The 144,179-nt window shown below is 35.7% G+C and overlaps 1 protein-coding gene across 1 annotated transcript; it reads right to left on the minus strand.

Moving 5' to 3' along the window:
- Positions 1–11,157: 11,157 nt before the first annotated feature.
- LOC149540639 (Tetrapyrrole (Corrin/Porphyrin) Methylase) lies at positions 11,158–96,008 on the minus strand. The gene is made up of 6 exons (XM_089801735.1): positions 95,645–96,008; positions 95,445–95,569; positions 41,167–41,396; positions 41,004–41,043; positions 40,704–40,795; positions 11,158–11,689 (listed from the first exon to the last, which is right to left on the minus strand). The coding sequence occupies exons 1-6, from the start codon at positions 95,810–95,812 to the stop codon at positions 11,472–11,474; spliced, it is 873 nt and encodes a 290-aa protein (XP_089657861.1). The 5' UTR covers positions 95,813–96,008; the 3' UTR covers positions 11,158–11,471.
- Between the last annotated feature and the right edge of the window lie 48,171 nt (positions 96,009–144,179).

The raw sequence follows: 144,179 nt of genomic DNA on the forward strand, positions 1-144,179 counted from the left end.
TTAGATTATTATTTTATTTGTATGTTAATATCTAATTTAATTTATATTTTTAATATCAAATTTGTATTTTAAGAATTGTAGTTGTTAATTATTTTAGGCACAACTTGAAGATAGTATATATTTTTTAACTCTATTAAGGTTAATGTTAAGCAATTAAGTGATGTCTTAACTTAGAGTTTTTATGAATTTTAATTTTCTTAAGTTTAATGTTAGAGTTATGGTGAGGGGTAACATTTAATGATACAATTAGCATGTAATGATTAGTATGTAACATTTATATTTAGCTTTAAATGAGACTTGGTCTTATGCTTAAGCCTAATATTTTGTTGTTTGTTAGAATAAGAGTATGGATGTGTGTACTAATCGAAAGTAGGTTTCAAAGTTAGCATTAAAATAATAGGTAATGTGAGATTTAAGTATAGTGTTGGAGTATTCGGTCAAGGGAAGGGTTTGGTATAGTTTTATTGCATTGATTGTGGTTAAGGATACAACTAGGGTTAGGATCAATGCGAGATTTAAGGTTTGAAAAAGAATGTGATGAGAGATGACATGCAACATTCAGAGTTAGGACCAGTATCCTACTTCTTAGGATTAGAGTTACTAAGGTGATATAGGTATTAGAGTTAGCATTATAATCATGCTTAGTAAGATACTTAGGGTTACAATTATAGTTAGCATTAATACAATATGTATTATTAGATTTATGCATAGTGTTGGAGTATTTGAAAAGGTTAAGGATTTGGTATTTTTTATAACATCTATTAAGGTTAGGGATAAAAGTAGGGTTTCAAAATGAATGTGATGACAAATGGCATATAGATATTAGAATTAGGATTACTATCATATTCATTAGTATTAGAGGTATGATAAGAGTTGGTAATGTAATATAGGTATTCGAGTGAAGATTATGACAATGCTTACTAAGACGGTTAGGGTTATAATTAGAGTTGTTACTAAATGGTTAAGTATAGTTTTATAATATTAATTAGGGTTAGGCTTAGAAGTAGAGTTAGAATCATTGCAAGAATTAGGGTTTGAAAAGGGAAGTGTTAAGAGATAATGTCATGCCCAAAATACAAGGGCATAAACACACCAATTTTTTTTTTTAATGATAATAGGATTAAATGTAATACATAAGTATTTGAATAGAATCACTTAACTTCCTCATACACATGTATAATTATGAAATTTAAGCACAACTCAAAAGCGAATTTTTCTTAACATATTTAAACTTGAAATTTGCATAATTGAACATCGCCATTCTATCTACTTTTCAATACACATGTGCATATAACTAAAAATACGAGAATCTCATAAGCAAGGATATTACTCAATCATTATTTTTTATTGACCACTTGATTCAAAAGCTCCGCCGGGAAAGAACCAGGAAGAAAACCCAACATCGTTGCCACTTCAACTATCAATTTAAATACATATTACACAGGATTTCAATCCCAAGGAGAAATCTCCTCAACCAAACTGAATTCCAATAACAAGATAAATTTCCTTCTTGGCCCTTAACAAGGGATCCATTTCGAATTCTACAATATATTACGATGATCATGGAGAGGACGAAAATTGACCAAGAGACAACCAATCACAACAAGAAGACAAAATCAAACATTCACTCCCATACCGGGTTTTCACAACAGATTCAACATTGAACCAAACTAGGGAGAAGGTGGATTTTCCCAACAGGAGATGTCAGACACAACACCAAAATAGATGCCCTATCGGGGCTATAACTCAAGAACTTCCGTTCTTTCATTCTTACATGTCAAAACTCATACGTGGTTTGTGCTGACAGGTAGGGGCTCATAACACCCTACCCTCTCTCCCTCTTCTCGTCCTGAGAAGAGACTCTACACTGTTGGAGTCCAACTGAAAACCTTCCCCCAAAAATGGCCACTTCTGCCCTATCCAAGGGTGAGTAATGCCAAAACAACCATAAAAAGAAAACTTTGAAATTCAAAATAAAACACAAAGGAAAGACATTAAAGAAAACATGTTTCCCATCCCTCCCAAATATTCTCAACACACACACCTACATACATATGAAATAAAATTGAAACATGAAACACAACATGAACAGAAAGAGGTGAAGTATTCCTACCTTCAAAAATCAGGTTATGGCAAATGAACAAGTTTGAGAAGAGCTGGCTTTCCTTTCCTTCTCCTTCAATTCTGAAATCCCCTCTAAAACTAGAGGTTGGGTGGACACTCAAACCCTCTAAAAAATGCCTCTAAATAAGATCCTAAACTCAACCACTTCTAAAATGTAATAACTACCCCACTTTCTCAAAAGTTCTAGAGGCTTCTAACTCAACTAGACCGATAACATGCATGGTTTAGAGTTAGGATCTCTATTGTACTTATAGTATTAGAGTTACGATTAGAGTTGGTAAATGTGATGTGTGTATTAGAGCTACAATTATGATCGTGCTTAGTAAGAGATCTAGGTTTACAATTAGTTATCATTTAATGGTTTGGTATATTTGTTTAGTGTTGATTAGGGTTAGGATTATAGCTAGAGTCAGGATCATTGTGATAATTAGGTTTTGAAAAAGGATGTGATGAGATATGGCATGCATGGTTTAGAGTTACAATTTAGAATATGCTTTAAAGTTAGTAATGTGATGTATGTATTAGAGTTATGATTACATGATTATGCTTAGTAAGATAGTTAGGGTCACAATTATAGTTGGCATTAATACAATAGTGAGATTTAGGCACAGTGTTCGAGCATTTGTAAAGGTTAAGGGTTTGGTATTTTTTTAATAATATTGATTAGGGCTAGGGTTAAAAGTGGGATTATGATCATTGCAAGAATTAGGTTTTGAAAAAGGGATGTGATTAAAGATGACATACAAGATTAGACATAGGATGACTATCATACTAATTAGTGTTAGAGTTGCGATTAGACTGGGTAATATGATATAGGTATTAGAGCTATGATTATCATGCTTATTATGAAAACATAAGGTATTAGATTTTTTAATTAATTGGGTATTAGGCATTAGAGTTGGAATATTTGGCCAGGGCAAGGATCAACATTAGCATCAATGCAAACATTATGGTTTAGATTTAGGATCTCTATGATTTAGAGATAACATTAGTAAAATATGTATTGTGAGATATATGTGTCGTGTTAAAGTATTTTAAAAGGTTAAGGATTCGATACTTTTATAACATTGATTAAGGTTAGGGATAGAAGTAAGGTTAGGATCAATGCGAGAATTAGGGTGTGATGACAAATGACATTCAAACATTAGAATTAGGATTACTATCATACTTATTAGTATTATAGTTATGATAAGGGTTAGTAATCTGATATAGGTATTCGACTCAAGATTATGACCAAACCTACTAAGACAATTAGAGTTACAATTAATGTTGTCACTAAATGGCTTGGTATAGTTTTATAATATTGATTAGGGTTAGGCATAGAAGTAGAGTTAGGATCATTGCGAGAATTAGGGTTTAAAAAGGAATGTGATAAAAGATGGCATGCATGGTTTAGAGTTAGGATCTCTATTGTACTTACTAGCATTAAAGTTAGGGTTAGAGTTGGTAATGTGATGTGTGTATTAGAGTTACAAGTATCATCATGCTAAGTAAGAGATTTAGGGAAACACATATATTTATCTTTTAAAGGTTTAGTATATTCTTATAACATTGATTAGGGTTAGGTTTATAACTAGAGTTAGGATCATTGTAATGTTTAGAGTTTAAAGATGGATGTGATGAGAGATGGCATGCATGGTTTAGAGTTACAATTTAGAATGTGCTTTAGAGTTGGTGATGTGATGTATGTATTAGAGTTACAATTGCATGGCCATGCTTAGTAATATAGTTAGGGTTACAATTATAGTGAGCATTAATATACTAAGTAGTGTGAGATTTAGGCACAATGTTGGAGCATTTAGAAAGGTTAAGGATTTAGTTATTTTTATACTAGCATTGATTAGGGCTAGAGTTAGAAGTAGGATTATGATCATTGTGAGCATTAGGTTTTGAAAAGGGATGTGATGAGAGATGACATACAGATATCAGACATAGTATGACTATCCTACTTATTAGTATTAGAGTTACAATAAGAGTTGGTAATGTGGTATAGGTATTGGAGTTATGATTATCATACTTATTAAGAAAATATTAGGTATTAGCTATTAGAATTGGAGTACTTGGTGCAGGCAAGGGCTTGGTGCAAATTTATAACATTGATTATGGTTAGTGTTACAAGTAGGGTTAGGTTAATATAAAAAGTAAGGTTTGGAAAAAGATGTCATGAGAGATGAGATGTAATGTTCAGATTTAGGATCAGTATTTAACTTTTTTGGATTAGAGTTGCCAAGGCAATGTAGGTATTAGAGTTAGCATTATGATCATGCTTAGTAAGACAATTAGGGTTACGATTATCTTTAGCATTAATACAATAGGTAATGTGAGATTTAGGTGTAGTGTTGGAGTATTTGAGAATGTTAAAGTTTTGGTACTTTTTTATTACATTGATAATGATTGGGGTTAGAGGTAGGATTAGGATCATTGCGAGAATTAGGGTTTGAGAAGGGATGTGATGACACATAACATATAGAGATTAGAGTTAGGATGACTATCGTACTTATTAGTATTAGAGTTAAAACTATCATGCTTATTAAGACAAACAGGGTTACAATTATAGTTAGAATTAATAAACTTGATAGTCTGAGATTTAGAGTTAGAAATAGAATTAGGATCTATACAAGAACTAGGATTTTAAAAGAGATGTGATGATAGATGATAAGCAAGGTTTATAGTTCGGATATGTTATGTAAGTATTATAGTTAGGATTACGATCATGCTTAGTAAGACAAATAGGATTTCAATTAGAGTTTTAGTTAACACTAATTATGCTTATTGTGAAACATAGCATGGAGGGTTCCTTAATGTTAGTAATATTGTATAATTAATTCAAGTTGATGAGGTAATCCTCATGTTTAGAAAACAAACTTAGATGAAAGGTGAACTATATCTCCTAGTACAAGTATTTAGATGAAGTAAAAAGTAGAGAACCTAACATATAATGCACTATATAAAGAATATTTCACCACAATGATATAAGTAAATCGCACATTCTTCCATGATTAAAATAATATTATGACCTGTATTTTAACAATGATCATAGTAGACTTATTTCATCATGGACAAAAATGCATTTATATTTTCAAACGTGTCACACACAAATCTCACAACATCTTCCATCTACATTATTTCTAGTTCTTCTACATAATCAATTGACAAAGTTGTGTTCTTCGTAGCTTAGATTATATTTGCATAGGACTCTCTAATTCTTCATGTGCACTTATCAAATCTCATCTCAAAGAAATAACTTGAGGCCACTAAAGCAATCATGCCCATATCAGTGATGTTTGACTCTCTATCAGAGGGTGTCATAGCTGAAATTGTATACTGCAAACTCTTAAACAAATATCAATATTTATTTTTTTTAAAGGAAGAATAAAAGTATACTTAATTATAGGAAAATAAATTTGAAATCAATAATTGTTAGAATAACATAACTTAGCTAGCTTAGAGAGCCACCACTTGTAGGTGAGTTGGTACGTGCCTTGAGGTTTACTTCCTTGAGGTCACAAGTTCAACTCCCCTTCGTAGTGGAGAAAGGTTGTAGGTCAGTTTCCCTTGCAAGACTTTCATGCCAAATACCTACTCCGCTGGCTTGGGGTATAGGACTGGACTTTTCCCCCAAAGTTTTACAATTCCTTACTATCATCCCACAATGCCTCCAGCTTTTGTTTCTCTTGCTCAAGCGTATGTCTTCAACATTGATGCCCTAGTAGGGTTTGAAAAATCGTCATCTCCTGCCCATACTCAGGCGATCAATGGGATTGGGTTTCGTCCGGCCATGGAGCTTGGTGGCCCCTCTATTGCATTTAGGGTTGTTGCACCCATGGCTCCTGCTGGGGCGGCTCTTTCCCCTATTGCTATGCCTTGTGGTGCTGTGGGCAAATCAACCACCTCTTATGCTAATGTGGATACCTATGAGGCTGGTATTGGTGGTCACGTTGTGTGTTTGGGGCTCTGTGTTATTGTGCCTATTGTTGTAAGTAACCTAATTATGATAGATTTAGAGTTTGATATTGTTGATGAGATTTCCACATATGTGGAGGACTTCTCTTCTACAATAGCTATTTTTCGTTTTTGAGGATTTTGGCCCTCTCTGTCGAATCTGTATGCTTGGATATCTAGATATTGAGAACCCATCATTTTGGATTTAGTGCAGATTTACCCTGTGGCAAGGGGTTTTTTTATTGTAAAATTTGCTACTATTGAAGATAGAAATGCCATCCTACATCGTGGTTTCTCTTGGGACGAGAGGTTCCTCTTGATGGCTAAACCCTGGTATGAGGATTTTGACTCATCGAAGGAATCCTTTAATAAGATTCCTCTGTGGGTAAGGTTGTCAAATCTTCCCCTTCACTTATGGCTAGATTCAGTCCTGGAGGTTGTGAGGGAGGCTCGTAGGGACTTCTTGCTGATTGATTATGCGTCTTCCAATGTGTTTCGAAGGACGTATGCTTGCATTCTTGTGGAGATCAACATCTCCAAGAAGCTCCCTAAAAAGATTAAGTTGGCCACTCCTAATGGCTCTTGGATTCAGCTTCTTGATTATGAGGGTATCCCCTTTAGATGCAGGAAATGCCATAAGACCGGCCACCTTGTTGCGTGATGCTCCTCTGAAAAGATTAGATCAAAGAAATCACCTTCTTGGTGGATGGGGGTTTCGGATGATCACTAAACAATTCAAAAAGCTTCCTCTATTGGGGTTGGTGGCTCTTCTCAGGATTCTTTGGAGGCAGATTCTATTATTGTCTGTGATGCTTCAAATGTTGCCCCAACGGTGGTGACCAATACAATTGCCCCTCCTTCGAATGTTGTAACTGTGACCCCACTTGCGGCTCTATCTCAGGATGGTGTTGTTGTCCCTTCTTCTATTGGGATCCAAAAATCATGTGGTGGTGGAGTTTCTTCTCCTGTCGTGGGGGTTTTGGGGGTTGATTGTGGTGTTACTGACTTTGCATGGCAGAAGGTTGTTGGGATGGTGGAGGATGGATGGACAATAGTAAAAAGAAAAAAGGTCAAGCCCTCCATTCCATCTTTTGATGTCTTTACATTCTCAAAAGACAAGACCGAAATGTAAATCTTGAGGCCTCACCTATTTGAGGCTATCCCCCCTTTTTTTGTTGGATCTCCTGGCACTTTGGTCTATTGTTCTTTGTAGTTTGATATGGTTCAGGACTAATTGTCTATTTCTTTTCTAACCATGGGGTTTTAGGTTCCCGTTCAAAACCTGTTTTGGTGGTTGGAATATGTTGTGTTATCTGTGAGGCCACCCTAGTCACCTTGTTTTGGTTGGTGCCTTGTTTCACCTTTGGGCTATAGTATTTTTGTTTGGGCTTCATTGAAAATATTTTGATATGTAAAGGGTTTCAAGCACCCTTCAAAACTTGTTTTCCTTAATCAAAAACTTAGCTAACTTAGAGTATGATGAAATGGGAACAAAATCATTGTAGCAATCATAAGAAATAAAATAGATAACAAAGTAACCATGTTATCGATGCGGACAAAAAACTTGGCACCCACCAGATATTGTTGAAGCTTGGTCAGGGTATGCACGATGGGAATCATTTCTTTACTATAAATGGAACATAACCACTCACCCTGTGTGAGTTTCTAACTCCCAAAATTTATCAAGTTGTCAATCTTGCATCAATACTACAAGGGGGCATCACACTCTAAGATGAAAGGTTGAGTAAAATCTAGTAATGCAAGAATCTGACAAGTACTCATTGCTTTCTTCAATTTATTATAGGTGTGTTGTGCCTACTCACTCCACTGAAAATATCCCCTCTTAGTCAAATATGTCAATGGTGCACTAAGATGAGATTCATTCTACAAATCTCATGTAGTAACTGCACAATTTGAAGAATCCTTGCAATTCTGAAAGAGTTTTTTGCAACGAATGGTCAAGAACTCCCTAAATCTTTTCTTGGTGAACCTAAACTCCATACCTACTAATGACATGTCCCAAGTATAATATCTTTGGCATCCCAAACTCACACTTCGACCATTTGGTGAACAAGGACTATGCCACCATAATTTTGAGGAAGGACTTCATCCAAATGCCTCAAATGCTCTTCCCACGTTTTACAGTAAACAAGGATGTCATCAAAATATAATATCAAGAACTTATGCAACTATTTGTTGGATATGTGGTTCATGCAGGACTAGAATGTAGCTAGTGCATTTGTTAACCCAAATGGCATGTATGTCGTGACTTTGGAAAGTCATTTTTTCCACATCATTTTCTCTCATGTGAATTAGATGATATTCAGAATGGAGGTCTATTTTGGATCATCGATCCTAGGAATGGGATATCTAATTTGTATCTTCATGTTCAACGCATAATAGTCAACACATGTAATGTCCCATCCTTCTTTTTAACTCGAACCACTATTGATGCAAAGGTGCTATAATTGGGTCAAATCCATCCCTTGTCGAGAAGCTCCTGAATTGTCTTTTCAATATTATTGTTAGACATCTTGGGATGGTGGTACAGTGAGGCGATGACAAGCTTGGCACCAACCTCCAATTCAATAGTGTGCTCAAAACCTCGATGCGCCAAATGAAATGTTAATAAAAAGTGTATGTCCAAAATGACTCAAACCTCATCATCTTGGTAGTGTGCCTATTGCCCTTTTATAGGTTCTATCGAAACGAAGCAATGTGTTGCCCAAGCAATGTCATCATGTTGGAAGATGACCTTCATCTATTGTGTTGAAGCCTCCTTCAATCCATCATTCATCGTCCCTCTCAGGGAAATCTTCTTTCCGTCAACTATGAAGGAAAAATCCATTCGTTTGAAGCATCGTGTGAACTTGTCTAAAGCCTCCATCCACTAGATGCCTAAAATGGTCTCCATGCAGTTTCTCATGGTAACGCTCAGTCGTGGGACTAGGTCAAGGGAAGGTATATCGATGTGGAGGGAAGGTCGACATGGAGGGTCAAGAACATGTAGGATGAGGATTTTCTTTTCTTGTAACTAAGTCGTCATTGTGTCCATTGCATTCTCTAGATATTTTCCCTTTAGCCAATTTTCATAGTATTTCCTCCATGAGTCACTGAGTGTTGTTAATTTGCACCTGATTCTTTGTGAGCTCTCTCAGCAACAACATGACTTTGGCAATGGGATCTTACGAATCTCCCATTCTACTAGTGGTACCTCCTTCATTTCTGGCTATAAAACCTACATTCGTTGTCTACAAGCTGGCAGGATCACTAGCTTTGATACAAATGAAATATTCCCACCTAAATACAATCTTGCCAATAGATGACTTATAGCCTTGTAGCATTTTTTGCACATTATTTTTGTACCAATCTATACAACGACTAAGTTATCCCTACGGTGCTATGAATGGAGGTTGTACGATATAGGGTCGTAGGGTGAGCTAGATGTTTGACCTTGTGTATGGATTGGGTCTTTATGTGTGCAATATTCAAAACATGTATGGTGAGTGGATGTTGGATGTTGAAGAATGTAGGTGCAAGCAGGGTGTTGTAGGTGCAAGCAAGGTGTGTACAGTGGGAGGTGAAATGGAGGTTGGTGCATGGTGGGGAAAGGAGGTAGGTCATGCAATGGTTGCCAAATATCACTGTCTTAAGGACATATAGTGTGTTGTTGAGGGCAACGTATCGTGAAGGCAGGGGGAGATTATGTTGTACAAAGTGGTTAGCAAGAGGTGTCAAGGACATATGATTCACTACAAGATCCTTTAGACTTCGAGGAATGTAGTCTATGGTGGCAAGATTAATAATAAGATCACATACAACTTTAGAAATCCAAATTTTCATTTATGCCAAAGGCAAAAATAGATTTCTCATATGGACACCAAAATAGACTTCCAAATTCGCCAGATCCAAAACCAACAAGGAGGGTAGGATGAGGAATTAATCTCACTAAAACTACAATAGCCAAATAGGGAAGATCTTTCACTCCGAAAAGGCAAAACAGTGCAGAATTCGAATTGAAATGGGGCAGTGTGGTTTGTTGGACTATATGGCACAGAGTCATATGGTCAGCTAGATGTTTGAACTTGTCTATGGATAGGGTCTTTGCATGCATGCAATCTTCAACAGTGAGTGGGTGCAAGGTGATGTAGGTGCAAGCAAGGTGTGTACAGTAGGAGGAGAAATGGAGGATGACATACGAAGGGAAAAGGAGGTAGGTTGTATAGTAGTTGTCGAACATCACCATCTTAAGGGCATATAGTGTGTTGTTGAGGGCAGCATATGGTGAAGGGGGAGGGATTGTGGTGTAGGAAATGGTTGGCAAGAGGTATCAAGGTTGTATAGTTCACTACAAGATCCTTTAGACTTCGATGAATGTATTGTATTGTGATAGGATTAATAATAAGATTGCCTAGAACCCACAAATCCACAATTGTATTTTTGTGAAAGACAAAAATAGATTTCTCAAATGGGTACCAAAGTAGCGTTTTAATTTTGCCAGATCCAAAACCAAGAAGGAGAGTAGGGGGGGCTATTAATGTCATTGAAACTATGATAACCAAATAGGGAAGATCTTTCACTTCCAAAATGGTGAAACAGAGTAGAATCCCAACGGGAATTTGTAGTACAATTAAAATAAATCAAATCACGTACCTACAACAAATCCAACATGACAGACATATATACCCCATTGGAGGAAAACTCTTGACGAAGAAACAATGTGCCGACACATGACATGACAAACACCTACAAATTAATTAAAATATAAATGGGCCCCGGGACAAACTAAATCAATCGATTCCATGTACAAAGTTTTAATATTTCATTTATTTTATGAAGAGGATATGACAAAGATAGAGAGCATTCTGATCTGCAGATATAAATTTTTCAAACTTTAAAAACTATGATGTTGCCCTTGTGGGACTTTATGCCAATTCGTATCATATTATTTTCATTTGTGCCTAATCATTTGGCTTACTACTCTTTTGGTGAATTGTTTATTTACTACTCAGAGGAATAGTTATCAAATGCTTCTCACAAGCTAATAATTGTAACGAAATATCATGTACTGGAACAAAAAGAAGTTGACTCTTGAAACCAATAATTTAAATTTGTACAATTAATTCCACTTGTATAGCTCAATGTTACAATTTACTCTTGTTGATGTTCAAACTAAGAATCATTGAATCGTGATAGCTTAAAGAAATACTATATTATTTAGAAAACAATTTAACAGCTACACCTGGGACTGAAAGCCTCTCCGTACAATCACAATTAATCAAAGACGTCAAAAATAGTAAGTAATCATAAATTAAAAAAGAAATATTGCATTGAATACTCTTTTACCACTCACTAATTTGAAGATAAGTGTGGGATCCATAGGACAGAAATTTCACGCTCCCACTTTAACCAGTGCAATTTTGAGCATTTAAACAAGCCTTTGGCACGGCAAAAAACTCTAGCATTTCATCTTCTATTGGATGAGTACTCCCAGCAATGATGAGGCAATGCAATGGTGGGCCAAAGTCAACTGTAAGTAACTCTCTCATAGAACCAACAACTATCTTTTGTGCTTCACTACCCAGGCGAACCAAGCCTACACATGTTGTGTCTGAGTTGTATACTGCAAATATGACAAACAAATATTATTAAAAATGTACATATTTCGCATACCTATAGTTACATGTGGGAACTTATAGAGAGCTAACCGTAAATCAAGATTTTTGTGAAAACATCTATATTTGTTGATTCACATGTAACAAAACCTCTGCTCTTGCTTATATATAATAGAACCAAAAGAATGTTTATGCCTAACATCTAAAATATTATGAGCACATGCAATTATTTGATATTCTGAACCATGAAAATGACATCCATTTCTATCAGGATATCTCAATTTTGGTACTCGTGGATATTTGAATATATGTAATGGTTGAACAGTTTTTTTCTCAACACGTGAATGTGGGTATAGGGGTCCACTCATTTTGAAAAATTAAGCAATCTAACAAAAAAAAAATTGCCAAAAATTCAAAATTGAAAATGGGCACAAAAGGAGTAAAGATTAAGTATCTAACACGTCTACAAACTAATAATAGCCAGTACTTGATACAAATTATTCACTCCCTTTGGTGCTCTATCTATGGCTGTCATCCAAAAAATAATCAATACCCTCTCGCTGGAGCATTCCTTATCAGCAAGGAAATAGTTCTTATAGAATCATCCACCTTGTTGGGCCATGTCTCTGAGAGGAAACTCCCACTTGTTATGCAGACTACAATAAATACCAAATGAGTCTGCCATGAACGTCTCTCTAGCAACACTTAGGACCTCTGCTATGTTTGCTGACCACACAAGCTACTATGTGGTGAAGATGGCATGAAAATCATTATCAACAACCCACACCCACTGAAGGAGCATGAAAATCATTATCAACAACGAGATTTGCAATGTTAGAAGTTATTTCTTCCATAAACAACAGTGCACCACAACCTCTATCAAACTAGCATCCTGCTTCACATCCATTGCACTGGAGAGGAATATTGTAGCAACCTGACATCTCAATGTTTTGTCAATGTTGAGGAAACTCAAGAAGCAATGCTCTGCCACTGACTTTCTTGATGCTACCTTCAACTATGAGCAAGCCAATAAGAAAGACATCCTGCAGGAATCTCTCAAGCTCAAATTGGGTTGAGTTGTAGTGTTTTAAGAATGAAACATACCAGCTTATAAAAACTATACTTACAATCCCCGTGTGCAAAATAAACAGTATTAATGATAAATTTCCACAATCCATAATCTTATGCTTCTAGATGAGACAGTATTTTTTATCTTCACTGTTTCGGATCATACTCAATGATCCATCATCAGGATGAGAGAGCTTTAGAATGCCAAAAGGTGATGGATCATTGAGTATGATCCGAAACGTTGATGATAAAAAACACACACGATCTCATCTGGACGCATAATATAAAGTTATAAATAGTATTATTTAGGAAACACGTCTGAAGAACTCAACTTCAGTTCTTCAGGTCATACATTATGGTTCTACAATGCTTGGCTCTTATTTTTTGAGAATCTTGATAAACAGTATTTCTGTAACTATTTAACCGAGCATTTCACATAAACATGAAAACAGACCAATTACTGAGAAATATAGATCTGAAAAATACAAACCTGAATAATCATACAATTTTAAAGATATGCGGATATATTCTGGTGTTCACTGTGTGGCATTTCATACTATCAACCCCAGTAAACTGAAACCTGCATTGTCCGCAATCTATCTATCAGTGATCACTGCCAGCGATTAGCTCTAGGATCACAGACACAATATTGGTGCTTAAAAGGGGCGCCGAACCTCTTCTCAGCTCCTACCCTGATGATACGGTGTGGATGTTTACTCCTGATCCAACAGGCAACAATCCTGCACCTACTCTCCTCTCTATGGCTGCAAATGTTTGCTGGTGATAATGTAGTCACACAGCAAGGATGCTGATCCTGTGAAAGGAGAGATTTCCCCAGTCTAGTGCTTAAACTCGTGAAGATTCCATGCAAATTCAATAGAAAGTTGGCGATAAAACTTAAGTATGAAACTGAATAGAAAGAGTGGAAGCATGTTTGTCCTACCCATGAAGAGTCTCAGTTAGGTGTCTCAGATCCTTCCTGCATTCTTTTAATGCAAATAATGATAGGCTTCTTTTGATGCCCTAAACTCCTCTCCTGAACTCTTGTAAATACATAGCTTGCACAGGTCAACTAAGGAAGGAAACCGCCTCTCAAGCAATTAAAAAGGCCAGCACCAAGCTAAAACATTTAATTTAAAATAGATTGCCCCCAAGCTTAAACAATTTAGTTAATAATTTCATTATTCCTCTGATCCCAAATTGGCTGTCCTCAAGGAACACACTTGTATACCAAATCAGCTGCCTTCTGCACCTAAATGCCCCAAAATAAAATACCAAGATCCCATATCATTCTCAAATTCATTGTTTGTTCCACCACTCCATTGTGCTGATCTGAGAAAAGATCATCTCTTAATTCTGTCAACGATCTTATCATTTTGGATCAAGGGATCTCAGATGTTTCTTGGCCCACCTCAATGTGTACGACCCCAATGGTTTCTAAATTACTTGCATCTCTCTTTATTACGCTCAATCACAAACAACCTAATCTCTACAACATCAAAATTAATTGTACTACATACCCCAATCATTCTCATATTCTTGGAAGCACCTTTAAAAAGTGCAATTAGGTCCATACCTAAAGTTTTGGGTTGATGTTGCCTAAGCATTACCATGTTCTATCGTTGAGTAGTCCTCTTCTTTGACATCTCGAAACTTTGATCTTTCCTTCTACTCTAAGCTCATCCCTTCTTTCTTGTCATCCTCTTGTGTTTGTTTATTTTTCGTTATCTCAGGTTTCCACCTTTGCTACTTCTGATTGTTCCTCCCCATGAGTAGTGGATCAAAGCATGGCACCTTGCAATGGAGCAAAGAAGTCTTTTGTTGTCCCCATAAAATTCTAAAAAAGAGGAGAAAATATTTTCTCATGCATATCTTTGTAATGACCCTGCTCAAATCTAACCTCAAAAATGTTGATTGGAGGCTTAAAGAATTTCATCAAACAACTCACATGCAAGGGTCATATGACTGATAGAGCATTTGAGTTTGCTTTAATGACTCTTTTCTTCAATTAGCATCAATGAGAATTTTTGCAAGAAGACTCAAAATTGACTAAACAATGACCTAACATGAATGTGCAACTTATTTTGACAATATTCAATGCATATATGTGACTAAAACTACTTGCAATATGCAGCTACAGCAAATAGTAATTATGACAAACACTTGGTATGCAAACTTATAACATTATTTATGCCAAAAAGCGAACCTACAGCCAATTGACATTTTGTCAAACAATTGGCATGCAAACTAATAGGCTGATTATGAATGATAAATACATATTCAATTACAACTATATCAGACCAGCAACTTATGTCTCATTTATTGCACTTATAATGTCAACTACAATGCTAGTATGAAATGGCCAAGACTCTTGGCTTACATCTGCAAGAATAATGCTTAAATCTGATACAAACTTTCACCTACAGCCTTACCTTCTAATATGCATCTAAATGATAAAAAAAATGCATGAAATATCCAAAGGAACCTAATTGTAGATGGCTGTAATAATTTTTACCAATGCTGCTTTTTCGCTTTGCTTTTTCGGATCTGCTTTTTCCCTCTTGCAACCAAAAACTCAAACCCTCAGGTAAGTCTGAGTATACAAATTGAGCTCAACTTGAAATGCCTGAGTGCCACTTCAAAAGGGCAACCCTTCAGAGGATCTTTCACCCCTTCAGTTATGCAATCACTTGGAAGGTATTGTTCCCAATGATTAAGCTGAATACTTGCAAACCTTCAAGCTCCACAAATGCTCAAGTAGACACAACAGAGAAAATAAACTTGGATGATAGACAATGAGGCCTCCATGCTTATATATTCTTTTTCTCCACTTTCTCCAGAAACTTCTAAAACATTATTTTATTTTATCTATTAAGTGACTTTATAAAATGTCACTTTATTAAATTAATTAAATATAAAGTTATCTTTTAATATTTATTTATTTGATAACTTTATAAATAATTAACTTAATACCATTTATTTAATTAATTAGTCATCCTCATAAAATATTCATTATTTTGGACAACTTAATTAATTAAATTAATTAAATCAAATTACCTCCAAAATGGGGACATGACAATTTTCAATCTATTCAATAAGATCATTGTATATCTCATAACAAGAAATTACATGATCTATTATGACAAGGTCGTCACTCTTGATTTGTCATTTCCTTTGTGAACTCTTTCCTATTACTTATTCATATTTCAAAAAGGATAGACCTAGACTCAAGCTTTCCAACAGATGCATGCATTTTTCATACAAATCAGCAGTTTTTGCAACCATAGTTACCTCTTCTCCTCCCTCGCCATAAAGGTGTTTGACCATCCATTAGGGACACGGGGGATAGGGGGCAGGATTTCAAGGATAGGTGGACAAAGGGCCTTAGTTTCAGGTGATGGTAGGCGAACAACAGAGGGGGGGAGGGTGTGACGTGGTGGGCGGTGTTGATATACATTTAGTACTAGAAAAACTATTTATGAAAAAATGTATAAGAATTACATTCAAATGAAACTTTGGCAAATTTGTAAAATAAAATAAAAATTGAATATTAAAATAATTAGGTACCGGTTCGAAGTTTGAATTTGAAGAACTAGTTCTCTAGTACGCAATAATTAGGATTTCAAGGATGGGTGGACAAAGGGCCTTAGTTTTAGGTGATGGTAGGCGAACAACAGAGGGGGGGAGGGTGTGACGTGGTGGGCGGTGTTGATATACATTTAGTACTAGAAAAACTATTTATGAAAAAACGTATAAGAATTACATTCAAATGAAACTTTGGCAAATTTGTAAAATAAAATAAAAATTGAATATTAAAATAATTAGGTACCGGTTCGAAGTTTGAATTTGAAGAACTAGTTCTCTAGTACGCAACAATTTTGGAAAGGGTTTTGGGTTCGTTTGTACAAAAACATATAAAAATTTATATGTGTGTGTGTGTGTGTGTGTGTGTGTGTGGGTGTATTTATGATGCCTAGAAGCATAAATCAAAATTAGAATGTCATATAGTATCATTAAATCATATGATTTAATCATTGAAACAACAAAAACATCAGCATAAACTTTAAACTTGTAATCATAGCATTATGAATCATAATCATACCATCATATATTTCAAGTTCAACATCAAAGATTCAAAACATTAAAATCAAATCATGATTCATGAATCATAACAGCAAGTTCAAGTATCATTGTTTCAACTAATGCATCAAAAATGTAGTAATATTCATCTTCTTCTTCATCATCATCATCATCTTCTCCTCCTCCTAGTTCTTCAACATTAGTTGACTCAGCAACAGAGCTGAGGCCAATGGGATCAGCAGCAGCAATAATAGTATAGGCATCAAAATTTTCAATTGTAAGCTGGCAAGTAGAAGCATCCAAGTCCGTCAAGCCTCTCCTTTATATTCTTTAGTCTTGGGCAAGAGGAGACGCAAGTTGTAATGCAGAAATACCAAATGCCCCGCTCCTTTTGATTGCATCCTATTGCACTTCACTGAGCAGATGAAAGAATTTGAGCTCCAATTTCTTTCTAAAGTAGATAAACTAGCAACCTATGACAACATGACCAAGTAAACAACTAAATAAAATTTAAATTATGTATCTTGAATCTTAGAATTTCTAGCAATTTATGAAGACAAAGTAAACTAAAGATTATTTTTTTAAATTAAATTTACTTGTGATATCACTTTGATTGCAAGGGGCTACAATGTTTGGAATCTTTTGCCATGGAGATACCACCAACTATGAGCATCCTTCCTAAACAGATGATGAAGAGCATCATTACTTAGAGTTTTTGCATCCACAAACTGTATGAACTCGTATGTAATCAAATCTCGCATATCATCATCAAGAAAGAGTCTTTCAAATGCTGCCCTATATCCATCAAACACTTCTAAATCTCTATAGGGTGGTAGCCTTCTTGGTAGATCAGTATATTGGGTGCTATAGTATTTGGGCGTCAATGCATGACCAAGCAAATGTAGACGAAAGGTCTCGTGGGGCTCTGGCTCTTTTTCATTTACAATTTGCTTGATCTTCTCAAGCATTGAGTCTATGCCATCATAGATATCTACAAGGCAAAGCCTATCCATGTCTGCGTACCTAAGCATGATCATAATGGTCTCGGTCAGCTTAATGAGATATTCCACACGTTCCCACCATAAGTCATCCAATATCCTAAGCTTTATTTTGGATGCCCTCTCGCTGTTGCTTTGCCTCCATATAGCTCAATTGTTGCTGATTACCATATTGGAAAGTGCCTCTTTCACTTCCATAAGTCATCTCAAGACGATTACATTTGATGCAAAATGTGTCTTAGCGACTTGTAACATAAAATAGAGCAAAAAAATACAACTATTAGATACATACTTCAAAAAAGAATACATATTACACGATCAAAAAATCAGAAAATGGTAAGATACTATTTTTTTTTAAATTAAATAACTAACTTGAGTTCAAGTTCCCTTACCTTCAGCAACTCCAAACATGATAACATTCTAAATACGCCTTGAGTCAAGGTGGTTTGTGATGAACATCTCCATATCCTCAGCTTTTGCATACACCTCCTTGATCCACTCAATACTCTTCCCAATCGTTTGTAGCATAAGATTGCGTGAATGAATTGCACAAGGTGTCCAAAAAATATGTTGGTATCTCTCTTCAACCAACAAACCAACAACTCTACAATTCTTTGCATTGTCCATTACAACTTGGACAATGTTTCTAGCACCCACTTCTTCAATGGCAGAGATGAGACTACTAGTAATAAATTGCCTATCTTTTACTGGCCCCTCACAATCCACTGCTTTCAAAAACATTGCCCCTTGTAAAAACCCTCAGCTGGCTATAACTTCAATAAACACCAATTATTTTTTAATTGAACAGTTGTTTAACATTTTGTCAAAAAGTTTGCAAACAAAATCTGATATCACTGTTAAAGCCCAACTGACTCACATCAACAACCCAGCTTGAAGTATTGTGAATGCTTGTAATTTGCAGCTTCTTATGTTTCCCTTTTATGCTAAACTTAGTAATATTGAACTGTGGAAAGCATACATCTTATAACATGATAAGTTGCTACTGATATATGTTCACCTTAGCAATGCATTTACAATAATGGAGCCTACACAAAACTGATTAGTTCAATGTCATGAATCTTATTGCATTAAATGATTGCAAACTGTTACTCTAATGCAATTGAGAATTACAATATTTAAGGAAAGGAGACCCAGTAATTATGCAGCAGATTTGCTTGAAGGAGAAGGCTCCCAATTTGCAGAAGTAAATGCTCAAAATAATGTGCAGACACAAGCCCTTCAATTCTCAATGCAAACCCCTTAAACTTGATCAGAGGTTCACTAAATCTGTTCACAGCCCTTGTAACTCAACAACCGCAGCCTTGGGTGTGATAGCGGGCCCAACATCTGCAATTTCTTGGCTTCCAGATCGCCCAAATTGAACAGTAATGACCGAGTCTAAGAGCAGATTATATAATGCATGAATTACTGATGAAAATGTCACCAATTTGCTGGAAAGAATCCCATGCTACAGCAGACACTTAACACCAATGAGGAAAACAGGAAACACTGCAATACAGTATAGTCTGTATCTCCAACAAAACCTAATGTCTTCCTACTTACATGAGTCACAGAATTGGAAGACTCAACAATTCCCAGAAAATGCAAATATCCAATTCCAGAATTCCCTTTCACAACTCTCAGCCAAAGAACTCTTCTCAACTACAGCCAAAATAGTATGAGAAGATATCCCACAAACAACCTTCTTTCAATCACAGATTTTCAAGACAATCTTCAGCCAACGAATTACTTCCAATTCGTTGAACAATCAATGAAAACAAATTCCTCCCTAGACATAGTGCGAACACTAGGAGAAGATAGCAAATAGTTTTACCTCAACAATTATTTGCAACACGATCTAGAATAAAATCTCAGATTTGAATCTACAATACTTCAGCTGTAGAGCCAATGGGACAACTCAGAATTCAAACCCTTATACTTCAGCGAGGGCACAAAAATTAGAACTTAGAAAAGCCACAAAGGCAACAAAAGCAAATAAATATCCAAGCATACTTTTTCCCATGAAATGAGCTCTCATTTATAATCTTTCATTGGCCCAAAGTTTCCTAAAAAACTCCACTTCAGAAATTGTGGAAGTTTTTCAAAAGAACTCAACACTAGAAACTTTCCGACACACTTTTTAGAAATATCACTTAGCATCATTATTATAATAATATAAACATTATTATAATAATGCAACTTAATAATTAATGAATAAATAAGAGCTCATGCAATTATTAACTTAATTTGACCAACTGTCGAAGCCACCCACTGCTCTGCCAAAAATAGCAACTGCCAAAAATAGACCTACTAAAAATAGTAAATCTACAACTGGGACCCCCAAAACACCCTATCAGCTCACGAGGGTCGCTATGATGAGCTAACTCCATCAACTACATAGAACTGCTAAAAATGGGGACACAATGAAAATATTAATCAATGGATGATTTCTAGCATCTTTCCACCCATCTGAAACAATTGTTACCCCTATCTCAATCCATCAATCCTTGACGAGTTTCAATTGCTCATCAATCAACTCGACCTCTTGATCCAACAAAGTGGTTTGTACTCTCTCAAAACTAGGCCCTGAATACCCTGTAGGTGCTTCAATAGCACTTCTCAACATCCTCTTGAAATATACAAGATTAAAAGACAGCCCTTTTGCATACAAGAATCTTGTTGTATCTATGTCTGCAATTTCCCTACTTTGGTTTTCAAATGTAGTTTCTAGTGGTCCCTTTCTTTTGTGTCTAAGGGGTGCTTGATTTTGAGAATCACGAGCAGCTAAGGTAGTATAGAAGGGGTGATCTTCTATCACAACATCTGGGGTGGATAACATTCCCTTTGCTCTTTTCTTAGTTTAATTGCCATCGATGGTATTTTGCCTAACTTCATCTCTCTCTTCTGCTTCCTCATGCTCTTGAATATATTTTAATACTAATGAATTTGGCACAAGTGCATTTTTTTTGACAAGGCATTTCTTGACTCTTCTACCAAGGTATCCACACAAATGGCCCACCACACAATAATATGAACTATTTCATTCTACATCACAACCCCAACATTTCCAACGGAAAACCGCCACCTCATAGAAGAGGATGTAAAATATCCACATACTTCCACAAAAGAGAGTCAAATTGGGGTTCTATTCTTTGTGTGGTATTGGCATTGCCTAATAAGGAAGAGGTAGATCTCACTGAAATTCCTTTTCCTATGGCAAGAAATTGTACAAGTATTGAGAATAAAATTTTAGGGAAAACAATGTCTAGATCTTATTGGCAATGAAAGATAATTGAAAAAATAATTAAAAGCTTAAACAAAACAAAAGAAAAATGGAACAAGAACTTTTTTTTTGTCATTGTAATCTTGCAAAGGTGTAGGAATGAGGCACAAGCACTTCAAGATAGCTCACAGAGCAATCTTTCAACTCCTTGAACAAATAAACTCTTGCTCAACCACTTCTTTTCTCTTGCTCAAGAGAAAATAACCTATTTGCACACCACAAATGAGTGTTAAAAGCCAACATAAACCATTTATATTCACTTCTTAGGGTTTAAGAACTCAAAAAAATATAAAATATGCCCAAAAAAATGACTTAAACGTCGTCTGTGGGGCCCAATTCAACAAGATTCACTGGAAATTCGCCCTATTTGGCACAAATTCGTCCGAGTTCTTTTTTGTTTGGGACTAGTTCAAACCATGTTGCAAAAAATCGAACCCTGGTCATATTTTGGACGAATAGGACCTGAATTTGGTACCGGTTTGAACCCAGACCTACTCCGGAGGCAAAACCGAACTAGGGTAACTAAGATTAAATACTAAGATTTGAATTTTATGTGTCAAATATGACTGATATTATGGACGGTGATACTTCATTCACCACTGATTACATGAAACCCTTACACATTGAAATTAACCATATATGAAAATAGATCTGGATAATGAATTGTTTGATAAATATGACAGTGGCACCACATGAATTGCAAACATGGAAACACCAACATAGAAACCCCAGTTCTAAATTTTATTTAGTGTAGCTAGCATAATCAGCAATAATGTATGTAATAGAAGCTACAAAACCTCATAAATTGCCCACATATTAGGCTAGCAAATGAACTAAAAATGTGCTTCAATCAGCCTTAAAATGTATATATCTGATATTGCTTGCAAATATTAAAAAAAAGAGAAAGAAATTTTAAACAAAAATACACTTTTGAGACATCTAGGCACAAGAGATGTTCAGGGACTTTCAAATATGCTCAGTGAACTCTCCTAGGAATTCTTGAGACGTCACGAACACTCCTAGAAGTCTCTAGTTGTCTCGATGGTAGCGGCAAGAGAAAAAAGGGACACTCTGTCTGTGTCCCCAAGTCTCCATCTTGGAAACGGGAAGCTCAAAAGGAGGTGGGACAAGGGGGAATGGGTCGTTGTGTTTCACCAAAAATTTCATTCTAAAATATCATTAAGGGATGTCATGATCATTGTCCTCTTCAATATAATGATTCATAGGTTGGGCAATATTCCACCTTTAACACCATTAAAATATACCAGCCTAAATGGTTGATTGTAACCCATCCTCCGCTTCAAGTGCTTATGATGTGTAAAAGTGATGGTGATTAAATAATTGATGAGACAACCTAGAGAAGTATTGTTGAGAATTTCATGTTTCTAACCCACACAAGGTATGATATTGGAAATATAGTTTCACTTGTTTCAAAGCACATGACAGATCCATCAAAAATACACACAGAAGCAGATGAGAAAATTTTGAGTTATGTGAAAGGCATTCTAAATTTTTGTATTCATTACTATCCTAAAAGTTTCAATCATGTTCGCTTTAGTGATTCAGATTGGGGAGGTAGCTTGGATGACCATAAATCTACATCTGAAAATTGTCTCTCTTTTGGTTATGGTTTGATAAATGGAGCTCAAACAAACAAAGCATTGCTACCCTCTCATACACAAAAGCACATATTGAAGTCACTTCAGGATTATTGAAGTTCTTTTGCTTCAAAAAGTTTTAGAAGAAATTGGAGAGAAGTAAATCAAATCTATAGTGATTTTTTGTGACAATGTGAGGGCTATTAAATCAACAAAGAATCCGGCCCATCATATTAGGGCAAAGCATTTGATCTAAAGTATCATCCCATCTAGGATCTTGGTGCAAAAGAAAGAAGTGGAATAGAAAGACATCAACAATCAAAACAGCTAGCAAATATGAAATATATTTGCCAGAGAAGAAGCAGAAGTTCAGTTTTGGCATTTCGAGATCACATAGTCAACCCTCTCAGCATCAAGGGCAAGTATGAAGATAATTAATGCTACAGTTTGAGAAAATCATGCAGCTCAGCATGGTTTTCAACTACCTCATGCATCTCACATTCACCACCATTTGTAATCTTAGGTTTGTAATCTCAGCATCAAGAGCGAGTATGAAGACAACTGATGCTACAGTTTGAAAAGATCATGCAGCTCAGCGTAGTTTTCAACTACCTCATGCATCTCACATTCATGCACCTAATTCATTCTCAAAACTGTAATGCTAAAACATAAATTAAATACATCACATCCATAATAGTTCAATACATAACACACTGATTTGGTTACCCAAAAGCACTTCAAGATGAACGTAAAACTGGGGTGAGGATGAAACTCACAAATCTTCACTATTGCAACAATAAAGTTAACCTATTAAGGTTACGATCTTTGATCATAAGATATGATCTACCCAGTGAAAGGTTTGTCATGTTAAAGACTGAAAAGAATATTAGATCTCACCTTGTTAGAGGATTTGACACTTACAATTAAGTAAAGACTCTATTAGGAGATTTACATAGGTCTACTAGGACCACTCGATTAAGAGATTTGCCCTAACTCAATTACAAAATAACTGATTTAGTACCTAACCCTCGGTATGCTGTGCACACTGATATTGGGTCTCCTCATTCCTATATCTCTAATCTGATTCTCCTAATCCAATAATTCTGCTCAGTCCTTCACTGCTCGGATTGCCCTCTCTAAGCTGATTCTGTCTCTATAACTTTGCCTTTACTTTTGTTGTTTCCATCCCTTTTTCTAATTGGTTGAATTGTACACCTAGGGATCATTACCTTCTACTAATGACGAGTAATCAGAATCTGATCTGGCTCTACATATATTAAATTTCATAGGAATGTCAGCCAAAACAATTTACATATGAGTTTGTGCCATTACAAACTCACATATCAAAACTGAATTACTTGGCACTTGAGTGCTGTGACGCTTAATCATGTAAGTTGTTACTCAGCTTCTCTAAGTCTGTTTGCTCGGCTCTTCATAACTTCTCAATATGCTCGGTCTCTATTATATTGACCGGCTCATACTATATTCCTTGGCTCGCATACCTGCTCTGTCTATACTCAATGCTCGACAATCTTTGTTCTGATCGGTATAAGTATTATCTGCTCAGCCTTGCAAATGACTAAGTGTTTGGTCACTAATCGGCAACATAGGCTTAGAGATTAACAGTAAGTTCAACTATTTTTTTTTGTGGGGTTTGAGGTTATGTTTTGGCTTAAAGGAGGAATAAATATCTAGAAAGAATGCGAAGTCATATGAAAACCTATGTTTATGTATCTAGTGCTATTGTCCTCAAGCATTTTAATAGAAACTCATGTGTCACAAACTTTAATAGTTAATATGTGCACAAATTCTAAAAATTAAATGTCTAGATAAATATTGAACTATGATAATAAAAGAACAAACACAAAAAAAAATTACTAGATTGGTCAGCAGAATGTTTGAAGTTAACAAAAACAACATTATGCATACACCTCTATTTATACTATCAAACCCCAGATGTACAGCAATACATCCCTATATTGCCTCTACACACCATAACTGCATGCAAAGACTTGTCATGTTGTCTATACAAGCATCAAAAGGCCTTTTGACAAGATATTTTTTCACAACAATTAAATCAAATTTCAGACATTTTGTTAATTTAATGATTCAATTAAAAATCAACGAGTATAAACTTAATTCAAAAAAGGTATTTTCAACAACCCTTTTGGTTCTTGTAAAGACAAATCAAGCCTGTTGACATGACCATTTTGAATTTAATAATCAAATTCAATTTGAAGTAAATGATACCATAAATTTTAATAAATGATTAAATTCAAAAAAAGGTCTTGCCATTTGATGCAACATAACCAACTCCAAACTCAACAAGTTGTACAAACCACCATACAATTTATGAAAGCAATAAAGTAGGTTTGGTGACAAGGCATAACAGAGAAAGGCATATTGTCTGAAACCTCTCCATTAACATATTAGATTTCTTTTATCACTTCACCTACTAGCATGAAAGTAGGGCAATGTCTATCTACCCGATATAATGGCTTGATTAGACATTTTACTATTAAATTAGAAACACAGTACCATTATTTGTAATATTTAATTGAATTAATAAACAAAAAATAAATAGCCATTATGTTCATTGAATAGCTAGTTCGTTAAATTATATTCAAATCTATACCCTGAAAACTTCACCAAAATCGTAAGCATGTGGTAAATCCAAATTTGGTATCTTGGCATCTCTTTTGAAAAGTACAAATCCTTAAAAAAATGATCTAAGAGTTGTGTATAAAAAATAATTTTATATTATTAATTCGAAAACCAAAAGACTAGTCAAATTTAATAAAACTATTTTGAGAAATTAATTTTATACTTCACATACTCTACAAATTTATGATGTTATTGAAATTGTAGTTAACAATTATTACATACAATATAGGGGATTGACCCCGCAGTGCAATGACAAATTCATTGCCACTAAAAACCGTGCGGACACGATTTGAACCTGAGATGCTCCGCAAGAGATAGATGTGTGTGGTGTTGAACGATAACTTGGTGTTTTGGTTGAGGTGATGTGTGACACATAGTATGCAAAGGATGAAGGTGTAAGTGAGGGTGTCGAGGATGGATTTTGGAGTATGCAAAGTTGATAGAGAAGATGAGGTAGCTGCGATTCTTAGATGACCACAACAACAAGACAGTAGAGGAAAACAGGGTGTTGCAGGGTGTAAAGACAAGGAGTATATGGTTGATGGAAGGAGAACATGATTGAGAGAAGACCGAAGCAAAAGTTACATGGAGAAGGACGAACGAAGGTTGGATGGATGGTCAACTGACGATGAAGGGGATTTGGGTGGGACGAATGTGGCGTAGGGGTGGAGTAAAAGGATGCGACAGAGGCATGGAGGATGGTGAGAAAGTGTTGACCAGGGAGGTAGAAAACTTGTGGAGAAGACAAATAAGGTGGATGAAGTGGAAGCGGATATGGTGGAGTAAGGAGTGATGTGGTGCAACAGAGGGTATAGGTGATGCAAGAGTCAGAAAGAATCACTGATGATAAGGAGTTTTGGTGGCGGATGAATAAAAAGTGGCGATCCCCTTTAGGATACTAGCTTTGATGGATAATCAAATACCACATTGGTGTTCAGCCCAAGTTGGTGATCTAATTGATGTAATACCACCATGGGAATGGGGTCCCCCACTATAACCCCGTTGGTTCATAGCTCTAGTCAAAAGCAATATCAATTATTGAGAAAATAAATGACATAATATATAATTACTCTTAAAGGAAAAATATTTAATCTCAGTATCAATTAGACGTGGATCAAGTAGCATCAATCTATTTTTATTTAGCTAAAATATTTATGGAGATATTTTTTAAGTTATTTAAAAATCTATTTTGAAACTTCACTATGTGACAAAAATTCACATAAAATTATGTGTAAAATATGCAAAGCAATAGAAATAATCCAAAATTTAATGCATTTCCACTATTTCAAAATTTGTCATTTTCTTGCATATAAATTATGAACATGTATCTAATTTCTTGCCATAAGGAAAGGAATGTCATCTACCTCTTCATCAATAGGCAACACCGAACAAAGAATGGAACCCAACTCTAATTCTCCTCCATGGAAGTATGTAGACATTTTAAAACCCCTTCCAGGAGGTGGTGCATTCTGTTGGAGATGTCGAGGATGTGGTGTAGAAAGAAATAGTTCTTATTATCATGTGGTAGGTCATTTATGTGGTTACACAAGAAGAGGAGTCAAGAAATGCCCTGGCAAAAAAAGTGCCCCTATACTAAATCAAACAGTGTTAAAATATATTGAAGAGCATGAGGCAACAGAAAAGAGAGAACATAGGGCAACAGAGTATAGTAGCAATGCCAATAAAAGTAAAAGAGAAAAGGAAATGCAGCCCCCCCCCCAGATGTTATAGTACAAGACCACCCCTTCTTTAGTACCGCAACGGACACTGACACTAAATCTATCCCCGTTGTACACAAAAGAAAGGGGCCACTAGAAAATGCTTTTCAAAATAAGGGTCAAAAAATTGTTGACATTAAGGTGGGAAGGTGCTTGTATGCAAATCAGTTGTCCTTTAATGTTGTTCGCTCTCCATTTTGGAAGGACATGTTGAGGGGTGCCAATGAAGTTCCAAAAGGGTATTGTGGCCCCAGGTATGAAAAAGTACGCACCACCTTGTTAGATGACGAGGTCCAATGGATTGAAAATCAATTGAAGCCCATAAGAGACTCATGGGTTGAGACAGGGGTGACAATTGTTTCAGATGGCTGGAAGGATTCTAGGAACCGTCCCTTGATCAATGTCCTTGCAGTGTCCCCTAAAGGGGGAATGTTTCTAAAAGCGGTGCATTGTGAGGGCAAAGTAAAAGATGAGCCATTTATTGCTGATATCCTAATTGGGGCCATTGAGCAAGTGGGTGCAAGAAAAATTGTCCAAGTCATAACGGACAATGCAAAGAATTGTAGGGCAGTAGGTTTGTTGGTTGAATCACGATATCAACATATCTTTTGGATACCTTGTGCAGTCCATTCACTCAATCTTATGCTACAAAAGATTGGGAACCGAATTGAGTGGATCAAAACAATGTATGAAGAGGCTGAGGACATACAAATGTTTGTCACAAACCACCACATGACTCAATCTCTTTTCAAGAACTACTCAAAATTGGAGTTATTGAAGGTAAATGAACTTGAACTCAAGTTAGTAATTTAATTTTTAATATTTGACAATTTCTGATTTTTTATATTTTACTTGTGCAATGTGTATACTTTTCTAAAATATGTATCTAATAGTTTTGTTTTTTGCTCTAATTTATGTCACAGGTTGCTGAGACCCGTTTTGCATCACATATAATCATCTTAAGACGACTTGTGCAAGTGAAAGATGCACTTCAAGGTATGGTAATCAGCCACAATTGGGGTGTATGGAAGCAAAAGAACACTGAAAGGGAAAACAAAATAAAGGATAGGCTATTGGCTAAGTCATGGTGGGAATGTGTGGAATATCTCCTTAAGATCACCGAGCCCATTATGAGCATGCTTAGGTATACTGACATGGATAGGCCTTGCCTTGGAGAGATCTATAATGACATAGACTCAATGATTGAGAAGATCAAGCAAGTTATAAATGAAAATGAGCAAGATCCGCAAGAGACCTTTTTCAAACAAATGCAACAAATTATTAATGAAAGATGGAACAAAATGACCACTCCATTACATTTGCTTGTCTATGCCTTGACCCCCAAATACTATAGCTCACAATATTGTGATCTACCAGGAAGGTTGCAACCATATAGAGATATGGAAGTGTCTGACAAGTACCAGGCAGCATTTAGAAGAATATTTCCTGATGATGATATGAGAGATGTAATCATGGATGAGTTCATAGAGTTTGTCAATGCTAGAGGTACCATTGTTGATTCTGTTGCTGATCCCATTGGCCTTAGTGCAAGTAATGCCGGAGAAGAAGAAGATGAATATGAAAAAAAAGATGAAGATTGAAGAACTTAGAACTAAGAATATTAATAGATTTTCATCCCATTAGTTAAACAATGAACGTGAAACAATGATACTTGAACTTGATATTTTAAATGTTTTGAATCTTTGATGTTGAAGTTGATTGAACTATGTTAATATATGATGGTATGATCACTATGATTACAAGTTTAGTTGTTTATGGTGTTTTAAAGTTTTTGTTGTTTAAATGTGTTTATGCTACTATGCTACATTCTAATTTTAACTCATGCTTCATATATATATATATATATATACACACACACATACACATATACATATACATATATACACATATATATATACATATATGTATATATATAATTTTTTTTTTTTTTTTTTTTTTTAAATTACATTTTTTTGTACTAACGAACCCAAACCAAAATTTTGTCGAACTTGCGAACTGGTTCTCAAACTTCGAACTTGGAACAGAACCCAAACCAGCAACTTAGCATTTCCATTGTTTATTGCTAAATCTTTACATTAAAACTCAAGAATTCTTTTCAAAAACAAAAGAACGTGTATGATGCCTCTCTTTTCTAAACCAATATTTTGATGTTGCTTTGCTACTCCACCCACATTTTGTCAATCGATGCTTGCATATAGTTGCAAGGTTCTATTGTGTGGTTATCACACCATCACCCCATTACAAATGGGGACCTCCTCTATTTGCTTTCGCAAGTAGGAGTCGTTGTCTTATGTGGTTTTAGTTGGCAACACTTTTTTTCATGTCTCTAGGTTTGAGGGCGAGTTTGAGCAATTTTGTCTTGCTGAGAAGCAATTTTGTCTAGGGTTTATGTGAGCTTTAGTATCCTTTTAGGATGTTTTCTTAGCCTAAGTCTAAGTTGGTAGGTAGAACTTTAGTCCAAGCAAGAAAGGTTTGCATGTTTGAGAAATAGAAGGATTTTGAACAAACCATACTCAGGGGAAATTTCTTAAGGATTTTCCACCAAGGGAAATTCTTGATGCTAAGGATTTTCCACCACGGGAAATTCCTAACGCCTAGGATTTTCCCCTCCTCATCAACCAAAAAGGATGTGCAAGAGCAAGTCAAAGACTAGTTAAAGAATGGGCATAAAGAGTAAAATGGCAAGTTCTAGTTGTCTAAGTGGCAAAAGTGGATTCGGGGGAAATTCTCGACGCTGAGGATTTTCCACTGGGGGGAAATTACTAATACTTAAGAATTTCCACCACATTAATTCTCTAAATTTTCACCATCCTCTAAGGCATATAAAGATCGATTTATGGCATGAGGGCAACATCATGAGCAAGAATAGAACAAGGAATCACCAAGGAATGTTGAAATGAGATAAAATTAGAGAAATTCCTATTTGGAGGAAATTCCTGACACTCAAGATTTTCCACTAGGTGTAATTCCTAACACTAGGGAATTTCGACCCCATTTCCCCTTTTCATTTTTTTTTACTAAAATGCATTTTAAGCAAGTGTAATCCTAGAAGAGGTAGAATTGGGATAAAATTGGGTGACAATGATGAAATTTGAAAGTTCTAAGACAAAGAGAACCCTACACCATGTCTGAGGGAAACTCCAACACTCGGGATTTTCCACCAAGGGAAATTCCTGAGGCTAAGGCTTTTCCTTCAACCAATTCTCATCATCTATAATCGTTATAACTGCCTACCATGAATTATTCTTGCAGCCCTTGGATGGAAAGAAAAAATTGATGCTAGCGCTTTAAATTTGGCAATTAATTTTATTTTTATTAAAACGTAAGCATTGTCACCACTGAAATGCCCATCTTTCAATGATTTAAAAATGGAAATATGAATACTTCAAGACAAGTTGAATGGGTAAATTGGTGAGTTGAGAGAGAAATGAATGTTAATGCTAAATTTGGGATGAAGTTTTTTTTATTAATGATGTTATTTTATTTACAGATTTTTTCATAAACTTAATGCTTTTCTCCTTTGTTTTGGAAGGTAAATTCAAGGAGGTCTGAATTGAAGTTCATTCTTGGAAAATCTTAGAAAATCGCAGCATTGTTGGTGCACATACCCTCCATTGTCACGCCAACAGAAATTGGCACTATAAGGAGGCGCTAGAGGGCAAGGTGATGATCAAGGCCTCAAAACTTCAAGTGGATACTACGAGAAGATGGCTCAAGCCCGAGGACTCAAGTGAGAAGGAAGGATCTAAGTTCAAACTATCAACCCACAAATTCAAATTAAGAGGAAATTCAGGAAAGCACAAAGGATCCAGCTACACAAGGACATATTCAAAGAGAATCAATATAGATCAAGTTCACGAAGATGCAAGTGGTTCCAATCAATTCCATGAGAAAATTTCAAAGGATGGAGAAAATCTCAAACTTTGGGAGATGCTTTCTAACAACCGAGGAAGAGATACTTTTGCAATTTTCACAAACATCTTCTACAGGCCAAGACATCAAGCACAGGATAAGGATGATGAGATGGCAATTGTTGGCCTCCTCGAATTAGAAAAATTCAGTTTCAAGCACACTCAATCAAATCGTGCCAAGTGTCCCATTCTCTCATTGGTTGAGAAAATCATTATAATTTTCTTATTGGCCCATGAATTGGTGCCTTCATGTAATTGGTTGAAAATCCGGCAACCCTAATTAGGGTTTATAGGAAGAAATCTCAGCCCCTAATCTTGAATCGATCTTGGCCCTTCATTGTAATGGAACTATTATAAAAGGCCCTTCTCATTTGTAAGGAATTAGTTTAGAAGGAGCTTAGGAGATTAGTTTAGGAGGTGAGATTGGAGAGCTAGAGTAGAGTAGGATAGCTAAGAGAGAGACTTGATCAAATTGTTGCTATGATGTTTTCAATGTAATGGATAGTTCATTGTTCGTTCTTCATGGTGAATTACTTGTTACTGCTTTGTAGTATTGCATGGTTTCCTCAATCTTTCACTTGGAGTAGATTTATTTTCATGTTAAAGTAGTTTAGTTGAATGGGAGTTGTGGATATTTATTTGTTTGATTTGAACAAATCCGGGCCACTAGCCTCTTGTTGATGGTAAGGGTGCCTTGTGTGGTAAGTTGATGATTGAATGCACTTAACTTCAATTGATATTCAATCTTTAGTTTGCATCCATTTGATGGGGTTGGAGAGGAGATATTGATTTGAAAACCATTCAAGTGTTCCTTAGAAGCTTACACTACATGGGTGGAACCGCTGGTCAGATTACATCTAGTAGAGTCCAAGTTCATCCATGATTCCTTGCACTCATAGTAGAAGTAGAAGTAGAAATAGAGGTGAGGATTTTAAGTTGGAGTTGAAGTGGAGCAGTTGAACTATATTTTCATTGCACATTGTGAAGCCAAATCTTTAGAAGTGCAAGACTTGATGTACATTGAATGAGTAGCATAAGTCCCTTTGTGATAACCAAAAAATCACATAATTTCACTGCACGAGTATCCACGATAGAAGGAACCTTGAAGTCATTTCATGATGTTATCTGCGTGAGTATCCACGATAGAAGGAACCTTGAAGTCATTTCATGATCTTACTTTGCAAGCTTAGCATGAGAGATGACCGTATATCAAGAAAGGGTTGACAATTTGGCGTTTCTCCTCAAAACGTTACATATTTGATTCTGCATGTTGTAGTGGAACAAAACTCACATCAACAGATTCAAAGTGTGTTTTCGCATGAACATGATTTATTTTGCAAATGAAAAAGTTTTAAGCATAGTAAATACATGAACTCTTGTGCAGATTTTTTTATTAAAGCTTGCAGTAGAAAGAATATAACAAGAGATAAACATGAATAGAAAATTCAAGGACAGTTCTGATTTGAAGATAGTCTCCTTTAATTATTATATGATGCTCAGGAAATACTGAAACAAAATTTGCTGCAACAGATTGTATTTAATGTCTACCTTTGGCTTTAAACTCTTCCAATGACAGTTCCAAGAACTCCAAAATGTATATAATAATGAAGGAATAAAAACACAACGATCCTTCAATGCCAGCTGCAATTATTATGCAAATCAGTAATATATAATTCTGAATAGCTCATGCCAGGATTAAGAATCCATACCACTAACTTTCTTGTCCATACCACTGTAATGGCTGACCCCGGTATCAAACTGATACCATTGTAAAGTTTCTCCTGATTATTATGGCGCTGTTTAGACATGTACAACACCCCCAAATGAACCTGAGACTGGTACTGAACTTTCCCAATGTTATTCCAGACCTGTACAGCCTCCCTAGACTTTAATGTCTTAATGACAGACTCTGATAAGATAATGGATTAGTACGGCTCTGTACAGACCACTTTCAGACTTGTACAACCCTCATAAATTCTTCCAAACTGATTTATAAGCTTTACCAGAAAGGCCAATTCGATCCACAACAGCTTGGCCACAACTTCTATGTTCACTCTGTCAAATAAACCCTTCCAGACCACTGAAATCGTATCAAATGAAAAGTAACAGCTATATAGTATAATCAAATGAATACTCAAAGATCCTCCTATCTGCATCTTCAAACAGCAAATAGAATGTCATTCATGAGGGATTTCATCCTCACAAACCCTTGAAGAAGAATTCTCCAATATTTCATAAATTTCTTATTTCATCCACTCTTCTAAAAGCGAGCTCTTCAAAATCTTTTATTACACTCTTATAAGAGCTTATTCACACATCATACCAATGTGAGATAAACAAAATCACTTTTGCTCATCACTTTTGCCTTTACTTTTTCAAAATTTTGCTTTTTTCTCCTATTTTCTCAAGATTGCTTTTTTCTCCTATTTTCTCACAATTGCTTTTTTCCTCCTATTTTTGCAAGATCGTTTTTTTCCGTGAATGCTTTTCCTTTAATATTTCTCCATGTCACTTAAAATAGCTTTCCCTTTAAGTCCTCATTTACATTTTATGCCTCCAATGTGTTATTAAATAAAGAGACCTTTAATATGTAAATATTTCCCACTTCACAATAGTCCCACATTAATGAACTTAAATATTTATATTTAACTTATATACTAACTTTATTAATGCATAAATAAATTATATAAACAATATTTAAATCTTTTGTCGACATTAATAATTTATCACCAACATGACAGGCTTTAGTGCATTTCTGACACAAATGGAGCTGCAAATGCTAGAGGAGATGCATGAGCATCTATCTTCCTTCCCAAATTCCCTAGGAACACTGGATACAATGTACTCTGCTTGGTTTCTTGGACTAAACCCTGATAGGGGTCATTTGCGCAAGTTGAAACTCGAAAAGAATGTAAACTATTGGAGTGTTATGTACTGGAGGCCGGCTAGAAAGCAAGAGCTTTTAAGACAAAATGACAAGGTGGGAAAGGGTTTGCAAGGATAGCAAAAATTATAACTCTCGCTATAACAATAAGCTGTAACTTTGAGTGTATTCGTTGCAAAGAAAAGAATTAAAGCTTATACTATTCAAGCAAACCCCTTTCCACCTTTCCAATATCAATGTCATGCCTTTGTCCTAAAAGCTCTTGCTTTCTGGACAAACTTCAATATCCAGCACTCCAATATTTGCATCTTCTATGAGTCTTGAATTGCGCTGAAGACCCCTAATGGGGCAGAGTTAGAGAAAACTTGGAGGGTACACCATATCTAAGTTTTCCTAGGAAATATGAGGAAGATAAACGCTTAGGCATCTCCTCCAACATTTCCAACTTCGTCTATGTTAGAAATGCACTGAAGTCGTTCATTATGGTTTTGTAATGGTAGATGAAAGGATTTTGGTCTATGTTTTCTCCCTTCACTGAAAATAATATAGACCTATCACCTAACCACACTGCATGACTCGAATACTAAGCAGGCATTGTCAATTTATCCACTTGGATAATATATACAAATGAAATCTTCTCAGTTTCTCTACCCGTAACGAAACTACCCATCAACACCAATAACTGGATTAAAAAAGACTTGCATGACTGCAATATATCGCAGCTACCTTAAAAAACCTAGAGTACCAACTAGGCCAGTTATTACAAGGTGGATGTGAAGCTTCTAAAACATGTTTCTAACTATACCGTAGAGGAAACTATAACTCACAAGTTTCAAAGATCCCTCTCATAATTGAAATATCTAGAATTATTAAATTGTCACAAATTCTCACCATCACACACATGGAAGATGGAGGTAGGGTGCTAATTTTCTCATTGACATGATGTTTGACATTTAAAGATAACAACGTTTTTCTATTCTATATAATAGTGTAGACAAAGAATAGAATTCTCATCGACACATCATACAAAAGATAACAAACCTTTGAAATTTAATCCTATACGTGAGTAATATCCTAGTAGAATATTATCTCCAATTTTTCTCATAGACAACTTTCAGAATATAATAAATAAATTACACAATATAACCTAGCAACATAAATCAATAAATGAAACAGTATGATCAAATAAAGACTTGTTGATGTGAGTTTTGTTTCACTACTACATGCAAAATCAAATACTTAATGTTTCGAGGAGAAACACCAAACACTCAATCCTCTCTTGATATAAGGTCATCTCTCATGCTAAGTTTGCAAAGTAAGATCATGAAATGACTTCAAGGTTCCATCTTAATCGTGGACTTCACTCAGTTTTATGATGTGGTATGCTGGTTATAACAAAGGGACTCAAGCTATTCATTCAATGGATATCAACTCTTGCGCCGCTAAAGATTTGGCTTTACAACATGCAATGAAAATATGATTTTGATCTTCCAATCTTAAACTTCTAACCTCTATTTCTACTTCTACTTATACTATGAATGCAAGGAATCATGGATGAACTTGGACTCTACTAGATGCAATCTCGCCAGTGACTTCATCCACCTAGTGCAAACTTCTAAGGAATACACAAATGATTTTCACATCAATATCCTCTCTCCAATCCCATCATCTGGATGCAAACCAAAGATTGAACATCAATTGAAGTTAAGTGTTTTCATCAACTCGCCACGCAAGGCAGCCTTACCATCGGCAAGAGGCTAGTGGCCCAGATTTGTCGAGTCATTCAAGTGAACATCCACAGTGACTTCCATCCAACTAAACTACTTCTAAACAACATGAAATAAAATCCTAATTTAAGTGAGGAAGTATGGATCACCATGCAATAATACAAACTTGATCACAACAATTCACCATGCAAGGCACAGCAATGAAAAGTGGAGCAAATTTGGTATTATTATAATAGCAATAATTCTCCAAAAAGTCCTACTTTACAAATGAGAGGGGGAAGGGCTTATATAGGAGCCCCAATAACAATGATTGGCCAAGATTGATTTGAAATCAAGGGCCCAAATTAATCCACATAAGCCCTAATTAGGGTTTCGTAACCACCTGCTACAAATCTTAAATGCACATCCAATTACAATTAAGCACCACTATGTGGGCCAGTTAGAAAATTACAATGTCCCCATGGGCCAATGAAAACAATTCAAACCCATAACAACTTGATACAAATGAATGACACGTGGACCAATGAGAAGAGAGCCCATTGTAGACAATGCCACCTCATCACCTTGGGAAATGTGCTCCCTTTCCTTATCTTCCTTCACATTCAATGAACCTAGACACTGTCTCAGCAAATCATCTCCATATGACACTTGGCGTGTTTTTCTTGATTGAGGATAGGGCTGCCACCTCAGAAAACTTATACTTTTGAACATGATAAATACCATTTCTTGCTGAAGAGAGATCATTTATTACTCCTCTATTTGTGATGGATCCCACTCTCGATTGCTTCATCTTCTCGAGATTTCTTTGTTCTTTTTGCCTTGGAGCTTCTTCTTGTCCAAGTCTCTTAAGTTGTTCCAAATGAGTTTCAGCCCAGCCTTCCTTCAACACAAAATCTTTGTTGGTGTAGATGGCGGGTTTACGGACCACCAATGTCCTAATTTTCTAAATTGCCATCCTTGGATGTTTTGATCTCCTCTTTCATGTCTTGATCACCTTGGAGTTCTTCTCCATCTTTGATAACAAACCAAATCTCATCCTTGGCTTGCTTCTTGGACTCATCGTGCGAACATCCTCTTTGTAGTATTTCCAATGTCTAGTGTTATGGGACTCGGACTCACCTCTGACTCGGAAAGTCAAAATCTGACTCGGACTCAAACTCGACGACCGGACTCGGCAAGGACTCGGAAAATCAAAAAACCCATGAAATTCAAAGATTTTTAAAGATTTAAAGATGTTTCCATACATCATTTAGTCAGTTAACATCAAATACATAATAATTGAGATAAATAGAAGCTACTTAACACTCATACACAATTTTGCATAGATCACATAAGTATAACAACGAATTTCTGAAGGAAAAAAACTGAATAACATAATATAAAGTTAAGCACAGTGTCACTGTCAAATGTCTACAATATATGAAATCCATTGAATCAAAAGTTGAAAACATATATCAAAATATCAGCTAGAGTGTAGAAGACTAAGGTTCATAGTAGCCTATGCCCTCCTACGAATACGCCTAAGATAAGTCATGGAAGACTTAGATATTGAGAAATATGTTTGTTAAAGCTTATGTGTGCATTATAGACAACAAGGCTCTCAAGTATGTCTATCAATTTGCTTGGTGAAACACAACTTTTAATGGCAAAAGTCTTTTAATAACAATTATAGTTGGCTTACAAATTTTTGCCAAGAAAACGATCAAAGACATAGCCAGCAACACATATACATGTAAGTCTGAAAGTTTATAACTTTATGTACAACACTAGAGAGTTCTAACATTCATGAACACATAAGTCTAAAAAAAAAAAAACTAATATACATCATTATAGAATCCTAACACAAATATATGTAAATCTAAAAATATTTGTACAACATTACTTAACTCTACAATGCTGAAAGCAACTTCTTCATAATGAAATTCAGATAGTAACCAACATTGGCAGTGAGCCCACAACATCATTTTCTAAATTAATATACACTGAAAAAAAAACACATTCCAAAAATCTCTATCTTTTAAAAAAAAAAAATTCGAGAGTCCTAGGCTCAGGACTCGGCAAATCCACGTGGACTCTACTAGGACTTGGCCGAGTTCGAGTCTAGAGGCCATTTGCCTCGGAAAGGCCGCCTCGGCCTCGAACTCACAAAGTCCCGGAACACTGGTATGGAGTAAATCAAAGTATCTACTACTCACCTTATGAACAGGACACAATGTGGAAAGAGCTTACAATTTTTGTGAAATGAGAAAGTGATTATCACAAAATCCTATCAAACTCACCAATGGAAGGCAAAGAGAGTCTACATATGCAACCAACAACAAAAGAAATTGTTTCATTAGGAAACATGAAGCAAAATCAGCAAATGATTAGAAGAAATAGTGGTTTAAAGGACCCCAATCACTGCAAAGAGAGATGAATCATGAGACCAACCACTCATATTCAAACATTTTAGCTTATAAGACTTTGTGTTGCCAATGGTAGACTACAGTACAACCACTATTGGATGTATCATTCCAAGACAATCCAGGGAGCATTTCTAATGACAGTGAGTTTGTCACACAAGTCTATAGCACCTGCAAGTAAAGGCACACACTTTGCATGCGCAATAAATGGTAAAAGAAGTTGGGAAAGTAAGAAGGCAAAATGAGCAAAAGCTCAAAAGAAACAGTGGCTTATATTGTTATGGTAAATCATTGTTGGTGTAGCTGTATTAAACAAAGGACATGAAAACTCATTATACAGATTTACAAAGACGAAGTTTCTAAAAGAAAAAATAGTGAAATTAAGAGAGAAAATCGTGAAATTAAGATAGAAATAGAAACTACCAAACAAACTAAAGACTAAGTAAGATGACCATTAAAGAAACATCATAATATTCTAATACCCTCCCTTAATGGTCATTGTCTAATTGTTGTCTTTTGGTCACAAATTCTACAAAACATTTTGCTGCTGCTGAAACCCTCCCTAGATCTATAAAATGTCAATGACCAAGACTAGCCAAAATCCGTCCAGAAAAGTATAAAGAAGGGTGTCCCCTTCTTCAAAATGCTTTGCAACAAGAGACAAGAGCCTGCCATTGACTCTGCTACTGAGATGAGTTTTCCACTAACCATCCCAAAATCAGCAAAACATCTAACCAGAAATCATCACAAAACATCCAACCTAGTGTTGGATAATGAGGCCACTCCTCCCTAGAGACAGAGACAAACACTGAGAAAAACTAGCACAATTTTGAGGAAAAATCGGCAAACCCTCCAAACTTTGTAGATGAACTTGATGCCCAAAAATAGATTGTAGAAAGCCATGATTTTTAAGAAAAAAACCAGAAATGATTTTTGAGGCAAAAAATTGATCGAAATCAGACAATAGAATTTGAGACACGGATCAAAGAATACAAAGCTTCATTTTTGAGGAAAAATGGTATAAACCCGACATAGATGTCTTGAGGAAAAAATTATTAACCCACAATGGAATCTCACACAACTTTGCAAATTAAACAATTAGAAATTTTTTGAAGGAAAAAATTATGAAAACCTATCCCATAATTTTATAAGAAAAATTTATGAAACCTATCAGCATTTTTTTAAGGGAAGAAATTATGAAAACCCATCAAGGAAACCCTCATGCAGCAAAATATGACACTTCAAATGGCGAAACAGCATATGCAAGTACCTGCAAGTAACAAAAGGCGAGTGCAAGCAGCATGTAAGGACATGCAAATATATGCAACCTAAGAAAATCAAAGACATTTTCCCAAACCAAGAAATCATGCTATCAAAGCCCTCGTCTAGGCTCGCAATTTTCAGCAAAAATCTTCAAAGACCAATCACAAAATTTTCATAAAATAACTCCAATGATTCAAAAAATCATAAAACAAATTTCTGAAAAAAAAAATCGAGATCAGTAGTGGCGAGAATTTTTCTTAAAAAATTCACCAAATTTTATTAAATCCCATCAACCGCTCAGATATCATGCTATGGCAAATCAATGCTATTGTAGTTGTATTAAAGAAGAGATGAAAACTCCTTACCTAGAATATTTCTTAAAGAAACAATCGTGAACTAAAGACTAAGTAAGATGACCATTAAATAAACATTATAATATTCTAATATATATGACTCACGAGAGTGCAAAGAATGATCATACTAGTCCCTACTATTTCATTTTTTTAGCTTTGTAGACTTCTGCTAATAGTGGTAGACTACGGTACAGTCACTAAGTCAAGTGCTATTTGTTTCTTGTGAGCAGACTTTGTCCGTCTTGTTGATTATCTTGTTCCCTAGTCAACATTCATTAGTGCCATTCCTTTGAATCTGCATTAAGAACAAAATAGTGTTCATTTGTACTTAAATTATTTGTCCTTAATTTCTGAAAATGTCACAACAAGGCTTTGACTGTTGACATTTTGCCACATGCATCTAGGGCCAAAAAATACAATTAACAATTTGTATTTAAATTTAATACCAAAACCATAGAAATCTTGGACAGTGTGAATACAAATAAATTTGATTTGTAGTACTAGTTTACGGTTAATTTTAGGTTTAATTAGATCTCAGAGAGCTCACCAATTACTTTGTTTTGACAATTTTACCATGCATGTTATTCTGGTTTAATTTGTTTTGAAAAACACAAATTTTAACACTAATACTTGCAAGGGAAAGAAGTTTTGACAGTATTCCTATGGATGTGATGCTGCATATGGGGCAGGTAATCTTTCTTGCAGTTTTGATTTGTATAAAGGGAGGCAGTGGATTTGACATTTAACTTGTGGACTAAAATTTGAAAAATACGGTGCCCATGAGGTGGTCATGGACTCTCCTAGAGATGCAGATCCTCGCTGCTATTAACCCCAAAATAAATCCTATTAAACCATCTTTTGCAGAATATAACTGAGCTTCCTGTGTTTCATAGGCATACCACTACATGCTTCAAAATATTGGTGAATTGTCATGTGTGTAGAAAAAAGGTTCCTTGCCAACTATCCAATTGAGAAAAATGTAATGTTAAAAATAAAACTATACAAGTGAATTGTCTAGCTTTCTTGAACCAACAAAATGATTAAAACAATACCAGATTCAGCACGATTCTTCTCAATCTGGAGTAGCTGCTCAATAGCTGTATTGATGGTCATGAACTTTGGAGGCTCGTAAACTTTCTTTCCTCTGGAACAAGCATCACCATTTACAATGTCAAAAGTTGTAACTTGGACCACACTAAGATATTACTGAGTCCATGCAAAACCATTGCAACAGAATTGTTAAAAGGACTCTATAATTTCTACAAACCCATTATATGTTTCATTTAACACAACTAGTATGCACTCTCATTTAGTACCTCATAATTATATTATAGGTTTGAATTATAACTTACCTACACAATGATTCTATTGATGGCTCCTTTACACGTATGTCTGCAGTAGTAGTATTTCAAGCCAATCAGTTGATATTCATAGCACACATTTGAAGTAACATCAGTTTTCTGAACATCCTCTAGAATTTTCTAAGGACGTTTCTTTAAAATTTCAAACTCATACCTAGCAAGCACAATGTGTGTAATCCAAGTAGCCTATTGGCCTTTATTTTGTCATAGAAACTATCTGGTGTCCAGGTTTCTGTAAAGAAGGGTATAGAGACTGACTCCCCAAAACGGTAAAGTTGCAAACCACAAATTCCCACTGCATTCATCACTGATGCATTGTGGATCACTTTAACTTCAATTCTCATCTTCCTAGCTCGCACCACCAGATCAGAATGCGTAGTAGCACTGCAATGCAAGCATAAAGATTTTAATGATGTAAACATTAAATCTATGAATAAACTAGAGAATCTGGCATGCTAAATTGACAGCATAACAGAACTATACAGTGAATCAAACTCGGAGGTATGAGTGGAAGTTTATAGAAATAATGGTATCAGTACAAAAGACCTGTGGAAATTAGTGGGCATGGAAGAATCATCTTGAATGAATCGTTGAGGATTACGGAAATATATAGATCAGGGTAGATCTGATTCTTTGGGATTTAAGAAGCTTAACAGCATTACTTGACCAGGTATTCAATAAATTTCCAATTTATTGCTCATGTATCATATCATTAGGATGATGCTCATTTAAACAGGTAAGAATCATAGCATTGAGACTCAGTCTTGGTTAAAAAAGACAGCATGACTCAGCAAATTAAAGAGCCGCAAGTGTTCACATTGATTTCATTGTAACCTTGATTCTTATACATTACAAGGTAAAATAATATTAATAATAAGCAATTAGCCAAATATATGATTGTTGAATTGACATACATAGTAGCATATGACTACTACACAGTGCCTATAGCCATCATAATGCAAATATATAATAGGACTGAAAATAAAACAAGGAGGCTTCGGTTATAACTATTTTTCAACCACTCTCGGCTAAGAATCCTGCAACCAAATCAGATCATAAATATAAATCTATACGAACTTATCCACTCAGCAGCCACTTTAACAAAAAAGCATTATCAATGGCAGAGCTTCACAGTGCAAGAAGAAAACCAGAGGCAACTATATTTCTGCATGCATAGTGTTATTCATATAAAATAAAAATATGAATTAAAAACATGCTTACAAAACAACCATGGTCAGTCAAATACTTTTAAGTTTTAACAATCAAAATTATCGTGGCTGAAAATAGTAATTGGTTTATATCTGGTAGCTATTGGGTCTGTCACTAGTCTAATAGCTGTTTCTCAATAGTTACTTTAGAAAAGGAACAAAACCACAACTTAAGGAAAAATTGGAGACTACAACTTTTTTTAAAAGTATAAAAGCATATAAATTATAATCCCTGTTACATGACAGATCTTTGGTAAATATATGGCACCCAAAGCACAAACATCAAAATGACAAAATGTGGTAAATGCAAGTGATATAAATATGCCCAGAAAAATATGCAGTGAATATTAAGTTTGTTTTATCATAAAGATACGAGCATATTTTATAATGTGCACCAAACAATTGTATGAGATGAATATTAAGTAGACTTCATCACATGGAAAAGAGCATATACTATACTAAAATATAAATAAAATAATTATCAAAGATTCTGGAACATGTAAAATTGTCAACACGATGCCCCCAAATAAGTTTTTGAACTTTTTGCAGGTCTTTGATGAAATGCAATTATCCCTACATTTTCTAATCAACTAGGTCTAGGTGAGGGCAAGGTGAAAGCATATGACAATTGAGATTTTACAAAACCTCACACTCCTCGATCACCCAATCTGATGGGGGCAAGGTGACAGCATATAGTATTTGGGTCTGATGCAGTTCATGAAAAGACCAATACTTTTATAAATGGAAGAGATCTAGATACCTAGAATATCAGAGGCATTGATTTAAATAATACCATAAATGATGCTGTTCCTACAGGTATACAGATATGTCTAGGTTGTATGCTTCAGCTGTGATATGATTATATCCAAGGCAAAAGTGAAAGATTTATTATCAATGTACAAATGACTGTCCCTTTTTATGAAGAACTTTTGAACAATTAGATAGGTCTGGAAGAAGATATTAAGTATAATAAATCTTTTTCCCTGGAGTATGTTACTGTTGTTAGGAATTGAGGACTTTGTTGGCACTTGGAAGAGTTGCAGAGATGTTGTATTGATGACAAGTTTTCTCATTGATGACAACATATGTTCTTATGTACATGACAGACACAGATTTTGTACATCGCAGGTTATTTATCAGTTTAACAAAGTTAGTAGTTGACAGGATTTTGTATGCGAAGTTAGTGGTTGACAAGATTTTTTATCATTGAAGAATGTAATATCTTTGTTGTAACATGTGGGAACCTTAATGTAATGATTGTAATAATGCTTATGAAAGCGTGTATGCCTTAGCAAGATCCTATGTAATTAATTGTGTATTGGGGAAGCTTTCACAAACCGACCTAACTGATTATTTGCAAAAAGTATAAGGGAAAGTTGTTTTCCTTGGTTGGGTAATGATGAAGATGATCATGCATGGGATATGTCATATGGTTTGATACATATGATGCAACCTTTCATGTTGGATGATTAGAGAAGAGCTTAGATGATGTTGGTTGATTAAAGTGGACTTCAAAGGAACCGTTTTGGCACGTAAGTTGCAGATCAGTCAGTTCATATTATTGGATATGTTATCTTGAAAGTATTGTATTTCACAATTGTTGGAGCATTTAGGCAATGGGCCTATTTGTTCTTATTAGCCTTTAACAAGGTTAGAATCTTAATCCTAACAAGGTCACATCCTTTCACAAGGAATTTATAAATTAGTACGTTATCTTTTGAGTGCCATCCCCACCAAGGGTTTTCCCTGAGACCAAGGGTTTCCCTAGTCAACAAACCATTGTGTTATGGTGTATGGTTTCTTGTTGTTGTGCAACATTGTTTTAATTGTTGGAGATCAGATTTATAAGTTTGGATTTAATTCGATTTGTTCACAGCTGATTCACCCCTCCCTTCCCTCTCAGTTGTGTGTGGACTTTACTTCTTAACAATTAATATCAAAGCATCAAGTCCTCTTTGAGAAGGAAGCTTAACAGCGTGAGGTGATCTACTATGGCTTTCAATAAGGAGAGTTCTAAATTTGACGGTGATAACCATGACAGCTAGAAGAACAAGATGCAAACACATCTTTATGTATGGGAACTGATTTCTAGTTGATTACAAGAGATGAAAGCGATATGTCTTCATGCACTGATGAGGAGAAGAAGATATTATAGTTCAACATGATTAAGGAAAGCATTGATAAGTGCCTAATCAGAATTCATTTAGGTAAAGGAACTTGACCTAGCACATGATATTTGGGATAAATTAGAGAAGTTATATGAAGGCGATGAATATGCAAAGAAAGAGAAGTTGCAGAATTGGAAAACTAAATTAGAGAATGCTAGAATGCAAGAAGATGAGATTGTTAGAGCATACGTACAAAGGATTACTGAATTGCAAAAGTGATAAAAAGCACAAGAGGAACTATAACAGAAAATGAAGTTGTTCGGAAAATCCTTAGATCTTTAAAACCAGCCTATGAGAACAAGGTTAATGCAATTGAAGAAGTCATTCATCTTATTAAAGGTTTCAACAAGGAAATGTTAATTGGTAAATTACAAGCTTTTGAAACTAGAAGATTGAAAGCTGTTTTAGTGCACATAGGATAAAAGAGTACTAACCAAGAGTGCAAGCACTAGTAGCAAAAGTCTTGGAGAATATGCAAGTGAATGGGCAGAAATTCATGAAGAAAGAAGAATGGGCGAACTTGAAGCATCGATTGCAAAAAGAGAGAAAAGAGGGACAAGAGTATTCAAAGGTAAGTTACCTATACATTGCTATAATTGTAATAAAATTGGTAATTTTGCATCAAGATGTCCTAAAAGTAATGCAGGAGCATCCAGAGGTATAAGGGCAATCTTGTGTCACCCAAAAAAGAATGTACTTAGACTTAGTTTCTGTTTCATGTGTTTTCATTTCTGGATACCCATTTGGGTCAAATAAAGGTTCTAACTCTCACAATTCCACTATCAGTGTTCTAGGTTAGAGTATTTGAGCACCTTGGGATACGTGTAAATGCCGAAAAAATAGGACTATGTAATTGAACCATAATTATGATGGATCAGAAGGTGTAAATTGGAGGGAGGATTAAAATTATAATTTAGAATATTCCAAAAAAAGAATCAGGTCAAAAGGCTGCACGGTTTGAAAGTTATCGCAGTTTTTCGGTTTTTGGAGACCTCCTAAGAATGCTTCAAAGTCAAGTTCAGGGCATTCAATGACCTCGTACAGGGCCGAAAAATTGGTTACAAGCAAAGCTTGTCCATAGGGCTATAGAGCACTTCGAGAGCTTTCTGGAAATATAAACGGTTCATCAATCGGAGCTACGGTTCAAAAGTTATGCCTCCCGGAAGTTCGGTTACCGTTTTTGGATTCTTCTAATTTTGCGCCGACTTCTAACGCGACTTCTAGAGCCTTCTATTTGGTCTGTGGATGCCAACTAGCACTTTCTAGAATGTATTCCTAATTCTTAACCCTTTGGGGTCTATTTAAAGACATTCCTGGCATTGTAAAAGGCAGTTCGGAGTGTAATTTGAGAGAAGGTACTGGAAGAAGAAATTATCTCTAGATTTATGCTATTGTAAGCCCATAGGGCATGTTTTGGAGTCTGTATCTCTGCACTAAGTGTACTAGCATATTTTCATAGTTAAAAAAAATTTCCCTTTCCTGTTGTGTCCATTATGTGCTTGGGTTCTGTCACCATCAAAAAGAGAGCCTAAGGTTAAACCTAGACTTTACAAGTCAAAATTTCCTAAAGAATGTATGTATGTTAGTGATGATGAGATTGAGATTAAGATTAAGGATATTAATTATGAGGACACTGATAATGAAGATGAAATTGGATTTGTTGCTAACAAAGAATAATGTCCTATTAAAGAGAAAAAAGCACTTGCTTCACATGTTGGGAAAGGGGGAACAAATTGGATTATAGATAGTGGTTGCTCACATCACATGATAGGTGACAAAGACAAGTTTGTGGAATTACAGAGCTATGATGGTGGAATTGTCAAAGTTGGTAACAATGCACCATGCTTGATAAAAGAAAAAGGTTATATATCAGTTGATGGTAAGACTAACATTGATGGTGTATTATTTGTTGATGGACTGAAACATAATTTGCTAAGTGTTGGACAGCTTGCAAACAAGGGTTATCATTTGTAATTCACTGATAAGAAATGTTCAATTAAGGATAAAGAAGGAAATGAGATTGTCACGGGTTCAAGGACTAGAGGTAATGTATTTCAGTTGAATCCCTCTGAGATAAGTTGTTTCATTGCAAAAGTTGATGACAATTGGTTATGGCATAGAAGATTTTGTCATATAAACTTTGATAACATGGTAAGAGGCAGAAAGTCCAATGAGATCAGGGATCTACCTAAGATTGTAAAACCTTCTAACATGATGCGTAAGAAATGTGTGATGGCAAACTAGAAAATGAGTACATTTCAAAGCGAAAAATTCACTGCTTCAAAGAAGTTGGAGATTGTACACAGATTTATGTGGACCTACCAAGACAAGAACATTCTATGGGGAGAAATATTTTATTCTTTTCATTGATTATTTCACTAGGATGATATGGGTTGCTTTCTTGAGAGAAAAACTGAAGCATTTGATAAGTTAAGATCTTTAAGGAAAAAGTTGAGAATGAATAAGGATTAAGGATTAAATGTCTAAGGTCTGGCAAAGGTGGAGAATTTAAATCTAATCAATTCAATGCATATTGTGAGGATAATGGAATTCGCAAACAAACTTCAGCACCTAAAACACCACAGCAGAATGAGAAGAAACAGAACAGTTTGTGGGGCAGCAAGAGCGATGTTACTTAAGCTAAAGTATCACATGCGCATTGGAGAGAAGCAGAAAATACAGAAGTATACACCATGAATAGAGTCCGGATTAGACAAGGAACAGGTAAAAGTTTAAAACCATAGATCAAAATCTCGCAGAGAAGTGGCAAAGAACTCTGCTTCGCTGAGAAGTTTTGGAAAACAAGAAAACTTATAGTTTTCTCATAGGAAGTTGATGCCAAATAGTTCTCAAATTCTTGGTCAAAAATTGCATACTTCTCCCGAGAAGTTGAAAAAATCTCACAGGCGGCACTAGTACAATTGGGATGCCTAGTGAGTTACCATTTAATGGCCCATTTTACAATTTGCAGCCTTTAGAGGAGAGAAGGGTTTTGGTGGAGAGAAATAGTCATTGGCATCCTTGTAGATCAATTGCAAGTGGATTCAAAGAGATTTTTCAAGCAAATCCAAATTCGAAGGAGGGTGGTTTAGCTTTTTACAAAGACAAATTGCTATTTTTAGTTTGTTTCAGAGTTTAAAGTCTCTGACTATGGTTGCCAACCATCGATATTCCACATGAGGATGCGAATTTGTTACACATTGCATTTATATATATCTAGATCAGCTTGTATGGTTTGTTTACTCATTTACTCACTCATTAGATGCATCTCCTTATTGAATTTTGCAAAACAAATGCATTTCTAATTAGATTTAGGTCATTTTTAAAATTCTTGAAAATTTACCTAGAAATTACCAATTTATCTCCAATGATGAGATCTTTTTTTTTGCCTCACTGATAAGTGGCAAAGTACAAGATTTTGAGTTATGGGTAGAACACCTTATGAGCTTTGGTTTAATCATACACCTACTGTAAAGTATTGCAGAATTTTTAGAAGTAAATGCTACATCAAAAGAGATGATGAAATAGGAAAGTTTGATCCTAGAAGTCGTGAAGGTATATTTCTTGGATATTCCAATGAGTAAGGCTTACAAAAGTTATAATTTGAGGCTAAAAAAAATTGTTGAAAGTGCAAATGTAAGAATTGGAAAGATTCCAGGTTCAAGAAAGAACTTTTGAGTATGATTCAAATGATGATACAAATCAAGCAAGCACAATTCAGACATCGGTAAAAAATTAAAATACAGAACACGAACTATTCTTTGAGTTGGATTATGGAATTCATGTTCAGCTTGATGAGCTTAGAGAAGAACAGAGAATACCAAGGTATGTTTATATAAATCATCCTAATAATCAGATTATTGGTAATGTGAATAGTAGAATAATGACAAGAGGAAGAATGAGATAAGAAATTTGTTTGCTTTCACAAATTGAACTTAAGAATACTAATGAAGCATGCAAAGATGGATCTTGGATTAATGGTAAGAAGGAAGAACTTGAACAGATTGAAAAGAACAATACATGGGAATTAGTCCCTATGCATAAAGACAAGAATGTTATATGAACAAAGTGGGTATTCAGAAACAAAATGAATGAGCAAGGAGAAGTGGTAAGAAACAAGGCAAGACTGGTATATAAAGGTTATTCACAACAAGAAGGTATTGATATTTAAGAAAAATTTGCCCCAGAAGCTAGATTAGAAGCAACAAGATTATTTTTAGCATATGCAGCTAACAAGAATTTCAAAGTGTATCAAATGGATGTCAAGTTAACTTTGTTGAATGGAGTTTTAGAAGAAGTTTACATTGAGTAGCCTGATGGATTTCCATTGATAGAACAAGAAGATATGGTATGTAAGTTGAAGAAAACACTTTATGGATTGAAGCAAGCACCTAGAGCTTGGTATACAAGGTTAGATAAACACTTGCTAAACTTGGGATTTAAGAAGGGAAGTGCATATAGTAATTTGTATTGAAGAGTTAATTCAAATGGACTACTGATTATTGAGGTATTTGTGGATGACATCATTTTTGGAGGAATTGATGAGGTAAGCAAAAAAAATCTTATGAAATGAAAGGAGAATTTGAGATATCTATGATAGGTGAAATGAAGTACATTTTGGGATTGCAATTAACACAAACAAAAGATGGTACCTTTATATCTCAAACTAAGTACCTTAAGGAACTATTAGTAAGATTTGGTATGGAAAATTGCAAACCAGTTGGAACACTCTAGTGCAGTTGGCATTATGCCAAGGTATCAGACAAATCCTAAAGAATCACATCTAGCAGCACTAAAAAGAATATTCAAATACTTGAAGGGAACCTTGGAATTTAGCATATGGTAAGATAGATCAAATGACTTTAAAATTATATGCTTTAAATTGGGCAAGAATCATTGATGATGGAAAAGTATAAGTGGAGGAGCATTTTTTCTTGAAGAAAGATTAGTAACATGGTCGAGCAACTAACAAGACTATATTTCACAATCTAAAGCAGAAACAAAATATGTAGCAGCAACAAACAATTGTAATCAATAATGTGGATGAAAGAGATGCTAAAAGACATTGGTATAACATTCTCTAAACCTATTATCATGCATTGTGATAATACAAGTACAATTAGTACATATCAAAATCAAAGTTTAAGCATATTGCAATTAAGTGTCATTTTCTCTGAGAGAGAGAGAGACTAAGAAGGAAATTAGATTGGAATATGTGAGCACAAAAGGGCAAGTAGTAGATATATTCACTAAACCATTCGCTAAAGACACTTTTGAGTACCTTAAAGATATGCTTGGGGTAATGGCCCCACCTTGTGCAAAATAATTAATGCATATATAAATTAGTTACATGTATTCAGAGCACATAATTCATCTAGGCATGATGTTTGGCACTCCTCCTTAGGGGGAAAGGTCGCATTGTGTAGAGATAATCCTAGACCTCTTATGTAATGAGTTTTGGCATAACATTGTTTGTTGGCACTTGACATTTTTGCTTGTAAATTGGCTTGAACCAAGGCAAGTACATTGATGAAGATCCGCATCAAAGGGGGAGAGAAGATATCTTGATATTTCATGTATTGGGACCTTTGTCATTAATAGCAAAGGGGGGCAAGATCAACGAAAAAACTTTCATCAGGGAAGGTATATGCAGGGAAGTATCACAGATATTCAGAGAAGGTATATGCACAGATGAAGACTATATATGTTAAAGATATTCAGAAAATTGTATTCTATTGTTTACTTTTGGATTGATGGTTTTTCACCGTATGTTGCCATCAATGCCAAAGGGGGAGATTGTTAGGAATTGAGGTCTTTGTTGGCACTTGGATGAGTTGCAGAGATGTTATATTGATCATGAGTGTTGTCTTTGGTGACAACATATGTTATATTGTTCATGGCAGACATTGATACTGTACATCGCAGGTTATTTATCAGTTCAGCGATCGTTGATAGGATTTTATATGTGAGCTTACATGTGTGCAGTAGAATGAGCATAGATATCATATCCCTATTTTCCATGCTTTATTTTATGATTTGGATAAAATTGTTTGGTGAAGACAAGTAGCAAACCAATGATCTTCTTAGCGAATAGGAATTAACCTTAGCGAGCATAGAAGATGATTGAAGACTTGTTTGTGTACGTACTTTTGGAAGTAAGAAGCATTTGGATTATTCTAGAAAGGTCTCTAGTGTTTAGCATCTAGTATATTTTACTGATAGCCGACTATGTTGAGCAAGTGCGTGATTTATCATTGAAGAATGTAATATCTTTGTTGTAATGTGTGGGAACCTGTTGATGTTTGGTAGCTTCAGTTGGATAAACTATGAGACTAAAGTGCAGATATATATATTATATATATATGTGTGTGTGTGTGAGATATAATATATATACATATATATTAATTAACTAATCAATTATTATGTGAGATATTATATAGTTAAACAATAATTGTTATTATATTAATTAGATTATAATGAACAAACATGTACCATGAAGGGACATGTCTCTTCTTGGCTCATATTTTTAATATAAATGCAATAGGTCACCACCTTTGGAAAACACATACCAAATAGGCAGTGCTTAGTACATTTGCAGCAATCCTAATAAAACAACATGGTATCAAAGCCAAGTTGCAAATGGAAGAAAACAAGAGATGCTGTAGAAATGCTTTGATAAAATGGGGAATGTCTAAGATCATCTAAAGAAGTAGATTCCCTAAGATTATCCATTAAGATGGATTGAGGAGAGGTTGATCTCTATCCTTGTGACTAATAGGCACCAGAGGAGAAGGATTAAGGTGGTTTATGCTAATATCATCTTTATGCTAATATCATCTTTAGGTTCATCAACAAAAAACCTTATATAATAAATATATTCCATGCATTTTGTTAAAATTTGAATAAGAAAACCACATGAAATATTGATAAAAGTCTTGAAACATGCTTTACAAGAATAGAAGATATTTGAAAGCCTCATAATGTCATTTGCAAAAACATCGTCAAAGAAAACAAGCACTATGATATGCAAGAAGGTAGTATCATATGATTGATAAAGATAAGTAATAAGAGTAATAACATGAGATATCACACACCACCCAATTTAGTAAACTCTATGAAAGCTACCCAAAGTAGATCTAAGGATGCAATGTATGAGATTCAAATGCCGAATCAAAAGTGAAAATGTCATGTGTCTTGGTTCACCAAAATGTACAATAAGGTGAACCTACAAGCACACAAAAGAGATCTAACACCAAAATCAGAATGGAAATGTTATGATTCGGGTTCACCAAAATGTACAATAACGAAAGAGAAGCAATGTAATGCAAGGGGAACTGTCCTCCTTTGTCATGAGCCCAAATAATAGATATTAGATAATAACTATATTGCCATAGACACCTATTAATGTATATACAAACATATTAAATCTAATAATATATATACCCGTTTGATCAATCAAGAAACACTATTTTAATAAATTATAATTAACAGTAAAAATTGGTAAACATTTTATTGGTAATAATATATATATATATAATCATATCATATCAATATAAATCAAATTATACTAAGGTAAATAATAGAGATCATCAATTAACATATATTCAAAAGATATTAATCATAAATGTTTATATATTATAATGATAAAAAATGTATATTAGTTATATACATTTAATGAAATATATCAATGTCAATTGAAACTAATATAATCACTTGGTAAGGGACGCACCCGATGCCACACACAAATATTGAAGGAACTCAAACTTCAAAGCCACTGAAAAATATATAAGACAAGTCATATTTAAAAAGAGGGTCACCTTACTTTCCAGAACAGAATATAAGGCGAATAGTATAGAAATAATAGGAAAGAATTAAAATGACAAAACTACTTCCCTTAGAAACTGAGGAGGATCAAAATAATAAGGGAAGAAATTTGATTTGATAAGTAAGAGGGGTATGTACAACAGGAACAATATGCAAGATAAAATGGAAACACACCAATAAGATGCATAGCACGTAGAAAGTTCAATTAAAAGAAAGGTAACAACATAAGGAATGGAAGGTGAAGTGTTTAAGGAAGGAGGACCCAACAATAAAAATATAAAAAACAAGGTAAAGTGTATTCGAATTTGGCATTGAAACAAGTGCCAAGACATATACTATCATTTAAAAAGAGAGCAATAAAAGAATAACGTTAGGATATTATAAAGTCAACACTTAAATATGTATGTTATTGGGTATGTACTTTATAGTTATGGTACCATGGGTATTTGTAGGACAAGTAATAGAACACATAGAATGTATTAATGCATGCAATATATATAGCATTAGAATATTTGTATGAAGGAAACAAATATATATTGAATAACTAAACTTCATGAATAGAGGATATATATATTATTATATAAGGTTCTTAAATGTATAATTTGATACATTAATAAAAATAAACTAATAGTCATAATAAGATTAAGAATATATTTTTGCATTTTCTAATTATAAATCATGGGAGTTCATATCTTCTTTTTACTAAGGTATCTAAAGGTAGGGTGTTTGTGGAAAGGGAGAGATGAAGTAATTTCAGGCACATGCCGAATTATCCCAATACTAAGATTAGGCCTTGACGGGCATCGCTTGTAGTCTATTTCATGCGACCTTCGCATAGTAATTCTACCATCTTAAGAATCGCCCTAGTAATGGGGAAAGAAATGGAATTTCATGAAATCTATATAATAAAGATCTCTTGAAGAGCTACAAACAACAAATCCCTAGGTACAATTCAAACTGTAAAAGGGGAATTCTAGAACAAATCAAGTATGGTCCTATAAGGGATCATTACATCCTTTCCCTAATGCACAATCGGAAGGAAGATGGCCCAATAGGCTCAAGTAGGACGTGAGCACTAAATGAGTCTATGATCCTTCGCAATAATGTATTGGGGCAAGTTAAATTTGAGAGGAAATGATAGGGTGATGAAAGATAAGATGCCAAATAAGCAAATATGAAAAATTCTAGCAAATACAAAAAAATGAGAAATTACAACAAATATGGTGCAGAAAATAGAAAAAAAACAAAAGACGGTACCAACTTGGAGTTGCAACCTGAAGCTGATTTTCAAGATATAGAACACCTAGGGCATTGTATACCCAGTGATTATGTTTGAAACTTTCACACACTATCTGTTAGATTCTACACTCACTAGATAATGTCCCAATAGATTCATTACATATTCTTGCACATAGAAAATCGGGGAAGAAGGTTGTATAAAGGGGTTTGCATCAGTCAAACCCCTGTTTGGAATCAACCTATAAATGAAATAAAGTAAATGAGAGTGTGTTGTCATAGAGAAAAGGCTAGATCTAAAAAATGAAGTATATCATACCTTGGCAATATAAATGCATCGTTGAAATCATGAAATACAAAACCTAGTACAATGGATGTAGTAGTTTGCAACAATACTTGACTGAGAAGAAGAAAGAAGACTTTGAAGAGTTGATGACTTGGATGAATGTAAATGTATGTAGATCTCCTTTTTTTATGGTAAACTCTTTTGTTTGTTCTTCAATGAGGGAAAGAAGCTTGATCCATATAGAAGATTTGCCCTGAAAACACCTTAGAGTGCTTGAGAATGCTAGGATGTCAAATTGTACAAGAGTTTTTAGAAATCTTGATCTTTATTCTTGATTTCTTGCTTGTGGATGCTAATAGGTTCTAGATATCAAAATGAGGAGAGGCAGGGTACATTTTTACCTCGCCCAACATTTTGGGGGTTAAAACTAGGTTGAGGACCACAAATTTAAATACCCTACTAACCAAGACTAACCTTGATTGAAATCTCAACCCAAAACCTAAGGTATACAATCTCTAGAGCAATCTACATCTAGTGTAAAACACCTAGGGCATTGGCATTGTATACCCACCAAACATGGCTCAAATTTAAACCCTAGACCCCAAATTATTAGGGGATACTGGATTACAAAGCACAACTCATTTCAAGTTCAAGACAGAATATGAAGGTCCCAAATGATGACATAGTTGAAGAAATAATAGAACACATTTAGAAATAAGGGCTTACCTCTATTTAAACAAAATTGAAATAACATAGGGCCCATAATTGAATTTACGTATCTATTGAGAGTCCTATGAATTCCTATTATGCATGTTAAAATAGAAATACACTAAGGTGGGTGCTAAACAATCATGAAATTGTACACATCAATAAGGCGCTTACAATTTACCTAATTTGCCGAATTCGCTCAAAAACCAAGAAATGCAACATTCGATTCGCTCAGATTCGAAGTCAGTTTGAATTCGATGCGAATTCATCTGATGCCATTGAAATTCCCTGTAAATTCGCTTTTTCAGACCCTGGGCGAATGCGTAGGAATTTCGAGCGAATGTCTCTAACATCAACGGAACCCGAGACGAATGCGTAGCGAATGTGGATGAATTTATGAGCCACATCATCTTTTTGACCTTTGACATTATGAAAGATAAAATCTAAAATGACGTATAAGACAACGTTTTGCTTTTCACGCATTTTATGGTTTTGCTTTTCACGCATAGCATTTGGTAGCAACGGCAGTAGTTTGTGGTTCATATATTGCTATTCCCATATTCCGGGTTCCCTACTATTCCACAACTCCTCTGTCCGCGTTGGAAGGAACTGCTACTCCTCTGTCTCAGACTGAGTCGTATTTGCTTGGGTATTTATTTGCTACTCCTCTACAGTCAGCCTCTACACTGCTACAGCCTACAGCTATGTACTATGCATATATGATATGTTTTGTTAATTTTTTACTGTTAAACTTATGAACATCATAACAATGAAGACCAATTAGTAGTGTTTACAAGCCAAACTGAAATTACTGTAATATAATTTCACTGTAATATAATTTTACTGAAATATAATTTTACTGATGTTCTTAGTTAGTAAACACTACTAATTTTACTATTATGATGTTCATTGTTATCTAATATCTATTAGTCTATTAGACTATTTGAAGTCCTTGTCATTATCTATAGCGTATAGGTAACCATATTAGATAGGTCACTATTATTGTTGTTTGTACTAGTCTTTAGACGATTTGTGTTCATTGCTATAAATTATAATGTTATCTATTTGAAGTGATTTCATTATCTTCTCATTATTGCAACTTGTTTTATTTATTTGTAGATTCTATCATGGCTGCAAGTGCATCTATAGCCAATAACCCTGAGTTCAAAGTCGACAGATGTTCCCCAATTTGGAAACATGTTGAAATGATTCAACCATTGGTGGGTGGAGGAGGTTATGTGTGGATTTGTAGCCACTGCAAGGAGGAATTTAGCAGCTCTTACAGTAGAGTAAAAGCACATTTCTGCTTTATTCCTCAAAAAGGCATCAAATTTTGCACCGAGAAGCCAAGAGTAAATGGAGTGCTACCTAAAACCTTTCTTCCAAATCACATCGTAAACAAATATATTCAACAGCAAAATCAAGCAGAGGAAGCTGCTGGGAGGGCAAATGCTTCACATCCATTGGAAACTGGTAGGCCTCTAAAGAAAGGAAAAACATCATCTATGTCTTCAACTACCACTCCTAATGAGCCACCTATAGAAGGCCATCCATTCTTGCGTCCTCCTCAACAATAGATTGTAAGTAATAGAGTGGAGGGACCCTTGGAATCATCATTCCAAAATGAAGCTAGAGACATTGTTGATCAAGCCATAGCCAGATGTGTTTATGCAAATAAATTGTCATTTAATGTTGTTCGCTCACCATATTGGCAATACATGGTGAGGGCAATTAATGTGGCTCCAAACGGGTTCAAGGGCCTTGGGTATGAGACGGTACGCACCACTTTATTGGATGATGAGGTGGCTTGTGTAGAGAATGCCATGGTGCCCATCAAGGATGCATGGGTCAAAACAGGATTGATAATAGTATCAGATGGATGGAAAGATGCAAGGAACCATCCTTTGGTGAATGTTCTTGCAGTGTCTACAAGAGGTGCAATGTTTCTAAAAGCAGTGGATTGTGAAGGAGAGGTAAAGGATGGTCCTTTCATTGCAAACATTCTCATCCAAGCTATCGAGCAAGTTGGCCCTCAAAATGTTGTTCAAGTAATAACCGACAATGCGAAGAATTGTAGGGTTGTCAGCTTATTGGTTGAGGAGCGGTATGAACACATTTTTTGGACACCTTGTGCGGTGCACTCACTCAACCTAATGCTAAAAAAATTGGCACTAAGGTTGAGTGGATAAAAAAAATGTATGAAGAGGTACAAGATATCCAAATGTTTGCCACGAACCACCATATGACACAAGCCATATTCAAACAATTCTCGAAATTGGAGCTCTTGCAGGTAAGTTGAATTGTTTAAAATTTAAACATGTTTTAGAAATCTAGCCACTTTAGTAAGTTTTCTATGTTTTCAAATTTTTAATCTATTACTGTTTTGATTTTAAAATTGGTTGCTGAGACCCGCTTTGCCTCCAACACCATTGTTTTGAGGCACCTTATCAAGGTTAAAGACGCACTGACTAGAATGGTAACTAGTGCTAATTGGACTGTATGGAGGCAATCTAATAGCGATAAAGCAACTGCCATAAGGGGATTGATACTAAATGAATCTCGGTGGGATTGTGCTGAGTACCTTCTGAAGATCACCGAGCCTATATTGAGCATGATCTAATACACTGGCATGGATAGGCCTTGCTTGGGTGAGGTATATGATGGTATTAACTCCATGATTGAGGACATTAGAAATCTCATAAATGAGAAAGAGCAAGATCCTAATGAAAAGTTCTTCAAGGAGCTACAGTTAATCATGATAGAGAGATGGAACAAAATGACTACCCCTTTGCATCTACTTGCCTTTGCATTGAGCCCCAAGTTCTATAGCCAATCGGTCCTCAAGGGGAGTATCATTAGAGTTCCCCCATACAGAGATCTTGAAGTTGCTCAAGGGTACAAGGCAGCCCTTCGAAGACTCTTTCCTGAGCACCTACGACCTGCAGTGAGGTCTAAATTTATGAGTTTTGCGAGCACCGATGATTGTGGTATTGAGGCTCTTGAAGACAAGAACAATGTTGATGCTCATAAATGGTGGTACTTCCATGGTCAAAAATACCAACACTTGCAGCCCATTGTCATCAAAATTTTATCACAGGTTAGTTTTTTAATCTTAACATTCTAATTACTAGTTTCTTGTTGGTAAATATTCAAAACTCTAATTTCTAGTTTATGGTTGGTAAATTTGCAAATCTTGATAGGTTGCTAGTTCACCATCATCTTAGAGGAATTGGAGCACATACTCCTTCATCCACTTGATAAAATGCAACCGACTAAACTCCAAGAAAGTAGATAACTTGGTGTTTGTGCATTCAAACTTGAGGCTCACAACTCACAAAGAGAATACGTACAAAAAGGGGAAGGCAAAACAATGGGATGTCGAACCAGAGGCCACGGAGTCGGAAGTCCACTTCGATGCACTTGTGATTGAAGATGGTGCTCCTGAGATACATAGTAGTCATGGAGCCGATCTTGAGGCTACGGCTAAGACTACGGTTGAGACTATTGATGCTAGTGGCATTAATTGTGCTTCTAATCAGCAACTGCCCAATGATGATGAATTCTTTGATGATTTTTAATGATACATTGATATTTGTCATTTGATCACAAATGAGTCTATGACTGATTACTGATTACTGATTTAGTGATTAGTAATGTTGACATTGTTGTTTTAAAGACTAAAGTTTTGAACTGAAACATTCATATGGTATTATGGTGGTATATTTTGACATTTTGTCATGCCAATCGAACAAATCACTAATATATGTGGTGGTTAAATTTGCTAAAATGCTTTAGATTAGCATAGTGGTGTATGAACTGGTCTGCTGCAGCATATTTTTACATATATATATTTTATTTTATTTTTTTAAAAAAATTGTACGGACAAACCCAAAATGAACCTGAACCCAGCCCAAAAAAAAACTTCTCGAATTTTGAACCCGAATGTCGAACCCGCATCCAAACCAGAATCCAAACCAGCAACTTAGCAATTTACCAATGTTTATTGTGTAAATAATGTTCCTCATTTTAATTTTAATACAAAAATTTAGATGTTGAAGCATTTAAAAGTATGCATGAGATCAACATGTAGTGTATGCTTAAAACACGGTATACATAAATGAAATATGCAAAGCATGGAGTATTCACCTGAATACGCATAAGGCATGAATCATGATGTATGTATCCAAATACACATAAGGTGTAAAGCATATGAATACACATAAAGGCATGAATACACATAGCACACAAACCATAAATTCACTTAAGCCATGAAGCATACACATGAATACACGTAGCACACAAAGCATGAAATATGCACAGGAATTCACCTAAGTCTTGAAGCATAAACATGAATCAAGCATAGAACACATGTAAGGCATGAATCATACACATAAGTACAAGCAGAAATCATACACAAGAATACACTTAAGGCATGAGTCACATACAAGTACATATAAATTCATGCTAGGCATGAATCATACACAAGGACACAATTAAGGTGTGAGTCACACATATGAGTACATATGAATACACGTAATGCTTGAATCATACATAAGACATGAAGCCAACAAAATGCACATAAGGCATAAAGTATACATGTCAAACACATAAAGCATGAAGCAACACATTTAACTACATGCTAGACATCTAAGGTATGAAGTAGTACATAAATACTCGTCAAACATGTAAGGCATGAAGCAATACATAAGTACACTTCTGACATGAAGCAACAAATACACATCAAACATGTAAGGCATAAAAGCATACACGAGGAATGATCTTATGGAGTAAATATGCATAAAGTCCATCAATTTTAAAGCAAATACAAGGTTTGCATGTTTACATTAGACAGTAGTTCAAGGCATATACATACAGAAATGCAATGTTGGCATGCTCAATGATATTTTTGTCCTACTTAAGAAAGGGTTGAATAGTTAACCCTAATTAGATGACAATTAAGGCAGATCTGAAGTGTAGACTAGCAAGATTATGCTCTACCATTTGTGATGTCCCCTTTATAATTTGTTGTAGAATTTGCAATAAAATCTTAATTACATATATACTCAATAAGGGTTGGTCAAGTTGCATTATATTCAGAGTATAGACACGTTAAAGGAAGAGAAATGATGGGTCTATCTGAAGCCATTTCTACACCAAGGCTAAGAGTGGGTGTCTACCATAGCCCTCTTGCTTGGTAGCTTGTACATGTTGATGTGAGTTTTGTGACCACTCCAATATCTAGGACAAACATATTAGTATCCTAGGATAGAACACCAAATATCCAATCCTCTCTTGAACAAAGACAACAAGCTAAAGATTGCAGAAAGATCATAAAGGCGACTCGAAGGTTCCTATTCATGTTTAACACAACTTAGTCTTATAATGTGGTTTGTTGGTAACCACGTGAGCACTTACATTATTCGTTCAATGGATATCAACTTTGCAAATCTAGCTAATTTGGAAATGATGGCCCTTCAACTACTTCTAACAACAATTTCCAAATAAAGAGACAACAGAGGAGGGTTTAGAAATCTAAGCTAACCCAAACAAATATAGGACAATATTGATGTCGAGTTGGAACTAAACTCCTTGCTTCACCAAATCAACTACACAAAGGAGGTGTTGTCTTCTAAGAGTTCGTGGATGATTTTCATATTACTAACATCTATTCAAATACCTGAGGATGACGTAACCTAGATGAACAATTTCCCATTGAAGTTAAGTGCTTGTAATTAGTCCAAGCCAATCTTACACTTCTAATTGCAAGCAACAAGTACCAAAAGGTATGAAGATGAGTTTAACCATTACTCACCAACAACAATATCTTCCATTCATTTACTTCTACTTCTACTCAACATACAAGTGAGGAAATGCAAAAACCATGCAACACTCCAAATAATACAAGTAATCCACCATAATAAAAACATTGAATTTTGCAATTACTTTAATAGTATTGTAGCAACAATCTCTCTAAGTCTCTCCCTTTTCAAATGTGAAGGCCTTGCCTTTTATAATTGCTCCAAGTACAATGGATGGATTTGCTTGATTTAGAATCAATGGCCCAGTTTACGCCAACAAAACCCTAATGTAACTCCCAACTACAAGCATTAAGTGCTAATCCAATTACAATTAGGCAACAATCTATGGGCTAATGAGAAAATTACATTGTCATAATGGACAAATGAGAAAATTGGTTAGGTAAAACATTAAGTGGAGTCTGTGTGCACACTCGAAACAATTTGATTGGATGAACTTGGACAAGTGGAGCTAGAATTCTCTGATTGGTTGAAGATGAGTGGGAACCGCCTTAGCATGCTTATCTTGTAAACTTCATCAATTCCACTTGACTCTCATTATAAAGAAAATTTGTATCTCTAGCAATATCTCTTGATACTCAACATTTGCAAGTGTTTTATTGATTGTGATAGCCTATATTCCTAAATCACTTAATCTTCGTGAACTTTCTCCATTCTCTTGGAAATCTTCTCATTGCAATTGCTTGTACTTGAAATCTTGAAGTTTTTACCATGACCTTTAATAGTGATGGTTGGATCATTCTAGTCGATCTTGGATTTCCAACAGAAATTCAACATTTTGGTAATCTCCTCATTTTGTAGATTTGTTCATTGTTCTTGTATCACTTGTACTTTGAATTCAATCTTGATGACTTGAACTTGAACTTAAGCTTCCATCTTCATTCCTTCATTAGGTTGCCTTGCCTTATCAATGATTTCCTTTAACTCATGAGATCCTTCTTACTATACTTGCACTTCCTCTTTTGGCTACATCTTGCTTGAAATCTTGAAGTGGAAGTCTCTTGTTGCTTGTCCTCTCTTCCATAGTCATCTCTATTTTACCTTGCAAACAAGAAAATAACTGTGTCAAACCTATGAAATGGATGTTTGACACCCCACATAATCCTTGCAATTTCTTAATTCAAATTATCTCTAAACATCTATTGAATTCTACCCCCAAAGGATCAGATCTTTAAGATTGACATGAAAATTCTCATCTCTAGAACCTGATTGTAACCAGTTTCATCATGCACTTGTTAGAAACTACATTTTGATTTTTTACATTAGAAGCCTGATTTCTAACTTGTTCCTCTTTCTGAATTTAAAACATTCATAGCCTTTTTAAAAATTACCCAAAGATGTGCTTGAATCTATGGACTAATCAACCTAGAATTGATCATATACACAATTGAAACACCCTAATTTGATCCTCTTTCTGAGTTTAAAACATTCATAGCCTTTTTTTAAATTAGCCAAAGATGGGCTTGAATCTATGGACTAATCAACCTAGAATTGATCATATACAGTTACACAATTGAAATACCCAGTGCTTTGATCCTAAGGTCTGAACAATTCCTTAGTTCCAGTCTGATTTTCTTTAATAGAAAACTTGTTTTTAATGACTGACCTGACTTTTCCAAGAAATTGCAAGAATTGTTTTTTTCATAAATTATCATCTAGTTGGGAAACATGAAATTCAGAATTTGCTCACTTGTTGGGCTCAATGTCTTGAAGTGGAATTTACATATCATGGGCATAATACATGGTAGGAATATGTCATTGAGTTGGGCCCAATACATTTGAAATCGGAAATTATAATGTCATTGAGAGACCACTTGGAGCTGGGAAGAAATTGTCCATGTGTTGGGCTCCTCACCTTACATTTAAGGAAAATGCCTTCTCCTTGGGCAAAATCTCATGTTTGGTAAGAGATTGCATAGCTGTTGGGCTCAACTTGGAGTTGGGCAGAAAATGACTTTGTCTTGGGCTCCATGTGCAAGGTGGAAATTGCATCCTTGTCAAGCAAACCATCAAACCTTGCACGGAATATGACCCCTTCTTGGGCGAGTTGTTGAATCCACCTCCAAATTGTTCTAAATGCTGGCCTCATATTTTCACTACATGATGAGAATGCAACTTGTAGAATCAGACTTTCAGGTTATGCAATTCAGATTTCATCCTGTTCTGAGGCTTGCATTTAGTTTTATCAGCACTCAGAGTGAAGATTCATTACATGTTCACCCAGATTGCCTCCAATCATTCACACCTAAATTTCCCTTCCTTGATCAGATTTTGGCTAAGCGCTGGAATATCAACATGCTAGATCATAATCAAACCTTTGCTTTCTTTAGTTTCCAACAACACTTAACCCAATTCAAAAGTTTTCCCAAGCCTTATCTATAATTTGAAATCAAACCTAAGTTTGGAGAGCAACTTGTACCTAACAACTCCATGTCCACTACAAGACCTTGACTGACATCTGAAATCAACTTGCCCAACTTTTCAGGACAAGGAAAACATTGTGACACCAAGATTAAGACTAACAACAACTAATACCCAAGGCAAGAAAAGTGGGAGTCTGCATTTGTAATGGGGTGTATGTGTTTTACAACACAACAGTGTCCACTTTCCTCGATCATGTCTCGTCTCCCTATGCACAATTGCCATATTGTGGAGTCGGATGGAGGTTGTAAGTGGTTACTTGACTCTGTAAGTAACCTCCTTGTCTTAGGCCGCAACAGTCCTACAAGGATGTCCCTCTTATAAGCCCACTCACCACCCTTCTCTTACACCTTAGGCCATTCCCTTCAAGATGGGTTTCAAAAGTTTTCATTATCAGACATATATATTTAACATTTCATTAAATGAATACACAGACATAATAGATAATTACATGCATAGACTCAATATATATCACAAGATAGTTATGAAATAATTGAATGCTAAGGAGAACTGATCTGAAAAGAGTATTGGATTGCTGCATTCAAGCCTGGTTTGGATGTTAATCACTGTGACCAAAACTTGATGTATTTGCTGATAAATGTATAGAGGTTTGATCTTAGGATCCTTTGCTTCCATTATTGGAATCCTTCTTTTGTTCGATCTTCCAATCCCCGGCCATTAACATGCATACAACATATATGAATTAGTATACAGGAACCCCCCACGCCATATACCACGGTAATTACTATTTCTGCTATGTAGATTATATGATATATCTTAGGCTTGATGAAGATATAGGCTGGAGATGCTTGTCCCAGTCTATCTTCGCAGATTAACTCCTTTGATCCTCTTCCATTTATACTGCCTTGTATCAGATTTTTTAATTTTCAATTATCCTTGCGGAATATGTGTTTTCCTTCTGTTGTTCATCGATTTGATTGGTTGATTTCCTTATTTTGGTTTGATCTGCTGATTATATTAAGATATATGTGCATGAGAAATCCTCCCTTATTCCTTGATCAATTATGGATGTTTGATCAAAATCTTTTGTTTCCTTACACTTCAAATGTTTTCTTATCTGATGTTGATCCCTCCTTCTTACACCTCGTAGTCTTCATTATGTAGCTTCTATGATCTTGAGAGTGTGTCCTCTTAAGATGGCCCAATCATTTGTGAATGCTTGTTAATTCTCAAGTTGATTGCTAATAATAATTAGTAGTTGTAATCCCACCCCTAGGCTATTTCTTAATTCATTTTAATTATTGCAAAACATATCCTTAATTAGATCGCTATTCCTTAATGAATAAGGATTACTGGAAAATGATTGCTACTGGACAACAGTCATTGTCCCTTCCTTGATGATCACTAATGTTAATTTCCGTTATATGAATTGTTGTTGCTGTTTGCGATCAGCCCTTCCATCTATGGTGGGTGTCTCTTTCATGGTGAGGATATGACAAACAGCATTACAGTATTATGCATACAGTTGAGTCCCTAAAGGGTTCAGTTCGCATCTTGCCATGATTAAACTGTAATTGCGGGGGCATGATATTTAGATATTTCTCTAGAAATCCCTATGTGGATTTATCAATTGGACTAGGTCATACTGTGAGGCTTTCACGTCATCGCCCCATTGCAAATGGGGGCCCCCTCTTCTTGCTTGGTTAGATTTAGGTGGCAGAGCAAGTTTGGCAGCAATCAGGAATTTTAAAGGCCTTCCCAAAATAGAGTAGTTTTGTGAAAATGGAAAAATTTGGCAGTGTCAGAATTTGGGAAAAAATAATAAAAATTGGCTAAGGGTAAAAAATGAAAAGAAAATAATGAGATTTGGCAAGTTTGGGAAGTGAGATTAAAATAAAAAGTGAGCCAAAAATGTAAAAATGCCTAAAATAAAAAAGGGGAATAAAAGAAATTGATGATAAAATTAAAATAATATTTCCCCTTTTGTGTTGGCACAGAGAAGAATGGATTCCACCTTCTCAAGTGGCAAGGTTGTCGCATAGAGGAGAGAATTCCAACTCTTCAAGTAGCAAGTTTGCCACATGGAGTGGATTCCACCTTCTCATCTAGTGATTTTACACATGAAAAGTGGACTTGACCTTTGCATTTGGCAATTTGACATATAAGGGAGTGGATTCCACCTTCTTAAGTGTGGCAAGTTTTCCACATCGAGGAGTGGACTTCACCTTCCAATGTGGCAAAGATAAGATAAGATAAGATAAAAACATTAATGTCCAACAAAAGACCACAAAAGGTCTATGGGACTGAGAGTTTACAACCAGACAGTTGACAACAACAGGAGCACCAAACGATGTCTGAGAAAAGAGAACAATAAAGAAGAGAGAGGCCAAGGCAAAGACTGGGAGTCCTCCCTTGGCAAAAAGAAATTAGTCACAAAAGGATAAGACTGCAAGTGGACAAGAGCCCTGAACTGTCTCTGTGAACTCGTAGAGGAGTGTCGCTGACGTAAGAAACTGCTACGGGGTCTGACAGATTTGGAATGACCAGTAGAACTAGTAGAACTAGACAGCCTTTTCACACCCTGTAAAGGAGATAAGGGTGTGAAGAAGGCAACAATAAGTTGATCAAAGGTATGTTGGTGAGGAAGTAGTAACTGTAAAGTACTATCACAGAGCAGAGTGACCTCCTGAAGATAGAGTGCGAGACGCCGCTGATCGCAATAATTGAAAAAAGTTGAAAGAGAAAAACAGTCTCGGAACAAACAATAAAATCTCCCTCTGATCTCATTAAAGATAGGGCAAAGGAAAATAAAGTGAGCATCCGTCTCGACCTCTACTAAAGTACACAGCTTACAGATCTGTTCTCCTCTATCAATATGATGGTCGGTCTGAGCCCGAAGACAGTGAGAACCAACTTTGAAAGACCCTAAAGAGATACGCAGGGTATGACACCACCGTCGAGATAGGTAACTAAGACGAACAATAATCCCATCACTGATCTCCAAAAAGTGCTCCGCATAGAAGGCCATTCTCGAACATAAACCACCAAGGGAGTTAGTCCAGGTAGTGATAATATACTATTTGTAAATATCAAGTTTGGCATGCTCATTTAACTCATGTCAAGAAGGGAGGAGATGAGCAGGGTCATTCAACGAGAACTGATAAGGAGGGAGATGGTCAATATCGATCCCAATCAAGCTCAGCAAAGAAGATGCCTGTGCATACCAGCAATGAGCTCAAGAGCTAGTATCAAAATTCGCAGAAGCAATAGAAGAACAATACGCCAGGTAGGAGTATCTATCACGTTCTCCAACCAAATCCGCAAAACCATGTAGGCGATGAAGGAACCAAATCATATCAAATATGGCCACAAGACTGAAGGGATGAGCACCAAACTCAGCAAGAATGATACTATGAGAAGTGAACCTGTGACATCTAATGATGCACCGTAAAAGCAATGTCTGAACCCGTTCGATCGAGGCCCAGTCAGAACCAAGGAGAGAAGGCCCCCAAACCACAAAGCCATTAACAACAGTCAGCCAAACAAGGGAGTCCAAGAGGGATAACTTGGATGAGGTATCCTAGAAATGGTGTCTGAAACATTGTTTCTCAAGCATAGCAAGAGAACCCATACCCTTACTAACTCTAGTCTGTATCGCCAATCTCATAATGAAGTGGGTCCTAGAAAATTTCACTCCCAGATACATATAAGAAGAAGTGATCTCAATCTTCTATCCCTGAAAAAAGAGGTGAAGATGAGAAGTCTTTAAGCAATTAAAGATCATAACCCGAGTCTTACCCAGGTTAACTGCACGCTGTCTCTGATCATAGAAGGAAGCCAAACCATCCAGAAGCCTCTGTAAACTCTTTGGAGAAGAAGCAAGAAGAAGCACATCATCCACAAAAACAAGAATGGAGATCAAAACCTGGTATAAGTAGCAATCGTCACCTAGGAGCGAAGACTTCAAAAGGAAATCCTCAAGCTCATCAATATACAAACCGAACAAAGTGAGGGAGAGAGGAAAGCCTTGTTTAACCCCAATGGTGCAATGGATTGGAACTGAGAATCCATCAAGAGTTGAATCTACCCACCACAGTTTCGTATAATATCATGATAGCAATTAGCAACATCTCTGAAACCCCAATCTCCTGAAGCCTCTGAAATAAAGTTATCCTAGAAACAAAACCAAAAGCCTTGCGAAAATCAATAAAGCAGCAGCAAACTTTCTCTGATCTATGTCTAGCCTCCTCAATAATAGCCCGTAAAGTGAAAATGTGATCCATGGTCTGCTAGTCAACCCAGAAACCCACCTGTCCTCTAGCTCTACAACTTTTCCTGTCAAGCTCTCTAGATAACATAGCATTGAGGGTTGTAGCATACAATTTGGCAAAAGTGTGCCTGATCATAATGGTTCTATAATTCCCAGGATCAAAGACAGGACCGGTCTTACAGATTGGATAAATCAAATGCCTGGACCAAGAAACTAGAAACCCAATACAAACCACTCTATTAAAGAGTATGGAGAGATAGGGGCCCAGAACGGATGCACCAAACTTGAAAAGTTCAACTTGGAACCTCTCCTCATCCGCTGCTCTGTTGCATCTCATGGATTTGATGGCCTCGTAAATGTAAGAGGCGGTCAACAAGTGACAGAAAGGAGGCGGAATGGGATGAATAGAAGGCTGCCCAGGAATGTCATAAAGAGTCGTGGTGTGAGAGGTTAGGGAGCGAAATTCAAGGATGGAAGACAAAGGGACACAGGGGAGGAAAAGGGTGCGCCAAAAAAGCTAGGAATTACGGATCAACGTGCAGCAAAGGGATTTACAGTAGGAAGCAGTAAAGGATCATTTCTTGCAGCGAAGAAAACGAAGGTAAGACAACCTAAGGTGAGCAAGATCGGGGGAGTGAGCCTCGAAAGCAGAATGCACTAAGCGATGAAAAGCATTGCAATCAGCATTGAACCATTGGTTCATAGGGTATGTATTACGGTGTTTTCTACGGAGGGAGAGTGAAAGACGTTGAGGTATGGAAAGGATGGCAGACTTCCAAATGGTCGTCACAAGCAAATCAAACATGGAGGAGGCCTCACAAGAATCAATAAAACACGCAAGATTAAGGAGTCTTGAAAGATGAGAGGAAAAGAGCTCACTATCATCGTTGAGGAAGCGGAAGCGAGCGGGGCAATGGGCAGTGGAAGGGAAGAGATGAGGCGACAGAAGAAGAAGCGATGAATGAGGAGAAAAACGAATATGAATTTTGTTTCTAGGATGACTTTATTTCAGAGGCTTCAGATGCAATAGATCAATTATATAAACGCAATTTTAAACTAGTCTAGGATGCACTTTAACTCCTGCGGAGACAAACTAGACAAATACGGAAACAATTAAATATTTCACAATATCTATGTTTATCAAATTTAAAATGCAATAATGACCCAGTCCACTTATCTGAATATTATAATATTTATAGAAAATAAATAAAATATTTATAAAGGACACAACGTAATAATAATTTAAAACTCTAATGCAAATAAATTAAAATAAATATTTCTTACTAATCTGGAAATAAAATTATACTGGAGACACTCCTTACAGATGATCCATCCAATACAGTTTGACTCTAGAATCGCACAAGAATTCATTCGATAATCCACCATCCACAGGCTTAGTTCAAAAAATCATTTCTTTGCAAATGAAAAATATAATATATCATAGAGCATAAGATAGATAAAATGTTAAAATATGAATACATATCTTTGTGTGATATTACATCTTGTATTTATAGAGTAATAAGAGGCATCGTCTCCAAACCTTGCACCTCTTCAAAGCAAAAAACTTACAAATTGTTAAAAACTTTAATTTTTGAATGGCAATTTAATGAATGAATGCATTTATGTTTAGTGGTAATATAATTTGGTTTGAATAGGCCGAGTTAAATACGTGAATCTTCCATCGCAAATGTTCTTCATTCTCTAAGTACATTCCATCCAATACGTGAATTTATGTTTAGTGGTTATATTGTCCACATATTTATTTGCTAGATATAATAGGTGTCGGGATCAAATAGAGACCTTGATTCTTCAGTCTTTTATAGGGCATCGCACGTGAATTCTCATTGCATAGGCAAGACTCCCTCTAACACATTACAGATGTTCCGATGATGATCATTGTCAATTCCTCGATATTGAGTAAATCTTCACACCTGTGCAAGATAAAAAACATTATTAGATACAAAAATAAAACATGAAATTTTAGTTCCCGTCTCCTTCTTCACAAAATATATCCACGCCTTTGTGCCTACGAATCATTGTTTCTGATGGTGATAAAATCCACAGGTGTGCTAGCTTTAAATCTCTAGGTTATCGCTGCACAGTATAGATGGCAGAGACACGATCGTGGGCATGATTTGACCTCATGTAGCTTTGTATGGGAATCCTTAATATTCTTCCAACCACTATACATCATCTTAATATATCCTTCAACTGTAGATCCCTGCTGCTCCATTTGCATATTTGATCTGGTTTGGGTTTTCCAAAAGTCATCGGACCCTGATGATACACAACACCGATACATCACAGTAACATATACTTTGGTCTCAACATATATAGTCATGTATTGTTTCATGACAAGTCAACAAACTTCATCAGAATTTTTCGAGATTGCACCAAGTGACTTTTTGAAGGAATATTGCATGGGCCATAACATGTAGTGTTTGAACATAGACCATTATATTGAAATGTTTTCAAAAAATATCCTCAATAGTAAGTTTGCTGAAGGAAAGCTTTGAAATACGAGGTGATATGTTCTTCTGAAACACGTCTCTGTTATGAAGCCCATTAGTAACGTGTAAGCAATCAACACTTTACTGCATCTTTAGAGAATCTGCAAGAGTATGTAGGGTTGTCTTTTTCATAAGACTTTTACAATTCTGTATATAATTCCATAGCACACCAACACCACTGCCTTATTTTGCAATCACTTCGTTGAATATACCATAGTGAACCTTGTCTTTGAGACTCTGCAAATATCTCTTTAATTTGATGGTCTGTGAGGTATTTCTTCAATACGAATATTGATTACTTTAAATGTAGATCACTGACTTGGTAAGTGATGATTTGCAACTTTGTAAAATTTTGACATCAATGACTATCTTTTTTCAAGTTTCCAACATCAGAAACGAAAGCAGAAAATCTCGGCTCCATCAATGGCTCTTGCCGGGGACATATGCTCCCTGTGAGCATAGCGAGATTCCAGTTAGCTCTAGAAAAGCAGACCAAGCATCCATGCTGAGCACAATGCATGGTGAAATTTGGGTGGCCTCTGGCCCCCCAAAATGAACACTACTTCTTTCCCCTATCAAACACCCGATTCTGATTGTGTAACACTTTGAACCCGCTGAATATGATCTTATATTGTGTTCCTTAATAAAATCTGATTTGTCAGTAAATAACAAACAAGCATCATATGACACATACTTTTCTTTCATCACTTGTTTATAATTAGAATTTGCCTTATCAACAAGATTTATAGAAAAGAAATAAATTTCATTATCAATTAATCCAAATATCTGACCTCTTGCACCACTGATTTGATTAGTATAAAAAGAAATTAAATCCTTAAAAGAAATATGATGAAAACTTAAAAACGGTTCACTAAGCATCATCATAGAATTCTCATGGATACTTACCTCAGTATGCTTCTCATACTTCATACCTATATCAAAAGCATCATCCATATGAGTAAAATTTTCTGTCTCTACTCCATGAATGCAATCCTTTGCATCTAACTCTTGTTTAGCCTTTGAGAAGTCATTAAATGTATTGTGATCTTTGCTGATTGGAGGATCCCCATGCAGTTGATTTGTTATACCAATATCTAGATTAACTTTTTCTTCTCTGACATCTTCTAGCACACAATTTGCTCGATCTTTATACTCCAAATGCTGATTTTCTTCACAAAAATATTTTGAAAATAGTGCACTTTCAGGAAATACAAGTTTTCTCTGATCAAGACTTTGAGTGGATACGTCACTTGAAAAAATTTCGCACGATTGTATTTCTTGCTCATAAGATGGATTGGAAGATGTCTCATCGTCTAAATGCATATCATGAATTTTACCCACTTCAAAACTGTCATCAAGCCTGCTATCTTCATTATAATGCTGATATTCTTGATTGCGTGAAAGATCTTCTTCAAAAAATGGACTGAACATAGAATGCTTGGGCATATCTCCGTGAGATCCTCCATATGAAATTTCATCCTGCTCATATGGCACATGTTGTTCTACCTCATCTCCATAAAATACTCTGTCAGGATTCTTTATTGCTTCACTGCATAAAAAATCTGAAATGACGTTGAAGTCCTTGGATGCTTTTTCTTCTTCTTCATGTATGTTCACACTGTCCTCAAAATATAGAAATGTATAAGGGCTGTATTCTTCATTCTCTTCTGCCAGTCCATCATATATAGGATCTGAATATTCTTTGGAATTGTATCCAAATAAATCTCTTTCTATGCTTAGACCAGAATGCATATCTTCAACAAATATGTCATCCTTCTGAGAACTATATGCTTCTTCTAGTTCATTGAATTCCTTTTCGTTAAAGTAATATGGATTTGACAAGATGAATGAATTTTCTTGTTCATTGAATGTTTCATACAACACATCTATTGTCTCATTATTCTGATTTTCTTTGTGTACGGGAAGAAAAAATTGACCAACCTTGTCAACATACTTTTGATATTCCATATCTAACAAAGTTGAAATCTCATCCACACTAAGAGAATCTTCATTATTTCCATTTTCTTCACAATCTAATTCCTTATCAGTCTCATCATGATCAGATTCTTCTTCAATTTCTTCTACATTTGTATCTGAAACATCATTTTGTTCTTGTATTACTTTGACATCTTTAATAGCTTGATCCCATATCTGAAGAAGAAGCTTCACATCAGGGTCTCCATTTGTGCACCATATTTAATCTTTTCACCCTATGATATATATTGTTGTTCTATTTTGATACTTTAAAGCAAAATTTAGTGACCTATACAAATTGCCAATCATAATTAATCTTCTCCATATTCATACAAAATATTGTCCTTGCCACTTAGTATTGCAGATAAAAACAACCCACTTAGGGACATCCCTGCATGTCATCCTTTTGATACTGTAACAAAAATTGTTGTCAGCAGTCTATCTTACCAAAAAACCATGTCAGATTTCATATCTCTAATTGCTATCCCATTTTCAATCGGAGTGTCATCTTGCCTGTGATTTATGATCACTGTGACCATACCTGCAACTAAGTGCACAATCAAAGTAGAAAAGCATACTGCGCATAGAGGCCAGAATAATCACAATCTGAGATTATCATATGTTTAGATCGAGTTGGTAGAACAGACTGAGATAAAGCTGTGTTGTCTGGAAAGTCTGTACACATGATTTGATTCTAAAACAGAACTCAGCACTAAAGAAAAGAGTTTGCTCAAACATATCATAATAGTGGGTGTGCTTCTTGGTTGATATACAAATATAATGATTTGTACAAAGTTGAGGGCAATCCATTGGACAAATGAAAGTCTGCATCAGCAGGGACCATTATGTTTCAGAAAGGAAAAGCTTAACCCACTTGCTGTATGCTGTTCGATGAAAGAGCTCCCTTTCCAGTATAGTTCAAATTTCGATAATGGAGAGTATGATCAAATTGCTTTATTAAGTAAGAATGATTGGGATCCTCAAAACAATATTGTGATATCTTCATTGCCATAACTGGAGGCATATTCACTATATTTAATTATATATATGATTAAAAACGCATGTGTGGAGTTAAACTGCCCAATTTTACACACTGTATTCTTCAGATCGTCCCTTCAGCAATAAAATTCTCATGGTCATGAGGATGGTGCGTGTGAAAGAAATGAAAGACGGGGAATTCATGTGATGATCCTAGTCGGATGCTACATAAGGAGACACGTTAGGATTGAACGTTTCTCCTCCATGGTGATCTACGAACTCATATGAAGATGTGCCAGATTTAAAAGGCATAGCATTTGCAGAGGGCCCAGGAGCCATAGATTTGGAAAGAGCTACAGCCTCTATTAATTTTAAACGGCACCAATCTGAACTCCTACACCAAGTATCGGCAGTAAATGAATTATTTACCATAGTCATGCTCAGAACGCATATGTGAAAGGGTCGATGATCCCGAATTTCTTCTACCCACATCCAACGCACTTGAGCCATCGCTGAGAGTTCAGGCTTGACGGGATTGGTAATGAAATTTCATCGAAGAGGAGCATTGTTTATGCAGTATGATTCCCGACGGAGCCAAATGAAACACCTGGAGAGTTTTGTGTCACAACATATCAAATGCGATACCAAAAGGGATACTGTGCGCAAGCAAATACTTTGTTGGCATGAGAGATGGGATTAAATTAAAATTAGGGGGCTGATGAACTTCAAATAAAGTTAATAATATTATAGCCTGATAATGTAAAATTAGTTGGTGCGATTAAGAAGTATAAAGTAATGGTTCACAGTTTAGAAGAGATGTAATTTATTTGTGAAGAGACATGACTCTTGAATATTTAAAGTATAAATATGGGGCAGCCGTGAGTGAACAAAAATATATCAACATTCAAACAAGAACATTCATACATTTTGAAGAAGTATTTTATATTTATTTATTGTATGGAGGAATAAGGGGCTCATTATGACTTTGTAATATAAATTCTATTAGTTTATTTATTAAAATGTTCTTTGTTTATTATTAAAAAGCGTGGAGATTTAAACTGCAGGTGAATCGTCCTTTGTAATTATTTTCTGAAATTTTGTATATAGTTGAAATGTCAAATAAGTAGGCATGGTCATTTAGCATTTTAAATTTGATCATCGCAGATATTGTGAAATATTAAATCATTTCCGTATCTATGTCCAATTTGTCTCCCTACCAGAGGAGTTAAAGTTCAATCTGGACTGATTTAAGATTGCATATATATTTGATCTATCGCATCTTGATTATTTAATTGTTGGCAGTAAAGTGTGTAAAACATTATAAAGTTGTACGCGATAACTCACTGAAGTTGACTCTATTGCTCAGATGAGCAGAGGGGCTCTGGTCTTTTTATTATTGAAGTCAAAAAATAAATATGTTCCTTCTACAAGCATCAAATTAATCATTATTCAATTATACAAAACATTCAACTATTATCCAACATCCAGTTTTCATTTTAATTGAGTTCAAGGATTTTGCCAGTCGGAGAACTCGAGAAGTTAAAATTCGCTATAGAAACGCCTTGAACCAGACAGTCAGCGTTTAAGGTGAAGGTTTACCCACCTAGGTGTAGCGAAGCCTGAAGTGCAAGGGAATCGAGAAGTATTCCCATTCGTTGGCCAGAACTGATTGGGAAGTCCTATCGGAGAAGTGGCAGGCTCTTGGATTTCCAATGTGTGGTTTTGGGAACTAACAACTAGCACCCCCACAATGAGGCCAACAAGTAAAGAGCTCAAATCCAGGAATGCAGGAAAGACTGTTCAAGATCACATGTCCAAAGGACTCACAAAGCTGCAAAAGATGGCGACTATAGCAGGAAATCGATCCAAGACCATCATCAAAAATACGCTAAGTCCAAATGTAGTCGGATCAATCCCAGTGGAGCAGATGGAATCAGAGCATCGATCATAAAGAGGAGTCTGGAGTTCTCTAGTCCTTGCATTGAAGTCACCAAGAATGATGATGTCTCCCAATGCAGCAAATTGAGAGACACTCTCGCTAAGGTCAACAAAAGGGTCTCTGTCCTCGGTACCATGGATAGCATAATGGGAGGAAGTTGGTGGGAAATAACAAACAACAATAAAGAAATCTCTCTGACAGTGACTCTTATGGCCAATACGGACCCACATGAACCTGGCAAATGTATCAAAGGGGACAATAGAAGTACAACTAAAAATAGAATCTCTAATCAAACAAGCAACGCCACTAGACCCACGAATCCCTCCAGAAGCACGAACCTCCTCTCTACAAACAAATAACCACTGATAACCTGTAAACCCTGGAAGAGGATGCACAAGACTCTTGTGGGTTTCAGTGATGACAAGTATATTAGCGGACCCCATTGCATCGTGCAAAAGACTGAGTAATGACCATAAAGAACCATTACCATTCCAGCAATTAACAAGAAAAGAGCAAGTGGGGGTCTCCCTCTTGTTCAACTGCTGGTGAAACTGTCATTTGGTCTTGGGGGCCTGTCTCGCTTCCCAACCACTAGGCTGGGGAATCCCGAATAACTGCTTTAAGATTCCTAATAACTCCCATTTACCAACCCGTCTAGCCTCTGTCACAATACCATGAGCATGTTTCAGCTCTACAACCTGAGCCCTCGTGAGATCTTCATCTAGGAAAATCTTAGAAGTGAGAGAGAACAACTTCCTCTTAGCTTTGAGAGCACAGAGCCCGTCTTTAAGTGTGAGAAACCGTGTGAACAAGATGTCACCATGGCCAATCTAGCATTTATCCAGTATGATGCTGAAGAGACCAAGCTGATCACAAAGGAAAGAGCGTCCAGCAGAGAGAGGGTCAAAAGTGGGAGGAACACTGCGAACCCGTAGATTGAGCTCACGAGCCTACCTCACCCGCTCATCATCAATCTTCCCCTAAACCATCTTGTCAAAACTAGCTAAAGGCGTAGTAGCAGTTGTGTTATTGCAGAGAAAGGTCTACGATTTCACTTTCACAAAGGAAAGAGCGTCCAGCAAAGAGAGGGTCAGAAGTGGAAGGAACACTGCGGACCCATAGATTGAGCTCACGAGCCAACCTCACCCGCTCATCATCAATCTTCCCCTAAACCATCTTGTCAAAACTAGCTAAAGGCGTGGTAGCAATTGTGTTATTGCAGAGAGAGGTCCATGATTTCACTTTCTGTTCAGTTTCAGAAATCAGAAAAGAATGCTTCGCTGTGATTTCCGATTGTTGCTCTTTGTTGGTATCCAACCCATCAAATTGCTCAATAATGGACTGAATATGGGTTTGTAAACCTACAGTCTCAAAGGTGAAAGTATCAAAGAAACATTGGATCTGAGACGAATTGGAACTAGTGGTAGTTTTGAGTTCTGAAATAGTATCAGTTAAAGAGATAATTTGCTCTTTTAGCTGTTGGTTATCCATCTCCAGTTTGGAAATCCTATCGCAGAGTCGTTGATAGGTCAAAGTTTGTTGACCTTGTGATGAGCATGAATCACCTATATTAGACATTGTCGAGGGCCAGCAAAAACACCAGTAAATAGCTACAAGTCTGCTAAGATCATATGCAGAGAGAATAACCAGGAGCTCTTGAGGAGTACCCCCAAGACAAGAAAAAGTAGAAGCCAGAAGCCGGAATCCACAAATCATAAACGGAGGAAAAACTCCCACATGGAACCAGCAAACAAACAGACAAATGCCATGTGAAGAGGAGGGAGTCTACGCGAAACCAACAGATGCATAGGAGAAGACAAACGCATGAAGAAAACCCTACAAAACACCTGCAGTTGTTGAAAAGAGAAGAAACACGAGCACTTGTGGAACACAATCATCCACGACAGAAGAGGGCATACAACCGCCGGCAAGAAGCACTCGGAGACCAGCAGAATCATAGCAGAGAAACTAGCAACAGCCATGAACACAGTCATCGCAAGATAGAGGAGCACGGGAAAAATCACGGGAGGAGACATGGTCACGGGTGACGAGAGGAGACATGGTAGAGAAATTCACATGAAAAAAAAAAGGAAAGAAACCATGTCTTATTGGATGGAGACAACCCTATGCTATGAAGGAAGGAGGCAATGCAAGGGTAGAGGGCAAGAAAAAGTTAACCAATCTTTAAGCCTCTTTGACATGAAAGGTGGGCCTTTAGGTTGGAATCAAGCCTCAGACTGATGCAACTAAGAATGGGATTGGTCTTTAATTGGGCCCCAATAGACAACATATGGGCCTAATAAGGCTTAAATGAAGTGTATGGGCCATAGAACTTGTAAATCTAGGCTCTAAACTCTAAGTTGAGGCCTTAAAATGCATTAAACAAGTCTCTACTCTAAGTTGAGGCCTTAAAATGGATAAAACAAGCCCCTACTAGTAACGAGTAGGCCTGGTCTAATTAGATCATGCCTAAATTCAAATTCAGCCCCATGCCAAGCGTGTGTTCTAGGAATCATAAATCGGGCTTCAACTCACTTAAATCAGGTCCAAATATGATTAAATCTTGCCATATATGCTAGCGTGTCATCTTGAAGCTTTAACATAAACCCAAAACATGAAACATGTGGCCCATATGAGCCTAAAATCGATTCAAATTTCGGCTTTAATCACTCAAGACCTGCCCCACATCTAAGCTATATGAAACATGAGGTGTTATTACAAAGCATTTGGGCTAAATGTTAATGGATCACGCCCTATCTCCAAACGTATGGCCTGAAAGTTGGTAGGACCATAGGACCAGACCTATGTGACTTGTAAATCAGACCTATCCAATCAAGATTAAGATTCCAAGGCTCCAACGCCTAGCATGTGGGCTCAAGGTTCAAGACATGGACCCCAAGGTGAAACATGTACACTATAATTGCAGATCAGGCCCAATTAAAGATTAAGAGGGACCTCTTAGACATAATACATGTAGCCTAAATAGGCCCTAAACTGATCTAAACCCAGACCTAATTAAGGGGCCAAGGCCTAATTCAGAAATTTTGATCATAAGGCCCAACCATGTGGGCTCTAAACTCTAGGTGTGGGTCTTAAATGAAGTATATCTGCTGGAGAAGCCTCAAAAATTAATAAAATTTGAATGCAAGGATGGATTTTAAATTCAGATCCAAGTCCAAGGCCTTTGATTAAATACACGAGATCAAAATTCAAAGGAAAATATCAATTGACCAAGAAGGAGCTTGGATATCTAATAAATGGCATTTAGAATTTAAAGATGATCCGCAATCAATCAATGAAAGAGGTTCAGTTTGCATAAGAAGGCATTAAGTAAATTTTGAAATGATAAAGGGGCTTAAATCTAATAAGAATTGCCATTAAATATCGGGTTGCAATACATTAAAAGAGAAAACAAGGCAAATTTCTATATATACAAACCCTTTGCCTCAATTCAAAAGAATGTTTTTTAAGTTGATTAAATCTGAGAATTTCAACCACCAAAGACAGTGATTTTGGAGTTCTTTGAATCATTTGGTTGCAAGATTGGTTGATGGAGATGATGAAATTCGACTTACAAAAAAAATTTGCCTGAAAATAAACCTATTACCAGCATGTAGCATCAAATTTAGGTCTGACTACTCTGACTTTTTCATCATTTATCAGCAGATTAATGGCCAATTTGCATTCATTAACGACAAGATTCTAACTTCATTTTTTTGCAAGTATTTACCAGAAAATGAAGACTGAATATTAATCATTTTCAGCAGGCACAAAATCAGTCAAGCACTTGAAGTTTCATCTCCTGCAACATTTTTCTTGTTGTTTACAGAGGTCCACAATTGAAAACAAGAAAGGTGAAAATCAAAAGTTCAAGAGAAATTAATGCATAAGATAATGGCGAAGAATGAAGAAGGATTCATCAACAATTTGATGAAAAGGATCAACACATCAAATAAGGCAAAAGCATTGGTCATATGCAAACCCTCCACCATCACACCAATAGAGATTTAGTATTCGAAGATAGATTGAATTGACATCCATTTGTTGGAGCAACTTAGAAGGTCAAGGCAAGGGAAATACTCATCCAAGGGGAAGAACGAACACCCTAATTCATGAAAATGAGGCAATTGGAGACTGTGAGCCATCCCAATGGAAGGCATAACAATGATTTCTCATCATCAAAGGGGGGTTCAAGTCTATAGGGTGAGCATGCTGAAGTGGCAGCCATATCCTTAACCAATGAGAATATGCCAAGTGTCCTAGTGGAAGAACTTCACCATATCAAGTGTCTAGATGCATTGAATCTGCCAAGAAGTAAAAAAAGGATTTAAAAATGAATATTCTTAGCGATGGCTTGGTTTAAATACAAATGGCATTGTCTTATTGGTCCATTAAATCCTGGCTTCTTCTACAAGCTTCTATGTATCTTCTCTTCTCACTGGTTATGCCTAATCTATTTTCTTATTGGCCCATGAAGAAAATGTAATTTACTATCTGGGCCACATGGTAGCGCTTAATTGTAATTGGGTGGACATTTAATACTTGTAGCTATGGTTATGGAAACCCTAATTAGAGCTTATATGGATTAATTTGGGCTGGTTCCGATTTATTTTTGGCTATTCATTGTAATTGAGCCCCTATACAAAGGCTTGCTCACACCATTCATTAGAAAGTTATGTTGGAGATGTTGCCAAAGTACTACCAAATGGTGGATATATATGATCATTTTGGAGTATTGTGTGACCCTTTGCATTTCTCAGTTCAATTAGGATTTCAGAAGCAGAAGTAGATAAATGCAAAATGTTGCTGAATGGTGATTGATTGTTACATCCCAATTTTTTGGCCCAATTAAAATAATCATACAGTCGTTATACATTTCACTTGAATGACATTTGGATAGTTAAAACAGTTGAATGTTATGATCATGTGAAATGGAAATTATGGTTGACCGTCTTTTTTTTAATTTATTCATGCGAAGATGACTTGTTAGTAATTCGTTACAATTTAAAATTGAAAGGAATATCTATAGTTCTTCAATAAGAAGTTATATAAATAATTGTTAGTAGTGATGGTGGTTAGACGTTGTGAAAATTTAATAAACTTTTGATTATGATTATCTTGATTCCAAATTAAGGAATGTTATTATTGTGGAAATATTCTTTCTAGATGCAGGAGAAGACGAAAGGTGGTAAAGCATTACTAAACGGGATTTAAGGAATGGGGCACCAAAAAGGTGCATCAACAGGCCATCAGGTATGGACTCTAACCATCTTGGTAAAGGATTTAACGGCTAGGCAATACAGAGCATACCTTGGACAACCATGAGCTACCCAATCAGTTCATAAGACAAGAAAACATTAAGCATTTTGTTCAATAATCTAAATTGTTACCTTTGATTGTTGTGGAGTCTCTTGAGTATATTGACACCATGTTATTATGACATTCATACTTGCACGTACATGTATTTGTACATGTGCATATATCAATATGATGATATGAAATAAATATATAATTAAAATACATGCAAATGTGCATACAAATAGAGATGGCACAATAACATGATGCCAATATATGTTTTATATCATGTGGAAGGGGGGCCCTCATAGTTATCTTAATATTTTATTGGCTCTATATTGATGAGCGACTGCCACCTTCATATCGGCTTATATTCCTTTTTAAATTTTAAAAGCTTGGGGAGTTACTTGTGACCGATGGCCGGCCATGCAACACCACTATCTTTTTTGTTATCTTTTTTGTAATTGAGAGAGCATGTGAGTCGTCCATTTAAATCATTCCCCACTATCGGAGAAATATTCCTCTCCTCTTTTCGCATTTTGGCTCTAAGTTTTTATCTAGCAAAGAATTCATTTCCATGGCTAGAAGCCGACTGCAACTTCCATCGGAAGTATTCCATTATTCTCTATCCCACATTGTAACATCCCAAGCCGCAAGTTAAGCAACGCTATTTTGCTACCAATTCAGCCTTCATCCCTCATGTTGGAGCTTGTGATCCCGAGCCACAATAGACAAAGGAAGGTTGTATACCAAAGACCTATCCAACTATTGGGAGATAATTTGTCACATATATTCCATTGGACCAAATATATAATCTTTAAAAGTGACAAATCTGTTTACTAACACATTGATAGAAGGGGACATGGTATGTAAGTCAAACAAAGCACTGTATCGATTAAAGCAAGCACCTAGAGCTTGGTGTGCGAGGTTAGATAAACACTTGCTAAGCTTGAGATTTAAGAAAGGTAATGCAAACAGTAATTTGTAATTGAGAGTTAATTCTGATGGCTTATTAATTATTGAGATATTAATGGATGATATTATTTTTGGAGGAAATGATGAGGCAAGCAATAAATTTTCTGATTGGTGAAATGAAGTACTTTTTGGTATTACAAATAACTCAAACAAAGGATGGAATCTTTATATCTCAAACTAAGTACCTTAAGGAATTGTAGGTAAGATTTGATATGAAAAATTGTAAACCAATCAGAACACTTGTGGTAACAAGATGTAAGTTGACTAACAATGATGATTCCCCCAGCACAATTTAGACAAGATATAGATCCATGATTGGTGGTTTACAGTATTTGACACACACTAGGCCTGATATGCTAATGCAGTTGTAACTGTGGCAAGGTATCAAGAAGATTCTAAGTTATCAAATCTTGCAACAATAAAAAGGATATTTAGATATTTGAAGGGAACATTGGAATATAGGTTATGGTATGATAGATCTAATGATTTTGCATTGTATGCATATACTGACGCTGATTGGATAGGAAATGTTGATGACAAAAAAAACACAAGTGGAGGAGCATTTTTTCTTGAAGGAAGATTGGTATAATGGTTGAGAAAGAAACAAGATTGCATTTCTCAATCAACAATAGAAGTAGAATATGTAGCAGCAGCAAACAATTGTGATTAGATAATATGGATGAAACAGATGCTAAAGGATATTGCCATTACATTTTATGAACCTACTATCATGCATTGTGATAATACAAGTATAATTAATGTCTAAGAATCCAATTTTACATTCTAAGACGAAGCATATTGCAATTAAATATCACTTTTTGAGAGAGAAAATCACTGAGAAAGAAATAGGACTAGAATATCGGAGCACAAAAGAGCAACTAGTAGATGTATTCACTAAACCATTAGCTAAAGACACTTTTGAGTACCTAAGAGGTATGCTTGGGGTAATGGCCCCACCTAGTGCAGAGTAATTGATGCAGATTTGCATCAATCCAGTGTATTTAGAGCATATGTATTCATCTAGGTGTGATGATAAAGGGTACTCCCCTTAATATCACAAACACATGACAGAAATAGAGAAATAATAGCAATTTGCAAGAGCGGAAAATGAGTTTCTTATTATCTCCAAAAGTATGGAGTTATAGATCTCAGAAATACAATGTAAAAAGACACATGGGTGTTTTCCTTACAATATTCTACAAGACTAAGCCACGAACAACCACCCAAAACTACCCTAGAGAACCCTCAGGTCTTCCTTATATTGGGAATTTTTCATTTTCCGGGAAGGTTCAATACTTTAGCCTAACCCTTGAGGCGACCAACCTACTTAATTTTCATATTTATTGCATAGAGTTGGCTCAAAACTATTTCAGGTAGCCCAACTTTTGGAGGCCATAACTTTTTAACCGTAGACCCGATTGGCTATTATAACCACTTTTCGGAAACGGCAGCTCTTGATCTACAGTGCTCGACCATGCAAGCATTTGTCAATCAAGGTTTGACCTTGTTTCAGAACGTTTCAGGAGTTCAAAACTAAGCTCAAAGTTTTTATACTGAAAATCCTCAATAACTTCACCAATAAATATGATATGGCAATGTAACTCAACTGGTAGGTTGATATATCTAAGACGAACCTCCACCTATGAAATTAGAACATTCTGAGCTCATATGACCAACTTACTAAGTTTCCACAAATAGCAACTTTGCATTGAAGCAGCCCTTATTGAAAAGACAAAAACAAAAATATTTTTAGGTGATGAAAGATTACCCTTACACCTAGGATACTCCTGCATCATGTCATGCTTGGTATTGTTCCTTAGGGCGAGTGGTCACATTGAGCAAAGCTAATTCAAAAGCTCTTATGTAATGATTTTCGCATAACAGTGTTTGTTGGCACTTGAATTGTTTTTTGTTGCAAATTGGCTAGATCCAATGCGAGTACTTTTATGAAGATCACGATCAAAGGGAGAGAATTTCATAATGAAAGAAGATAGTTGATATTTGGCATATTGGCATCGTTGCCATTAATGTCAAAGGGAGAGAAGTTCAATGAAAAACCTATAGGGAAGAAGATTCAAAAACCTATGGAAGAGAAGATTCATGCAAGAATCTACCAAAAATAATCAGTAAGGTTGTATGCACAAATGAAGACTGTGTATGTTGAGGATATTCAGAAAATCATATTATGTTGGTTACTTTTGGTTTGACGGTTTTTCACCATATGTTGCCATCAATGCCTAAGGGGGAGATAGTTAGAAACTAGGTCCTTTGTTAGCACTTGGATTAGTTGTTGAGATGTTGCATTGGTGATTAGTTTTGTCTGATGACAACATATGTTTGTCTGTTTATGACAAACACAGAATTTGTATATCGTGGGCTGATTATCAATACAACGAGTTTAATGGTAATAGTATTTTGTATGCAAACTTTGGTTTGTGTGGCAGAATGAGTATAGACATCATGTCTATGTTCATTGAGTCTTAAGTTGAATTTTGGATAAGTTACAACTTATTTGGTGAAGACCAGTAACAAACCAATGGACAGGGAATAATGATAGAGATGGTAGCATTTTTGTTATATCTTATTGGCGAGCAAGAATTAATGTCAGCAAGCTTGGGATGTGATAGAAGACTCATTCGAGCATGTATGTTCGAGGGTGAGAAGCATTTGGGTTATTCTGGAAAAGTTGTTGTTGTGTAACATGTATATTTTACTAGCAGTCGACTGTGTTGAGGACGCGTGTATTTTATCATTGTAAAATGTATTATTAATGTTGTAACATGTGGGAATCTTATTGTAATAATTGTAATGATGCTTATCAAGGCATGTATGCCTTAGCATGGACTTATGTAATTAAATGTACATTGGGGAAGCTCTAACAGACTGGCCTAATTAATTATTTGTAAAGGGTATAAGGGAAAGATGTTTTCCTTGGTTGGGTATCATTATGGAAAGCACGGATGATTATGATATATGTGGATGCGAGCTTATATGTTGGATAATCAGAGCAAGGAAATGATGATGTTGGATGGTTCAGGTGAGCTTCAAAGGAATTGTTTTGGCAAGTAAGTGAGAGATTAGTCAGTTCATGATTTTGGATATGTTATCCTAAAAGATAGTCTTTCACACTTGATGGAGCATTTAGGCAGTGGGTCTATTTGTTTCCTTTCAGCCTTTAGCGAGATAGGAACCTTCTAACAAGGGTTCAAGGTCTCCTGACAAGGACTTGTCCTCTAATAGGGACTTTTTTACTCAATGCATTGTATTTGACTCCTAATAGGATCACATCCTTTCAAAAGGAACTTACTTATTATTACATTATCTTGTGGGTACCATTCGCATCGGAGTTTTCCTTTTGATCAAGGGTTTCCCTAGTCAACAAATCATTGTGTTATGGCGTATTGTTTCTTGTTGTCGTGTATCACTGTTTTAATTGTTGGAGATTGTATTTATAAATTTGGTTTTAATTATATTTGGTCACAATCGATTCAACCCCCACCCCCAGTTGTATGTGGACTTTACTTCTTAACAGATGCAACTACTTTAGATTTAGTTGATCCTACTATGTATGGGCAGTTAATTGGCTCCTTCATGTATTTGGTTATCACAAGGTTTGACATATGTTATGCAGTTAATTCCTAACTCTAGCCAAACACATATTGAGATATCTCCTTGGTACAGTGGGATATGGCCTGAAATATTCTTCATGTGTAGAGTTGAACTTACAAGGGTTCTCAAATTCCAATTGGGCAAAGTGTGTGCTTGACAGAAAGAGTACTTTAGCATGTTGTTTCAGCCTAGGTTCAGCCACGATTTTCTGGATGCAGTAAGAAACAATCTTGTGTTGGTCATAGTACAGCTGAAGTAGAATATATTGCATCTTGTGTGGCTGCAAGTGAAGTTGTGTGGCTTTGGAAATTACTTGCAGGTTTAATTGGGCAGCCTTTGGAACCTACAATATTTATGTGTGATAACCAAAGTTGTGTAAAGCGTTGGTCAATCCACTTTTTCATAATAGAACCAAACATGTGGAAATTAAATATCATTACTTGAGAAATATGGTTCAGTAGAAAGTTGTTGAACTCGAGTACATTTTTACAAAGGAGCAAACTACGGACATTCTCACCAAGCCACTTCCAAGAGTGAAGTTTTGTTATATCCAAGAAAAGCTTGGTATTGTGGAGAATGATGCTCTTGTTGAGAAAGAGTCAGCTTTTGTGATTCACTGCATTTGGTTAATGAGTTCTCTAAGAGAGAAAAGTTCGAGGTGCAATCCTTCATTAATGAGTTCTTATTTGTGAGAAGTTCAAGGTGTAATCCCTTGTAAATGAGTTCTTTGCAAGAGAATTTTGAGGTGTAATCCCATGTAAATGAGTTCTTCTCTGCGAGAGAAGTTGGAGGTGAAATCCCTTGTTAATGAGTTCTCTACGAGAGAAGTTCGAGGTGAAATCCCTTGTTAATGAGTTCTTCTCTGCAAGTGAAGTTTGAGGTGAAATGCCTTGTAAATGAGTTCTTTTGTACGAGATAAGTTCAAGGTGTAATCCCTTGTTGATGAGTTCTTCTCTACAAGAGAAGTTCGAGGTGAAATCCCTCGTTAATGAGTTCTTCTCTGCAAGAGAAGTTCGAGGTGAAATCCCTTGTTAATGAGTTCTTCTCTACAAGAGAAGTTCAAGGTAAAATCCCTTCTTAATGAATTCTTCTCTGCAAGCGAAATTCGAGGTGAAATCCCTTGTTCCACCCTCTAGGAGTAGCTATGGTGGATCCACCCTCAGGGAGTAGCCATGGTGGGAGTCATGTGTGTGTCTCCATGACTTTAATTTATTGTTTTTTTATTCACCCTCTAAGAGTAACTATGATGAATATTGTTATGCTGAGATAACAATTTTATTGAGAGAATCTATGATAAAAGTTTTGTTGACATTAGTTTTAGCTACAACTTCATGCATTTGTCATGAGATGACATTCTAAAGATCTCTCTCTTGCTAAGTGGGAGTTTTGAGTTTTTGTAGCTACAAGATAGATCCTCCATTCATATTGATGTCCTTTGCTCAACGGATTTGTCATTCTGGTGTTGCAAATTTTCTCTATTTGAGTTTCTTATTCCTTGCTTCATGTATCTTCTGACATCGTGTAGAAGACTACATTTATCTCCTCTTGTCTTTGTGCATGGTTGGAGTATATTTCTCTTGTGCTGATTATGCATCATCATGTCTAACCTGTATCTTCGTGTGCTTACTGTATATTGGGTTGGTATCATTGAAGTATCCAGCTGCGTCGGGAGTTTTTCTTCCAATCTTGATATGATGTGGCAACAACTCTTTTTCATGCCTGTCATTGATTATTATGGCTCATTAAAGTTTTATCATCAATGCCGATCACTTCTGTTGTAACTGCTGTAAAGTTTATTGCCAGATTTGACTAATAGCAATTTTTTGTTGCAGGTACAAACAATATCACCAATGTTTTAATCACTTCCAGAATCTGCAAATGTTAGTGCAGTAATAACAAAAATGAATTATATGAAACTCAGAATTATCTTCGATCCTTTTGGAGCACTTGCATTAATAGATTACGATGCCAAGATTACATCAGGCAAATTGGATAAATACTAACAGAAGAGGTGTGGGGATGAATGGCCATGTCTCCCACGGGAGACATGGACATTCATTCACACACCTGTTCGTGGTTAACTAATGCACATAATTAGTTATTGTCTTAACACAGTGATTTAAATGTATAACCAATCATTACATCTACGGCCCAATATAAAGGATAGATCAACCATGATTTAAACATCAAAGGAACCAAAGATAATCTCGATCATGCCTTAATGATCTCAGAACATATATATGTCTCATCAGTTGCACACTGTGTAAAGTGCAACAACACGTTTGTATGCATATATGCATAACAGCGTGTGCATCATGTTGTTGTGTGTATATACATAAGTATGTGCTTCTAACAGTAATGTTAGACCGAAGCTACATGCATTAACACTCCCTCTTAGCTAGGGAAGACAAAGTGCATATATATAAGTTCTTCTTTATATGAAAAGTAATATCCTCAAGATATATATAAGAAAATCAAGTCTCATGACATTCTTTCTAGTTATGGTGTGTATACAGACATCAAGTCAAATGATATCCACCATAAAAGATCATGGTATATCCATAGATATTAAGTCACATAATATCCACCATGAATTTGAACATATTGATCTTCAACAAATATCAAGACACATGATATCCATCAACATGCTCTTTTAACTATCATGATTTTTCCTTGAATATCAAGTCACATGATATTCATCATGATAGTAATCTAATAATAATAAAGTCATCACCTTATCTTATCAGAATCAATATTTCATTATAAAAGATTATCACCTTAAATAATGAACATAGGGTAGGCCCATGAGTCATAGAGTCACACATATGACAAAAGAGTTTACACTTTAAACATCTTTATTTAAATAATACAAATTTACGAAGTTGAGACTCAATCTCATAAACTTACATTTCAATCAAGCCAAGTTTCTTTTTGAAATGATCAACTTTCACTTTAGGGAGAGCCTTGGTGAGAATGTCAGCTGTTTGATCACTTGTATTAATATATTCTAATTGAATAGTTTTTCTTTCCACCATGTCTCTTACATAGTGGTAAGGAATTTCTATATGCTTGGATCTATCATGAAATACCGGATTCACAGATAACTTGATACAACTTCGGTTATCACAGTGAATAGCGGTAGGTTTCATAGGTTCACTAAACAAGTTAGAAAGCAACTTCCAAAGCCACACTACTTCTCTAGCTCCCATAGCTGCTGCAATATACTCTGCCTCAATAGAACTTTGAGCAACAGAAGCTTGCTTTCTGCAAATCCAAGAAATCATGGCTAATCCTAAACTGAAGCAGCATCCTGATGTGCTTTTCCGGTCTTTTACACTTTCGGCCCAATCGGAATCAGTAAATCCATGTAACTCCAAGTTGGTATTCTCATATTTAAGTTCATACCCAATAGTACCTTGAAGATACCTCAATATATGTTTCAAGGCAACAAGATAAATCTCAGGAGGTTCACACATGAACTAACTTAATGCATTCACTACATAGCAAATATTAGGTCGAGTATTTACAAGATACATCAAGGACCCAATTATCTGTCTATATAAGGTGGGATCAACTAGTCTGGATTTAGCAGTTGCTTCCTTTAGCTTGTGAAAGTTGGTTTCCATAGGTGTAGACCTAGGTCGACAGTCCCACATTCCAAATCTTTTCAAAATATCAATAGTAAACTTCTTTTGATGTAGAAAGATATTACCAGACTTCTGGCATACTTCCAAACCAAGAAAATAATGAAGAATTCCTAAATCCTTCATTTCAAATTCAGAAGCCAAATCTTTCTTACACTGATTAATGAGATGTTCTTCCCCCTGTAATCAAAAGATCATCAACATAAAGAATTAGAATTAATATATCACCTTTAGTTACCTTGAAGTAGAGATTTGGATCAACCACGTTCTTGGTGAATCCAAGACTTAAAAGGCATTTGTCAATCCTTTCATACCATGCTCGAGGAGCCTATTTAAGTCCATATAGAGCCCTCTTCAATTTACAAACATAAAAAACAGCATCGTGAGTTACAAATCCTTCTGGCTATTCCAAGTATACTTCTTCTATTTTTCCATTAAGAAAAGCAGTTTTTACATCCATTTGGTGGATTTTCCAACCTTTGGCTGCCGCAATGGCTAATACAGCTCTAACAGAAGTGTACCTGGCAACTGGTGCAAAAGTTTCTTCAAAGTCAATTCCTTCCTTTCGAGAAAAACCTCTAGTCACAAAACAAGCTTTATGTTTTTCAATGCTGCCATCCGCAACATACTTAACTTTGAAGAGCCATTTTGAAGACACAACAGATTTTTCCTTAGGTCTTGGAACTATGTCCCAAACATCATTTTTTAGTATAGACTGGTATTCTTCCACCATGGCGTCTTTCCAAGCTTGATGTTTAAGTCCTTCAGAAGTACTAGAAGGTTCAGAATTCAAGCTCTCACACACCCTAGGTCTCTTGCTTTCTCAGAAGGTTCCTGAAGGGGCTTTGAATCCATCTCCTTCCTGTATTATTTTTCTTGCCCAAAGTGGCCTTTTAGAGTGATCAAGACTCTCTTCTTGAGTCTCTGGAAGGATTTCAGTTTTAGTTGAAGTCTCTTCAAGAAACTCCCTCTGAATCTCAGAAGCAAGAGTCTCTTCTAAAGATACATCAAATGTATCTAGTTCATCGGAGGTTTTGGCTCTTCTGAAAGCAATGTCTTCCTCAAAGATGACATCTCTGCGTAGTTCTATTTGTTTCTGTCCAGGAATGTAGACTCTATATCCTTTTATTGTTTCACTAAAACCAATGAGAATACCCTTTCTTCTAGAAGGTTCTAACTTAGTCCTCTTTTCCTTAGGTACATGAACATATACAAGACATCCAAATATCCTTAGGTAACTGATGTCAGGTTTCTTTTTAGAAAATGCTTCTTCAGGAGTCTTATTGTCCAAATGTGAGTGAGGACATCTATTCTGAATATAGATTGTTGTGTTGGATGCTTCAGCCCAGAAGGACATACTCAAATTTTGATCAAAAATCAGAGTTTTGTTCTTCCTTTCAGCAACCCCATTTTGTTGAGGATTGTAAGGGACTATGAACTCCCTCTTAATCCCAGTGAGTTTGCAAAACTCTTTAAATATTTCATAAGTATACTCCTTCCCATTATTTGTTCTCAAAATTTTAATGTTCTTACTAGAGTTCTCAGTGATAGTTTTGAATTCCTTAAACTTAGAGAGAATCTCTTCAGATTCTTTGCATTTAAGGAAGTATATCCATGTCTTCCTTAAAAAATCATCAACAAATATCAAATAGTACAAGAATCCTCCTATAGATGGTATAGACATGGGCCCACATAGATTAGAATGTACTAGTTCCAACACTTCTTTAGTTTTGCTCAAACTATGACGAAATGGCTTTTTAGTGTTTTTCCCTAAGGCACAACCTTTACATGATTCATTGTGAATATGTTTTAACTTGGGCATTCCAGTTACTACCTTCTCCATTGATGTTAGAGCACGGAAGTTGATATGACCTAGTCTTCTATGCCATATTTCATTTGAATCAGAGGTCTCATGTACAAGTGCAAAGTTTGTCTTAGCACATAGCTCATATAAAAGTCCTTGTCATACTCCTATTGTTAGAGCCTTCTTAATGGTTGAATTTTTAGGCCATGCTAGTACTTTCCCTCCCATGAATGCCATTTTATAACCATCATCTTCAAGTGTGGATATAGATATTAAATTCCTCTTAATACCTGGTACATAGGGAACTCCAAAAAGTTGAATAGAATTTCCAGATTTCAATTTTATGGTGCAGGTCCCAATTCCTTTTACAGAGTGTGCAGAATCATCACCAATTGTATCTTCTTCAATTGTTTCTATTTGCATGCTTTCTAGGTTATCCTGATATCCAATGATGTGTCTAGAAGACCTGCTGTCAACCATCCATGTATTCCTTTTAGTTGATATTTGGTTGGATAATGTTGAATAGAAGGCATATTTCTCATATTCATTGCCTTCATTTGACTTCTCAGATTTTGCAAAAGATGCTTGAGGTTTAGATCTATCGAGACAATTTATTGCATAATGTCCATATAGATCACATCTGAAGCATTGGATTTTGGACAAATCTTTCTTCTGTTTGGATTGTCCTTTTCCATGAAAATTTCTTTTCCTTTTGTTGTTTCTCTTATTTCCCTTCTTATGAGCATTTGTATTAAGAACTTGAAAATCTTCATCTAGGGTTTTGTGTTTTCCCTTAATCATTAATCTCGATTCTTCTTGAAGACAATCTGATCTTAAACGATCTAGTTTAGGGATTTTAGACCTAGCACTTATACCTTGTACAAAGGATTCCCAGAAGTTTGGAAGTCCTCCTAAAGCTATTAAGGATAATTCTTGATTTTCAATCTCATAACCAAGTGTAGATAATTGATCTCTCAAATCTGTGATTCTCATAAAGAAAGCATTTATAGTTTCCTCTATATTCATGCTTACACTATTCATCTGCCTTTTAAGAGCAAGTTTTTTGGGTGTATTATTGATTATAAAAGCATTCTTAAGAGCTCGAAACATACGATATGCTATGGTATGTTTTGCCACAATAGGTACTATGTGGTCTCGAATAGCATCTACAATTATCTTTGTAGCCTTTTCATTTTTCTCGATCCATTCTAATTCCTCATGGTCATCTTTAGGTTCCTCTTTGTCCTCTCTTACAAATGATTCTAATTTGTTTTCTTTTAACAACATCATTACTCGAAGTTTTCAAGATTCGAAGTTATCAGCACTTCCAAGGTGATGTTCGAATCTCATTGTGTTTGTCATCTTTGTAGAGAGAGGGAGGACTGTTATTTGAAGTAAAATCTGATCCTTATAAACTTAGTGTGATCTTTCCTTAGCCAAGCTCTAATAACATGTAAAGTTTATTACCTGATTTGACTGATAGCAGAATTTTGTTGCAGGTACAAACAATATCACCAATGTTTTAATCGCTTCTAGAATCTACAAATGTTAGTGCAGTAATAACAGAAATGAATTATATGAAACTCAGAATTATCTTCGATCCTTTTGGAGTGCTTGCATTAATAGATTACGATGCCAAGATTACATGGGGTAGATTGGATAAATACCAATGGAAGAGGTGTGAGGATGAATGGCCATCTCTCCCACGGGAGACATGGACATTCATTCACACACCCATTCGTGGTTAACTATGCACATAATTAGTTATTGTCTTAACACAGTGATTTAAATGTATAACCAATCATTACATCTGCGGCCCAATATAAAGGATAGATCAACCATGATCTAAACATCAAAGGAACCAAAGATAATCTCAAACATTCCTTAATGATCTCGGAACATATACATGTCTCATCGGTTGCAGACTGTGTAAAGTGCAACAGCACGTACGTATGCATATATGCATAACAGCGTGTGCATCATGCTGTTGTGCGTATATACATAAGTATGTGCTTCTCACAGTAATGTCAGACCGAAGCTACATGCATTAACAACTGCCAACACTGGGTAGAATGTGTCACTTCAGTTATTATCATTGCTTTGTGTTCTCTTATTGCTATGAGAACGATATAATATTGTTGATCTTCGCTTTTGTGGTTTTCAGTTAAGGGAGTATTCATTATTCTGGAAAGCTTTTTTTATGGGCCAGTGATCATGTGTCATCTGAATTATCAACTATCATATTTGATAAAGTATCTGCAATATTCATAGGAGAGAATTCATTCTTCTGTTGTTCTGTGTATTTCGGAGATGTAAGTAGATGAATATCATTGTATTGTGAATACTCCTCTGCTCTGTGTATGAGCAGTGATCTTGCTCTATCTAAGATCTGTGCATGTATAGCAGTGTTATTCTTATAAGTTTGTTTATCAGGTTTTCTTAGCAGTGACATTCTGCTATTTATTATTATCTCTGATCAATGAATGATCATTGAGGACTGAAGACTTTGAAAGGGAGCAAAAGTTTTGTAATTAGTTTTGCAATTTCAATAAAACATCTATTTTGCGGTAGGCTGAGTTGTTTCCCTTGGCGAGGAGAGTTTTTTCCAGGATAACTAATAAACTTTTCTGATTGTTGAAATTGTTGTATTTCATCTTATTGCAATTATACTTCTGGTTATATTTTCAACACTTACTTATATACCAAATGAATACGTAAAAGTTAAGGACGCCAGTTCTTGCTGTTTAGCAGGGTCACCATAATGTTGATTATATTTGGTTTTGTTAATCAAATATAATTATTGTGTTGGGTAATAGGAAGGTCTTATACATTGAAAAATGGAATAAGGATTTCTTCTTGTGTCAAATGATTTTCAAAAAGTCTTTGGCACCTAAAAATAAAGTCTTGATATTCGCCAAATCCCACACCAAGTTTTGAGGGAAAAAATCAAACCTTTACACTTGGTGTGGAAACTATAATTTGTTTCCCTGGTCATGGTACATTGTGGAAGCAGTAAAGAGTGCATGGTACATTGAAGGAAAGCATAGTATTTAAGGACTCGTGCATGCCTTGCTCGTAATACAGATTCAACAGGGTCACTTCCCATTATTTTGCCAGGTTTATGTGTATTGATGAAGAATTAAATGTGGCAGAAGACTTCCAAGGAGTTTGCATGAAGATAGAAGCTGTAAACTTTTGTTCAAAAATATTAAGTTCAGTGAGAATCCTTGACCAGAATAGAAAATTTCACTGACAGACTTAGTCTCTGTCAAACAAGATAAGCTCCGTATGAAGCTTCCTAGAGGCAGTGTTTGGGTAGATTAGCAGTCTAAGGAAAATTCAAGACACTACTAGTTTGGGACATTAAAAAATGATCAAATCACTTTTGGTTTTGGTGCACAGACCTACACATTTTCATGATAAAAATACCTATATACTGTTGTTCTTGCCAAGAAGGGATTGGCATATGCTTTCAAACTACTGATGAACCACATCCAAACTTGTAAAATCTCTTCATGAAAATATGACAATGGTTTCTAAGCATTAGAAGGCCAGTAATTTTTCCTTCCTTTCAAGGTGCATGATTATGTCAGAGGATTATGTAGCAAGTAATGTTAAAGTAAAGTGCCAGATCATGAATGACAGTCACTAGTTTGCCGTCCAAGAGCAAAGAAAAGCAATACATTGACAAGTACCAGCCTAAAGCTTTTGCTAACCCTAGCATTCATCAAGAAACCCTGTGAGAGTTTATTTGGAGCACCATTAAGTGTTAGCACATATTATCAAGAGCCACAATACGTAAAGCCAATACAGAGCTATGAACAATGTTTTGCTAGAGATCTAAAATCCAGAGATTATGAAGATATGATAATTATTGGGTGAAAGAAGCAATCAATTTATGATGAATACTTTTGCACATTTAACTACTAAAGCTCAGTGTGACTGTCAATGCATGCAAAAGTCCTGTCAAGCCTTAATTTCATCTAAGGCTTAATGGTTCCAACTCTAAGCCTTGCATCATAATATGACAGGACTATACAGAGCCATGAAAAAATGTTTTGATAGAGGTCTAAAATTCAAGGATTATGAAGATATGATACTGATTGGGTGAAAGAAGATTGAATTTGTGATGAATAGATCTGCACATTTAACTGCTATAACTCAAAGTGACTGGTAATGTATGTAAAACTCCTGTCAAGACTTAGGATGAAATGTTCACAGCGATGATCAACTGAAGTAATATCAGTTCACGAAGGGCACAGTCATCATAGGCATCAAGTAGCAGCTAAAATGACAAGCTACAGAGCTTGTGAGACGAGGCCAATTGTCGACAAAAGGAGGCCAGTAGTCTACAGCAAGATAGCATGATGGCAATGCTTTAAGTGTGTGACAACGTTTTCAAAACATATGATGGTGTTCTAAAACAGTCATAACATTAATTAAGTGAACTATGATAAGGAAGTCGAACAACATTATTAAATAGTACTAACAACAGTAGTCTCAGTGCTAAAGGCCAGTGAAACTCAACTGACAATGTTGCTTAGTTGAAGATTCTAGAATCAAATCATTGAAGAACTGACACTAAACAGTGCCAGGCCAGCATATGTCTGAAAGACAGTAAGACTCGTGCATTAAGTGCATGAGAGCATTGCTAAAATGCGACAAATTACAAGCGGGACAGAATATAATAGCAAGTAACAGTCATACAAACAAATGAACTGATCATTCATAACAGAGCACAACAGCAATGCACTGTCAAAGGAGAAAGGTGCAGATAGCATAGTTGGATGGATAAATGTATGACAGATGGCATAGATGACAGTGAAAAGAATGTTGTATACAGTCAGCAAATAACAATCAAGCATAGTGAAAAGATAGCATAAACCAAGCCTTAAGCATTCACAGTTCAGTCACTAATAGTAATAAGTGAAGACCAAAGAAATTAAACAGAGAGGAGGTGGTCTCTGGTCAATGTGGTTGCTAAGGGTTTTCAAGATAAATGAATAGTCTGGTAACAGAACTTGTCCACAGGCAAGGGACAGACCTATGAAGAAGAAAACCTGTGCTGCTAAAGGAAATAGAGATCGTCTATGTAAAAGGCAGTACATGTCAGCAATCAAGGCTATTAAGATTAAAGTCTATGAAATGACAATCATAAATTGACAAATTATGACCGGACTGAAAATCAAAGGAAGATAAGAACAGTATATTGAATGTCTTTCAGTGAAGTAGAGAAAAGGCAGAAAGTGTTATTTATAACAGGCATATCTTCAGAAACTTGAGGCATGTCAAGACTGTCCACCAAGTGTTCAACGTGGGAGAGACTTGAATGAAAGTAGTGAAATGGTTAGCAATTCCTTTAAGGAGACTTTAAATGGACAGTTCCATTCCATAATGCAGAACAGCTATTCCTACGCCCAGCAAGGCAGTTAAAAGTTCTTAATGATCGATTTCGGAGTGTGATCTACCTCAACGCAATCGAAATCAGAAATAAGAACGAATAAAACTTATTCATACATAACTAATTCAAATGGCAGGTAACACTTCACTAGTTAGTACAGCTTAAATTGACCTAATGAAGAAGGAATGTATGTTTCCTTAATCAAGGTCACTATTTTTAACCCCGACGGGATAGCATTGTATAACTTATAATAACATAAAGTAATCGAAAACAAATTGCGTTGCAAAAGCTTGCATTCAGGAAACTTATACAAAAAATTAGTGTACCCCTAAGAAGTGTGATCTGAAAAACTAACCATAAATGTTCAATCGAAGAAAAAAAGATGGTGTTGACTAAAATGATTACCCAAAAGGATCTCCCACGACAAGAAAAGCTATATCAGATGTGCGAGCTTGCTCCAATATTTGTTCCACTTCTTGTTCCACCATCTCTCTGTCCGCCAAAATTACAGGCCTCCCATATAATTCTTCCTGAAAATAAATATATGTTTAAGAACGGAAAAAAAGAAAGAAAACAGATAACAGAGAGTTATAACAGAGCTGTACCAGCGCAGAGAGGCGCAGACCAGTGGAGAGAAGAGAAGTGTATGCTTCCAGATATACTTCACTACATCTTTTCACGGCTTCAAGTCCTTTCAATGATATGTCTTTTTCATCTCCCAAACCCAGTCCAATCAAATAAAGCATCCTTCTTGCTTGATATGAATCTTTCATTCATTCATTCAATCGCTCCTGCGTCTTCAATCACAATTTTTGAAACTCTCTGCGTATCCTGTAATAGTACAGGGTTTTTGTTATGGCTTTCATCTCTTTATAAAATCCATCATTTTTGTTCGTTGTGCTTTTCCAACGGGCCGGAAAAAAAAAAGCACCTCATAGATAGATCAGAAATATAGCTACTTTTCGGTTTCTTCGTACCTTTTGCATCTTTTTAGGTTTTGCAAATCTTGATTTCTATTTTGGGGATCTTATTAAAGTGTTGGTTTCAGTGGGAACACGAGTGGAAAGATACATTTTTGTACGTTTGATTTTACAAATTAGAATTAAATTTTTTTTATTTTATTTTTTATTTTTTAATTATTAAATTTATTTATTTTTATTTATTGGATATTAATTTTTCATTAATACAAAAATCTATTCTAATTAATGTCTCTTATTTAAAAATTAGACTTCAATTGCTATACTTTTTTATTGACCATTGTTTTCCTTGTTTATTTACATAATATGTTCCATATCATATGACATCATGATGGATCTTATAAAAATTTATTAGAAGACATTCCATGGAGCCGAAACCCATCAAGAAATTGTGAACTATAAAACCCTCCAAACCTCACACGACATTGCAAATTGTAAATTCTCCAAACCCTTTGTTGTTGTGAGAGCGATTGAATTGAGAATAGCATGGCTAGCGAGAAGCCCAACGTCAAGTGCAACTACTAATGAGAGCAGAGGTCGCAGCTCTTCTGGCACTTCTACGTTACTAGTTTGAAAACTAGAAGCTCATTGCTACCAAGATACCTCCACAAAATAAAACAATGTCAACATAAGAGCAAAATACCTCCATGAGAACAATACAAAGTCGAACCAATGAAAACAGGGAGCAAAGTAAAATGGTAAAGAATATTTTGGGTAAACAATGCATATGTCTTTGAGCAAGCGGACTCTTAAAAAAGTCCATTTTCATTTTGATCTACTCCCCAAAAAGTGTAACCAGGTTTTAAATCTCAATTCCTAGTCCGTAGAGGGAAGATTGACAATAAGGTTTTGAGGTAAAATTAGAAGTTTGTAATTCTAATTCCATTTTGCCTTTTTTGAGACAAATGCAAAAAAAAATCATATCCGAATTTTGGAAATGTCAATTCCAATCATCTTTCATGAACCAAACTGACCCTTGCCTAACTCTCTTCTTTAATGAATTTTAATAATCAAGTTTGCAGTTTTGCCCAACTATGTTTCTTCAAATAAATAGTTCAAGTTATCGATTTCTAAAATCTGTGCATACCCATCTTTGATGTCCCTATACGTTGGGCACTCCACAAAAAAGTGATATTCCATTTCCATAACCCCCATGTTGCAGAATACGCACGTCCTATTTTCCCATTCTTCTTTTGGCACCCTCCATCCACCTGTTTTACATCTGAACTGATGAGAGCTAGTTCTAAGTTGGGCTATGAGCATTTTTGCTCTCCATTTAATAGTTGCTCCTATATAAGTTTTTTCCTCTCATGGCTAGTATTGGGATTAAACTTCGTCATATTATAAGATTTTTTCCACCCCTCATTTCTAGTCAATATAATATTACAAATTTTTTCATGAACTAACTTCTTTATTTCTTCATTACTAGGCTCGAATTCTGCTTGCCTTGAAGGGGAAGGAGAAAACTATTAATAAAGTTTCCTAGACTCTAAGGATCTTTGGATCCAAAATTTTATGTTTATTTGTTGGTTCTGGTTTTGCTAGTTTTGAACTGTGGCTCTGACTTGGATAGGCATGGTTATGTCAAAAGTTTTTTATGATGGACTCTCGTAGTTTGTTGGTCTTTTTGGACTGCTACTATAGTTTTAGTGTTTTTTTTCAGACTATTATGTCGTTTGGCTACATGCATATGTTATATTATGGTTTAGTGGAACTTTAGTTTTCTGTTAAGGTTCCCTAATGATTTTTGCTGGTAATGTGTTGGTTACTAGTATTTTGGTTGTAAGGGTCGACCCCCTTGTTTTTTGTCGCTTTTTATTTCAAAAACAAGAAATCTATGGATGTTAATATCCCATTTTTGCATCCACTTAATGTTTTACTTTATCCATGTACCTTTTCTCCTCTCAAGCTTTTCCTCGATGACTAACTTAGGCCAGTGATGACATTCCATACTTTGAGTTTTCTTTAAGTAATTAAGCTTTCGGACCAAAGTAATGGCTTCTAATGGAAAAGAACCAACCTCCACCAATAAGATCTCATAAGGTACAATTGTTTTGATTTTAAGGCTACTAATGATGAAATATTTTTGGATTCTTTCAACCTATCTCTATTTCTAATCAGACATATTGTTGTCCCGGATTTCACACTCATACAAGATCACTGAGGTGACAAGCAAACCTAAAAGCATTTTCATGGTCTTCCAATCCCAAAGTTCTATGTTCCTACATTTTTTTTAACTTTTTATTTTATTTTTTGTAATGAATAGTCCTTTTCTATTAAGTTAAATATAAAGTTACATATTCAAAAAAAAAAATTCATCCTCATCCTCTTTATCTTTTTCCACCTCGACCCAGGGACGCAAACTTGCCAAGGCCAAGTGAGAAAAACCTTTGGAAGAAATGGCACAAGAGCAGACCAAGTAGCAATCAACAAAGGTACAATCGAAGTCACAAGGGACTATCCAAAGTTGTGACACAACAGAGAAGTCGAGTGGCAACACCAACCATCATCGCCACCACCAAAGGAGCAGTGGGGAGCTTGAGACCTCAAATTTTGGGACTGCCTGGCAGAGAAGTTGTGTTTAGGGTGATGCCCACAGGGCAAAATGTAGTCAGCAGAAGTGAAATCTAGTCACACTCTAACAAGCATACACGAGGCATTATCCCAATGTTGCAAAATATCTTGAAGGTGGGACACCTCCAAAGCCACCTTTTTGGCTTGAACTTTAATTTGCATCATCACATTATTACATATGCAAGCTTTAGCATACAATGATACATTTATATCCAGAAAGTTGTGAGTTAAAAGAATAATATTTCTATTTGTGTGAAAATAATCTTCATCCTAAAAGTATGCCAAATCTGGGAAAACTTAGATGAAATTTTGGATGAATCACCCAACAAAACCATATGCGAAGAAAAGGGTTCAATCTGAAAAAACCAAAAAAATCATGAATCTTGTTCCAATATTGTTGAGCACACTAGAAAAACCAAAAAATATGCAGAAATCATTTTGGGCATCTAGAGAAAGGACATTTAGGGTTCAAGATACCCATGTGCTTGAGTTGAGACCCCAAAGGTAACCCTTGAAAAAGCAAACACTAAGAGAAGTGTGCAATCTTTGGCTCTATAACAACATACCAGATAGTAAGAAAACAAAATCTTCAGGTCTTCTGGGAAGACTATAAATGCCAATGGTGGTTGAGAATGGTAATCAAGGGCAAGTGAGGAACAAGCCAGTAGTACCCCATCTGGGGCTTGTAGCTATTAAGAGGAGTCCATGAAAACCATTTCCAATGTTTCCACCATGGCTTGACAATCTGGAGCCCAATCTTGTGAAGCAAGTGAGGCAGAATTGCAAAAATTAGTAAGTCATTGTTAGTATCTCTAACTATTGTTGTCTATTATTGTCAAACACTTAATTATTTACAACGTAGAGTCAGATGGTCATCACTATGACCAAACTACTCTATATAAGTCGAGTCATGTACATAAAGCAAGTATGTACCAAGTTCTGTAGGAGTCAAGTAAGTGTATGGTCACTGAGTATTTTCTATATGAGTTGAGCTCAACATCAATCGAGCAGTTTCAATCATACAAGTGTCAAGTTACATAGTATGTGTCAAGCACAATATAGACCGAGCAACAACAATGTCAAGCATCAGAAAATAGTAAAGGTCAAGCAATGAAAAGTTTACATAAAAGTCAGGGATGGAATAGATTTTGAGGTAAAACATTTTTGAGCTGACATGGAAAGAACATTTAATGTTTGTAGAGGTTGTTACAAGGAGTTTTACGCCTGAGTGACATGGATTACATATTCCTATGTTTGTGATCAATGATTGAGATGGAGAAGCTAATCTTGGAAGCATATAGAAAACTCTTTACGAAACTCTTTAAATAGAGAAGATCTTAACCTAAATTAGAGAGAGTGGAGAAGTATAGCATGAAGAAGAGAAGTGTATGCATGCGAGCAAGGAGTAATATGTGAATAGTAAAGTGAAGGATTAAGATCATATTAGAAGTCAATGAAAGGTTATGTTATCACTTAACAGAGCAAGTGACCTAATCATAACACTAAAGTGGAAGACAAGTATTATTAAATCAAAGGAGAGGATCAGTTAGCAAGGAGAAGACTCAAAATCATCTTATAGAGCATACCAAAAGTCAAGTACTGAATCATTTCTAACCGACTTGAATCAGGGTAAATCTCATAACAGAGTGGTCTTAATAGATCTTTGTAAATCTCCTAATAGATTCCTTACTTTGTTGTAAGTATTAAATCCTCTAACAAGGTGAGACCTATTGGTATCTCTAGCCATTGTTGTCTATTAGTGTCAACCACTTAGTCATTTACAAGGTAGAGTCAGACGGTCATCATTGCGATCGAGCTACTCTATATAAGCCAAGTCATGTACATAAGCATGTACCAAGCTCTATAGGAGCTGAGTAAGTATACGATCACTGAGTAATCTCTATATGAGTTGAGCTCATCAGTGACCGAGAAAATTCCAAGTATATAAGTACTAAGTTATATAGTGTGTGTTGAGCATAGTACATGTAGAGCATCAGAAGAGTAACACAAGCCAAGCAACAACAATGTCGAGTAACAATAAAGACTGAGCAATGCAAAGTTTACATAAAAGTTCAGGATTGAAACAAAGTCTGAGGCAAAATGAATATTAGGCTGACTTGGAAGCTATATTTGAAGAGGTTGTTATAGAACATTTAATACTTGCATAGGTTGTTATAGAACATTTACACGATGTGGATCACAAATCCCTATGTTGTGTGTTCAACGATCAAGATAAAGAGGCAAAACGTGAAACCATCTAGAAAACTCTTTACAAAATTCTTTGAATAGCAATAATCATAACCTAGATCATATGCATGCAGAGTAAGAGCAAGGGTAGAGAGGTGTGTGCATGCAAACAAGAAGTAATGTGCAAGAGAAGGATTGAGAATAGATCAAAAGTCAGTGAGGGTTTTGTTATCATCTAATAGAGAAAGTGACTTATTCATGGCAGTGAAGTGAAAGGGAAAGACAAGTGATATCAGATCAAAGAAGAGGATCAGTTAGCAAGGAGAAGACTCAAAATCAACTTGCAGAGCGAACTAAGAGTCAGACCTGAATCAGTTTTAATCGACTTGAATTAGTATAAATCTCTTAACATAGTAGTCTTAACAAATCTTTGTAAATCTCCTAATAGAGTCCTTACTTTGTTGTAAGTGTTAAATCCACTAACAAGGTGAGACCTAACAGTCTATTAAGCCTTTAACATGGTAGACTCCTCACAGGGTAGATCATATCTTATTATCAAACATTGTAACCTTAACTAGTTAACTTTATTACTATAGAAGTGAAGATTTGTGGGTGTCATCCCCACCCCAATTTTACCTTCACCTTGAGGGTTTCTAGGTAACAAATATTGTGTTGTGTTTTATTTTCATGCATGTGATTGATTAGATTTATATGTTATAGCAAGTTTACATTACAAGTTTTACATGCACAAGTTTACTAATAAATGTGAATGAATTGGTGAAAAGTTTAAAGTGTTAAAGATTCTAATTCACCTCCCCCTCTTGGTATCTTGTTTATCCTGTTTACACCTCCATAAATCACAAATGGGTATCAGAGCACCAATTCTCTAAGAGAAGTTTAATAGCTTGGAGATGGAGGCATTCAAATTGGATAAGTTTATTGACAATAAGGTGATTGACATCCAACTCATACTACAAAAACTTGAGAAGGCAAGACAAGATCTAAAGGATTCCCTAAAAAGGAGAAAAGAAATTGCCATCCAGATAAAATACTTTTCTAATGAAGAATTTAAGATTGAAGGATTGTTTGAGTCAATCAATCCAAATGACAAATCATCTATTGATCTGCTTAACAAGAACAAACTCCTAAATGAAGAAATGAGAGGACTGACCAGAGAATGTGAAATCCAATTAGTAAGACTTTGTGAAGTGACTGAACAAAAGAAGAAAGTTGAAGAAGACTGGACTATGCCTGAAGAAGACAAAAGGGTAATGGCTACCAAACTTGAAGAAAGGATATTAGATGTGCAAAAGCTAACTAATACTCAACTAGATTTGATGAATCAACTAATGCTTGCAAATCAAGAATTGAATCACAAGGATGTGGAATTGCAAATCTCAAATCACAAAATGACATACTGAAGAATGATTTAAAAAATGAGAAGGAATCTATGGAGAGATTCAAAAAATCAAAGAAGGAAATGAAGTTCTTTGAAGAACTTATGAAATTATCAAGCTATTCTAATGGGTTAGGCCACTCATGCGTTGAGAAAGGAGAATCATTCAGGAATGAAGAACTAAGGAATGCAAAGTCAAAGAACAAACCAACATGCTATCACTATGGAAAACTTGGTCATACTACAAATATCTATCAAAGTAAACCTAAGAATAATGGTTATTGTTTTTACTAATAAAATAACGACATTAAATACATGAGTGTAGGTCAAGATCGAGGAATACATCTACTACACCCACATTTGAAGGATACTGCTATAACTGTCTAAAGTATGGGCATAGAGAATTTGAATGTAGATCATAGAAAAAACCCTACTAGATATATTAGAGAAAGAATTATGCACCTAACAATGCATGTTCCAAATATCACAAGTTTGGACATCAAAGCAAGAATTGTAGGACTCAAGTACATTCAGAAAACCAGAAAAGCAAGAATTGCAAAATTCTAAACCTAAGAATAATGGTTATTGTTTTTACTACAAGAAACAATGACATTAAATACATGAGTGTAGGTCAAGACCGAGGAATACATCTACTACACCCACATTTGAAGGATATTGCTATAACTGTCAAAAGTATAGGCATAGAGAATTTGAATGTAGATCACACAAAAAACCCTACTGGACAAATTAGAGAAAGAATTATGCACCTAACAATGCATGTTCCAAATGTCACAAGTTTGGACATCAAAGCAAGAATTGCAGGACTCAAGTACATTCAAAAAATCAGACAAAGGAAAAGGAAAAGTGGACATTGAGAAAATTAGGAATGAAATGAACTAGAAATGGAAAAGGAAAACAAAAGATGGAAATAGTAGAGTTAATGGAGTTGAGGTCACCCAATCTAATGGAGAAGGTGATCATGTCATCTCAAACTAAGAAAGAGGTATGTATGGAACTGTATACTTAATTGATAAATTATACATTAGTTCCTTATATGTAAATGTGCCAAAAATTCATATTTGCATACATAAGATGCATAAGAACAAATTTGAGAAAGATTTATGACTGTCAGTAAAATTGTCTATGTTGACTGAGCATTGCAACATAGATTGAGCACTTTAGAGATATGGAAGAGACTGAGTTCTAATACAAAGACCAAGTTGAAAGTCATCAATATCGACCGAGATAGTTGGCTTCCACTAACCTAAGTACACTACATTAATGGTGACCCTAAATTGATCAAAAGAAGGTATATAAAAAATTTTGAAGGCATTTTCACATACCTTGCATTCAAGATTTTGAGAGCACAGAGTGATTTGGTGATTTTAACAAGCAACAAAGATTTTAAGAGTGATTTGATCGAGAAGCTTGAACAAGTGGAGAATCTGAATTGTGTCGAGTATCCAAAAAAGGAAGAACTTCAAACCTTGGCTATGAACATGGCAACTTCATCAACTGCTGGAATGAGCCAAGAGGTTAGTATAATCCAACTAGTGCAGAGTGATGCTTGTCCTCCACTTAATTTTATAGTTATTCCAAAGATTGCTATGAAAGGAGACTCAATGGGTGTGTTATCTTCGATACCACCTAAAATCATTATGATCCATGATGTTAGAAGTTGTTATATGTGCAAAATTAGGGAAGTAGGAGATTATGAAATCAGGGAAGATTATGAGAAGTTGTGCAATGAAGGAATCTTGAAGCATAAATTTCAAATTTTCTAGAGGAAAGGGTTAACTCATGTCCTAGAATTCCAAAGAAATTTCAAAATCAAGTGGATTAAAGTTTGAGTAGAATTCATGACATGAAGTCTTGGCTACATAATGGACCAATGGAGATCATAAGGAAAATTATTCATAGGGTTATAGGCTATCCAACCCTAGACAAGAAGAAAATAATGTTTGAGTCGTGAAGAAATTGAGGCGAATACACAAGTTGAGAAGAATGGGCGTGGTTTTTCTATCTCAAACATTTTTGATCCACTAATTGAATATTTCAGTGAGAGTTATTTCTCAAAAATTCTATCAATTGAGTAGATTGAATAGTGTGCCTTGTATGGTTGTGGATCAAGCATGAAGGATTGTGATGAAAGATCATGAGTATGACCTTGTTGAGCTATAGAGGTTACAACTTGCAGAAAATGTGTCATCAATAAGAAAAGTGAAGAATTCAATGTGTAAGTTTGGATCCCTCATTGTTTGTATTTTATTTTACATCCAGAAGTATTTTCCTAGCATTGGTGATGTTGTATGGGATCAAGACAAACCAGTGACAAAACAAATCAATGAGTATATTACTCAATTGGGAGACCATTTTAAGAGTGTAATGAATGATTATTTTGATGAATTTAAGAAAATGATGAAAAGAAGAATGAGGATACCTAAAGAATTGGTCACAAAACATTATAGTGACATATGTTTTCTTGTTGATACAGACAACACTTTTGTATAGGCAATTAATTCGAGGAAGGCTTGGTTACAAAGTTTTGAATATGAGATAAATAGGGATGTTGTAAGTGTAACCATTGATGCACTACTGAAGGAAGATATAGATGTTGAGGCTGAACCTTTTGGTAGATATGAGAAAGCCAAAGCAAGAATAATTGTGGACATCAAGATAGCTTCCAAGGAGAAGAAAAGGAAGAAAATGATTGAAGATCTAGAAGCTAAACTAGGCAACCTAGGCAAGGGTAAGGAACCATTACAATTAGAACAAGACAATGGTGATGAGGAAGATGAAGAAGAAGAATCTAACAAGGGATAGGCCCTATTTGTTGTCATTTCACTAAGAAAGAAGGCTCAAGGATCAAGAAGAAGTTGGTAGTGACACCTCCACCACCAAACAAACCAAGGACCAGGGTAGCTGCTAGTGTCAACCAGACTGCAAAGAAGAAAGTGATAGAGTTTATCGAGCCTAGCACCCTTAGAACCAAAAGAAGGAGATTGGTCAGAAGACCACCTATTAGACAAACAAGGACTATTGAAGAGGTATGCAAAAACTTGAGAAGATCTATAGGATTATCTACTTTCAAATTTGTGAAGTGTGATACACTAGATAATGATGATAGAAATAAAGTCGAGGAGGCTATGGTAGAAATGATTGTATATCAAAAACTAGCTCCTAGTGAAATAGAGAAGAAGATACCCAAGGATCTATATGATAGACTAGAGAGAAGATGGCAATAGGCTGAGGTAGTAGAGAAACAAATAAGAACTAACACATTAGTTAGAATCATGCTTGATCTTTCCCAAGAACAACAAGACACATTTTTGGAGCAATATAAGAGCAGATTTGTTCCAAAGTATAGAACATTTTTTATATTACTAAATAAAGAGGAAGTTGTACAACAAAAAAGTGAGTTGTTGTGGAAGAGCATTTTTGGATTATCTACAAAGAAAGTAGAGACAAACACTATAAAAATCAAAGATGATTACAATAGGGGAGAAAGTTTAGGTGTGTCGAGTACACAAGGCAACATGTCTCCAATACATGCTAACATCCCTGACACTCTAGAGGTTGAGAAATCAAGGTTCACAGATATAGAGGCAGATGTTGAAGACAAAGAAACAAGTGTAAATGATAAGATTGTTTCAACACTGCATATTGAGGAAAGAAAAGAATCAAATAAAGTTGAACCAAGTGAAACTATTGTTGTCTCGAGCAGAGATACACAAGCAAGACCGAGTGGTGGAACCCCCTCACCAACTCCTAAGGCAGTGCCAAGCAACAACACTCCTTCACTAAGAAGGAAAAGATCAATAAAAGATGTTTCACCACATATTGAGGTTAGTCTAGATGAAATCATTGAGATGCCACAATTGGATTTGGAAAATCTCACCTTGGAGCAAATAACTTTGCTATAAGAATTTTTGGCAAAGAAAAAGAGACAAGAAGGGCTCAGGAGAGAGCATAAGTAGAAATAGGTACTACATGATGTAAAGCATGTTTTTATTGTTGCTTTTGCCATTCAGAATTTTGAAGAATGTGCACCAATCATAAACTAACTTGTAATTATAGTTGATCAAGTGAATGCTGGAAGTATGGAGTCAAATGACAAATTAATAGATTGTTCAACAAGAAGATTTGAAACCAAGGTTGCAAACAAAGTTTCCATAACCATTTCCAAGTAGAAAGTGTTACTACAAGAGAGAGTATAGGTTATGATTGAGTTAATTCAAAAGGTACAACATTTGTACACAATTTTATCAGATGTGCCAAGATTTACTAACAACATTTAGGCACAAATAAAAAAAATCAGCCTGAGATGAAGATATCCAACAACATTATTTCAGAGTCAGTAGGATCAAGTATTGATCACTACAATAATCTATTGAATGCTCAAGGCACATTGGTCGAATCTTCAGGTAGCTGACAATAATATAAGATCCAAATTGATCTCTATTCAGGTGATGATGATACCTCATTTGGAGTCATGTAAAGAGAACTAAAATCAGCCTAGGATCTTATCATAGAAGATCACAATTTATCAATGGCTAAGAATTTAATTGATTTGGCTACAAGACTTCAGTTGTAGAATAATATTTTGGAAGTAGCAAGAACCAAATGGGATCATGCATTGTCCATGATTACCAGAGTTCACAATGAATTCATTGAAAAATATGGATTACTTTCGCCCATTCAACCCCGATAGCAGTGTCATATAGTGTTCCAAAACAAGGGGGAAAAGAGTTTTGAAGGAGGCAATAGACTCGATAAGGGGAATGTGATGTGATATGTCAAATAAAGGTAAAGGGAGAAATACATATTTGAATAAAGGTGAAATATATTTTTATTTATTTTTGGATTGTTTATTCATTATTCATAAGTCATAATACTTGAGGGGAACTCATTTATCAGATTGTATTGTAACGATGTAAATATGACAAAGTGTTTTTTCCACTAATGTCAAAAGGGGAGATTGGTTGTATCTCTAACCATTATTTTCTATTAGTTTCAACAACTTAGTCATTTACAAGGCTGAGTCAGATTGTCATCATTATGATTGAGCTACTCTATATAGGTTGAGTCATGTACATAAGTGAGTATGTACCGAGCTTTACAGGAGTCAAGAAAGTGTATGGTCACCGACTAATTTCTATATGAGCCAAGCTCATTAGCGATCGAGAAAATTTTAAGTATACAAGTACTGAGTTATATAGTGTGTGTCGAGCACAATACATGTTGAGCATCATAAAAGTAACATTAATAGGATGAGCAACAACAATGCCAACCAACAGTAAAGATTGAGCAATGCAAAGTTAATAGAAAAGTCAAGAATGGAATAGAGTTTGAGGCAAAATGAATATCAGACCAACTTGGAAGGTATATTTAAGTTTTGAAGAGGTTGTTATAGAAAATTTAATACTTATAAAGATTGTTATAGAAAATTTACACGACGTGGATCATAGGTCCCTGTGTTGTGTGTTCAACGATCAAGATGAAGAGGCAAAACATGGAACCATCTAGAAAAATCTTTATGAAATTCTTTAAATAGTGATGATCTTAACCTAGATCATATGCATGTAGAGTAAGAGCAAGGATAGAGAGGTGTATGCATGTGAACACGAAGTAATATGCAAGAGAAGGATTGAGAACATATTAGAAGTTAGTGAAGGGTTCTATTATCATCTAATAGAGGAAGTGACCTAGTCATGGTAGTGAAGTGAAAGGGAAAGACAATTGATATCAGATCAGAGGAGAGGATCAGTTAGCAAGGAAAAGACACAAAATCATCTTACGGAGCAAACCGAGAGTCAAGTATTGAATCAATTTTAACCAACTTGAATCAGGGTAATGTTAGAATTCTTTAGAATAACTGAGAGGGGGGGGGGGGTGTGAATCAGTTATCCAAGGTCCAAATGGCCTATTAATACTTTTTTACTACTTTTAATGAATCCATACACTTTTCATCCATCCAAACTTAAATCAATCATATAAGCAAGTTACAGTAAATCAATATGCAAAGATAAAACATCCATAATCAACACATGACACAATGATTTATGTGGAAACCCAATTTGAGAAAAACCACCAGTAACATGCTACTTGATTCTCACTCTTCTGAAGTGATGCCCTATTAAAAGCCTGCCATGTTAAAGGCTTACAACACACTGTTAAATGTGACCTTGTTAGAGGATTTCACCAAACTGTTAGGAATGGGCCTGGTTAAAGGTCTTTAGAACATTCACTTGGAATGTCACCCTGTTAAAGGATTTATCTTATGGCTATTAAACCAACCTAAGTCCATAGGATTTAAACTTACTGTTACAATTGCTAGAAAGTAACGATAATGGTCTTTTGATCTGATATAACTTACAACATACTTTGCAGATTTCAGATCAGTATTCAATTCAATCCTTATGCTTGGCTTCAATCACTCCATCTCTGACTGCTTGTCTTCCTCTCAAGCTTCATCTCCTTGAGTCTTCTTACTCATGCTGCCAATGCAATCATCCTTGTGGTCGTTTGTCCAAATAGAGTTCCTGTTCTTTCTTCTCCTTAACACCTTCTTCAGTGCTTCATGCTTTTATGCTTGACCACCTCTCTCTCTCTCTTTTCATTAACTTATGTCTTCTTAAATAGAAATCTGATTTGCCTTTGCCACTCAATTCTCCCTCTCTAATTTTAGGGTTTCAAAATGGATTAGGTAGGATACAATGTATCTACCCCATATCTTGTTTTCTTCTAGAAACTTTGCCAGTTGTATCCTTAAAAATGTTCTACATGGTGTTGTGTGCCACCAGCTCACCATTCTTATCTTCTTTTTAATTCACAAATTTCTAGATAACAACCTTGTCGGCTTAGATCTGACGAATCTTTGATTTTCAAAATAATGCAGCAACTCGGCATTATTGAGTTACTGGTGCTCGGCACCTCTGTGTTACTCGGCACCTATACCTACTCGGTACTTGGTTTTTCTCAGCACTAAATAAACTCTGTGTCACTTGGCATTTGAACTTGCTCAATATCTAAAGTTTACTCGGCATCTGAACTTGCTCGGCATCTGAAGTTTACTCGGCATCTAAAATTTACTCGGCTCTTACTAGCTTGCTTGGCTCCTTCTCTCTAATAAACTTAGTTGAGCTTTACAAAAGACTTAGCTAAAACCTTAAATCTTTGATATGTTCTAGTGTGCCCATTCTTTGTATCTTATAGTATGTCATCAAATACACTTTTTCATCAATGGCTTAGCTGATCCTTGTACTTCATTACAACATCATAACTTCATCCTTTCTCTAGGTGTTCTAGTTACATCTTATTGATTGCCTCCTCCTTGACAATCAACTAATTGATAGTATTTGGATCACTAAAGCAATTGTCATTCCTACAAGTAGCAAGTTTGACATCAATGACAAAACAATGATTGAGGACATTCTTTACCAATTCCATATATTATGCTAACAACTTTTCTTATGATCATTTCAATCATTTCCAACAATCTCCCTCTTTGGCATTGATGGCAAACCAAATTGATCAATTAATCAACTTAGTTACCACCAGGATTGTATACATTGTCTTGCTGCATTTTTACTACTGATCTCATATATCTCCCTCTTTCTTTGTATTGGTTAGATTTTTGCATATTTCTCCGTCTTTGACATAAATGCCAAAGATGTAGCATCTTTATTATGCAAAATATAAGCTTTGGCTTCTTGTTGATTTTCTCCCTCTATCACCATGCTTGTGACTAATTTGGAGTTTCTACTCTTGCTGTCATCCTTTGCATCAACCTGTTAATATTTCAATGATTTATTCCTGTTGTTGCAGGATAGCTTCCTTGTTGCTTTAAACTGCTTGAGTTAGGGGTATGACCCCCAACTTGCCTCTAAGATATTCATAGGCATCCTTGGGCAATGGTTTGGTGAAGATATCTGCAGTTTGTTCTTTTGTGTGAATGTATTCCAACTTTACTTGTTTGTCTTCTACCAATTCTCTGACATAATGATACTTGATTGCAATATGCTTGGTTTTTGCATGCATCATTGGATTTTTTGATATGTTTATAGCACTTGTATTATCACAATACAATATCACAAGTTTTGTTACCTCTTCTTTCATTCCTTCCAATAGATGTGTGAGCCACACAATGTTTGTGCAATTGACTGTGGCTGCCACATATTCTGACTCTACAGTGGACTGGGATGTACATGTTTGTTTCTTGCTAGTCCAGGTGACCAGCCTTTTGCCTAGAAACAATGCACCTCCATTTGTGCTTTTTCTATCATCAATGTTTCCTCCCCAGTCTGCATTTGTATATGCATTGAGCTCAAATTTTCCATTCTTTTTGTAGTATAGACCAAAGTCATCAGTTCCTTTAAGATATCTCATTATTCTTTTTACTGCTATGAGATGATTTTCTTTAGGATTAGCAGAGAACCTAGCCACTATTCCAACTGCTAATGCTATGTCTAGTCTACTATGTACAACATATTGTAGTTTTTCAATCATGGATCTGTACATTGTTTGATTGACTTCAGCTGACTCATCATTTTTGGACAGCTTATTTCCTGTTGCCACTGGTGTGTTGACTGGTTTGGATTCCTCCAATCCAAATGTTTTAAGAATTTCTTTGATTTATTTTGATTGTGTAACAAATATTCCATGTTTGAGTTGGTGTACTTGCAATCCAACAAAAAAATTGATTTCTCCAAACATAGACATCTCAAATTCATGTTTCATTTTGTCAACAAAGCCTTTGCAAAGTATTTCCTTACCATCAAACACTATGTCATCCACAAAGATTTCAGATACAATAATGTCTTTACCTTCTTCTGCTTTGATGTACATGTTTCTCTTATCATCAGTTCTTTCAAATCCAATTTGCACTAGATACTTGTGAAGTCTCTCATACCATGCTCTAGGTGCTTGTTTCAAACCATAGAGTGCTTTATGTAGCTTACACACCATATCCCTGTTGTTTTCATCAACAAATCCTTTTGGTTGTTCAATGTAGACTTCTTCTTCTAGTATACCATTTAAGAAGGTAGATTTTGCATCTATCTGATAGACTTTAAAATCTTTGTAGGCAGCATATGCAAGTAAAGTTCTTACTCCTTCCATTCTAGCAACAGGAGCAAATGTTTCCCCATAGTCTATTCCTTCTTCTTGAGCATAACCCTTGCATACTAGTCTAGCTTTGTTTCTGGTAATCTCACCATTCTCATCTAGTTTGTTTCTGAATACCCATTTGGTTCCAATCACATTCTTGTTAGTTGGTCTGGGAACCAAACTCTAGGTTTATTTTTTTCTTATTTGATCAATTTCTTCTTCCATAGCTTTATACCAGTCATCATCTTGTAATGCACCATATACTGTCTTGGGTTTAGTTTTGCTGATCAGACATGATTCATGTCTTAGTCTGTTCCTTGTCATTGGTCTTGCATCTTTGTCACCAATTATTTGTTCAGTAGGGTGATGTCTTTTTACATATTTGGATAACCTTGGCTCTGTCCTTGTTTCCATGTTTGATCTTTCAGATTCAGGATCACTATGCACTTCGTTGTCAGGTTGTTCTTCATTATGTGTACTGTCTTCAGAATCAGATTGTCCATTTCCTTCATTTTGCAACTCGGCTTCTGAATGCAACTCGGCATTCACTGGTTGAGACTCGGCTGAAACTGATACTTGTTGATTTTCAATTTGATTGACATTGTCCTCATCAACAGTCATTCCTTCATAAGAATACACAAAGGTTCTGTACTCTTCCATTTTCTTTGGTACTTCTGCTTGGACTTCTGTGTGCTCATCAAAATTTACATTTACACTTTCCACAATTTTGTTAGTGTTAGCATTCAAGCACTTATATGCCTTATTTCTAGTGGAATAACCAAGGAATATGCCTTCATCACTTTTTGCATCAAATTTTCCATTTCTAACATCTTTAAGGATAAAGTATTTACAACCAAACACTTTGAAATGTTTTACATTGGGTGAGTAACCATACCATAATTCAAAAGGTGTTGTATTTGTACCTTTCTTGACTTGTACTCGGTTCAGTGTATGAACAGCTACACTTACTGCTTCTCTCCAGTATTTTAGAGCAACAGTCTTTTCCATCATTAGTGTTTTGGCACAGTCAATCACAGATCTATTTCTTCTTTCAGCAATTCCATTCTGTGGGGGAGTTCTAGGAGCTAACGTTTGTCTTTTGATTCTTTTATCATTATAGAATATCTCGAATTCATTTGATGTAAATTCACCACCTCTATCCGATCTTAGGCATTTCAAGCTTTTTCCAGTTTCCTTTTCAACTCTAGCCACATACCATTTAAACATTTGAAAAGCATCAGATTTTTGTTTTAAGAACATAACAGTCATCATCCTAGAATAGTCATCAACAAATAGCATTACGTATTTATCTCCTCTATAGCTTTGTATTTCCATTGGACCACATAAGTTAGTGTGAACTAACTCAAGTATCTCTTTAGATGTATAGCTTTTGCTTTTGAAACTTGACTTTGTCATCTTTCCTAGCTGACATTGTTTGCACATGATATTATCAGGCTTCTTCAATTTTGGTAAACCTCTGACTTTCTTAATTTTACTGATGTTGTTTGGATTGTCAAAGTTGACATGACATAATCTTCTATGCCATAACCATTCATCATCAAATTTTGAAAATAAACAAGAAACATCATCCATATCAAGGTAAAACAAATTACTCTTTGTTTGATCTCCTTTTCCTATCAGTTTACCATCAGTATCATAGATTTTTGCAGTTTTGTTTCCAAGTTCCACTTTGCAACCTATATTGCCTAACTATGAGACACTCAGTAAATTGTAGTTTAATCCTTCAAAATAGTATGCATTGTCACATGAAATTTGTTCTATGAGCTTAATGGAACCTTTTCCTTTGATTTGACATGGAGCATCATTACCAAATCTAACACTATTTTCATCATACTAAGTAAAGTTAACAAACTTACTTTTGTCTCCTGTCATGTGATGTGAGCATCCACTATCTATGATCCATCTGTCATTCTTTTTTATACATGTTACCAGTGCTATGGTCTCTTCTTCATCAGATTGGTCCTTCATGGCTACATAAACAACTTCATCATCATTGTCATCAGAATTTTCTTCAACAATATAACACTTCTTACCTTTTTCTTTGTAATCTCTCTTGTCATCATCTCTTCTGTTCTTGTATTTGTTGCCTTCCTTGGAATCCTTTTTCTGTGGACACCTTGCAACAATATGTCCTACTTCATTGCAATTGAAACAAATGAGAGCCATCTTACCTTTGAATTTTTCTTTGCCCCTGTGAAATCTTCTAGCAAGCAATGCTTCCAATTGTTCCACATCTTCCTCATCAGTGCTACTATCACTGGATACATACTTCATTTTTCTTCCTTTCTTTGATTTCACATGTTCAACATCATGATAACTTGGCCTTAAAAGTAGATTCAACATTTTCAGGTCTGTAGTTGTCAAAGTTAGATAACTCAAATGCAGTGAGTCTACCTATTATACCTTCAAAACTTAGATTATTTCCTGGTATACATCTTAGCTCTTGTATTGCCGATACTCTAATAGCATAGATAGGGAGCAAGGTTCTTAAGAACTTACTATTAACAGTATCTTCATCCAATTGACCACTCAAGCATCTTATTGCACTTACCACTTCCTTTATTCTTGCACCATACTGAGCAGCATTCTCATTTTCTTCCATTTTCATGTCATCAAACTTTCCTCTGAGACTTTCTCTTTTTGCTCTTTGTACATTCTGATCTCCTCCATAGATGTCTAATAGGGCTTTCCACATTTTGAATGCAGTGTCACATCCTTTGATATCATCAAATTCAGCATAGCTGAGTGCAGAGGCAATTTTCAGCATTGTCTGATTGTGTTCTTGCTTGTTTTTCATGTCTTCTATAGTAGGAGCACCTGTTGGATCTACATGGTCAGTGACAATTGAATTTTGGGCATAATCTCCTATGGATCCAAGATGTAGCTTCATCAAACTTTGCCATGCAACAAAGTTGTCTTTGTTGAGCTTGGGAACTTCTCTCTTTGCCATTTTGATCTTTTCTGCTTGTAGTCCCTTTAAACTGAATCAGTAGTCAGGCTCTGATACCAATTGTTAGAATTCTTTACAATAACTGAGAGGGGGGGGGGGGGGGCAGGGTGAATCAGTTATCCAAGGTCCAAATGGCCTATTAATACTTTTTTACTACTTTTAATGAATCCATACACTTTTCATCCATTGAAACTTAAATCAATCATATAAGCAAGTTACAGTAAATCAATATGCAAAGATAAAACATCCATAATCAACACATGACACAATGATTTACGTGGAAACCCAATTTGAGAAAAACCACCAGTAACATGCTACTTGATTCTCACTCTTTTGAAATGATGCCCTGTTAAAAGCCTGCCCTGTTAAAGGCTTACAACACACTGTTAAATGTGACCTTGTTAGAAGATTTCACCAAACTGTTAGGAATGGGCTTGGTTAAAGGTCTTTAGAAAATTCACTTGGAATGTCACCCTGTTAAAGGATTTATCTTATGGCTATTAAACCAACCTAAGTCCATAGGATTTAAACTTACTGTTACAATTGCTAGAAAGTAACGATAATGGTCTTTTGATTTGATATAACTTACAACATACTTTGCAGATTTCAGATCAGACTTTCAATTCAATCCTTATGATTGGCTTCAATCACTCCATCTCTGACTGCTTGTCTTCCTCTCAAGCTTCATCTCCTTGAGTCTTCTTACTCATGCTACCAATGTAATCATCCTTGTGGTCGTCTGTCCAAACAGAGTTCCTATTCTTTCTTCTCCTTAGCACCTTCTTCAGTACTTCATGCTTTTATGCTTGACCACCTCTCTCTCTCTTTTCATTAACTTATGTCTTCTTAAATAGAAATTTAATTTGCCTTTGCCGCTCAATTCTCCCTCTCTAATTTTAGGGTTTCAAAATGGATTAGGTAGGATACAATGTATCTACCCCATATCTTGTTTTCTTCTAAAAACTTCGCCAGTTGTATCCTTAAAAATGTTCTACATGGTGTTCTATGCCACCAGCTCACCATTCTTATCTTCTTTTTAATTCACAAATTTCTAGATAACAACTTTGTTGGCTTAGATCTGGCGAATCTTTGATTTTTAAAATAATGTAGCAACTCGGCATTATTGAGTTACTGGTGCTCGACACCTCTGTGTTACTCGGCACCTATACCTGCTCGTCACTTGGTTCTGCTTGGCACTAGATAAACTCTGTATCACTCGGCATCTGAACTTGCTCGGCATCTGGAGTTTACTCGGCATCTGAACTTGCTCGGCATCTGAAGTTTACTCAGCATCTAAAATTTACTCAACATTAACTAGGAATTTGCTCGGCTCTTACTAGCTTGCTCGGCTCCTTCTCTCTAATAAACTTAGTTGAGCTTTACAAAAGACTTAGCTAAAACCTTAAATCTTTGATATGTTCTAGTGTGCCCATTCTTTGTATCTTATAATATGTCATCAAATACACTTTTTCATCAATGGCTTAGCTGATCCTTGTACTTCATTACAACATCATAACTTCATCCTTTCTCTAGGTGTTCTAGTTACATTTTATTGATTGCCTCCTCCTTGACAATCAACTAATTGATAGTATTTGGATCACTAAAGCAATTGTCATTCCTGCAAGTAGCAAGTTTGACATCAATGACAAAACAATGATTGAGGACATTCTTTACCAGTTCCATATATTATGCTAACAACTTTTCTTATGATCATTTCAATCATTTCCAACAGGTAAATCTCTTAACAAAGTGGTAATAACATATCTTTGTAAATCTACTAATAGAGTCCTTATTGTGTTGTAAGTGTTAAATCCTCTAACAAGGTGAGACCTAGTAGTCTCTTAAGCCTTTGACATGGTAGTCTCCTTACAGGGTAGATCATATCTTATGATCAAACATTGTAACCTTAATTCATTAACTATATTATTGTAGGTGAAGATTTGTGGGTGTCATCCCCACCCCAATTTTACCTTTACCTTAGAGGGTTTCTAGGTAACAAATATTGTGTTATGTGTTTTATTTCCATCCATGTGATTGATCAGATTTATATGTTATAGTATATTTGAATTACAAGTTTTACATGCACAAGTTTAATGATAGATGTGAATGAATTGGTGAAAAGTTTAAAGTGTTAAAGATTCTGCTTCACCCACCCCTCTCAGTATCTTGTTTCTCATGTTTAGACCTCCATAAATCAACAAGACCTACCAGTCTCTTAAGATTTTAATAGGGCAAACCCCTCACAAGGTAGACCATATTTTATGATCAAACATTGTAACCATAATAGGTTAACTTTATTACTACAGTAGTGAAGATTTGTGGATGTCATCCCCACCCCAATTTTAACTTCACCTTGGAGGGTTTTTGGGTAACAAATATTGTGTTATGTGTTTATTTTCATGCATGTGATAGGTCAGATTTACATTTTACAATAAATTTATCATTACAAGTTTTACATGCATAGGATAACTAGTGAATGTGTCAATGAATTAGGGAAAAGTAAAAGTCCTTAAGAATTTGATTCACACACCCCCCCCCCCCCCCCCAACATCTTGGTTATCTTGTTTATACCTCCATTAGTCAACAATTGGTATTTGAATAATGATTCTTTACGACAAGCTTAATTTCTCAAAGATTAGATCTTGGAGATGGAGGCTTTCAAACTAGGCAAGGTTATTGATGATTAGGTGACTGACATCCAACTCATACTATAGAAACTTGAGAAAGCAAGACAAGATCTAAAGGATTCCCTAAAAAGGAGAAAGGAAATTGCTATCCAAATAAAACAATTTTCCTATGAAGAAGTTAAGACTGAAGGATTGTTTGAATCAATCAATCCAAATGACAAAGTATCTGTATATCTTCTTTAGAAGAATAAAATTCTGAATGATGAAATAAGAGGACTAGAAAGAGACCATGAAATCCAATCATTAAGATTATGTGAAGTGACTAAACAAAAGAAGAAAGCTAAAGAAGATAGGACTATGGTTGAGGAAGACAAAAGAGTAATGGCTACAAGACTTGAAGAAAGGATATCAGATGCGTAGAAGCTCACAGATACACAATTGGACATGATGAATCAACTTATGTGCTTAAATCAGGAATTGAATCATAAGGATGTGGAAAGTGAAAATCTCAAATCACAAAGGGACATTTTGAAGAATGAACTAAAAATTGAGAAAGAATCTATGGAGAGATTCAACAAACCTAAAGAGGCAATGAAGTACTTAGAAGAACTTATGAAGTCATCTACTTGTTTTGATGGGTCAAGACATTCATGCACTGAACAAGGAAAATCATCCAAGAATGGAGAGCTAAGGAATGCAAAGCTAAAGGACAAACCAACATGCTATCATTGTGGAAAACTTGGTCATACTACAAAAATTTGTCGAAGCAAACATGGTATGCAAAACCCTAAACCTAAGTTTAATAGTTGCAATTTTTACTGCAAGAAACAAGGACATCAAATACATGAGTGTAGGTCAAGAATGAAGAATACATCTACTACACCTAGGTTTGAAGGATATTGCTATAACTATCAAAAGTATGGGCATAGAGCATATGAATGCAGATCTCATAAAAAACCTTACTAGACAAATCAAAGGAAGAATAATGGACCTAACAATGCATGTTCCAAATGTCACAAGTTTGGACATCTAAGCAAGAATTGAAGGAATCAAGTACATTCAACAAATAAAACAAAAGACAAAGGCAAAGGTAAATTAGACATTGATAAAATCAAGAAGGAAATGAATAAAAAATGGATACAAAAAGTAGAAGACGGAAATAGTGGAGCAAATGGAGCTGAGCTCACCCAATCTAATGGATAAGGTGATCATGTCATCTCAAACTAAGCAAGAAAGGTATGTATGGAACTACATATCTAATTGATATGTCATACATCAGTTCCTTACATGAAATGTGCCAAAGTTCATATTTGCATATATGAAGATGCAAAAGAACAGATTCATGAAGGATTGTCGAGCATCAATAAAATTGTTTATGTTGACCAAGCATTGCAACATAGACCAAGCACATCATAAGTGAAATGGTAGAGGTCGAGTGATATGGAAGAAACTGAGATGTAAAGTAAATACCTAGTTAAAAGGCATTAATATCTATGAGACAACTGGCTTCCACCTACCTAAGTACACAACATTAATGGAGACCCTAAATCGATGAAAAAAAGGTATATATCAAATTTTGAAGACACTGTCTCATACCTTGCATATAGATTTCAAGAGCACATAGCAATTTGGCGATTTGAGCGATGAGTAAAAGATTTCAAGAGTGATTTGGATGAAAGCTTGAACAAGTGAAGATCTGAATAGTACCTAGTAATTTAGAAGAGAAAGAGGAGTAAGAAGCAACTTCAAACCCTACCAATGAATATGGAAGCTATATCTATTGCTAGAATGAGCCAAGAGGTTAGTAGAGTGCAACTGGTGAAGATTAACACTTGTCCTCCACCAAAGTTTTGTGTTATTCTAGAAATTGCAATGAAAGGAGATTCAATGGATGTGCTATCCTCGATATCACCCAAATTTATTATAATCCATGATGTTAGAAATTGTTACATGTGTAAAATCAAAGAAGTAGGAGACTATGAGATCAGAGAAGCATATGAGAAGTTATGTAATGAAGGTGTCTTGAAGGATGAATTCAAAGTTGTTGAAAGGAAAGGGTTAAATCATGCCCTAAAATTCCTAAGAAATTTCAAGATTGAATGGAAAAAAATAGTATTGAGCAGAATCCATGATATGAAGTATTGGTTATAGAATGGACCCATGTAGATCATGAAGAAAATGATTCATAGGGTTATAGGCTATCCAACCATAGATAAGAAGAAAACCATGCGATGCTCGAGTCGTGAAGAAATTGTTGGAATTCTTTAGAATAACTAAGAGGGGGTGAATTAGTTATCCAAGGTCCAGATATTAAAATAAAAAATTTCACAGCTTAGTGAACCCATATCCATAAATTATTTTCATCATGCATGCATCCATTAGATCATACAATCACTTAAACTTTGTAGGTTACTGTCAAGTCAACTTTGCAAAAATGTAAACATGAAACATAATAGATTCAATAACACATTTGACACAATGATTTAATGTGGAAACCTAATTTGGAAAAAACCACCAGTAACATGCTACTCATTCTCACTCTTTTGAAGTAATGCCTTGTGAAAGGCCAACCTTGTTAAAGGTTACAATGCACACTGTTAAAAGTGACCTGGTTAGAGGATTCCAATCACCCTGTTAGGAGTGAACCTTGTTAGAGGACTTTAGATCATTCACTTGGAATATCACTTGGTTAAAGGATTTACAAATGACTATCAAGTCAACCTTAATCCAAAGGATTTACCTTGGACTGGTACAATGATTAGAAAGTAACAGTATGGCATGATCTAATAACAACTTATGACACACTATGCAGATTACAAATCTTTGTTTTAGTCATCCATTTTTCTTGGCTTTCACACACTTCAGCTCTAATAGCTTGTTCACCCTTCAAGTATTCATACCCTTAAGCCTTCTTACTTTGCTTTCTAATAATAGTCTCTTCTCTTAGGTCACTGAATGAAGCAATACCCTAGACTCCTTATCTTTCTTAGGTTCTTGCACATGACAACCTTTGCTTCTGACCAACCATCTATATAAATAGAAAATTAAGATCTTTTTATGTTCATCCTCCATTGTCCATTTTAGGGTTAGGTTGGATTAGGTAGGATTCAATGAATCTACCCATATTTTCATTTTATTTCCTTCTAGAAACTTCTTCTTTAATCCTCTTTGAATTCACCTCAAAATGATTCATCTTGAATTTTGTGCCACCAGATCATTAAGCTTATCCTCCACACGGTTCACATAATCCAAGAAATCAAACTTGTCATCTCAAATTCAACAAATTCACCATCTTTCTCATAATACTGACACTCGGCATTAACTTTCTTCTAATTCTCGACGTATACAACATTGCTCAGCATCCACTATCAAAACACTCAACACAAACTAAAGTTTACTGGTGCTCAACATCAATTAAACTTTACTCAGCTTACACTGTATCATCGACATACACTTAAATTTGACTTTGCTCAGCTCCAACTAAGTTTCTGCTTGGCTTACACTAACTTTGCTCGGCACCTACTGTACAGATTGTTAAACTTGGTAGACACACTTTGTTTAACTTGTTCTTTTGAACTTAATTAGTGTATCCATCCTTTACATCCTTAAGCAGATTATCAATGCACTATAATATCACTATCTTAACTGATCCTTGTACTCCTTTTCCATATCATAACTCAACCTTTCTTCTAGGTGCTATTGTTACCTCATTTGATCAAATCCTCTTCATCAATCAAACAAATGATAGTACTCAAATCATCTGAGCAATTTTCTTACTAGCAAGTAGTAGGTTTGACATCACTAACAAAACAATGATTGAAAGACATATTCATACTTGTATCAATTTGGTTTCAACAAAAAATTGAAGCAAACATAGGAGCTAAGTGGAATGGTTCAGGCCTGTCTATTACAAAAATTTCTGATCCACTAATCAAATTTGTAGTGAGGGTTATAGCTCACAAATTATACCAATCAAGCATATTGAATAGTGTGTCGTGTATGGCAATGGATCAATCATGGAAGATAGTGATGAAAGATCATGAATATGACCTTGCCAAGCTACAAAAATTGCAACTAGCAGAGAATATGTCATTTTTAAGGAAAGCAAATAATTCCATGTGTAAATTTGGATCCCTCATTGTGTGTATTTTCTTTTATATCTAGAAGTATTTTTTTGATATTGGTAATGTTGTTTTGGAACAAGATAAACTGGTAAAAAAACAAATAAATGAATACATTACTCAATTAGGAGCAAATTTTTAGAATGTTATGGATGCTTATTTTGATGAATTTAAGTAAAGAATGAAGTTGATGATGAGGACACCTAAAGAGTTGGTCATAAGGTATTACAGTGACATATTCTTTCTTGTAGATATAGACAACACATTTGTGTAGGTAGTGAAGCTAAGGAAGGCTTGATTACAAAGTTTTGACTATGAAATTGACAGTGATCTGGTGAGTGCAAACATTGTTACACTATTGAATGGAGACATAAATGCTAAGGCTAAACATTTTGGTAAATATGAGGAAGCTAAAGCAAGGATAACTATAAATATCAAGATTGCTTCTAAGGAGAAGAAAAGGAAAATAATGATTGAAGACCTAGAAGCAAAACTGGGCACCCTAGGCAAGGCAAAAGAACCACTACAGTTAACACAAGTTCTTAGAGAGGATGAAGAACAAGATAGTGGTGATGAGGAAGAGGAAGAATAAGAAGAAGGTGACAAGGGTAAAGTCCTAGTTATTGTCACTCTACTAAGCAAGAAGGCTAAAGGAACCAAGAAGAAGCTAATATTGACACCCCTCTCTCCTCTGCCACCAAACAAGCCAAGGATCAAGACAACTGCTAGTGTCGAGCAGACTACAAAAGATAAAGTAGTAGAGAATACAGAGACCAGTGCCCCTAAAACTAAGAGAAGGAGATTGGTCAAAGGATCACGCATAAGGCAAACAAGGTCTATTGAAGAGGTATGTGCAGACCTAAGAAGATATATATGATTATCCAGTTTGTAAAGTATGATACATTGGATGATACTAATCAAACCAAAGTTGAGGAGGCTATGATAGATATGATTGTGAATTATAAGCTAGCTCTTAGTGAAATTGAGAAGAAGATACCCAAAGATTTATTTGAGAGTCTAGAAAGGAGATGGCAGCAGGTAGAAGTAGAAGAGAAAAAGATAAGGAATATCACATTAATCAAAGTAATGCCTGATCTATCCCAGGATCAATAGGGCACATTTTTGAAGTAGTACAGGAGTAGATTTGTTCCTAAGTACAAAATGTTTTTGATCTTACAAAATAAAATGGAAGTTGTAGCACAACAGACTGAGTTTCTTTGGAAAAGCATTTTTGGGTTATCCACCAAAGGAACAAAGAAAAATACTATAAACATTGAAGATGATTACAATAGTGGAGAAAGTTTAGGTGTGTTGAGTTCGCAAGGCATCATGTCACCTATACTTGACACCCCTAACACTCCAGAGGTCAAGTAATCGAGGCTCATAGATAAAGAGGTAAGAACTAAGGTGAAATAAACCAGTATAGATAGATCATTTGAGCACCTCGCATTGAGGAAAACAAAGAAATAAGTAAAGCTAAACTGAGTGTGACCATTATTGTCTCAGGCATTGATGTACCAACATTACTGAGTGGTGAAACTCCATCACCAACTCCCAAAGTAGTGCCAAGCAACACCACTCCTTCGCCATGAAAAGGAAAAATAATAAAGGATACTTCACCACATATTGAAGTTAGCTTGAATGAAACAATTGATATGCCACAATTAAACTTGGTAAATCTCACCTTCGAGAAAATAATTTTGCTACAAGAAGTTTTAGCGAAGAAGAAACAACAAGAAGAGTTAAGAAGAGAGCTGAAGCAAAAGTAGGTACTCTATGATGTAAAGTATATTTTTGTTGATGCTTTTGATATTCAAAATTTTGATGAAGAAATGTCAGTCATCACCCAACTTGTAAATATAGTTGATCAAGTGAATGCTAGTAATATGGAATCAAATGACAAATTAATGGATTGGTCAACAAGAAGATTCGAGAATAAGGTTGTGGACAAAGTTTCCATAACCATTGCTGAGTAGAAAGTGTAATTGCAAGAGCAAATACAACTTATGATAGAACTAATTTAGAAGGTACAACATTTTGTCAAATGTGCTAAGATTCACAAATGATATTCAGGCACAAATAAGCCTAATTCAAGCCGAGATGAAGAGATCTAGCAATATTATTTCATAGTCAATATGATCTAGCATATATCATTGCAATAATTTACTGAATGCTCAAGGCACATTGGTCGAGCTTCAGTTAGATGACAACAATTCAAGATCCAAATTGATCTATATTCAAGCAATGATGATACCTTATTTGGAGGTCATGCAAAGGGAGTCGAAATCAACCTAGGATCTTATCACAAAAAATCACAATCTTTTAGTGGTTGATAGTTTAATTGATTTAGTTGCAAGATTACAATTGTAGAATCACATTTTGGAGGCAACAAGAACCATATGGGATCATGCACTATCCATGATCACTTGAGTCCATAAGGAATTCATTAAGAAATATGGATTGCTTCCACCCATTCAATCCCAACAATCATGACATAAGTGTTAAAAAACAAGGGGAAAATATATTCGAATGAGAAATAGATTTGAAATGGGGGAAATGGATTTATATTCATTTTACATTGTTTATGCATTATTTTTGTTGGCATAAGTCATAATACTTAGGGGGAGCTCATTATCATATTGTATTGTAAAGATGTAAATATGAAAAAGTGTTTTTTCCACTAATGTCAAAGGGGGAGATTGTTGGTATCTCTAACTATTCTTGTCTATTAGTGTCAAACACTTAGTGATTTACAAGGTAGAGTCTGATGGTCATCACTCCAACTGAGCTACTCTATATAGGCTGAGTCATGTACATAAGCAAGTATGTACCAAACTCTATAGGAGCCAAGTAAGTGTATGCTCACCGAGTATTTTCTATATGAGGTGAGCTCAACATCGACCGAGTAGTTTCAAGCATACAAGTGTTGAGCTACATATTGTTAGTTTGTGGTGACTAACCAGGGAAGTATTGTACATACTCCATAATTATTTGGGGTTTAGGGCCTATTTTATTGGTAATTTTGGTCTGACATATTGTAATTAACTAAAACCCAAAAGTGACAAAAATACTTGTATAAAAGGGCTTAGGGTTAGGGATTTTTTTATAAGGTGTAATATGAAAATTGCTTCTTGCGGGGGTATTGAGCTGTAAGGGATTATAAATTGTAAATAGGTTGTATTCACTGGATCGTAATAATATTGGACTTGCTATTTGGTTGACACAACCCAAAGTTTGGGTGAACCACATTAAATCTTGGTGTCTTGTGTTCTCTTCTATGTGATTTATTATTTTTTGATATTGGTTATATTTGCATGTAATTGTTATGTCTTTCTATGGTTAATCCTAACAAGTGGTATCGGAGCGAGGTTTTTTATTTTTCAATCATCCTTTGTAGGAAAGTCTCACGGTTGAATGGGAGCAATGGCAAATGAGGGTAAGCTGAAGGTTGACAAGTTTAACAGGTAGAACTTTCAGTTATGAAAAATGCAAATGAAAGATTATTTTTATCATAAGGATTTATGGAAGTCGTTGGAAGGAAAAACAAAGAAAAAAGGAACTATGACAAATTGGGAGATTTTAGATAGAAAGGCACTTGGAAGCATTTGGTTATGCCTAGCACCATCGGTGAAATTTAACTTTACAAAAGCGAAGACAACAGAAGAGTTGATGAAAACCTTAGCAACACTGTATGAAAATCCCTCCACTTCAAATAAGGTATTTCTCACGAAACATTTATTTAATATGAAAATGGTAGATGGTGGATCTGTTGCAGATCATTAAATGAGTTTAATACTATTACTAGTCAATTATCTTCTATGAGTATCAATTTTGATGAAGAAATTAGGGCTCTTTTGATTTTATGTTCTTTTTTTGAAAGCTAGAATGGCTTGGTAATGGTTGTGAGTAATTCCATTTTTGGATCTAATACCCTAAAATATGATGATGTTATTGGTGTTATTTTAAGTGAGGAAACTCATAGGAAAACCTTAGGTGAATCTACATCAGGAAGTGCTTTGAACACACAGAGCAGAGGCAAAACAACTAAGAGGGGAAATAATTTTGAAAATTGTAGAAAATCAAGAGGAAAATCAAAGGGGAAGAGGTCTCAATCCAGAGGATTGAGAGATTGTTGGTATTGTGGGAAATCATGGCATAAGAAGAAAGATTGTTGGACTCGAAAGAACAATGAAGGAGATAAACTAGAAGGGAACATAGAGGCAAATGTGGTAAGTAACATATCCAAAGAGGATGATTTGCTTCTACCTTTAGAAAGTGTTGATGATTCATGGATCTTAGATTTTGGTGCTACATTTCATGCTACACCTCATTGAGGTTATTTTATTGATTATGTCCAAGGGGATTTTGGGCTTGTTTATTTGGGGGATAATGAACCCTATCATATTGTTGGAAAGGGAAAAGTTAAGATTAAGTTGCACAATGGGAATCATTGGCTACTACATGAGGTAAGACATGTTCCAAAGCTGAGTAGGAATTTAATTTTAGCAGGGAAACTCAACAATGAGGGTTGTGTAGTTACTTTTAATGATAAAACTTGGAAGGTTTCAAAAGGTTTCCTTGTAGTAGAAAAAGGTGTGAAATTAGGCACCTTATATGTTTGTATAGGTCACACTGTTCCTTCTACTTTGATTGTTTCAGAGAAAAATGAATGTTTAGGAATAGTTGTTGCAATTGAGCAGGGAGAACAAATAGTTATTGTAGATTTTGATACAGTGTTGTGGCACAATAGACTTGGGTACATGAGTGAGAAAGGTATGAAATTACTTCATTAAAAGAAAGTTTTACTAGGTCTAAAATGTGTCAATATGGATTTTTTTGAAAGTTGTGTGTATGGAAAACAAAAGAGAATGAGTTTTGTGAAGAGTGGGAAGGAAAAGAAAAGTAAGAGATTAGAGCTTGTGCATACAGATGTATGGGGAGTAACTCATGTATCTTCCGTTAGTGGATCTCATTATTATGTTATATTTATTGATGATGCAACTAGAAAAGTATGGATTTATTTCCTTAGACAAAAATCTAATGTATTTCAAACTTTTAAGAAATGGAAATGCTTGGTTGAAAAAAGATTGGTAAGAAATTAAAATGTCTTAGATCTGATAATGGTGGTGAGTATTATAGTCATGAACTTGAATATTATTTCTCCTCTAATGGTATTCGTAGAAAACAAACTATTCCAAGGACTCCACATGAAAATGCATTGGTTGAACGCATGAACATGACAATAATGGAGCGTGTAAGGAGCACAAGGTTACATGCAAGGTTTCCCTTAAACATGTGGGCAAAGGTTGTGAATACTATTGTGTATTTGATTAATAGAGGCCCCTCTACTCCTCTAGGCTATGGTATTCTAGAGGAAGCATATATTGGTAAGAATGTGAGTTATTCTTTTCTCAAAACCTTCGGTTGTGAAGCATTTGTTCATATAGATTCTGAAAATAGAACCAAGCTGGAAGCTAAGTCAAAGAAATGTGTATTTATTGGATATGAAATTGATGAATTTATTTATAAGCTTTGGGATTTTGAAAATTGTAAAATTGTAAGAAGCAGGGATGTCATATTCAATGAGAAAGTGTTGTACAAAGATTTGTTGTAGCAACATGAGAAGAAATAATATGATTATGTAGTGTTGGACGATACTCTAAAAGATGATGTTCCAATAATTCCTCATGATCTGCAACAACTACAACAACAAATATCCTACACACCAGTGAATGTTAGATGATCAACAAGGCTAAGTAGACCTCTAAAAAGATTTTCTCCCTCTTTGCACTCTATTTTACTAATAGATGCTAGTGAACTTGAATGTTATGATGAAGCTGTGTAGGTGGATACTAAGATTTAGTGGGAGTCTTCAATTGCAGACAGAATGGACTCCTTGTTGAAAAATAAGACTTGGGATTTATGCAAGTTTCTTGTAGGTAAATGAGCTTTACATAATAAATCAGTTTACAAGTTAAAAGAAGAGGATGGAGGTAATAAAAGATTTAAAGCTAGGTTAGTTGTAAAAGGATTTGCATAGAAAAGGGGCATTGATTTTGATGAGATATTCTCTTCTATTGTTAAAATGACTTCTATTCATACTATTTTAAGTATTGTGGCTACTGAAGATTTGCATTTGGAGAAGCTTGATGCTAAAATAATATTCCTTTATGGTGATTTGGATGAAGAGATAAAGATGGCATAACCATAGGGATTTGAGATCAAAGGTAAGGAAAACTTAGTGTGTAGATTAAAGAAAGGTTTACATGGCTTGAAGCAAGTACCTCGACAATGGTATCCAAAATTTGATAGTTTTATGCACGAGCATGGATATAGTAGGTGTAATTCAGATCATTGTGTTTACTTTAAGAGGTTGGATGATGATAACTACATTATTTTATGTTTATATGTTGATGATATGCTTGTAGCTGGGTCTAACATGGATCACATTAAGGGGTTAAAAGAACAATTAACACATTCATTTTCTATGAAGGATTTGGGAAAAATAAAACAAATCCTTGGTATGAAGATTTTCAGAGATAGGAAGAATAGAAAATTGACATTATCTTAGGCTGATTATATTGCAAAGGTGTTGCAACATTTCTCTATGGAGAATTCTAAAGTTGTCAACACACCTTTGCTTGGTCATTTGAAGTTGACTAAGAAGATGTGTCCAAAGACACAAGATGAGGAGGATAAGATGCCCAAGGTACCTTATGCTTTAGTTGTAGGAAGCTTGATGCATGTTATGGTATGTACGAGGCCAAATATTGCACACGTCGTGGGAGTCATTAGCAGGTATATGAGTCATCCAAGGATTGAGCATTGGAATGCAATCAAATGGATTATTAGATATTTGAGAGGAACATCTAGTAAGTGTTTACACTTTAGGGGCTCTACTACTAATTTACAAGGCTATGTTGACTCAGATTTGGCAGGGGATATTGATACTAGGTGGAGTACTATAGGTTATGAATTTATTGTTAGTGGGGTAGCTGTGAGCTAGGTTTCTCTGTTGCAGAAGATTAATGTGTTATCCACTACAGAGGTAGAGTATGTTGCTACTACAGAATCAACCAAGGAGGTGATATGGCTTCAATTCTTCTTGGAAGAATTGGGACACCTATAGAGAGATATTTATTTGTTTACAGATAGCTAGAGTGTCATTTATCTTGCGACGAATTTTTCTTTGCATTCAAAGACAAAACACATTTAGTTGTGATACCATTTCATTAGGTTAGTTTTGGATGATGGACAGTTAAAGTTGTACAAGATACATATAGATGATAATCTAACATATATGTTTACAAAGGTAGTGACAAGGGAGAAGCTAACTCCTCTTTAGCTTTGGTTGGTCTTCTAGACTAAACAAAATAAAAGAACAGTTGAGTCCAGGGTGTCTTGATCTAGTGGGAGCCCCATGTGGTAGCGGTATTCGTGCACGATCAGTCTCCAAGTGGGAGATTTTTGTCTAGTGTGGATCTTGATCAATCCCCAAGTGGGAGATTGCTAGTTTGTGGTGACTGATCAAGGAAGTACTATACATACTCCATAGTTCTTTGGGGTTCGGGGCCTATTTTATTGGTAATATTTTATTGATAATTTTGGGTGACATATTGTAATTAATTATAACCCTAAAGCAATAAAAATACTTGTATAAAATGGTTTAGGGTCAAGGATCTTTCCATAAGGTGTGATTTGAAAATTGGTTCTTGTAGCAGTATTGAGCTATAAGGGATTACAAATTGTAATCAGGTTGTAATCACCGGATCATAATAATATTAGACTTGTTGTTTGGTGGACGTAGCCCAAGGTTTGGGTGAACCACATTAAATCTTGGTGTCTTATGTTCTCTTCTGTGTGATTTATTATTTTCTAATATTGGTTATATTTGCATGTAATTTTTATTTTTTTTGTGGTTAATCCTAACATATAGTATGTGTCAAGCACAATATAGACTGAGCAATAACAATGTCGAGCATCAAAAAATAGTAAAGGTAGAGCAATGAAGAGTTTTCATAAAAGTCAAGAATGGAACATATTTTGAGGTAAAACATTTTTGAGCCAACATGGAACGAATATTTAATGTTTGTATAGGTCTTTATAGAGAGTTTTACACATGAGTGATGTGGATTACATATCCCTATGTTTGTGATCAATGATTGAGATGGAGAGGCTAATCTTAGAAGCATCTAGAAAACTCTTTATGAAACTCTTTACATAGAGAAGATCTTAACCTAAATCAGAGAGAATGGACAAGTATGACATGAAGAAGAGAAGTGTATGCATGTGAACACAGAGTAATATGTGAATAGTGAAGTGAACGATTAAGATCAAATAATAAGTCAGTGAAAGGTTTTGTTATCACTTAATAAAGCAAGTGACCTAATCGTATTAGTGAAGGGGAAGACAAGTATTATCAAATCAGAGGAGATAATCAATTAGCATGGAGAGGAATCAAAATCATCTTATAGAACATACTAAGAATCAGGTACTAAATTAGTTCTAATCGACTTGAATTAGGGTAAATCTTTTAACTGAGTGGTCTTAACAAATCTTTGTAAATCTCCTAATAGTGTCTTTACTTTGTTGTAAGTGTTAAATCCTCTAACAAGGTGAGACCTATAAATCTCTTAAGATTTTAATAGGGTAGACCCCTCATAGGGTAGATCATATTTTATGATCAACCATTGTGTCCATAATAGGTTAACTTTATTACTCAAGTAGTGAAGATTTGTGGGTGTCATCCCCACTCTAGTTTTACCTTCACCTTGGAGGGTTGTGTAACAAATATTATGTTATGTGTTTGTTTTCATTCATGTGATAGATCATATTTACATGTTACAATAAGTTTATCATTACAAGTTTTACATGCATGGTGAATGTGTGAATGAATTGGGAAAAAGTAAAAGTGCTTAAGATTCTAATTCACCCCCCCTCTTAGTATCTTGGTTATCATGTTTATACCTCCATTAATCAACAATCATAAGTCTGAAAATCTAGGAGAGAAGCCCAAAACTAAACTTAGGAGTCCTTCCATGATCTAATGCTCATAGTGGCTCTAAAGAATAAGTCTTTGGGCATTCTAATGTCATGTTTATGAAAAGGTAGAGCACTAACCTTGTGAGTCTTGATAAGTGGCATCCCCTAGATAGAAAATAGGGGAGACCCCCAGATATTGTGTTGGTTCAAAGAGAGTCCATCACAAAAACCATCTCCGACCCAGTGAAGCCAAGGCCTAATAGCCTCCCAAGCTTTTTGTAAGCTCTTAGCCACAAAAGTGAACTAAATTTGGACTAGATCTTGCATGATAAGATGGGTTTGAAATCTAATCCCCTTCTAGATCAATTTTTTGATAGGAAAATTTGAATATATAATGCTTGAGAAGAATTTTCCAGACCTCATGTTCTGTAAGGGCTTGGAGGACCCACTTAGCACACATAGTTAAACCCTACTTTTGGGTAGAAATAAGGCCAAAGATGGTAGAAATAGATAATATTGAGAGGGTGGGGGGGAGAATTAGTATTCTACCAAATTTTGCCCACAATCAGATATTATTAATTACTTTGCAATATGCATATGAAAGTAAACCAACAATACTGAACAATAAATAAATCCAAACACAAAGAGAACTCATAACACCATATTTTGTTAACCAAGGAAACCTTTGCCAAGGGAAAACTTCGATGGGGATGGTACCCACAAAATGATCCACTAAACAAAAGAATCTAGTTAAGGATATTGACCTATCAGGAGTCTATTAAGTACATATAGTGTCTTAGTCATTCTTAGAGGACTAGGTCCTATTAAAAGCCTCAACCCTCTTATCTGCTAACTATTTTACTTCACATATCTTTGATCTTACATCATAATTCACATCATATATCTCTCACATAAGTTTGCATGTCACATACTTAGTTCACATATACACCATATACTTCACATTTGCATCACATCTATATTCACACACTTTGCAAGTAGTGATTTCTTACTTATATCCTTTTCTTTTACAAAACTCTATTATGTTGGTTTGACGCTTTCACACATTTGGCTATATACAAAATTAGCCAATGCTAACTTCAAGTAAACATCTAGGATGTCATCCCTAAATAATTAAGTATTTATTTCGTAGCCAAAATAATTTCTTAACCTGTTATAAACCCTTTTATGATATACTATGTTTTGTCCCATTCTCTACCTTTACTAGTGTTTTACTTGTAACTTAGTCCATACTGACCATACTAGCTTGTGCACTTAGGTATGTCATCATGACACTCTGATCTACCTGTCCTTAACTACGCATGTCCCAATTCTCACTATAGACTTTGCAATATCAAGATTATCTCTATACTGATATTAAAATTGTCTGATACTTATATAATTTTCTATCTCTAATCACATAATGTTTAGTTATACAATTTGAATTCTATTCCAAAATAATATATTGCCATAAATGACAACTCTTACTCATATTACTTAGCTCTATTGCCAACAATCTCCCCCTTTGGCATTGATGGCAACATATGGGAAAATTGGCTAAGTGCCAAAATGTTATATCAATTTTTTTTAAAAATTGGCCTTTACAAAATTCATGGATCATTACATATAATCATCTTTTCCTTATCTCTCCTAAAAATTCTACTACTCCTTAGTATATAATTGTTACTTTCTTTTATACATCTTTCATACAATTTTCCTCTATACTTTACTCCCCCTTTGACATCAATGATAAAGGTGTCAAAAATTATTTACATGTCAAAATTGAATTACCTCTTGTGGTTCAACTTGATAATCTAGAGATACAATCTACAAAATCTATCTTTAACCTCTTTAGTTGCTTCTTTCATGTGTTCCTTAATGCCTTTGTAGTGCTTAATAATGCATATGATGTCACTTCCACTGCATTCAGATCAATATAAACAAACTTCTCATATGATGTCTTAGCAGTAAGACATTCTTCTAATTGTCTATGAAGTATACTGATCATCTAGGAAAGGTGTTCTCTAAGAATAGATAATCTCTTAATCGTTGTTTCCTTCTGTAGTTCACTGATCCTGATAGCATCATGGACTTTTTGTAACTTATTATCAATGTCCTCAATGTTTACCTTAGGTTGATGTAGTTTGTCAAGGAGTGTCTGAAGTTCACTCATCTAGGCCAAAATGTTGTTGGCAATGTCTTTAAGATACTTATAGGACATAATTTATTGTCCATCTAACTTCTTTAAGTCTATAAGACAACTTCACAATTCTTTTATACACGCATCCAATGTCTGTAAATCATTGTGCACATTTGTACAAACTGTATGAAATAGTTGTACCATCATGCTTTGTCTATGCTTGAACCACTGTAATGTCTGATAAAGAGGTAAATTCTTTATCAAACACTTTTATCATATCTTTGGCCTTCTTTTGCAAGTTTGGTTCTGTTACCTTGGAAGACACTGCCTTTTGCATTTTGTCCAATACTTTGGCCAATGTGCTCTCCCAAGACTTGACTCTTTTAGTCTTTTCTAAGAGCTTACCCAAAGAGGATATGGGACCCTTCTAGTCATCATCATCATCTAATGTTGCAGGGTGTGTAGGAGTCACTTGTAACATGCTTGTCATAGGTGCAACCCATAACTCATCTTCCTTATGCTAGAAGACTACTTTGTCAACTTCAGTGTTGACATGTTTGAGCAGAGGTTGGAATGCAATTTCTTGCATCACAAGCTTCCAATTTTGCTTCATTTTCTCCTTCGCTTCCTTTTCCTTTTTCCTTTTCTCTTCTTCTATTCTCTTTTCTTCTTCCATCTTTCTCATCTCCTCTTCTTCTTTCTTTTTCTTATCTTCCTCTTCCTTCTTTTTCTTCTCTTCCTCTTCTTTTCTCTTCTTCTCCTCTTCTTCTTTCTTTTTCTTATCTTCTTCTTTCTTTTTTCTTTCCTCTTCTCTCTATTTCTTTTCGGTTTCTATTCTTTCCTTCTTCCTCCTCTCTTCTTATTTTCTTTTCTTTTCTTCTATTATACTTATTCTTTTATCCTCTTCCTCATCAGAGCTAGAGTAATTAGTGATATTGTCAACAATGCTTAGCCCAAGATCCTTGAAAGGATCTTCTGCAAAGTTTACTTTGACTTTTGTTGCACCAATTTGCATGGTGTTTGACCCAATAGAGATCTACAAAGATGGATCTGCCATCTTAACTTCTGCTGCTACTGAAATAGTTTGTTCAATAGTCATAGGGATTGTTCCCCCTATATTCACACTCTATTATGTGATCTTAGGCATAGAGGTCATGTATTTAATGATGATTTCCTCTATTTCCTTATTAACCTCTTCATATTTACCTCCCATCAAAAGAAATGCTCTTCTTTGATTCCTTAATAAGGGCTCAATACCCTTCATCATACTAATTATGTCATCATCTATGTTAACTTTGCAAAGCTTTCTAATCATATTTTCCCTAATTTTCTTATCTTCATCTATAACTCTTCTTCTTCTATTGATTAATCTATTAAACAAGTCCTCTAGTATATGTTTTTGAATATCTTCAAATATTTTTTTTTTCAAAATCATATTTCTTACCACTATATTCTCTAATTGTATTCTATCCATATTGCTATACACACTATAATATTTATTCAATTGAATGAAATTATTAATTTCTATAATCTGTACATTTAAATTCTCTACCTTGGGTTTCCAAAGCTTCTTTCCTGCCAAAGTTCTAACTTCACCTACCACCTTCTCTATGGGCTTGTCCTTAGTTTCCTCTTCATCTTTTGATTCTGATTCAACAATTTTGAGAGATTTTCTTCTCTTACTAAGTCCTTTAGCCTATTACTTGACTCTCTTTCTTCTTGGGGAATTTGTAGGTTTAGATTTGACCTTGGTGAGTCTCTTAGAATTCTTGGTACTTGAAGGAGTGGTGGATTTCTCCTCAACAATATGCACTTCTTCATCAATCTTTTGTCTTTTGACTTGAATGGGTTGCACTTGTGCAACTATGACATAGGGCACATTATGTATCTATGAAGATAACTCTATCAGAAGGTCCTGTCATTACTAGAGGTGTGGCCATGAATACTTCACTTTGTCCACTAGCCTTCATCTCCAAGGCTATACCCTTTGCTTCGTCATATTTCTGCCTTGACATGCTAGACTCTTTGAGAATTGTTTTAAAATTATTTTCTACATTCTTCTTGATTTCCTTGTTGTAGAGCTTGCTCTCCACTTTTCTAATCTTTTCAGCATAAGTTCTCCATTTGTGAATGTCCTTATCCTTCTTAGATTCTAGTATGATCTTTACATACCCTTCAACTACATCCTCACTCATTTCATATCCCATAGGGTCTATGAACTTAACCCTCAACCCAACTACCTCCATACAAGTTATATCTATTTCAACCATGAAATATATGTCCTCTTTATACTTCTCCACCAATGAGGGTGGAATTTGATATCTCTTCTTCATCACAGTTTGAAAGTGTTTCATCATTTTGTTGATGTCCTTTACAATCCTTTCCTCTAACTATTTCCTATAGTAGCGTGTTTTCAAGCCCATGGTGCACTGATTATTGTTTTCCCATTTTGTATTAGGCATAATAAGGAACTATTTAATAACTTGAAAGAATATGTGTGTCAGTAGTGATTCAAACTTGAACACCACACTTCTTGATTTCTTCAATTTCTCTATATTGTCCAATAGCTGATGCCTAAATTTTTTGTACATGTTAACTTTTTCTCTCTTTTCTGCCTTCAAGTAAGCTACATGGATAACTCTAGTAGGTACTGAGTTCAATCTTGAACTATGATTCATTTTATAACCAATGATTTTACTAATTACCCTCACATCAATTTTCTTAATGAAGTCTATCCTCATGTTCCTTCCATCAGATTTAGTTTGTAGATTAGTTTCTACCATCTTCTTCACATTCTTCTCAGAAAGTGGATTTCTCCCTTCATGTCTAAATCCTATCAGCTTATGTATCATGCCATTATCAATCATGATAGGTACATCTCCAACCCAAAACATTCCTTTGTGAATTCAACTTAGAATGACTCTGCTCCACTCATGATTATCAAAATTCATCTAAAACATATGATTTACTATGTTTAGCTCCTTCAGGTGTGTGAACTCTTGTTTCAATGACGACTCTCCTTGGAAAACTAGGTTTGAGTCCTTGTGAATGTCATTATCACCAATAATCTCAAACTTGCAGTGTATATATGACCTAATGTCTTCTACGTGCAATGCATTTTCTAGAACTTCTGAAAACGCTCCTAGGGGATCATCTATTTGAGATATTGTTAGAATATGAAAAGATTAATAACCCAAAAAACTAGTGCAAAGAGTAAATATCTAAACTATGAATGCAAATGATACAAAATCAAAATAGCATCATAGAGTTAGTCTCCAAGAGAGTAATGCAAATGCTGGAAGCAAAATAGCATTAAGAGGATGCAAAAACAAGAGATGCAAATACAAGCCAGGTAGCATTCTTATATAGGCTAGGAAGAGGGAGGAGGTGGCAACACCAACCAATGAGGAGCAACCATCTATCGGACTAAAGATAACAAAGTATCTTCCCAAGATAGCTAATGGATGCTCACATGTAGGAAGGTGACAACTCACAACCATTCACCTAATAAGACATGCTTTATTATCCTAAGCGAGATTATTAAAAGTGTAGGAAAAACCTAACAAAATAGGAAAAATAAAAAACTACACTAACACCCCCCCATAAGCGAAGCTTAGGTGGATGTAGAAATGGGTCCCGGCAAGTCAAACCTGATGAGGTACCCATGTACATAAAATTCCCCCAAAAGAGAGAGAAAAGAAACTCCCTAAAGAAAATTAGGACTCCAAGTGAGAGGAAGAGGCCCCCCCAAAAGATGAAGCATCCTGTACCTCCAGCAAAGCTTGCAAATTTTTTTCGGTTGATCCACTTACATCGAACAAGTTTTCTTCCCTTAGGAAAAGGGACAAGATCCCAAGTGTGGTTCCTCATCAAGGAACTATACTCTTCCTGCATAGCTATATCCCACTCAGAAATACCAGAAGCCTCATGAAAGGACTGTGGATTTGAGGCAGTAGCAATGAAGATATGTAGAGCATCTTGGAATTGTAAACGAGTCTGCTTGGTGTCTGATGGATCCCCAACCCAATCACATGCAAACTGCAAGGTCTGTCTAGCCCAAAGTGGACCAAAAGATGGAGAATCTAAAGGAGAATCATCAACCTGTGAATGATTACTAGGAGAGGAAGGAGGTGAGTCCTCTGAATCACTCTCTGCATCAGAAGTGGAGGTAGAAGACTGCTCAAGTGAATCTGACCCATTAGAAGATCTATCATGTATTCCAAGTGACTCCAATGTCAAAGTAGAAGGCAACCCTGTGACCATGCTCTGCTGGTTAAGCTGATGCAAGTAGTGGAAGTTAAGATGGCCAAACCACTCATGCCATAATCTGCTCACATCATTAGAGTGAATGAGTGAAACAGTCAAAGGAGGATCAGGAACAAAGTGAGAAAACATATAGAGTCGTAACTGATGATCTGCTCTCCCAACTACAACTATAGAATCATTGTGCAACTCACATATCTCCACTGAACTAGGAGTGAACTCAACCCACTTGCCTAAACCTGTGTGAGTGATCTGGTGTACCGATTGGAGATTAGTTGACAATGAGGGTACACAAGGAACATCATGGAATGTGCCATCCCCCACATCAACAGACCCTCTCCCACACACCTCAACAAGAGTGTTATCACCCATCAAAATAGAAGGCATAGTACATGCCTCCAAGGATGGAAGTTCTTCCTTAGATGAAGCCATTTGGTGTGAAGCACTCGAATCAAGAACCCAAGTGGATGGTGAGGAAGCAACTGCAAAAAGGGCCTTGCCCTTTCCTTTCCCCTTGGTGTTTTCTTTTTCCTTGTTAGACCCTTCATTAGAACTTTGTTTGATAGACTCAGGAACACTGATATTATTCTTCTCAAGAATGTATGTCAAGTGATCAAGTTGTTTCTGCAAACATTTATGTTCATCATGACCAGGTCTTTTACAATAGGCACATTTGACCTTTTCTTTCTTAGGCTTATCGCCCTTGGAAGATGGTGTATCAATAGTTGCTTTTGAAGAAACCGACATCTGATCCTTCTTCTCCTCGCTATTCTTTTGTTTCTTGTCCTTACTATTGTTGTTACTACTTTGTCCTTGTTGTTCTTTTGTGCCTTGGTTGGCAGCCAAGGCATGTGACTTAGAGGACTTAAGAATGCCCATCTGGATTAGCTTGTCCTGTTCTCAAGTGAGATTGACAGCAAAATCATCTAAAGATGGCATGGTGAATTGAGTACCAAGTGCACCCTTAGTAGCATAGAAGGTAGAGACAAACACAGAATATTTTGAACTTAGCTTAGAGAGAATACTAAGAATCAGTTGTTCATCTTTCTTTTCAATTCCATATTGTTTTAACTGCAGCCTTAGTGATTTCAATTTGGTGAAAAAATCTTGGATTGTGTTGAAATTTCCTGGACTCAAACTAATTAGTTCATTTTCCAACATATGACCCCTCATTGAATCTTGTGTGCCAAATAGTGTTTCTAGCTTTGTCCATACTTCATTTGGTGTATCCAAAGACTCAATGTCAAATAGCAAGTCAGGAGAAACAAACAAACACAATGTTCCAAATGCCTCATCACATTTGTTAAACCAATGATAGGTATGATACAGATGGATAAAAAGCTCAGGATGAGAGGATAGCGGGATGGCTCAATTTGGTGCAAGAGGCAGAAGCTAAGGATGAGGTGATAATGAAAGATATGGATTTGACAAGATGCATCCAATGATGATGATGGGGACAATGCTAAGGTTGGTGGTAGCTGAACGGATAGATGGTGCTAGAGTGAATGGCTAATGAGAGGATGACATTGGATTTGCATGAGGATAGCCTAGAGCAGGATACTAATGACAAGGGAGGATGGACAAGACAAGGTCTCCAAGGAATACAGTGCCCCCAGTCAGAAGATGACATGTGGAAGGAGGTCTTACAATGGATGTGATAGGATTGAAGCTAGGATGGAAAAGCTGAAGGCGCTACGGAGATGGATGATAGCTGGGATGATGGGGTGAGGTTGCAAAAGATAAGTAGATAGCGATAGATAAAAGCTAGAGGATGAAAGATAGGTGGATAAATTGGAAGATGGAGCTGGATGGCAAGATGTGACCAAAAGCATGAGGATGATAGGCTAAGCTAGGGATGGCTGGATTATGCATGACGCTTGTTTGCCAAGTTTTCATCATGGTACTTGTCCAAGGTGCTTGAATTGCCAAGTTTTCACCAGTGGACACTTTATTTTTTTAAATTTTTTTTTGACTTTTTGACTTTGGACTTAGCTAGAATGATTTTGGCTTTCTTCAGCTATTTTTGGCTCATAGATGTTGGTAGGATGGATGAAAAAGGATTGGATTGAACAAGTGGAATGGTGGGTGGGAGTTTGATAGATAATGGATGTGAAGACATAAGGCTTGTGGGTAAATGGATGAGGAAAATGGAAAGATCATCATTGGCACACACCTTGAGAGGTGATAAAGCAGTGGGAAAGATGGTTTTGAGCGAGGTTGAGGAGAAAATAGAGGAAGAGAAAGATAAGGACTAAAAGTAGAGTTGGAAGATGGAGGATGGGAAATTTAGGATAAAAAGCATATGGACTAAAAGTGGATTGGGGGGATGAAGGATGCTTATATGGGGATCTGGATGAAGGATGGATGGATGAGGCTTTTTGAGTAGCATGAATGGATGCCAATTGAGATTTTTCTTTGAGATGCATTTCTTTTATGAGCATCTTGGGTATCCACATGATTTTTGACTTTTTTAGCTTGGGCTTTTGTGGCCTCTTGAATTTTTCTTTGATTGGGATTAAATGTTTCTTGTTTTGAACATGTATTTTAGAAGGGACATGTTGAGACTTGGATTTTTGTGGATTTTTGGATTTATGCTTTTGTATTTTGGCATCCAATATGATTCTATTAGCCATGGGATGGGAACAAGAGCATGGAGGAGATGGAGGGATAATTGATGGAGTGATAGGGTTTAAAGGTTGGAAGGGATTCAAGGGTGAGTGCCTTTGATGATCTAGCTGGTGGATTTGAGGGGATGGAAGGATAGATTGGAACATAGGATATGGATGGATATAATTGCCCAAAATGGATGGAGGGAAGGAAGGATATGGGCCCAAAATAGATGGAAACGGGGAAGGTGTAGGTCCCAAAATAGATGGAGGGGATAAAGAATTCATTTTAGGTATGTAAGGACCCAAAATTGATGGAAAGGGTGTGGGATTTAGATAAGGGATATATGGACCCAAAATGGAGGGTTGGAGATAAGAAGTAGGATGAGGGCCCAAAATAGATGCGGAATAAGATGGATGGGAACTTTGGGGTGGAGATGGAAGGACTTGGGACCATGCAGGAATAGCGGGGATACCAACATCTAGAAATACATTTTCATTTCTTTTTTCAATATGATGTTCATTATTTGGAACACAAGATGTGAGTCCATTACTTGCTGAAGGAGTTGGAGCTTCGGATATGATAATTAGTTCTTCTTCGATGGATCTATCATCATGGATTATGGGAGATGTACGATCATGAAGCAGAGGAGATGGGAGGATAGGATCTTGAGTTGGGTGGGCTGAGGGAAAGGGATCTTGAGATGGAGTAAGTAAGATGGTAGGATTTAGATATGGAGGGGATGGTAAAAGTGGATCATGTAGGGGAATAAGTGGGATGGCGGGATCTGTTGTCCTGTCGGAGGATATTTCAACATGCTTTTGGAAAAGATCTTGATAGGAATGGATGGGAGTGGATGCATGAGGTTCATTATATGGGATTTGGATAATGCTTGGAGGAGGAGATGTGGATGGGATTTGGAGCGATTCGATGGGTGGTGGGAATTTGATGCTTGCGGGAAGTGGAAGGATTTTAAGCAACTTGATGGATGGTATGGGGATGATAGCTATGGGAGATGGGGGTGATATTATAGATGGGGAAGCTTCATCACTGATTACTTCACATGGTTGGATTAGATGACATGGCTTATTGACTGTTGGAGGCAGCTTTTCTTGTATTTCCTCTAGGAGATTCCTTGGAGACTCGTGTGTCAGAGGTGGAGGTGGTGGATTGATAGGAATAGCTGGTGTGATGAGGGTGGAAGATTGGAAGCTGGGTTGATTGGGTGATGGAGGAGAAGCTGGGATATCAGATGGCATGACTAGATAGTTTGGAATAACTCTTGGATTTTGGGGGATGGTTAGTGGAAGGCCTCTAAAGCTCTTAAGATACTCGTCATAGTCAACAAGATTTTCATCATCGTTGGAATAGGATGTAGCGGGAGCAAGGACAATACGACTGAACACATCATGATAGGTTTGGGATTTCATGTTTTCATGATGAGTCGGATGGGGATGGGGTCTTGCATATGGATGAACACGGAAGCCCATGGTTGGATTTGGATTAAGCTCAAATTTTGGATTGGGTTTGCAAAGATTTCCTAGGGAAAGTCAAAGCTGCATGACAAACCTAAGGAGGATTGGATGGGGAATTTAGGCTTTTCTAAGGATGGAAGACTTCAAGGGCATGCTATCAAAAGGTGAGGGTTTTGCTTTCCTATGCACTGGATTGGTGGAGATTGTGTCAAATTAAGGATAGACTAATGATCCTATGGGCATGACAGGAGATTGACCACTTGTGGATCCCAACCTTTAGCTCAAGGTGATGAGGGATAACAAGTGACAAAGCTAGATTACCCTAGACAAAGCTCTGTTAAAGGGATAACCTTGGTGAGGCTGGTGGATTGGTCGGATTGATTGGATAGCAAATTCTAGTAGAATGAAAACAACTCTCTAAAGGCTTGGGTGTGATTTTGGATTGGGTTGCTAGCTGGCTGGGGGGATGATTTGGAGAGACTTTGGATTTGGGATTGTTCTAAAGTAAGGAACTAGATAGATTCAGTTGCAGTGGGGGAGCTTGGATGATTTTTTGATGAGGCAGTGACTATGCTAAGTATGCCTTGAGCTGGGAGATTTCTACTTTTTTGGGATTTTGACCAAAGTTGGCAAGCATTCATTCAAAAGCTATGAACAAACAAGTAGAAAAAAGTTTGGAGCAAGCACGTCAAACACACCAACATCCTAGGAAGCTTTCTACAAGGATGAAATTTGGTTTAGCTAGGGAGTCCTTGATATACGCAAGGTACGTGAGGCTCAAATCCGTAGATGAAAACAAAAAGATGTCACACAGCTAAGAGGAGCGGTAACCCACTTCTCCTCTTTCACTTCTCAAGGGTATAAAGTTCCTTGAGGCTTAGCCTAAGTGAAAAAATCTTGATTCCAAGAGAGGTGTCTTTGGATTCACCTCCCGATTTTTACACTCCACCGGAATGCTGGAGTTGAGGTCGTCTCAAGGAGTGATGAAATCCCCAAGTAGGCCTCCTAAAAAGTGTAAAACAAGACCACATACATGATCTTGGGCTTCAAAAGACACACGTTTATTCCAATTGATGATTTAGATTTTGTAAGCTATGATTAAAGACACTTGTGATTATGGCATACAATGTTCATTCCAATTTGATAGCATCGTCAGCATAATGAAAGTCGAGAGATAGTCAACATAAGAAATGCGAGCATGATTGAAAATGCATCCAAACCATGCAATGTTCATTGATTGTTAGGCATTCAAGATTGAGTGTGAGTTTGTTTTAAGCCCAAAACAAAGATGTGTGACACTCGATTGCCAAGCGCACGCTCAGAGGCCCTCCACGTCAAGATTTGTCCAATTTTTATGCCCAAATGAAGTGTGAGCGAGATTAATGTGCATTCAAGGAATTTTCTAACTTAGAAAAACCACTAATGACCCAAGTGAGTGGAGTTTGATTTGCGTGGAGCACTTAACACCCTCTTAGGTGGACCCATCCCCATAGATGGCGCTGAGATTGCAACCAATGGTTAAATTGATGGGTGATTAAAGAGGGTGAGTCCGACTACAAACTTACTCAAAGTGTCTTTATTAGTTTTTATAACTTAGAAGATTTAAAAAATGTGGATTCTTTTTATGCCCCAAAAGATGATTATTTGATCTATGGCATTCAAGATTGGATTTATTGTTTTAATCATGCATTCATAAAAAAAACAAACTTGATTTTAATCCATGGCACTCAAGAGTGATTTTAGCAACATGCATTCAAAGACAAGTGATTAAACATTCAAGTTTTTTCCTTTGAGCATTCAAGATTGAGATTTTGTGTGTTGTTTTAAGAACTTTGAAGTGCTTTGTTTTAACCTTAGATTATTCAATATTTTTTTGGACTCAAAAGTGAAAATGACTTTTTGGAATTTGGTTTTCATTCAAGATTTTGTGTTCTAGTTTGCATATTTTAAGCCTAAAAATGATATTCCTAGATTGTTTTGATGCATGAAAAACCTAAGAAACATTCAAGATTTTGCAACAAGACATTTGTTTGGAACAAATAACAAAGCTTTTAGGATAATTTTTGGCAACCATTTATGACTCTTAGTTTTCATTATATTTTTAAAAGAACTTTAAAATATTTGCAAATGAGGTTCATTTTATCCTTGATTGATGCTTTGAGTTTGATTTAGATTTTAGTGTGCACTTAGTGTTGATTTTGAACCTTTTGAAATGGAAACTTGAAGTTCTTTTTAAATTCTCAAAAATGAAGTGTTCCTAACTTTGCATGAATGCATCTAAAACCTTGATGTTGCAAGGATGCAAATGATTGGATTGGTTTAGTTTCACTTGTTAAAAGATTTTTTCTTATTTGCAAATTTTTAATTTTTTAATGGATTTAAGTATGATTTGGGGGTTCATTTTAAGCACTAAAAAGAAGTGTGTATGATTTTGCTTCCTTAAAAAAAATGGCCAAGATCTCCCACAAGAAGAAGAAGAAGAAGTGGATGGAATAAGAAGAATATAGACAAGAAGAGGAAGAAGAATTCCAAGTGCTTTGTCCACCTATAAGCTTGCAAAATCTGCAAATACTATGAGATAGACTATGAGTTCCTTTCTCTTCTTCATGCTCATGTGGACCTACAAAAACAATTTATACAATCCTACCAATCACAAAAATAAGAAAAATTAGCCAAAATTAGTAAATGACATACAAAATTTGACTAAAAAAGCTAATGAAGATGACCCATGCGGGGTCCCACCGGGCGTGCCAAAATGTATATGAGCAATGTTAGTATGCTAATAGAAACCAAATTTAAATAAAGCTTCTACAAACTAAAAAAAATTCATAAACTTCAAGATAGACTAAGATGAGCTCTCAATTGAGAATATGAGCCATTAATGGGCTCTCTCAATGAGAAGCTCTCTTGTTGAGTAGCTTTGTCTAAATAGATAGGATGTATGCTCAAGCTTTATGCTTCAAAAAGGGCTTCAAATGGAGTTGGAATTTGGGTGTGAGTGTATGGTTTTGATGTAAAATGGCTTCTTAAAATGGCATTATGACTTTACTTCATGGATTGTGTTATTTTGCAAAGGGGAAGGATCCAATTTATATGCAAGAGGCTTGAGGAATTGAGGGCTAAGATGCAAGGATGGGAAAAAACTCATGGAGGGCTTAGATTGCATGAGAGGAGAGCACATGGATTGTGCTTCCTTACAACCAATCAGGGAGTGACACATGTCACAGGGTGAGAGGATGGAAGAAAGGGCAAGGATGAGTCAACAAAGGAGGCTCAAGAGATAAAATCTTCATAAAGACCCTTCATAAGTGCTTTGTAAGAACATTTATGACTTTGTGGGCTTTATAAAGTTTTGTGGTTGAGATATTTTGAGGGAGATGAGAGCAATTTCGACTTGGGCTTGATTAGGAGGGTTTTAAGCTTGCTTAGGCTTATGCAAATGATTAGAGGATGGATTAGGATGGTTTAGGATTAGCTTAGGGATAGGCAAGTGGATGGCATTTAATGAGGGTGGGTGAAGGAGGAGATATTTGTTAACTTTGGCTTGGGTTAGTAAGTCTTAACCCATTTTTAGGGAATGTGACAAGGTTAGGAGGGGATTAGGATTAGGTTTAAAGACATCTTCTAGAAGAGTCTAGACTTTGGATGAGGATAAAGACTTTCTAGAATAGTCTAGAATTTTCTAGGATGAGGATGAAGACTTTCTAGAAGAGTC

The sequence above is a fragment of the Cupressus sempervirens genome, chromosome 9, assembly GCF_028749045.1.
Source record: "Cupressus sempervirens isolate cs-2001-9-10 chromosome 9, ASM2874904v1, whole genome shotgun sequence".
Lineage (NCBI taxonomy): Eukaryota > Viridiplantae > Streptophyta > Pinopsida > Cupressales > Cupressaceae > Cupressus > Cupressus sempervirens.

Bases quoted from the DNA above. Each gene is read 5' to 3' on its own strand.
- LOC149540639 (XM_089801735.1), bottom strand. From the start codon at position 95,812: ATGAAAGATTCATATCAAGCAAGAAGGATGCTTTATTTGATTGGACTG. The intron at 41,044-41,166 runs GTATGAGTTTGA...CTACTACTGCAG, and splicing joins ACACACATTGTGCTTGCTAG to ACATACGTGTAAAGGAGCCA. The intron at 11,690-40,703 runs GTATTGTTTTAA...TCATATTTGCAG, and splicing joins GAAGAATCGTGCTGAATCTG to TATACAACTCAGACACAACA.